Source organism: Schistocerca serialis, chromosome 2, assembly GCF_023864345.2.
Source record: "Schistocerca serialis cubense isolate TAMUIC-IGC-003099 chromosome 2, iqSchSeri2.2, whole genome shotgun sequence".
NCBI classification, from domain to species: Eukaryota; Metazoa; Arthropoda; class Insecta; order Orthoptera; family Acrididae; genus Schistocerca; species Schistocerca serialis.
In genome coordinates, this window is record NC_064639.1 from 502,291,502 (window position 1) to 502,433,517 (window position 142,016).

The following is a 142,016-nucleotide window of genomic DNA, read 5'->3' on the forward strand; positions in this document are numbered from 1 at the left end:
AGTCTCATGTACCTAAGAGTGAAAAGCGAGCAATTTGATGGCCGCTGCGTAACCTACAGTCCTTTCTACGGTAACGGGTATCACGCTTCACCGTTGCAAAATTAGCTGATGGTGTACACGTGTGCGAACCGCACCTCTTACGCTGCATTCATCTACTGTTGCAGTGAGCTTCAGCATTGCCAGTGATGACGTTGCAGGCGGTGCGCTTGTATACAGGGTGGTGATATCGTTAGAAATTTGTTTCAGAAGAGGCCTCCAGATGATCAGTGCCTGGTGCAACGACGCAAGTATCGGCAGTGTACTGTGGACATAACTGAATGTGAGGTAATATACGTAAATAGACGAAAATGTTGCTACGATTCGACTACGCGATCGGAGACCAGTGACTGGAATGGGTCGTACGTAGCCTCCAGGTATTTTAACAATATCTGTCCGAAGCGACGTAAGATGGTACAACCACATACGATACGAGGGCGTGCTGAAAAATAATGCCTCCGAATATTTTATGTGAAAACTTGTAAAGCTTTTAAAATAAAACAATCGTATTTACATTTTATATCTTTACTCGTCATACACTATTCGTTTAGAAGTATCCGGACACCTGGCTGAAAATGACTTAAAAGTACGTGGCGCCCTAAATCGGTAATGCTGGAATTCAGTATGGTGTTGGCCCACCCTTTGCCTTGATGACAGCTTCCACTCTCGCAGGCATACGTTCAATTAGGTGCTGGAAGGTTTCTTGGCGAATGGCAGCCTGTCACATCTGATAAACTCTGCTGACCCAGAATATTGAGACCACTGCCTGCTGCGACATTGTATGCCGCGTGGTGGCGTTCCAGAAACGTGACGCGGTTGGGAAAGCATACAGGGTGAAGATTAATAATACCGGCAAACTGCAGGGACGGATTCCTGACTATAAATAAGGAGAAATGGTCCCGTGCACATGTGTCCGCAAATGCATCATTGCCACGGTAGATGGCGCTGACGAATGGCCGTTCCTCAGACCACGTGCGTGTGTTCCTTGTGTGTTGCTGACTGTGTGATTGGCGCAGCTTACTGTAAGCACCAGAATGGTCCGGTATTCGTGACGGGAACAAAACGAGATGGTGTTTGTGTACAGCGAAGCAAGTAGAAACGATCGAAAGGTGGCACGCCTATACCAAAATAAAATACCCTCACAGACACCAACAACGTCACTCATAATTTCAAGCCCTTTTTGGGCGTTTGTGCCATTGTGGGCCCTTTCAGACATACCAACATGCGCGGAGGCAGCGGACCGTGCGGGCGCCATATTTGGTTCAGTTGGACCAGGGGACCTAGTCCATTGAGACACCGTCAGCTGGCACAGTGCGTTGTTGACAACTTGGGTCCATGGCTTCGTCGGATCTGCGCCACACTCGAATCCTACCGTTAACTTTTATCCACTGAAATCGGGATTCATCTGACCAAGCCACGGTCTTCTGGTCCAGGGTCCAACCGATATGGTCTCTAACCCACAGAGGCGTTGCAGGCGATGTCGAGCTATTAGCAAAGGCATTCGCGTCAGTCGTCTGCTGCCATAGCCCGTTAACGCTAGATTTCGACGCACTGTCCTAATGGATACGTCCCACATTGATTTCTGCAGTTATTTCACGCAGTGTTGCTTGTCTATTAGCACTGACAACACTTAGCAAACGCTGCTGCTCTAGGTAAAGTGAAGACCTGGCCACTGCGTAGTCCTTGGTTAGAGGTAATGCCTGAAATCTGATATTCTCTTCACACTCTTGACACTGGATTTCGGAATATTTAATTCCGTAACGATTTCCGAAATGTCCCATGCGTCTAGCTCCAACTAGCATTCCGCAATCAGATGTGTTAATTCCCGTCGTGGGGCCATAATCACGTCGGGCCAAATACAGAATAACTTGCGGACCCCGTGAAGATACGGAATAAGGCCGTGAAAAATAAGACAGTTTATTCACAGTTACGCAGCGTGGTTTCTTATGAAATGGATATCTCTGGGACTTGCAAAGAACTACGATATAATGAAGTGACTTAACATTAACAAATATTATCGAATTATAGAGCTAATTTTAACTATAAAATAACGCAAAACGGTACTTTTAATAATTTATATGAGTATCACTCTTCAAAGGTGTAGAAGGAATTGTCCATTAAGACCTTTTTTTGATTCAGTCGTAAATTCCACCACGTTTCACGTAGTACGATATTTAGTAGTCTCTGGCAAGTTGTTGACTGTATGTTCAGTACTTAACCATCTATGGATTCCTTTATGTACTAATTTTATGCCTCTAGGTCTTCGTAGAGATTGTTTTTGGCCTTAGTATTATATTTATCCATATGCATTTTTTGAGGAAGGATAAAAATTGATAACGACGAAGGAAGTTAATGGGCACAAGTATTGTAAAGCAGATGTCAAAATAACAGAAGCATATAATTTCCAGAAGCAACAAATAATCTTTATATCCCAGAAAAAGGCAATGGTGCAAACAGGCATCGGATCTTGCGCTAGACGACTCTTCAGCCACGAAGATCCCCACAGGTTCTAAAGAAATATTTGTATTGAGGAAAAATCAACCACTCGAATATTCATAATTTTTATTTTTTTCTATTTCGTTTAGTTCTTTGTGATACCTTCATTGCCGATTGATCTATAGTATTTTATTTGTAGTCTTGGATATTACATAGATTACAAGTTACGATTTCATAATGCGTTGCCTTGAGTTTTAGAGCAACTTATCACTTGACATTTGAACCGGGACCCCCTCCGTGAATTATGTAACTAACTTTGTATTTATACCAAATGTTGTAAGCTTCTGTTAAGTCTAGAGGTGGGAACAGACCTTCAGTTGCTTAGTAACTTTGACAGAAATTGCGGATTAAGAACTGTGCATCTTCTCGCGCTCGGTTTTGAAATTTCGTAATTGTCGTCTGCTGTGGGTGTCGTCTTGGCAACACGGTCGCTCAGCAACATTGGTTACGGCGCGCGTCGTTAGTCAGTTGTTAATGCCCGCACGTGTTTGAGCTTAGTGCGCGAAAAGTTATTCGTCTTGATTCTGTGAGTTAAGTTTTGTCACCGAAATGGATGAAGGGTACAAGGAAAACAGCGAGTTCTGCAACTATCGGTCTCCGCTGTCTACTCGGTATGCCTCGAAAGAAATGCAGTATAACTTCAGTGACATGAAGAAATTTTCTACCTGGAGGAAACTGTGGATATACCTCGCCAAGGCGGAGAAGGTATGTGACACGGCATTTGTTATATTCACTGTGAGTTCTTATAGTTCAGCACTGCCCGACATTGGATATGCACCGGTAATTTTAGGTTAGGTGTTACCGATGTGAATAATGGATTTTGGGCAATGCGTGTGAGTAGGATAAGCGTTTCTTTCTGAGAACTTTACATTAATATGTATCTCTGCAAGGCTCAGATACAGGGAGTATTTACTAGTAGGTCACTGCTATTGGTACATGTCATAATTCTAGTGTTTCGCTTTGCGCCATCATTTGTCATGTATTTATTTTTGAAACTGAAAAACACTGGTATCATAAAATTTGTGTTGTTGTTTCTCACTGTTACTCGCTAGTTGCAACATGATATCAGTCTGTCAAGAACAAGGAATAAGTTGCGGAAATGATTCATTTTATTTTAAACGTTTGAAGCAGTAGGGAGTCAGTGTTATAAGGATTATTTTGTACACAGACACACACACATTTATATACAGCTTCACTCACTTCCCTTCTTCATTTGCAAGGTATATTTTACCAGCCTGCTGCACATTTGTATTCATAGAAGCAATGAGAGAGAAAAGTAGCGGCACAATGTAAATACACATAATGTACCGTATATTCATTTGCCTATGTATATTCTGTGATACAAAAATATATTGTTTGGAAGGAATGTTTTCCACTCTATAAATTTGCTTCTTGTAAATGTAGAGAACGATAACTTAAGTACATGCGCTTTCTTATTAAGTATAGTTTTCTTTCACATATATGAAGAGTCAGTATAGGACCTATTTAGTTCTCTCAATCTCTCTCCACAGGAATGCTCTGGGGCCAAGTATATAATGCACCTGATACCTCCTTCCTGTAATTTCTCTAACTTCAGTGAGTTTAGAGGGCCTGTATATCCCATTATTATTTATTTGCATTTTATTGATCTCCTTTCTTCAGTTTTGTGGAAGGTACAATTTGATATAGGGCTGTGATCTACGTTCCATAGTATATGTGGCGGAAGATACATGCTGTAGCTAATGTGATTGTTTTTCAGCTTTTGTATTGGTTACTGTTGTTAGTATAGGTCTTTGTGTATCTGGACATCTCTAATTTTGACCACTTGCTTATTGTGCACAGTGTAATTTAATGAAGTAAAGTGTTTCTTTGCACACATTCAAATATGAGTTCCTTGAGTTTGGAGAGTACGAAGCTCTATGCAATGCATATGATCTTTCTTGTACTTTAAAGCTAAGTGATTTCTTCTGGATTTCTGTGACACCCCTGCATTGACTTGCAGAACAAGGTGGCACTGTCGTTAAGCCACTGTACTTGAATTTGGGAGGAATAAGTTTTTAGTTTTCATTTGGCCATCATGGGTTAGATTTTCTGTGGATTCCTTAAATCAGTTAAGGTGACTACTTGTACTGGTGTATGGAAAGGACTTTGAAAAAACTCTTCCCCGTCTTTACCCTATCCAGTCTTGTGGCCTTGAAGAAAAATGTACGGAGTTCTTTTATTTGAAAAATATGTAGTCCATTGCATACCTTATTATTTGCATCTTCTTCCAACCATACTTGTTGTGGAATTATATGGTCTGTTAATGGAAATGCATTGTTTTGTTGTCCCTCACAAGTGTCTAGTTACAAGAGTACCACTAATTTTCTGGCACTTGTCACATTGTTTAATTATGTCTGAGTGGCACTAAGATGCAGTATGGAATGGGATGACCACATGTATTCAGTTGCAAGGAAAGTAAATGCAAGCATTAATTAAACTGCATTAATACAGTTTGTCAGCAATGGATGCAATATACACATGTGACAAATTCTACAGCATTTGTTTGCCATTTGAAGACCTGATCTAGTAGGCATGTCACTAGACATCAAATAAATTCAAACACATCCTTCTAAGCTTTAGTTGGTTGGTTTAGGCCCTCCAAAAGAGTATTGAAAGTACTCAGCAAACATAAATGAGAATCTTCAGCATAAAGAATAAATAAACATATTGTCATGAAAATTTAGAGAACTAGGATTCAAGGAATACTGTACGACAGTTGTACTGCATCTATCATCCATCTTATTTACATGTCATGAGAGTAAGTTAAGAGATATATGGATGCATACCAAGAAATGTAAACAGCAAAGTTCCCCCTCCCTTCATAAATGAATGAAATTTGGCAGATGATTGCCAGTATTGATACGAAGTACCCTACGGTAAATAGCTTTGAACAGTTTTGCTTACTGACAAAGCAGTGTAATGTGCTTGGAAGCTCAGTTGCTACGTATTCCTAAATTTTAATTACATTGGACTCCATATAATCATGTTGTGGTTACCAATCGTTGAATACAAACAGTGGAGGAGAGGATCAGTTGCAAAATCTGTAATTTTATTACAGCAGATCTAGATTTCAACTATTAGGCCTACTTACTCATCTTCAGTGCATATAGCAGGTGATGTTAGTCCAAAGTGTTACATTGTAAACAATATTGTTTATGTTTACTACTTGATAGTTAGGACTAATGTCACCTGTTGTTATATGCACTGAAGGTGACTATGTAATAGCTGAAATCCAGATCTGCTATAATAAAACAATGGATTTCACGATTAATTGCTGTCCTTTTCTCCACTGTCTATTCCTAAATTTGGCTGTATTCATTCTGTGTATTCTGTAGATCTTACCAGAAGTAGAATGTTCAGGTACTTGAAATAAGTCATGTTGTGCACTAGCAATGGATAGAAGCTTTATGAGGTTTGATTCCAATGAGAAGCAGGTTTGTCCAGTGACTGTACTTGACTTTATTTCAAGTAGTAATGTTGCTGCTTGAACTAGTAGGAACTGTTCGAAACTAATTGTCAACACTGTGCTTTCAGAATATTGAGATTCAAACTGCACAAGAAGTTGTTGTTTCCCCAGCTGTATTGAATAGTTGCTGGTTATTTCCTAGAGCTAACCAGAATTTACAAGACTGCATTGAAATTTATCAAGGGACAACATTTATCTAGATAACGTAAGAATAATGGCCTACTTACAGAGTAGGTAACATGTATCACGACTCCTTGACTGTAGATAACCAGGTAATTTCCAGGAATGCCTGATTAGGTGTGTTTTTAATTTTATTTTGAATTTATATGGCCGGTTACAGATTGTTCCTAGTAGGATTCCTTCTGACATTTAGATTGCTATCACCTCAGATGGTGTTTGAGAAGTCCTGCATCATACCATAATCCACATTTCGTATTAAGTTACATTTATCATCATATCTAGTTGAGTGATGGTCAGCAACTTGAAATGCAAAGAAAAAAATTGTTTAATTTATAATTAATCCTTCATTGGGCTTCAAAATTTATTTATTATTTAGTTCATAGGCACTCTGATGAAATTCGAGTGTATGATAGGACTGTCCCTGTGTACATATAGTGAAATGTTGGTGTTGAAGATTAATGAAAGGGAGAAAACTTTGGTCAACTTATTATAGGTGACGCTCTAACATATCAGCTTGACCTTTTATGTCACTCATCTTCACTCTGTATTGAAGTATCATCAGTTAAATTGCACCCTCTTACAAGTTTTTGAGATGTTATCCCCATAAATTTCAATTTCCAATTTTCTGTTTTCTGCCATCAGGAAAATGTATGCACACAGAAGTTGGCTTCTCTCTGCAAAATTTTCTTTACTGCTAGGTCTGTTGCCCAGACACTTTTGTTCGCCCAAAATTAACTCATTACTTACTGTATTTTTATTGCTGCCCATGTACAATTACAGGTGATGTAACAGAAAGTGTTTACTTTTGTAGAGAGTTCACTATTGTTACAAAATTTCTGTAACTGTCCAAGACTGAGGAATTCGTAAATTCGACAGAGTTCAGAGCCTCTAGAAACAACCAGGAGATGGTGGCACTAATAGCATTAAAACATTATTAAAACAGAAGTTGACAAACAAGTGGGATCTCCATAAGAATAGGATGTTTTTGTTGGGGATGTTCTTATTATTGAAACATATGAATGTGTTAAAAACTTGAAAATACCTGACTACAGTGTGAGAGTATGAATTTCATGGGGGCATAAATGTCTTTAGGGAGCACACAACATACAGAAACTGACAACCAATCCTGCCCTTTTCCAACTTAACAAAGACCTCAAGATACACCGCAGGCACAAGTACAGACACCCATGACATCCACTAGATCTATGTAGGTTCAGTACAGAACATGATCAAAGCTATTGCTACTCAGTGGGTTGTAATCTCCACTAGACAGTGTATGTGTTTAGCAAAAACATGAGCCAAATGACCACCCACAAGAAGTAAACTGCACCCACAAGAAGTAAATGGCATAGTTTTAACAAAATATGCAAATGACATCCACAGCTGAAATGTACAAATAAAAATATTGGTGACGCCATTTATGTAGTATTGTACACTTCAAAGAATATACCAGTGGCTTGCATTGTTCAGGAGACTTTATATGTGTTGCAAGAACTATTAATGTGCCTTCAACTTTGAGATACGTCCTCCATTCTTTTCAATCACATACTATGCTCAGCGTTCTTACATACCTACTGAACCAAGTCTTCATATTACACAGGGGAAGAATGGGATTCAAATTCCTGTCCAGCCATCCAGGTTAAGGTCTCCCTAGATTATTTCAGGTGAATGCTACAATTGTTTCTTTAATTGTTCTATAGCTAAATCCTCATTGCATTCTTCTCCAATAGTCCTGCTGTTTATGAGATGTAAAAAGTTTCCTTCTTTCATATTACAGAGTTCTACTTACTGTTAGTACTATCTGATGCACTGTATATTAGACACAGAAGAACGTGAAATATAATTATTTTCTTCTGGAAGGTTCTGTGAAGTTCTGTGTCTTCCTGCAAACTTCATAAGCTGCGACTTTTTTTTCATTATTATTATTATTAGAGTGAACTTTAATTCAGGTGTAATGGGCACTGTTAGCAAACAGTGCAACAACCCCAAAATAATGGTTTTTAAAAAGTACTTGTGGTGCATGTAACAATACCAAATAATCAATGACATCGTATTTAAATTATCAGTTTGTTGTTCATGAATTCTCCCTACCTAGTAGCATCATTTCAATACCAGATTATTGTTTAGCTTCTATTTCAGTTGACCTGTAATGTTGTCTTTAATCCGTTGTAGCTTTTCATTCCTGTGAATTGGGGAGGCTGGGCATATATGGTAATTCTAATCAATGAACCAATAGCATAAAATTATCATTATTCATTGTAGGTTCCAGCTTTTTAAATAATTAACAGAATGATTCCTAAGGAACTGATGTACAAAAGTTTCTACGGACTTGTTTCTGAACTGTTGGTATATGTTAAACGTTACTAGCTCTTCCTCATAAAATTGCCATACCTTATTATCATTTAGAATAAATGTGGTATGCACATTTTCTTGTGTCCAAGTCACTGGCACTAAATGTAACACCTACAAGCAGAACTGATGAGAGTTGACATTGATGGACAAATTACAAAACCCCGAGGGAAACGGTGTGTCACTGTTCTTTATTGTCAACTATAATTTGCTGCATTGGAGAAGATAATAACTCTCCACTTTTTGTTACATAAACATGCAGTAACCCACTGTAAATGTGCTGCCCCTAATGCCATACTTACCAAGTTTTTTAATGACAAGGTGTAGTTTACGAAGTTGAAGACTCTGGGGTGTCACAGGATATTCCTACCATTTTATTATTCTTGTCTAATCAGCTGCTAGTCTTCTCAACAAAGTTATGTATACACATATAGCATATTCTTCTTCTTGGAAACCAAACTGGTTGTTCACAATAAACTCCTGTTTTACAATAACATTTTGTATCTGGATAGCAGCGACTTTCTTACATATTTTTAACAAGGTAGAAAGATAAATATAGGCTGTTAATTACCTGTATCTTTTTTTGACCCTTTGTTGAAGAATGATACTATTTCTGCTGTTTTAGTCTCTCTCTCTCTCTCTCTCTCTCTCTCTCTCTCTCTCTCTCTCTCTCTCCCTCTCCCTCTCCCCCCCCCCCCCCCTCTCCCTCTCCCTTTCATAATTCAAACCTGGATTGTTTTATGTAACGTTGCATGCTACATAATATTTTTCATCACCAATTGTGTCTTTCACTTTGTTCGTTCGCGTCTTGGTTGTTTTTATTTCTGCTGTCCCTTGGTATCGTTGGTTTTGATTTGCTTGATCTTAAGTTAGCTACGTGAGTGGTACAGTATCTAGATTCTGCTTCTTATTAGTTATTAGTTTTCCATGGTTCTGCCAGAAGAAACAATAACATTGGCAAAGTTCGGTATTTTGATAGACTACATACATTCTTTTGTACTTCTTTCTTACTTTAATCAGGACCTTAGTGAATGAAATCGAGATGTAGGAACATCTGCTTACTTTTTAGAAGCCAATATAAACACACCCCCGGGGCTCACCACTGTTTGTTGAGTTCATATTTGGCTACCACAAGGCTCCAGCCATTGCAGCATCTTTTCCCTTATGTGTGCCTGTCTATTCTCGTGCTATTCCTTTTCCCCTCCATTGTGGAACATTTCTGGGATAGTTTTGGGAATGTGTCCTTAATTTTCTGTAGCCTGACATCAGAATGTGTCTTAATTTTCAGTAGGCTGACATCAGAACAATCAATCCACTGCTTTTTCTTCTTTTCTTCGTTCTCTATCTCCTATTCTTCCTCCACTGCAGCATTTGAGGTCCCTCTTTGTTCCTTCTTTGTCCCTGTGCACTCCTTTAGGCTGGCCCACATGTTTGAGGCATAAAAGGTTACTGGGTAATGCGTAGTTTCCAGCTCTTGGCTGACAAGTGGGGTTCTCACGTATTCCCTGGTACAGGCCAGGCCCTGGGAGGGGTGATAGCCTGAGCTGTTACCTTCCCAAATTGTCAATTGGTCCCTCTGTCAGGAGTTTGGACGGAGTGATGAAAGGTGTGAACAGTCAACTAAGGTGGGTGATGAACCGACCTCTGAGGGGGTGCCCCCAGTTGCAAGGAGCACGCTATAGGAGATGCTGCCAATCATGGGGGATTTTCTCACCATGAGCCAATCACCACCTACTCAGTCTACATCTGCTAATTGCAAGCAGAACAAGGCTAAAGACTCCAAGACTCTTCCAACTGCATCTCGATTCCTCATGGTATCATGTACTGAAGGAGGTCAGTCTTTTGCTATGTTTAATCCATTTATTATTCAGAAAGGTCTTGATGCAATTGCTGGCCCTGTGAAATCCTGCTCTTGTTTATGCAATGGCACTTTGCTTTTGGACACTATTGTGATTCTCAGGTGCAACAATTGCTTGCAACTTCACTCCTCCACAGCTATCTTGTTAATGTCAAGGCACATCAAATGCTGAATTCTTCGCATGGTGTTATTTACACTAGGCTGTTCAGTGGTCTGACAGAGGGAGAAATCCAAACTTGCCTCTCTGATCAGGGCGGTACTGCAGTCCGCATCAGGTGACGAAAAAGATTGATGCATTCTTCGTGCTTATGCGCACTCTTTTTCTCACTTTCGATAAAGTAGTGCTTCCATCAAAGATCAGAGCCATCTATGAAGTCACCATGGTCAAACCGTACATTCTAAATGAAATGTGCTGCTACCTATGTCGACGTTACAGCCACTCTCGAAACCCAGCCGAATGGATTACTTGTGGTAGGGATGCTCATGAGGGCGATTGCTCACCTCCTCCCGTCCATTGTATCAATTGGAATGTGACCATGCAGCCTCATCCTGAGAATGTCCCATGTATCTTGATGAGCGGGCCATCCAGGAGATCTGGGGAAAGGAAAATGTGCCTTATCCTGTCGCACACAAGTTGTTCGCTAGTTGAAAGCCCTCCGTTTCGCCATCTGGCGCTTACAGTACCGTTCTCACTATACCTCACTCTATTGACACGGTCACACAGACTTGTGACCTCGAATTCAGCAGTACGGTTGTAAAATCGCCCAGTTTCATGGTAGCTTCCCTGCCTCCTCCTCCTCCTCCAGCTGTGCAACAAGTCACCAAATTCTCAACTCCATCAGGGAAGTCACCTGCTATACAACCAGCAGGTAAGAAAGGACAGAACAAATGCTACCGCGAAGACTTTTTATGTCCTTCCAGCCGGCTAAAACCTGCATCTTCATTTGCCGACTGTAAAGGCACAAAAAAATCCAAACAAAGGCAAACGGTTTTCTCCTTTGCCAGCTCTCAGATCCTCTTCCACAGTCTTGCCTTGTAATACCCTCACTTGGCCGACCCCCGTTTCGCCAATGCGCACCACCAACCATTTCTCTGGAATCCGCTGGCTGAACCAGTCATAATGCCAACACCTCCATAGAGCACTAACCTCCAGCCTCTGCTCCCTGTAGCAGTGAGTGATTGAATGGTGGCACTCGGCAGCTACCCAGTTGACAGCCCTTCATTTTTTCTCTCCTTCCTTTCCCCAACACGACTCTCCTGTAATGGAATGTTCGCAGCATTAGATCTAACAAGGAGAAATTAAGGCTGCTCTTGGAATCACAGTATCCACTTGTTTTCTGCTGCCAGGAAACAAAACTGCGTACATTTCTTTGTGGTCCACTTTGACCTTCCCTCGAAGACGGCATTCCATTCATCAGGGAGTCATGTTGCTCATCCAGGATGACATTCATAGTGAAACCATCTCACTGAACACACGACTGCAAGCTGTTGCAGTTCATGTTTGCCCTCCTCACTTCACCTTTTCTCTTTGTACAGTCTATATCCCTCCATTTCTTGGTGTCACCAGAGTGGGCTTCCTCCAGCTTATTGGGCAACTCCCTCACCCCTTTTTGCTGCTTGGTGATGTTAATGCGTGCCATACCCTTTGGGTCTCCTCGCAAAACTGGCTGACAGATGCCCTCTTGACTAACGTGTTCAATCAACTCAACCTCATCTGCCTTAACACTGGAGCACCCACATTCTTCTCAGAGTCCATGCACCCATATGAACCTCTCATTCTGCACTGCCCAGCTTGTCTGTCATCTTGATTGGTCCGTTCTCTCTGTCACGTATTCGAGTGACCATTTCCCACGTGCTATCCATTTGCTGACTCCAGCCATACCAATGTGCAAATCAAATTGGTAGCTTTCAAAAGTTGACTGGAGGCTTTACTACTCCCTTGTGACCTTTGATGAACAGCATTTCCCCAGTTGTGCTGATCAGGTAGAATACCTTAGAAACATTAACCTCACCCCCACAGAATGTTCCATTCCTTGCACTTCATCTTTACCGCGCAGTGTCCCAGTCCCTTGGTGGACTGAGGCATACTGCAACGCAGTTGCTATGCAGAGACATGCTCTCCATATTTTTCATCATCCTACGATGGAGAACTGCGTATATTATAAACAGTTGTGTGCACAGTATCGTTGCATTCTTCTGTATAGCAGAAAAGCTAACTGGATTTAGTTACTTTTAACAGTTCCAAGCCCTCTCTGTCGTGTAGGCCAACCTCTGACAACTCCATGTGACCAAGGTTCATTCCCCAATTTCCGGCCATAGCAGATGATGTCATTGTGAACCTCATTGTCATCTCCAACACCTTGGGCCACTATTTTGCAGAGATTTTAAGTTCCACCCACTATCACCATGCCTTCGTCCATCGGAAATGAATGGAGGAGGCTTGGGTGATACCCTTCTCCTCTCAGAATAGTGAATGCTACAGTGCTTCCTTTGCTAAGTGGCAGCTGTGTCATGCTCTCACTTTATCCTGATCTTCTGCCCCAGAGCTGGACGATGTTCATTCAGATGTTGCAGCATCTTTCTTTTGCGAGCAAGCAGTTTCTCCTTCATATGTACAATCACATCTGGGCAGATGGCACATTTCTCAGATGCTGGCGTGAAGCCATTGCCACACCTGTAGCAAAGCCCAGTAAGGAAAAACACCTTCTTTCTAGTAACCGCCCCATCTCTCTCACCAACTGCATTTACAAGGTGATGGAATGTATGACTTGTGCCTGGCTGGTATGATGGCTCGAGTCTCACAATTTACTAACCACTACACAATGTGGATTTCAGGCGCACTGCTCTGCAGTTGACCATCTCGTCACATTGTCAACCCCAGTCATTAAGTTTAAAATACCAGACTGTGACAGTGTTTTTTGATCTGGATAAAGCCTGCGACACCTGCTGGAGAACTAGTATCCTCTGTGCTCTTTACACGTGGGGCCTCAAAGGCTGTCTTCCCCATTTTCTTCAGGAATCTTTAAAAGACAGAATTTTCAAGGTATGTCTGGGCTCTGCCTTGTCAGACACCCTTATCCAGGAAAACAGGGTGCCTCATGACTCCATCCTGAGTGTCGTCCTCTTTGTTATTGCCATTAACCTTGTTATGACCTGTCTCCCCCTGGGCATCTCCGGCCCCCTTTTCATTGTTGATTTTGTGATCTATTATAGTTCTCCACTGACTTTTCTCCTTGATGCATCTTCAGCAATGTCTCCACTGTCTTTACTCGTGAAGCATTGACAATGGCTTTTGTTTTTCCACTGACAAAACCGTTTGTATGAATTTCTGCCGGAGCAATGGGTTTCTTCCACTATCTTTATATCTTGGACCTGTTGCTCTCCTGTTCACTGAAACTACAAAATTCCTGGGGCTCATGCTTGATAGGAAACTTTCTTGGTCCTCCCACGTCTTACCTGGCCTCCCGCTGTACCCAGTCCATCAGTGTCCTACGTGTCCTCAGTGGTACTTCTAGGGCAGTGGATAGGACCACCCTCTTCCATTTCTACAGATCCCTTGTCCATTTGAAACTAGACTGAGTGTTTTGTTTATGCATCTGCATGTCTGTCCATCTTATGCCATCTAAATACAGTCCACCATCGTGGCATCTGTTTGGTCACTTGCGCCTTTTACACTAGCCCAGTTGAGAGTCTGTATGCAGAAGCTGCTGAACCACTGCTGTCATACTGACATGATGTTCAGGTATGCATGCCGTTTGTCTACCATGCCCAGCCACCCATCCTATGCCTCCCCCTTCAATGTCTCCTGTGACCTCCAGTATAGGGCACGTCCCTCTTCTCTGTTACCTCCTGTAGCTCACTTTTGGCTATTGCTCCAGCAACTTACTTCACGCTACCTGCCACTTTCCCGATGGGAGTGAACCCTTTACCACCTTTGCTTCGAGCGGTGGCCCGTGTTCACTGTGGACTCATTCGCTTCCTAAGGACGCTACTTCAGATTCTATCTATCAGTGTAAGTTTCTTGACCTTAGCGTGAAACTTAGCAATAGTACCTTACTGTACACTGATGGCTCTTGAACTGACCATAGTGTTGGGTTTGCCTTCGTCATTGGCACTGACCATTTTGGTATCGGCTTCCGGAACACTGCTCAGTATTTACAGCAGGGCTCTGCACCCTGTATCAGGCAATACAGTACATCGGCAATACAGGCTTTTCAATTGTGTCATCTGCTCAGGTTCTCTTGGTGCCCTTCAGAGCCTCTGTGTGTTGTACACAGTCCATCCCTTAGTACAATGGGTCCAAGAAAGCTTCCACATGTTCACTCATGAGGGAGCCACTGTGATGTTTATGTGGGTCCTTGGTCACATCTGTCTGATGGAAAACGAGGCTGCTGCCAGGGCTGCAGTCCTCCTACCTCGGCGTGCTAGTTCTTCCATTCCTTCCAATGATTTCCGAGTTGCCATCTGTCAGCAGATAGTGTCACTTCGGCATCATTTTAACTAGGTTGCATATTGGGCACTATCTTTTTAACCCATTTTATAGTCATTTGCATTCTCCTGTATGTTTGCAATGTTTGTTTAGTGTCAGTAGTAGCATAACCTATTAGAAATGAAGATAGGCAGAATTGAGATTTTTAGTTACTATATATATACATTTTATATTTATTGAACTTTATTTGTAGATTGAAGAAATACTGTCACTAGTGAACAAACTATTTTTCTTAACTGGACAAGCAGGGAAATAGATCTGTTAGGAGTCAATCTATCATGACGCTTGGAAACCACTCTAATATTCAGTACCTTGCACCACAAATCACAGTAAGAGATGTCTTCCGTGTGAAGCATAGGAGAACTTCAGGGAAATTCATTATTCTGTCATTCAACAACTGATTATTAAGCACAGTTCATTAACAATTTGAACATCAAGAAATAATGTGACCTTTCTCAGTGAGTATTCCTTAACCACACTGCGCACAGAAGTTTCATTCTGGGTCATTGTTAGTATTCATATGTTGTATACTTTCTTTGGGGCCATCATGAACTGTTCGTCTTAACGCTAAGAAGGTGAGTGTAGTTTACGTATGTCACGTGCATCATGTTCACATTGTAAACCTGAGACATTTCCACAATGTAGAAAACACACGGGGAGAGGCCTCAGTGACCGTATAGACCAGTCCCTTAAAAATGAAGCATACTTAATTGCTTAATAAGAGGTTATAATCACATATTAATACAGAGGACTAGATTACAAATCCAGTGGTGCTAATCTCAGGCCAGTTGCGTAATTAATCAACAAGTTGGAAAACCTAATTAGCACATTTGTATTACCAGTTTTCCTTAGTGTTTTTGACCTACTGATGTGTTGCCTAAGTACGGGATCATCAGATGATAGCGACAGATTAAGTTTATCAGCTAATCAAGATTATCAGCTGGTAGTAAATTTAAGAAAACCACAAAATGGTGTAAGTCAGCAAAAGACAGGACTGTTACACTACAATACTGGCCCCAGACATGGCAATGTGGAAAGAGACTTTTTTCTCACAGAAGTGCTCTTCTGTTGCCATCACATGGTGACCAATCTAATTGCCAGTGTGTGTTTCATCCTCGCCCCCTCCCCTCCCCCTCCCCCTCAAAAAGAGCCGCAGTAGGAACCAATGCTGCACCACCCCTCCGCTAAGGTTGGCAACAGAAACTACTATTCCTCAGACTAGGGACTCTGTTGTGTTTTCTTGGAGGCCAAAAATCCACAGGGTGATGCTCCCCAGCTCCCATTTGATTGCAGATCTCGTACGGTGCTCGTTCGTGTGCAGATTCACAGAGGTATTGCTGAATAGATGGTGTGGAAGTTACTGTCATCTTACTTAACATGATTTGGTTCCTATTAGTTTAGAACCAGTCGTGTCTCAAGTCTCGCCAATAGCATTTCTGTCAAGCTGCGTGAGTACACACTTACCTAGTTTGTCCAGAATAATTTTGTGAGAGCACAGCATGCATCGCGAGCTGCCTGCTCAATGTACTTACTGATGCTGATTGGCTAAGAATTGTTGCGCTTTATGCCCTTTGGGTTTGCATCTCATATTCCTCACACCAAGCATGGACTCACTTGTGTGTTACTTCTGATAGTTCGTCACATCTACCTACATGAGGCTCTATATGTACTAGACTACTAATTATTTCGTGTTCAGTTGTTTTTTTTATGATAGTTGTATTTCTTAACAGACTGTCTTGCCAATGAGTAGTGCGCCCCTGCCCTCGCCCTGCCATACTCACTGCATTCATTTACTGCCTGTCTGTAGCCTCCGCCTTTCTCTTAATTATTCCTCCCCCGTGGTCAAGGGACAGACGGTTTGCAAACAAGACTTACTTTAACTGTTACTTAGGAAGCAGTAGTGGACTGGACAGTTCATTCGCTCATTAATCCATTTAAAAATAATTCAAGGTGACTAAGTCGTAGCCCAGGACCTAAATGACAGGTGATCAATCTCTGTGTGAAAGCAGCTCCACCTCCTGCAGTACCCTGCATGATATTGTATCATTTAAGGCTAAATATATTAAAAGTTGCAGGTTGCCTAAAAATTATTCTATGAGAGAATAGGAAATGTGTTAGAAAGAACAACCTATTTTTGGAATGTGTCGTAAATCCACATTAGTTACACAGACTAGGTCCTAATTCATCTTCGTCTTTGTGGTCCTTGGCACGAAATGTACATTGATGGCAGTAGAATCGTTGTGTGGTCAGCTTCAAATGCTGGTTCTCTGAGTTTTCTCCATAATTTTTTATGAAAAGAACATTGTCTTCTATCCAGGGATTCCCATTTGAGTTCACGTAGCATCTCCATAATATTGCTGCAACAAATCTCAGCACACCTCTGGGGATCCCAGACATTTGCGCAGTACTCAAAAATGGGTTACACAAATGTTCTGTATGCAGTCTGTTTTGAGCTACACTTTTCTAAAATTCTTTCAGAATACCAAAGACTACCATTTACCTTTCCTACTACTTGTCTTACCTGCTCATTCCACTTCATATTGCTTTGCAATGTTGCATCTAGATATTTCCTGAATGTGTCAAACAGCACACCACCAGTCTGTATTTAAATATTAGAGGGTTATTTCTTGTACTCATCTGCATTTACTTGCATTTCTACCTTTATAGCAAGTTGCCACTAATCACATCAAATAGAAATTCCGTATAACCATATTACGGAAAAGGATGTTTGCTACTCACCATATAGCGAAGATGCTGAGTCGCAGGTTGGCACAACAAAAGACTGTCAGAAAGTGAACTTCCAGCCAACAAGTGTGTGTGTGTGTGTGTGTGTGTGTGTGTGTGTGTGTGTGTGTGTGTGTGTGTTTTGTCTATTTTTGACAAAGCTCTTCTTGGCTGAAAGCTCATTTTCTGACAGTCTTTTTGTTAGGCCTGTCTGCGACTCAACATCTTCGCTGTATGGTGAGTAGCAACAATATTTTCATAATATTGTTGAACTCCGTCCTGGATTTTCCATTGCAGAAATTCTGTCAAAATAATTTTGTATCCTGCTACAGTCATGTAATGATGACACTTGAAGGACGAGTCTTAAGTAGCACTTTGTGGATGGGAATAAGTCGATTTAGTCCCTAATTTCTCAGCCCACTGCAAACTGTTTTTTTGTGTTGATTATAGCTTCTATAAAGAAATGATTAAAATTCTTCATGGGTGCATGATCTTTTCCACTTATGTGGTATTGAAATAAATTGCAGTTTAATTCAAGCTGCTTTGTTTCATTCTTATATCCATTGTAAACCATAACTAGAGCTGTGCTTGGTGTCTGTCTTCACTGATTGCACAAAATAAACTGAAATCAGATATCGTTCTGTAAGTGACCTGCACTTTTTTACCTGCTGATGATAATTTGTTGGTTAGCGTTAATACTGGAGCATTAGAAATTATTGTACCCTCTTTCTATCAGTCCGTCATCATAAGTTACATGCTAGTTTGCCACAAAGAACCAGTGGTAATAGTATGTAACAGTATTTTACACGCCAACGAAGTTCTGAAAGGTTCACACAGTTGTATTTAGAGATGAATGTCATTTATAGGCAAGATCAGATTGAATTGGATTCAGTTTTCATTGCACGGACCCAAAAAAAATTAGATGATTCTTGTGGATGTGGAACATTTTAGAAAGTATAATATACAAACATAAAATATATGAATATAATACTTACTAACCTGATTGTTTGTCAGGAGATTGTCGAAACAGGTGAATGCAATGCGGTAAACTGGAACTGCTAATGTTGACAGAATTAACATCCTGTCAGAATCAGACATTGTTATGCACTATCAATAAATTTACCATTAAAATATTCTAATCTTGACTTTTGTGACTAAGTGCTGTCAGATCTGAAATCTAACAGATATTTTTGCTTAAGCTGGCTTAACAGTCTCTGTTAAGATATTCATCTATGGAGTAGGAGTTGCCTGTCAAAAAGTCTTTCAAACTCTGTTTAAACTGTGCTTTATCTGAAACCAAGTTTTTGATGGTTGCTGGCAATTTATTGAAAATGTGTACCCCTCAATATTAGACCCCTTTTTGGATCAAGATAAATGATTTTAGGCCTGTATGTAGATTGTTCTTATTCCTAATACTGACACTGTGTATTGAGCTATTGGTTGGAAATAGAGATGTATTACTTGCAAAAAATTTCATTAAGGAATAAATATACTGAGAAGTAGTGGTTAGAATACAAAGTTCCTTGAACAGTTTTCTACATGATGTTCTCGAATTTACACCACAAATGATTCTTATCACATGCTTTTGCACCCTAAAAACTTTTTCTCGGTTTGATGAGTTGCCCCAGAATATAATCCCATATGGCATAATAGATGAATGTATGCAAAGTATGCAAGTTTTATTTATGTTTATATCTCCTACATCTGACATCATTCTCACGGCAAATACAGACGTGTTTAGGTGCTTAAGCAATTCTGTAGTATGCTCTTCCCAATTGAATATATTATCAGGTTGTATCCTAGAAATTTATCACTGTGGACCTCTTCGATCTGGGTGTCTTCATATGCTATACTCATGCTGGAAGAAAATCTCTTACAGGTTCTGAACTGCATATAGTGGTCTTCTCAAAGTTTAATGACAGTGAATTAGCTTTAAACCACTTATTAATGTCAGTGAAAATTTGATTAGCAGCTGTTTCTAAATCTGTGCTTGACTTGCTACTTATTGCAATGTTTGTATCATCTGCAAACAAAACAAACTTAGCATCTGGCAATGTAAAATGATAGGTCATTAATGTACACAAGAAAAAGCAGTGGACCCAAGATGGAACCTTGAGGAACACCACATGTCATTAATCCCCAGTCAGATGAAGACTGAATGCTTACTGCACAGGTATTTCGCAACAACTGATCAATAGTTTGATGCTATCTCTTTATCCCCCTTCTTGTAAAGAGGCTTAACTTCAGCATACTTTAGCCAGTCTGGAAATGTTCTGCTCATAAGAGACTGATTACACAAATAACTTACGATAGAGTTCAGCTCGCATGAGCACTCATTGATTAATTTCGTTGATATGTTATCATACCCACTGGAATACTTAGATTTTAAGGATTTTGTGATGGATGCTACTTCTTTGGGAGACGTGTCATTTCCATTTTACTGAGATTATTTATAAAGACTGGTCTCAGATACTCCATTGCACTGTTCATTGAACCTGATAATCCCAAGCCGTCAGTAACAGAAATGAAGTACTTGTTTAAGAGGTTCGAAACACTACATTTACTTGTTATTACCAAAGTCTCATTTATTTTTAGAGCTATGTGTTCCTCTTCCTTTTTGGCCCCACATGTCTCTGTTTTCACTATATCCCATACAGTTTTTATTTTGTTGCCTGATGTCATAATCTTTTTCTTATAACAAAGCTGATTCGTTTTATGGGTTATTGCTTCAATATTTTACTGTATTATTTGTAATCTGTTACAATTATAACATCAGAGCTGTTCCTAGATAGTAGACAATGTCTCCCTTTTGTCCCACATGATACCTTTATTTCTTGTGTAATCCACAGTTTATTTTTTGACTTGTGTGTGATTCTAGTTACCTATAGTGGAAAACAAATTTCAAAAGTGGAGGTGACTTTATTAATGAATGCTTTGTATTTTCCGTTTGAGACAGAAGTATTGTAAACATCTATCAAGTTCATGCCTTTAAGCAGTTTCCTGAATTTCTCAATTTTTGACTTATTTATTAACCTCCTGTACTCAGATTTAATAGATTTTTTTTTTTAAATCCTGACAAGTTTCAAAATTTAACACAAGATGCTGCTTTTCATGATCAGATAGCCCATTTACTAATGCTTTTGTGATGTGTCTTTTTTCCCTCGATTTGTGTGCAAAGATATTATCAGTACCAGTCTCGGAGCATTTACATATCCTAGTAGCAAAGTTCACAGTAGGAACTAAGTTGAATGGTAGTGTTACTGACTGCAATAACGGTTCACTGACAGAGCTTTTCAATAAATCCACTTTAAAATCACCAGCAACCCCTGTTTTCTTGTTTTTTACCACGAGATAGGACAGCAGAGCTTCCAGATTCTTTATGAAGAGGTTAAAATTTCCTGAAGGTGATCTGTGTATACCTACTATTGTAAAGGACTTCTTATGAAATACTACTTCTGTTGTACAAGCTTCCAAGTGCTGCCTTGAGCAAAATTTATTAATATCAACATTCTTCAAATCAAAACAGTTTCTGGTAAATATGACAGCATCTCCTTTCTCCACATTTTCTCTACAGAAATAAGAAGCTAACTTGAATCTTGTAACATTTAACATAAGTTTACCAGTGGTCTCATGATGTTCAGAGAGGCAGATTATATTAACTGGTTTGCTCAACTCAATTCTTCAACACAAATAAGCAACTCATCAAGCTTACCCCTAAGTTCTCAGAAATTCGGATGCGATAACGATAACTGATTTTGTGCACTGGTTGAATTACAACTGGATGAACCTAATTTTCCTGTCAATTTTTGAGTATCTCTATTTTCAATCAGAGGCCGTCTGCATGAATTGTGTGCATTAAAATTTGCTTTGTGGCTGCCTGTTTTATCAATGTGAATGTCATTTTCAGACTGTCTCTGAACATCTTTTGTTTCTGACCTCCCTACCTTAAAAAAACTGTTGATCTGTCACTTGCAACCACTGGTACTTTACCACTTGTGACAGTGTCCCCCGCCCCTTAAGTTATTTGCTATTAGCCCAGACAGTTTTCTCTTCACTTTCCTGTTGAGGTGAAGGCCATGCCTAGTATATTTCCACCTGCTGGTAGTCACCAGGAACCACACTGATATGAGACCCCATATATGATACAAGCAGCCATTACACCTCTAAATTAACTTTCCTAACAGAAGAGTTTAAATGAGGCCGTTCATGGTGCCTCAGAGCAGACACAAGCCCAACACCAGTATGTCTCATTGCTGAAGCTGTCTTTACCAGGTCACTTTCAATTGAATAATTAGGGTTCCTATCTATGCTGTTGCTTACCCCACCCACTATTACCATGGTGTCTTCTTTTTGTGAACCTACAATCTCTATCACGTGACCCAGACTTGCACTAGGTTTAAAAAAACTTGTGACCTGGTAACATGGCCCTAGTTCATCTTGTAATAGTTGGCTAACACCTCTATCATGTGAACTACCTAACAACAAAACTTTCTTCTTTTACAGCTTTTTCTGACTTCTTACTTTTCAAACACTTTTTGAAAGTTTGTTGTGTCCTGTCTACTCATACATCTATTTGTGGCTCGTCAGTTTCGAACTGTGACAACAGATCAAACCCTTTTTCCACATTCACAACCACACTGTCTGAGAAAGTCCTATTCCTACTTCTTCTATAACCTGTTGTCACTTCGCACCTCTCTTTTCCCCTCTCCCCCCTTAACTTTTCCAGATCTTCTTTCATTTTATCTAGTTCCGCCTGAAGGGCAACAATCTTCTCCTCCTGTTCCACTATCTTCCTATCTCTACAGCAAATCCTACACAACCAATGAGCCTTATTTATTTCCCCAATTCCCACGCCGCTACAGTCACCCACATGAAAGAAACTGCAACAATCCTCACACCACACCCCAGAACTAACAATCCTACGGCAAGTCATACACTTCTCACTCATGGCAAACAAATTTTAGCTCTAGTCTAAGTTAAATCAAGAATAACTTGGTACACTACTGAATTAATATATTAAATTTCTTAGAAAGTTTAGGCCTAAAGTTCGGATACTAATTCGAAACAAAAACTATATAACCTGTATTCTTTATGTGACGGAACAAAATGTAAACAAAGAACTGAGGCTACGTTATATTAACTTTCCACTTATTTCAGAACTTTTCACTTCGGCTACTTACTAGAGAATCAAATGGATAGCATATAAGAATACTTTAACAACACAAACTTTACTTTATTGAAATAATCACGTAACTTACAGTATATCACAGCATAAACAAATCCTGCATAAACAAATCGTAGTCCAAATTCGCACCTATGAAATGTTTTCTTTTTTCAGAAAATGTGCAAAAAAAATGTGAAACCTTGAATTGCTAGCTTACAATAGGTATTAATTTACTTAATTATGATGTAATATTATCTTAATGAGAGCTGTGAATGTGCATGACTCACCATATCTCATCTTCAGATCATTTCGTGTGCTTAACAGAGTAACTAGTCATAACGGAACTTTTAGTTTCACTGTTGTGACCAGTTTAGATAGAGGTGATAGCCTGTATAAACTAAAGTTGCCTACCATCGAGAACCTTACAACTTTTGTCACTGAATGTCAGCTACGCAACAGTGCATATAAATTAGAAGTAGTAGTCATTTTTCCACAAATATAGCTTACTAAGGAACTACTTGTATCACTAATAATACAAGCAGGTCTTTTGTAACCACAGTACTCAGAAAATCAAGAATTTTTTTTTTAAAGTACCTGAAAGTGCTGTGCTAGTCAGACTTCTAGTAACAAAACTCAGCTTATATCGTGCACTGCACACATTAAAAACAAAGTAGTTATATGCTTAGGAAATTGAGTGCAGGGGAACAGATGCGGGACTCCTGCATCATTACTTGTGGCAAGGTCATAGTGGAGTTGGTATCCATTGCCTTCCTCCTACCTGTTGCAGAGTGTCAAGTGTGTAAAAATATCACGTGGTGTTGGATTTTGTGTTGTTACGGGTGAAGAGAGGAGAGATGGTGAAACCTGGTGCGGCCTCACAGCCTACTGCTCTCAAATAGCACCAAGGGGCCATCTAGATTAATGTCCCCCTCTGATGGACGGGTTACTGTCAACAGTGGCACATCACCTTACTTCATGAGAGGCTGCAGAGGGGTTTGGAATTTAATCAGGGCATTGGCGTAATGTATTGGTAATCAGGAACTTCATGGCACAACCTCTCCTCCCTTTGCCAGGTACATACTGAGAGTGAAAATTTTCGACGACTAGGATTCAAACAAGCATACACCTATGTAAAGCGCTACTACAGAGATGTACGACAGAAACTTTGGTTGCAGAGGCAATTCTTTGCATATATATGTAATTATTAATAGTATAAAATTGAGATTATTGGAAGGAGTGATTGTCCAGATAAAGAGAAATTCAGAGGTGAGAACACTCTAAATTTTGTTGTTTGGAAATTAAACTGTCAGCAGAAGTGTGTACAGTTTTTGTGCGGGTTGTAGATATCACCAGGGATGGTAGCAATTCCAAGCAGCACTGATAAAAAAATGTAACTTCTTGATGTGTCATGTGAACAGTGGTCTCACCCTTTTCATTTAGTAGCTTCATAATCAGTCCTTCCTTTATTAATATGAGTGTCAGCAAACTTTCCACCAAAATTCTAATTTTTTGCAGCATTAATACATCAACTGCCTTGTTGGTTAGCTAACTGGTTACAAAATCTAGAAGGGAAGAATAGATGTAGCTCCTTCTTTAATTTGTTTTACAGAAAGTACATTCCTTGAGGGTTGTGTGAAGCCGTTGTGGGCATGCTGGCCATTACAGTAACGTGGTAACATTTTGTGAGGAGTATAAGGACAGAGCAAGATACTTTAAACAAGCAAGTGATTTGAACAAAATATACTGCAAGTTTATTTGCAGTGTTTGTCAGTCTGTGCTCCTAAGTGAAATGCTGCAACCAAACACCCAGAGGCAGTATCCATTTTGAGTGAATGATGGAAATTAGTGGTTGTTTAGTGAATACTGGGAGCAAGTCAAAGTTTCTAATGGCATTCACCTGCAACTACAAATTATTTACAACCATAAAGGCTTAGTGTGAAATGCAGTTACAACAAAAGTTGAAATACTAAAAGAGGCCAATTAAAGACAATTTATTCTTTGAACTAAGGGTTAATAGTTCTCTCTGCCCTTGTTAAACATCTAAGACTTGATACAATTAATGACAGTTAAGCCATTTACTGGCTGTGGAAAGCTACTTTAAAAAGGTAAAAGAGGAGCTTGCACTACCGTTGTCTTCAGTTTATCTGTTATAATAGTGAGGTTCCACAGAGTTATTTTTTGTGCTTTCAGTGTATGTCAGTGTTCCCATCAGTTTGGACTACCTGTTGTTGTGACCAGGAGAGAAGCTTGAATTGTTATAGCCTAGAATCATTTGCCCTGTCGACACTGGGAGACCAATAAAAACTAGTGACTTGTCTCATGATGGTGCAGAAAGTGTGTGTGTGTGTGTGTGTGTGTGTGTGTGTGTGTGTGTGTGTGTGTGTGTGTGTGTGTGTGTGCGCGCGCGTACTGGAAAGTCTCAAAATGGAATAATAACAATATGGAATGGACAGATTGCGACTCACTACATAGAGGAAGTGTTGAGTCCCAACAGGCGCAATGAAAAACAGTACCAGAATTATTTCAGTTTTCCTCTACAAAGAAAAACTGAAGAAAATTGCCCTTATTTAATCATCATACCAGTGCAGAGATGAGTGATATAAATATTATCGTCAGTGGCAGTGAGAAACAGCTGAATTACCTCCTCCATGCCAATCAGCATGGATTCTGAAAAGATTGATCATGTGAAACCTAACTTGCGCTTTCCTCCCTTGGCAGAGTGAAAGGCATGCAGTCAGGTAGAAGCAGTATTTTTCAGTTTCGTAAAAGCATCTGATTCAGTACACACCTATAATTATTATCAAAAGTATGATTGTATGGGATATCAAGTCAAATTTGTGACTGAATTGAGGAGTTCTTGGTAGAGAGTAGGTAGCAAGTTATCTTGGATGGAGAGTCATCAACAGATGTAGAGGTAAATTTGATTTGGGTGTACCCCAGGGTATTCGGTCCCTTGCTGTTAATGTTACATATTAATGACTTTGCAGACAATGTTAATGATCTGCAAAAATATTCAGTAGGTCTTGATCTGATTTCAAAGTGGTGCAAAATTGGTGACTTGCTGTAAATGCTCAGAAAAGTGAAATTGTGAACTTAACAAAACTAAAACATGTGGTATTCTATGACTATTATATCAGTGAGTTGCAGTTGGAATCGATTAGCTCATAAAAATTGTAACACTTTGTAGGGATATGAAATAGAATGATCACAGAGGCTCAGTTGTGGGTAAAACAGTTTGCAGGCTTTAACATGCTTCAATAATGGGGGAAGTTCAATCACTCTACAAAGGAAATTGCATGCAAATCACTCATGCAGCCCATCCTAGAATACTCGTAGTTCTCAACTGTGTAGGTCCTGTATGAGATAGCACTAACAGGAGTATTGAACATAAACGGAGAACAGTAGCACAAATGCTGACAGGTTTGTTTGACCCATGAGAGAATATCATAAAGATGATGAAAGAACTGAATTGGCACATGCCTGAAGATAGATGCAGACTATCCCATGAAAACTTACTTAGAAAGTTTCTAGAATTAATGTTAAGTGATTGCTCTAGGAATATACAACCACCTTCTACATATCTCTCACATAGGTACCAACGGCACTAGATTAGATAAGTTACAGCACACACAGAGGCATTTAAACAATCATTCTTCCTGCACTCCATATGTGAGTGGAACGGGGTAAAACCCTAGTAACTGTTACAGTGGGTCGTGCTATCTTCTGTGCATTTCACAGTGATTTGCAGAGTATAGACATGGATGTAGATGTCCTCCTTCAGAAGGAGACAGGAAACACACACACACACACACACACACACACACACACACACACACACACAATTTCCACTGTCTCAAGAAATACACACTCATGCACGTACACTGCCACTGTCTCCAGTTGCTAAGCCCAATTGCGACTGTGTTGAACATCAGCAGCAATGTAACTGTGTAGGAGTGGGTTAGAATGTGTGGGTTAGCAGAGTGGTGGTGGGGGTAAATGCCATTGCTGCATGTGGGAGTGTGCGGGTTCGTGGTGGGAACAGGGAAGAGCTACCGAGTGTAGCATCAGAAGGCTGACGTGTTGGCAGGATAGAAGGAGTGTGTGTGCTGGAGTGATGGCAGAAAAGGGGATAGGCAGATGGAGAACAGGGACTAGTGAAGGCTGAGGCCAGGGGGATTAGATGAATGAAGGATGTAATGTAGGTACAGTTCCCATATGCACAATTCAGAAAAGCTGGTTGATGGGAAGAATCCAGATCGTACATGCTGCGAAGCGGTCGTTAAAGTGAAACACATCATGTTGGGTGGAATGTTCAGGAACTCTCTTGACCGCAGTTTGGCAATGACAGTTCATGTGGACAGAAAGCTTGTTAGTTGTCACGCCCAAGCAGAATGCAACACAGTGGTTGCAGCTAAGTTTGCAGATCATAAGGTTGGCATGCCTTTGATGGAGTAGGAGATGCCTAGGACAAGACTTCAGTAGGTGGTAGTGGGAGGATGTATGAAACAGGTGTTGCATATGTGTATATGATGGGGGATACTAGCCATGAGGCAAGGGGTTGGGAGCAGGGATGGACTAGGGATGGACAATAATATAGCATAGGTTGGGTTGGCAGCCGAGTACTAGTGTGTGAGCGATGGAGAGGATAGTTCACGTTTCAAGGCAGGATGAGGTGGAGAATGTGATTCAGTTGCTTCAGTCCCAGATGGTATTGAGTCACAAGAGGAGTGTTCCTTTGTGGCTGGACTGTGGGTATATTGGGGATGGAAGTGGCTGGTGAGACATGGCATGGGAGATGTTTTTTTGGACAAATGGCAGGAGAACTTTGGTCTGTGAAGATCTCTGATAGATCCTTTGCATATTTGGAGAGGGACTGTTTGTCACTACAGATGTGATGACCATGAGTGACTGGGCTGTGTGGAAGGGACTTTTTTTGTGTGGAAGGGGGGGCTGCTGGGAAAGTGGAGGTATTGTTGGTGATCGGTAGGTTTGATACAGACAGAGATACTGATGTAGCCATCCTTGAGGCGGAAGACATCATCAAGGAAAGGTAGTTTGTTGGGCTGAGGTGGATGAGGCGAAGTGGTTGCGGGTGAAGGTGTTGATGATCTGGAGGAATGTGAATAGGGTGTACTCTCCCTCAGTCCACATCTTGAAGCTATCATCTGTGAATCTCAGCTAGGTAAGGGCTTAGGGATTATACATGGTTAGGAAGAATTCCTCTAGGTGGCCCATGAATACGTAGGCATAAGATGGTGCCCATTGATGTGCCACAGATTTATTTATAGGAGATGCCTTCAGAGGAGAAGTAATTATGGTATTCCACAGATCGCCCAACCTACATAATATCCTTGTCGGTCCCTACTCCACCCCAGCTTCCAACCCCTTGCTTCCTGTCACCTGTCCCTGCAATAGACCCATGTGCAAGGCCTGTCCTATACATCTTCCCACTACCACCTACTGCACTCCTCTCCCAGGTATCGCCTACTCCCTGTGAAGGCAGCCATGTGATCTACAAACTTAGTGGAACCACTGCCACATTCTATGTGAGCATGACACTTAACAAGCTGTCATCATGCATTAATGGCCATTGCCAAATAGTGGCCAAAAAACAGCTGTACTACCCAAATGCTGAGCATGCTGCCCAGTGTGATTTGCTAGACTTCAATGTCTACTTCGCAGCCTGTGCCATTTCAATTCTCCCCATCAATAGGTTTTTCTGAATTGCGTAGGTGGGAGCTCTCCTCTGTTCTCACAATCCCTCTGGCATCAACTTTCACTAGTCCCTTCAACTTTCACTAGTCCCTTCACTAGTCCCTCTCCTAGCTTCCATTCTAGCCCCGTACATGCCTTTTATTCTGCCAGTGTGCCTGTATAGCCCTTGCCAGCTTCCACTAGCATCTTTCCCTACCTGTACCTCACTGAATCCCACCCCACTATAACTCTTCCGTACACCCACTACCCACTCCAGCTGGGTTGCTGTCACTTCCGTTGCAGTCAGGCCTTAGTGCCCAGAGATGATGGCCTGCAACACAGCATCTCCTCAGTGGTAAGTAGCTATCCATCCTATATATATATATAGAGGGAAACATTCCACACAGGAAAAATATATTTAAAAACAAAGATGATGTGACTTACTATACGAAAGCGCTGGCAGGTCGATAGAAAAACACAAACAAACACATACATACACACAAAATTCTAGCTTGTGTCTGTGTATGTGCGGATGGATATGTGTGTGTGTGCGCGCGAGTGTATACCTGTCCTTTTTTCCCCCTAAGGTAAGTCCTTCCGCTCCCGGGATTGGAATGACTCCTTACCCTCTCCCTTAAAACCCACATCCTTTCGTCTTTCTCTCTCCTTCCCTCTTTCCTGACAAAGCAACCATTGGTTGTGAAAGCTAGAATTTTGTGTGTATTTATGTGTTTCTATCGACCTGCCAGCGCTTTACCAAATGAAAATGCTGGCAGGTCGACAGACACACAAACATACACACAAAATTCAAGCTTTCGCAACAAACTGTTGCCTCATCAGGAAAGAAGGAAGGAGAGGGAAAGACGAAAGGATGTGGGTTTTAAGGGAGAGGGTAAGGAGTCATTCCAATCCCAGGAGCGGAAAGACTTACCTTAGGGGGAAAAAAGGACAGGTATACACTCGCGCACACACACACACATATCCATCCGCACATACACAGACACAAGCTAGAATTTTGTGTCTATCGACCTGCCAGCGCTTTCGTTCGGTAAGTCACATCATCTTTGTTTTTAGATATATTTTTCCCACGTGGAATGTTTCCCTCTATTATATACATACAGGGCTATTACAAATGAGTGGAGCGATTTCATAAATTCACTGTAGCTCCATTCATTGACATATGGTCACGACACACTACAGATACGTAGAAAAACTCATATAAAGCTTTGTTTGGCTGAAGCCGCACTTCACGTTTCTGCCGCCAGAGCGCTCGAGAGCGCAGTGAGGCAAAATGGCGACAGGAGCCGAGAAAGTGTATGTCGTGCTTGGAATGCACTCACATCAGTCAGTCATAACAGTGCAACGACACTTCAGGACGAAGTTCAACAAAGATCCACCAACTGCTAACTTCATTCGGTGATGTTATGCGCAGTTTAAAGCTTCTGGATGCCTCTGTAAGGGGAAATCAGCGGGTCGGCCTGCAGTGAGCGAAGAAACGGTTGAATGCGTGCGGGCAAGTCTCACGTGTAGCCTGCGGAAGTCGACGAATAAAGCAAGCAGGGAGCTAAATGTACCACAGCCGACGATTTGGAAAATCTTATGGAAAAGGCTAAAGCAGAAGCCTTACCGTTTACAATTGCTACAAGCCCTGACACCCGACGACAAAGTCAAACGCTTTGAATTTTCAGTGCGGTTGCAACAGCTTGTGGAAGAGGATGCGTTCAGTGCGAAACTTGTTTTCAGTGATGAAGCAACATTTTTTCTTAATGGTGAAGTGAGCAGACACAATGTGCGAATCTGGGCGGTAGAGAATCCTCACGCATTCGTGCAGCAAATTCGCAATTCACCAAAAGTAAACGTGTTTTGTGCAATCTCATGGTTTCTTCTGCGAAAAAAACGTTACAGGACACGTGTATCTGGACATGCTGGAAAATTGGGTCATGTCACAACTGGAGACCGACAGCGCCGACTTCATCTTTCAACAGGATGGTGTTCCACCGCACTTCCATCATGATGTTCGGCATTTCTTAAACAGGAGATTGGAAAACCGATGGATCGGTCGTGGTGGAGATCATGATCAGCAATTCATGTCATGGCCTCCACGCTCTCCCGACTCAACCCCATGCGATTTCTTTCTGTGGGGTTATGTGAAAGATTCAGTGTTTAAATCTCCTCTACCAAGAAACGTGCCAGATCTGCGAGCTCGCGTCAACGATGCTTTCGAACTCATTGATGGGGACATGCTGTGCCGAGTGAGGGAGGAGCATGATTATTGGCTTGATGTCTGCCGAATCACTAAAGTGGCACATATCGAACATTTGTGAATGCCTAAAAAAACTTTTTGAGTTTTTGGATGTGTGTGCAAAGCATTGCGAAAATATCTCAAATAATAAAGTTATTGTAGAACTGTGAAATCGCTTCAATCATTTGTAATAACCCTATATAAGGGAAACATTCCACGTGGGAAAATATATCTAAAAACAAAGATGATGAGACTTACCAAACAAAAGCACTGGCAGGTCGATAGACACACAAACATACACACAAAATCCTAGCTTTCGCAACCAACGGTTACTTCGTCAGGAAAGAGGGAAGGAGAGGGAAAGACGAAAGGATGTGGGTTTTAAAGGAGAGGGTAAGGAGTCATTCAAATCCCGGGAGCGGAAAGACTTACTTTAGGGGGAAAAAAGGACGGATATACACTCGCGCGCGCACACACACACACACACACACACACACACACACACACACACACAAGCAGACATATTGCTGTGTCTGCCCGTGTCCGCACACGTGTGGACGGGGCAAGTCCCTCCGCTCCCGGGACCAGAACGACTCCCCACCGTCCCCCCCAAAACCCACATCCCCCCCCCTGGCCGAAGCAACCGTTGGCCTTGAAAGCTAGAATTCTGCCTGCCCGTGTGTCCATCGACGTGCCAGCACCTTCGCCCGGCAAGTCGCATCATCCCTGCTTTCAGATATATATATACCTGCCAGCACTATATATATATATATATATATATATATATATATATATGGCAGGTCGACAGACACACAAACAAACACAAACACACACACAAAATCCGAGCCCTCGCAACCCCTGGCCACCCCGCCAGGAAAGAGGGAAGGAGAGGGAAAGACGAAAGGGTGCGGGCTCCAAGGGAGAGGGCAAGGAGCCGCCCCAATCCCGGGAGCGGAAAGACCCACCCTAGGGGGAAAAAAGGACAGGTATACACCTGCGCGCACGCGCACACACACACACACACACACACACACACACACACACACACATCCATCCGCACATACACAGGCACAAGCAGACATTTGTAAAGGCAAAGAGTTTGGGCAGAGATGTCAGTCGAGGTGGAAGTAAAGAGGCAAAGATGTTGTTGAAAGACAGGTGAGGTATGAATGGCGGCAACTTGAAATTGCGGAGGTTGAGGCCTGGCGGATAACGAGAAGAGAGGATATACTGAAGGGCAAGTTGCCATCTCTGGAGTTCTGACAGGTTGGTGTTAGTGGGAAGTATCCAGATAACCCGGACGGTGTAACATTGTGCCAAGATGTGCTGGCCGTGCACCAAGGCATGTTTAGCCACAGGGTGATCCTCATTACCAACAAACACTGTCTGCCTGTGTCCATTCATGCGAATGGACAGTTTGTTGCTGGTCATTCCCACATAGAACGCTTCACAGTGTAGGCAGGTCAATTGGTAAATCACGTGGGTGCTTTCACACGTGGCTCTGCCTTTGATCGTGTACACCTTCCGGGTTACAGGACTGGAGTAGGTGGTGGTGGGAGGGTGCATGGGACAGGTTTTACACCGGGGGCGGTTACAAGGGTAGGAGCCAGAGGGTAGGGAAGGTGGTTTGGGGATTTCATAGGGATGAACTAAGAGATTACGAAGGTTAGGTGGACGGCGGAAAGACACTCTTGGTGGAGTGGGGAGGATTTCATGAAGGATGGATCTCATTTCAGGGGAGGATTTGAGGAAGTCGTATCCCTGCTGGAGAGCCACATTCAGAGTCTGATCCAGTCCCGGAAAGTACCCTGTCACAAGTGGGGCACTTTTGGGGTTCTTCTGTGGGAGGTTCTGGGTTTGAAGGAATGAGGAAGTGGCTCTGGTTATTTGCTTCTGTACCAGGTCGGGAGGATAATTGCAGGATGCGAAAGCTGTTTTCGGGTTGTTGGTGTAATGGTTCAGGGATTCCGGACTGGAGCAGATTCGTTTGCCACGAAGACCTAGGCTGTAGGGAAGGGACCGTTTGATGTGGAACCCTCATTCTTTCGTCTTTCCCTCTCCTTCCCTCTCTCCTGACGAAGCAGCCGTTGGTTGCGAAAGCTAGGATTTTGTGTGTATGTTTGTGTTTGTTTGTGTGTCTATCGACCTGCCAGCGCTTTTGTTTGGTAAGTCTCATCATATATATATATGATGAGTTCAGTGAAACTTAGATGTTGTGTTAAAGTTGAACCGTTACGGTTTATGGAATGTCATCAAGAATACTGCTTAGCATACCCAGCGCAGTTGTTTGATTAAAAGACATTTTCTATAATAAAAACTGCCACTGGGCTTGGGCTTTAGGGGTGTGTGTGTGTGTGTGTGTGTGTGTGTGTGTGTGTGTGTGTGTGTGTGTAATATGTAGATGAAATGGTTTCTTGTCGTTAATTGCTGGAGGTAAATGCTGGAATGGTTCCTTAAACAAGATCGTTGTTGATTTCATTCCTTCATCATTATAAAACTGAACATCTCAATCTCTAAATATTCTGTTGGAGTCTGTTGTTTTAAATAATAGAGAACTCGAAATGAACACAGTGTTCAAGATTAGCTTCGTCATACCATCAGGAAAAGTATTGACTGAGCTATGGAAGAACTGAGGTGGGGGCAATTGTGGAGTTATACCCATTAAAATTCTATGAGGTCGTGTATCATGGAGATAGTAAATTATGATATAATCTTCTAGTAAGTTAATAACATTGCTCTTTAGATGACAAATCTAAATACCCACAGAAACCAAGCATTGTATGTCAAACCTTTAGAAACGCACAAGCACTTGTTTGTTTTGTGTGTGTGTGTGTGTGTGTGTGTGTGTGTGTGTGTGTGAGAGAGAGAGAGAGAGAGAGAGAGAGAGAGAGAGAGAGAGAGAGAGATAGAATATTTCTTGCTCTCATGCATGTGCAGAATTCATTTGAGTTGAGGTTATTGTCCAACTTTGTCGAAACCTAATTCTCAAAATTTTGATAGGCAGATGTTCGTTCTGCACATTATTGGCCATACTATGTTCTCTTCAGGTTATGAAGTACTTTTTCTCATTACTTAAAAATAATAAATTCTTGAGTGTAAGTTCTGTAATATACTTGACAGTGCTTTAATCAAATTTTGTGAGTTGATCATTTGATGTCAAATCAATTTTAAATTTTTAACCTGCTGTTGCTACAAGGAAAATGAACATAAACTAGTCTAAGCGGAATGATTGACTTTACTGCCCTCTCTGACTTCTCTCTGAGTTAAACTAGTGGTAGCATTCGCTTAGTACTTGTTTTCTTGTTTCACTACATTTTTAGGAGTTCTTTGTGTTGTTGCTGTATACCAGTATTTTTGTCATTCATACACATTTATATGGCTACTCTGCAATTCACAATTAAGTGCCTATTGTCGTTATTTATTTGTTCATTTTCATTGGACCCTGCTATCATGAAACATGTTCAAAATGTGGGCTACTCCATGGTGACAATACTAGCTGGCTTAAACAGTTATGCAGAATGTTGAATGGTAGCTTTCTTACCATGTTTATTAATCCACATCAGTGATACTTAACAAATTAAATTACATTTTTTGGAATGGTAGTGTGTAAAAACTGAAGAAAAATGTCATCTCAGTTCCATTTTATTAATATTCACGTGTGTTTATTATATACTAAAATTGTATTTTTGCTATTGTCATGGCTAGTTTTATACTCGAAATACAGGTAAATCTCATTATGCATGGTAGTTATGTATGCAAAATTGTCGCACATACAAAATTTGCGTAAATTGTGATTTCTTTTATATGTAAAATATTTGCTTAGGTTCTCTGTTACTCAGGTATTAGTTTAAAATGGCCAAGTTTCTTACTTTTTTTACCAGACGTAATCATTATCAACGTATTTTAGTGGAAATTCTATACACTTATAATTTAACACTGAGAGACACAATAATGCACTAAAATCATTTTCCTCAAGTCTCTCTGTATCCTAAATAGCCTCAGGATAATCTACTTCAGAAGAATCTGATGATGCTATTGTCAGTTCAGTTTCCATGACAAATATCCTTACATGGAAATGCTTTGCAGCTGAAGTGTTCTCGCTAGGTACCTGTCATTTATTAAAAGTGCCCACTGCTCTGCAAAGGAATGTTTGTCAACAATTTTGAAAGATTTTTTATCACAGTAGGTCTTCGGATCTCTATTCATTTCATTAACAAAATAGTCGATGAAAATAGCAGAAGTCATCCAACCATTTTTTATCATATGCAGTGAACTCCCAGCCTGTTCTCATCACAAAGCTCTAATTCCCTAAGATCTTCAGAGTGATAGATGGTTTTAATTTGCAATCCCTGCAGCATTTACTCTGCAAAGAAGGGTGCATTATTCCTTGCCAGCCTTAAATCTTGATGCTGTTCCTTCTTCAACAAAAATGAGTGTGTGGCTAGGCATTCATTTCTAAAATAAGCCTGCTTCATCAAGATTTAAAACCTGCTTTGCAGTATAGCCTTTTTCTGCCACAGTTAATTTATACCTCTTTTGAAAATTCCTCTGCTCCAACTTCATTTACTGCAGCTGCCTCTCCTGTCGTTATAATGTTGTGAAAGCCAAAGCAGTTCTTGATGGGATCAAACCAACCTGACATTGCTGAGAAAGGTGTGGGATCATACTCTTCTTTTGTTTAATCTGCATACAAGATTTTGGCTTTAGCTTAAACAACAGATCCAGAGGGAGGCACAGGCTGTTGGTTGTGATATCCAGTCTGATGGCTTAGCATTTTCTCCATTCTTTCCATTGACTCTGAGCAAGGTTTTTTCAACCTAGTCACACTTTACTCAGTTGAATATTGATTCCTCATTGTCATGCCTAGTTCTCACAATAAGTCCCAAAGTACACTGAATGTCAACAATATGCCCATCTTTCTTACAATGATCCAGAACTTCTAACTTTGTTTCTAATGAATACTGTCTTGGTACATACTCCTTTCCCTCAACAATCACACATTTGTTCCTTGTACACAACATTTGAAATACAGACCCTCTCCAGTCCAAATTCACAGCTCTGCTGACCTGTACTGACGATTCATGTATCGACAACCACAACAGAAAATTTGTTGATGTAGTAATACATTACTGCTTCTGCTTACCCATTGACAGGTGCTAGCACTGGACAAATGTGGATAACAAATCTACATATAGTCACGTAGAGGAAGGTGTAAGTAGATGAATGGCAAACACTAACTTCGCTTAACAAAGGTTTATTCAGCACTTGTACATACAAGAGTGCGGAGCGAACTGCCTCTGGCCAGAACACATTCGATATATATATACAGCTACAGAACATTCAAGTACAATGCTTCTTGCCATTTGTGGATACTTCTAGAATGCAGTCAGACAGAATATAGAAATCAAAATTTTTCAGTTGAGGTGAGTTTTGAACTCACGACCCTCCATGCAGTGACTGCGCTACTCAGCTTTTTCTGCAACAATATAATGGGATCTACCTGTATGTCTTTTGTGCTGTATGTTTACCTAGAAACATTTTAACAGCATGCAACTATTGGAAACTCAGCTGGCTTCCATCCTGGTGTTGCTGAAGTGACGCAGCTGCAATTTCAGCCAACCATGATCGCTGCGAGGCCTGTACGGGGCCAAGGAACCAGTTTGTCAGCACATGCTTTGGAACCTTGGCATCACACTGGCAATGGTGGAAACAGTTCCTTCAGTTCAGACACATCGGATCACAATTCTTCTTCTTCTTTAGTGGCGTTTACACCCTTAACCAACATTCCCATGCCTTGTTTTGTTTTGATGCTTCCTCAGCAGTCACAGTAATACTTTGCATATCCATTCTGCATAAAGCATTGTAGGCCTATTGAAACAATGTTTCTCTGTCACTGCTATTCATTCTGTTTCTTCTATTACTAAATTTACCTCAGTTCAGCTGTCTAGTCAAATAACTATCGGCCCTGATTCTCATTCAGGTAGCTGTTTATGTGAACAGTCTTGTTTGCATGTTTCTTTTGTGTATTGTGTTCAATGAATGTCCATTTGTTCTGTGTGTGTACTGTAATTAGAAGGTAGTTGATTTTTGTTTTGTACTCTCTACGGAACTACAAATTGTACATGTACATGTTTTAATGTTTCGCTATGGAATCAATGAAGAATGTTACACAATAATTTTGTTGCAAAAATGTGACAAATGATTTCAAGAATTTGACTTTCTCATAATCTGATACGAATTCAAAAATTGTGAAAATATTGAGGTAAAACATTAATCAGAACTCTCAACATCATGAGTATAGTTTTTCACAGTATTTTTCTGCTGTGAAATTCTCTTCACATAGTCCGGATGATGAAAGAATGTGTGTGTTTGTAGGTAAAGTATGTGCAAATGGTTGTATGTACCTTTTGTCAGGTAGTAAAGCTCAGCAGTGTGTAATAGCACTGTATGCTTTTAATGAGATATATTTGATCTGCAAGAGATCATTACATTATTAGTATTTCAATATACATGTAACTGAAACTCTACAGGACATGGAAATCAAAATAGTTTCATTGATTGCAGTATTTTGTTCAGTAATCACAACTGCTTGAAGTGTTATGCATTTCCTTGTACTGAGATGCAAAGTAGTGCAATCTCTAACAACACAAATGTACAGTTTTATTAGTTTTCCTGTAGTTACTGGTACTTTGCAGGCATAAATGTGAGGCATTGTTTTATTCTCCATGACTTTGTTTGCTCTATAAATGTCAGTCAGTGGTGGAATCAATTAGTGTGCTCATGTAGAGGGTGATGACAGTCATGTGAGTTCGTCATTAGAAAATAATATTAACCTTGGAAAGTTTTAGCATTTTATTATCATTTGTTAATAGTTGGGTTTTTATTGTTGTGAGGCATGGACAATTAAAAATTAGTGCATCATAAAAATAAGAGAAGTCTTACATATTAACACTGAAGAAAATGGTTAAGCCTCTGTCAAACGTTCTGATCATCTTAATGACCTGATAATTGAATGATGATAAACAGCAGAAGACGGTAATAAATGAATGGTACTTGCTGAAAAAAATTGTGAGAAGTTTCTTGACTCTTCTTTTTATCATTTTAAAATCCATTATCACCACTCTTGTGCTGAAAATGATCACATAAGAAGATCCTGAACTTTAGTTTCCTGTTCATTAGAAACTAGTGAACTGAATTAATCATTGCATACACTATCATGCATTCCAGTAGTACCAGTTATTTCTTATACTAGGTATATATGTCCAATGACAGACAAAGAATTGTTGTGAAAGAATTGTTATTCAGTCACATTAATCTGTTTATACTTATATTCAGTAAGATTTAATTTGTAGTTTAAGAAATCCTGGTAATTTCTCTTTGATAGTAAATAATTTAGAGAAGTGCTTTAGCTCATATTTATTGTGCATGGTATCTTAAGTAACAACTTAAAAAAGGAAAGTAGTTATTTATGATTAAATATTTGTACTTTTGAGTAAAACGTATGTTTCTGGATTTTTATTTTTTTTTTTAATTTTTTTGTAGTGGGTTGTCTCCATTTTTTACACTTTTCAGAGTTGGTAAAGACATACATTTAGAGAGCTTATTCCACAATGCTTCTCTATGATAAACCCACTAAGAGTTTTCACACAATCATAAATCATTTTCCTTGTTAGGGAAGAATGAATTATCATGTTCTGAGGAATTGTAATGATCCCAGACAATTTTTGATTCCATACCATTGCTGTGAATTAAGATGGCTCTCATGCAGTGCAGAAAAGTGTTTATTTGTATTTTATTGCTATGTGAAATATAGAGCTCAGTGTTTGCAACTTATAGGGCTTCATTTTAACGGCATTATCATTCGTAACCAGCACAAAAAGTAAAAATATTTGATCCGAGTTTAAGTGTGGCAACTAAAAAGATTTAAAAAAATACGCTGTTCTTTTGATATTGTAGTCATTATTTGATTAAAACTTAACATGTTTTATATTTTATTCCTTTGTAGCATTCTAATCACTATTATCCTGAATAAAAGTTTCTTTAACATGTAATATCTGATGCTATAAATCTTCTTTTCTGAGACTTTAATAAAGAATGAAGATTGAACATGGTTATCAAAAAGTAATTGTTGTTGCTCATCAAGAATGTATATTCAGTCATTTTGGCTGTAGTGTGAGTTGGTGCATTTATCATCATCTTGTGTTATAATGACCGATGTAGATATACACATCGGTTCTCATGAAAAAAGTATTCCATTGAATAAAACTTGTCTTCATTCTATAATACAGTTTTGAAATAAAGAATTTTTGATTTATTATTTAAATGTGAACACAGTAGTGTGTGTCTCAACCACAAATGTTGTTAAGTGGAATGTATTTTTCATTGGAAAGAAAGATGAATTTATTCTGAATAAATCTGCATTGCCATATTTTTGTATTATTTTATTTTATTAAAAAACATTATAAGATGTGACCAGACAAGAATAAAATTGTTGAGATATCACAACTAAAAAAAGTTGTATGAAAATGATGAAATATTGTTTCACTGTCACATACACAATAATCAGTGTACATTTTTATGAAATAACTAGATTGTTAGTACTGCGGGTAAGGTGCAATGTCTTTATAGACAATAATAGCATCAGCAAGGAAAACAAAGGAGTTAATCACTGCAGTAGCACCACATGCCATTGTTACTTGCATGTGATCATCAACCCGATTTTCAGCTATCAGAATTCCACCAGATGCCCAGTTCAGGACCACTCCCACCAGAGAGAATGATATATCCTGCAACAAATTTCACTAGTTATGCGTATGCTATCATAATATAGTTGTGTCGCATTGTGCTATTCATGCTGTTCATCAAAAAATGAAATAATACATGTACATTCAATTACATTTTAATGAAGACGTAAACACGAGGAAGGAAATTGAGTATAATGACAAGTAGCCAACTCTGACTTTAACTAACGCGTACAAGAATGTGAAAAGCAGATTTTACAATGGACACCGATATTTTGTATCATGTGCAGTTACTATGTCACAAACACAGGCTACACAAAGGTTCTTTTAACAATTGAGATTTCTGTCACAAGTATTAAGTCATCATCAACATACTGATTTCCTTCTGTGATATGAGAACTGCAGCATGTTGCTTCCAGACATTCATGAATCTGTCAGTAAACTGGAATGCAACTCAAAGAACACAACATAGTAATATTGGTTTAAGGTCCTGTGAGCCTATACAGATCCATCACTTTGCAGGGTTGAGTGGAATACTCAGTCATTTGGGGTAAAGACAAGTTGTTTCTTTCTGTTTGAAAAACTGTTTGTTTGAATTTTGTGGGCCCAAATGCTGTCTAAAGTGATACTGTCGAGAACTAGCCTTTGGTTGATGTGTTATTAGGTGAAAGTGGATATATGTGGTTTCTTTAAAACCTGGATATGAGATACTGCTGTGCTCGAATGACTTTTTGTCATTGTTAAGCCCATTGTAAACAGTCTCATATACTATCTTGACACAGGAGGACCAAATTGTGTTCTTGTAGTGTGTCATGTTATGTAGCAGATGCACTTGACGAGAAGTATTATGGGCTTTATCAGTTCTGTACACCCTGTATGAGAATAAAATCTTCAGAAGTATACATGTGAGTGCTAAATATCACAGTCAAAATGGGAATGGTTCCAGCTCTTACTGCCAAGATTCCCTCATTACTTCTGTCCTAAGGCATCTCTTGGTTTACATTGACTATTAACACTGTTCTACAAAAAAAAAAACCTTTTTTTCTATTTCTGGTAAAAAATATTGTGATCCTTGTTGTATTTTGAGTGCTGAATTGAAAACTGTCTTTGGTTTTTTTCTGTCAGGGATAGTTTATGAGTGATCACAATCTTATTTCTCTTTTCAGTTTCTGATATAGTGCAGCAAACGTGAGGTGAAAGTCGACAAACACATGCACATCTTTATGATGTTATAAGTTCATCACATTAATGGAGGGTGGGATCTAACATATAACACAGTAACCTTTGTGTATACACTTTGAAGCATTTATTTGAGATGAGAAATTACAGAAAATTGACAAACAATGAGCCACTGCCTTGTAATGCACATCACTTTTTTCTCTTGTATTGTGAATCTTTCTTATCTCGAATGATATTCCAGCAATAATCTACTGACATAGAAGGTACCCACTTCCCTTCATAGCGCCTTTCTATGGTAGAAATGTCTTTATGGAATCTTTCCCCATGTTCATCCGATACATCACTACAACTCTCTGTGAAGTAGTCCAGATGAGAGTCCATCATATGAACCTTCAAAGACCTATTGCACCCCAAATCCTGATATGCTTTGATCATTTCCTTCACCATTGCTTTGTAGTTAGTAGCTCTTCTTCTTCCGAGGAAGTTTTCCGACACCATCTTGAAACAGTCCCATGCGGTTTTTTCTTTATCAGTTAAGCATGCTTCAAAATTTGCATCTTTCTGCAGCTCCCTGATTTGTGGGCCCACAAATACACCTTCCTTTATTTTTGCAGCTGAAAGACGGAGGAATTTGGCAGCTAGATATGCAAACCCACAGCCTGTTGGATCCAAGGCCTTCACGAATTGTTTCATCAGGCCAAGTTTGATGTGAAGCGGAGGAAGTAGTATATATTCAGAAGCTCCCAGACTTTCACGTTGTACATTCTTTTCGCCAACTTTCCATCTTCGCGTAGGCCATTTCTTTTTCACGTAGTGAGAATTTCGGTCTCGATTATCCCACTCGCAAAGAAAACAGGCATACTTTGTGTAGCTTTGTTGCATTCCCAGTACCATAGCAATTACCTTGAAATCTGCACATATTTTCCATTTGTGTTGATTGTATTATAATGAATGTAGCATCCTTTGTACGAATTCGTAATTCTCTTTTGTCAAACTAGCGTAAGCTACTGGAACAGAGGGTATTTTATTTCCGTTATGGAGCAAAACATCCTTCAGACTTGTTTTCGATGCATCTATGAAAAGTCTCCACTCCTGTGAAATATAAGTGAAGTTCAGCACTTTCATCAGGCCAGCAACGTCATTTCAAAATGTTAGTGCTTCGTCAGTTGAAAAATAAGAAATAAAGGCATGTTCTCTGTGCCTGAACACACTGATTTTAGTGCGTTGGTGCAGTAGAGTATACTCTTGTAATCTTGAACCAAGCAGCTGCGCCTTTTGTTTACTTAGTCCTAGATCACTAAATCATTTAAATCTGCCTGTGTTAACAAATGTGGCGATGACTCACTTGTGCAGTGATATAAAGAATCATCATCTGTGATTTCTTCAGTACTACTTATTTCACTGTCACTTGGAATTTGACCTCGAGCTCTTGAAGGTACTGGAAGGTTGTCGGAATGCTGCTCTGGCATTCTCACTGAAGGCAGATCTGGGCAAACAATGTGCCTCTTCGACTTTTTGTTTGTAAAACCCTGAATTTTTATTAGACAGAAATAACAATCAGTAACATGGTCCTTAGGCTCCCTTCACACCATGGGAACAGCAAACAACGCCACATTCTCTTTACCTTTCCATCACTGATTTAGTTTGCAGTAACATGTAGCACAACAGAAATGTGGTGCCCATTCTTTATCTTGGTCTCCTACCTGTACTCCAAAGTAATGTTTGCATGCTTTCTTTATGACTGAAGAAATTTTCTTCCTATTTCTGGCAAAAGTGAACTTCCCACAGATGTAGCAGAAGTTGTCCGGCTTATATTGACATCCACGATGACGTGGCATTTCTGCAAATTTAAAAATACTACTTTGGTAATACACCTGTATTAAATTAATAGTAGGGAACTGGAGGAATGCTAATGTGTAAAAACAAGCAGTCGTTTTACCTTCAGCACCAGGCTCAATCAGTTTACACACAGGAACTAAAAAATTCAACTGTGCTCGGAAATATGACAGACAGTTACTTGTCAGCCAAAACACCCACTCATTAAGACTGACAAATTGCGGCTAACACCACTGTTCTAAACTCGATGCACCTGCCCCTAGGAGGCATGAAGCTTTACTGCCGAGGCAGCGGCCGGCTGTTGCCGTTTGAGTTAATGAGATGTTTCAGGTGGTCTTAATGCCATAGGTGTGGCGGGGGATAACCTAATGATGTCTGATTCTTCCCACCTGCTGTTGCACAAGAAATTATCACGTTCTATCACTACTGGATGCGGCAACATACCCGTATTTCTCTATAACGTCTCTGTGTTTGCCATGAATTGTAAATATACATATATATACATATTACATAAAAAGTATCCCGGACAACGATAATTTGTTTACATATTTGAATTTCCCATGGTAAAATGGCCTAGAAGCACATACTTTAATATCAGAAATAGAACCCATGTCGAACAGTGTAATTTGTCCACTTAATGCGAGTCGGTTTATAATTTGTTTGGGTTTCCCTGACAAATAACTGGGAATCCAGAATCCTCATGGTTGTCTAATTATTTCATTTCTGCCATGTGCACTGCTACAGTGGCTAGTATATCTGTAGTAATATACACAATTTTTTTCACTAAGGCATAACAAAGAAAGGAATACTATCAGTTGAGAAATGAATTATTGCCTGTTATAAAAAGTTAAGAAAACATATGTCCCAAGGAAAAGGGGGTGGGTTGATTGTTTCCATTCTGCAGAGCCTTCAATGCAACAAACTATTGTGTTGGTAAAAAATTTGGTGGAGTGTAGAAGAGACAGTGCATATTAATTAGGAGATATGGCAACCAGTGAGTGAGACTTGCGTGATGGATACTGCTGCACAGTGTGCAGTCTTACTGCATGTGGTGACGTGACTGCTGCGGTATGGGGTGATACATCAGCAGGAGGATGAGTAGATGCACGCAATCTTTTAAAATTAATTGAATGTAAATTCAAGAAGTGGAGATGATTATAAATTTTGTTTGATATCGAGTACTTTAGTCCAGTCATTGATCTTTTGAGGATGGAAATGCAATGATAAATGCATGCTTAAACGTAAATGCAGAGGCTGCCGAGCCTGCAGGTGACATTGTTGTATTTGATCACAAACAACACTTGCAGTGGCCTGAAGATGTTGCAAGTGTCAGTTGTGGTCAGAAGGGTGTTCTCTGTGGCTGTGAGTGCATTATGTCAGAAGTAACTGAATTTTTTGTCAGGGATACCGAAACAAATTATAAACTGACTCATATTAAGTGGACAAATTATTAGTCAATGTGAACCAAGAGATGCCTTACTCACTGCTGGTCAAAAGTAATGAGGTAATCTTGGCAGTAAGAACAGGAACCATTCCCATTTTGACAGTGGTATTTAGCACTCATATGTATACATCTGAAGATTTTATTGTCATACAGGGTGTACAGAACTGATGAAGTCCATAATGTGGGCAAATTGTTGGTGCTCATATGGTAGGTATACACTGTTATGTGTGAAAGCACTGCAAAGATGTGTAAATGGGTAAGGTTTCAGATGGGTCAGTAGATACAGAAGGTTGAATTCTCAGTTCATCCTTGGATTTTTTTGGAGTTACTTATTATTTCTTTCATCTCTGTCATCAATTTGTTTAAGGGAAAAATGGCAGTTCGCAATGTGGTTTGAAGTTAATGTGAAACTGTTGGTCCTGCTTTAACTGACTAATACGCCCATTCGGAAGTCGATGCAAGACAAGGAAGGAAGGAAGATTTGGGTTTAATGTCATGTTGACAATGAGGTGATTCAGGGCACGCCACTTCCATCAGGGCCATTGCTAACAATTCACCATTGTGTTATACTTTATCCTCTTGTTGATGAGAATTTTAGTTATAAAATAGAAAATTTCTGCATCTGGCAATATAGGTGGAAAATTATTTTCTATTTTCCCCTTTTTGGTCAATTAATTTTGTCTGAAGTATTTCAAATGATCGAATTCCATCCATGATGTAAGATTCAGGAAGGTCTGTAAAGCACCCATCGACAATTGCTGTAACCACTTAATTGTGATTGAAACTTTTTCCTTGCACAAACTCCTTTACATGTGGGAGAATGTCACTGTGGTGGATGTTCCAGTAATTCACACATAAGATCCCATAGATTTCTTGTTGCATGCACCCAGACTTGCACAGTATAGTTTGTAGCTAGGCACAGTGGACTTTCAGTTTCATCCACAGTACCAAATCAGCACAAAATAATTTCATTGGATTCTTTGTAAAACAGTCCAAATTTTTGCTAGTAAATTTGTATTTTGATTTTCCTTTGGTACACCCTTAGTGAATGCAGCACCCGTATCAAGTGAAGCTTTTTTATAGTCAGTGGTGTGTTTCTTGTTATTCTGCTAAGCTGGTATTTCCATTTTGTGCACAATATGTGGAAGAACGTCCCAGTCATCTTATTCAGGTACTAAGAGTTTTTTTTATTATGTGTACTTCCTAATCATTATGTTGGGTGGCTATGGGAGGACCTTTACCTTTGATGAAGTCACTTTTGGTGTTATGTTACACGTGAGCTTGAGAGTGGGTATCGTGTTACAGCAGAGGTAGTTGGACATATGAGGTGACTCTTCTACCTTGACAGGTAAGCGCGCGCGCGCCCACACACACACACACACACACACACACACACACACACATACACACACACACCTCCAGTGCCCTTTGGTCCAGTAAGAAGGCTTAAAAAAAGGTGGGAAACTGTGATCAAATGGAATTGAGCTTCTTCCGTCTCCCCCTTTTATATTAAGAATCCATTTTTGTTTGGATCCTCCTCATTCAAGGACTATTCTGCATAGTAAAAGTATGAAACATTAGAAGAGGGATCAGCCAGAGCCAGTAGGCAGAATAAAAATAGGTGTCTTACATTTGAATGTGAGTAATTGACCTTCCAGTATTATTATTATTTATAATAATAAATTCGTTTATACTTACAGTTTGCTATTTTTTTTCAAGCAACCAATGTGCTTATGATAAATAGCAGAACTACTGGACGAGGGCACACATACTATTGTTTGTGCTGCTGCTGCTGCTGCTGCTGCAGCAGCAGCAGCAACAGCAGGAGGAGGAGGTTGCCAGCAAGCTTTCTGGTTTACTGAACCTGGTGTCATTCAACTATTTGGTGCTAGTTACATTAGAAGTCACTTCCGCAACTATCACAGCTCACTCAGCCACAGCTACTTAAAACGTGACAGTGAATGGATATAAGTATGTAAATTGGGGGCCTATTACTGGACTGTGACTTTGACGTATGGATACAAGTGAAAAAAACACTGGCACCCATATGTAAGAGGTGCGTACTATGAATTTGTTGAGTCTTTTCCCAGTAACAAAATAAGTATGGACCAAGCAGAGCAATGTATCAGTTCTTATATTGCCCACGTATTTAAATGTCAAAGTGGATGATGAGTTCAGAAACAGTACTGCATGCATGCGTTCACGCCTGTTGGACAGAATACAGTACAGGCAGAATTTAAGGCTTATAGAAGGCCGCTTTTTACAAAATACTGTGCTACCACTACACAATGAAATTTGTGACAGTGTATAGAAAGTAATGAAATAATTTCTTTTGCCTGAAAAGTTGTTACTTATCTCCCATGTCCAAGCCATATGGATAGGATGTGGGAGCTAAATAACAAGTTTCTGTAGGAAGTACATGTATTTTATTATATTATATATATACGAGGGCGGTTCAGAAAGTAACCTCCGATTGGTCACAGTGCGGGTTGTGAGGGGAGTAGCGACGCCATCTGTGCGTTCACGCACTCAACAGGTCAGTCGGCATCAAGCCGTGGTCGAGTGAACGTCGTACCTGCGCTAGTTTAGTTTTTGTGGCAGTTTGAAATGTGTGCTGCAATAGAAAACCCCGCCAAATGTGAAGTGCGTGCTGTCATAAGGTTTTTTACAGCCAAAGGATATTCTGCAGCAGCTATTCATCGTGAGCTTTGTGCTGTTTACGGACCAAGAGTTATGAGTGAAGGAGTTGTCCGTGAATGGGCACGTTTATTTAAAAGTGGACGAGAAAACGTTCATGATGAAGAGAGGAGTGGTAGACCATCATTGGTGACTGACGAACTCGTTCAGACAGTTGATGCAAAAGTTCGTGAAAATCGACGTTTCTCAATGCCGGAGTTGTCTACTGGTTTTCCACAGATTTCTAAGACTCTCTTGTACGAGATAGTGACAGCAAGATTGGGTTACCGTAAGTTCTGTGCACGATGGGTGCCCAAAATTCTTACCGACCACCACAAAACTCAAAGAATGGCCTCTGCATTAGACTTTCTGTCACGCTATGAGGACGAAGGAGAACCATTGTTAAACAGAATCGTGACCGGTGACGAAACCTGGATTAAGTACGTGAACCCTGAGACAAAAGAACAATCAAAGATGTGGGCACATTCAAATTCGCCTACCAAACCAAGAAAAGCCTCGCAAGATTTTTCTGCCAGAAAACTGATGGCAACGGTGTTTTGGGATGCCAAAGGGGTGTTGTTGGTTGAATTCATGGAACGTGGTACGACCATTAATCAAGACGTGTACTGTGAAACAATAAAAAAGTTACGATGGGCTATACAGAACAAACGCCGTGGTATGCTGACTTCCGGTATCGTTTTTTTGCACGATAACGCCCGTCCTCACTCTGCTCGCAGAACAACGGCCCTTCTTGAGTCCTTCAAGTGGGACGTTATCAACCATCCACCTTACAGCCCAGACCTGGCGCCAAGTGATTATCACCTCTTCATGCATTTGAAGAAATGGCTCGGGTCACAGCGGTTTGATGACGACGAAGAGCTCAAAGATGCGGTCACAGGCTGGCTCCAGGCACAAGCGGGTGATTTTTATGCAGAAGGAATTTCAAAGCTTGTGAAGAGATACGATAAGTGCCTCAATCGCTATGGAGACTATGTAGAAAAATAGTGCAAAGATGTAGTTGTAAGATGTATATATTAAAATATTTTTATTTAACTTGGTGTATTTTTTTAAATCAACCGGAGGTTACTTTCTGAACGGCCCTCGTACATTGTCACAAATTTCATGACTAAGTGGCGTGCGCGCACACACACACACACACACACACACACACACACACACACACACACACACACACAATGTCACATAACCAGATAAGTATGCTTGAATGCAAGTATTACATCATTTAATCATACCTTCACACCCAAGTCCAACCGCTACATGTGCAGCGATGTATGTCGTCTGATGACGTCACAGGTTCAACATTTGTCATCCCTTTTTGATATATTTCCAAGTATGCGACATCCTTGTGTCTTATATTAAATTTCTTATCTCGGTGTCGCTTTGGTAGTTTTTAAACATTAATAAGAAACAGCCATTATATATACAACTGGTACCACGAGTTAGCACCACCACTGCGCTCATGATCGTCAAAAGCCCATACTGGAGCACTGTTAGAGATAAAGCTGAGCATGCCCTGTTGCAAAATGCGTGCCTGATAAGCATCTGTCACGTATGCATAGCTTCGTAATGGCTGGACCATACATGGAGTACTGACTGGTGTGTGTATTAGTTTTATACGTTTCAACAATAGTGCTGCTTCAAATGAGGAAGACAACTATTTCCTCTCATCAAAAATCGACTAGATTTCCAGTCTAATGAACAGTGTTCAGCTTGAGATTGAGCTAATGTGTGAACAATCACTGGGAGGTATATCAAATTGTTCGGAACTTCAGCGAGTTTGCATCATGTCTCCAGGGTAGGGAAAAATCCGTAGATAGTTTATATTAATTGGTCATTGAAATATGAACTTGTTACAATATTACACTCGACATGGATCAGGCTGACATGTGAAATATCCACTGTTTGATCTGATTTGTAAATTTTCTCGATATTGTTAACCAAACTTGACTCCTCGAGAAACCCAGTATTGACCCTTCTGAGCATTCCTGGCTGAAGTCTATTGTCTGTGTTGTCGTTTTTGTCCCATTTTAAATGAATTAACATTTGTAAGTAAGTCAAACCTTTTTGTAGACACTAGTTGAATTCACCAAAGTATCGTGCAACATAATAGAACTGAACTTCCACAGTATCTGTAATGCAGATGGTGTGGCCTAACACTGAGAGTGTTCTTAAGGGGGTGGAGGTTTATTTTATTCCCCCTCTGTGCCTCCCCTACATACACACTCTCTCTCTGGTGACACATTCTCGGCTGTTACAGTGTTTAACTTCAGGGTTTCATAGCATTCCTTTATGCGAAGTTTGCATCCTGTAAGGTGTTCTTATGACATCTTCAAGTGAAGTTACAGTTGCATGTTCTGTCTATTCCGCACTGTTGTCAAAGTGCTGAGAGGTGCTAATGACCTAGCTGTATTGGGCCCTCAATACACTATTATTATCATCAAAGTGCTGAATCAGTTGTTCTTGGCTCCCCTCTCATACAGTCTGATGAAATGATCTCACAGCTTGTTCGTACTGTGCGCAATCCACATTCACACTCAGTTCAGACACTGTTGTGTAGCTGGCACATTGCCCCACTTCGCCATCTCCATTGAATTTAACAAAATGTTATTCCTTCTTGTACTTACTATTCTACTGTGTAACAGTATATTGGGTGATGCATATTTGGATACAGTCATTTTCTCAATCTTCAATGAGAATGATGACTAAAATTTATGTGTATTTGAGAAAACTGCTTAACCCAGTCACTCTAGATATCCTCGAATACATTATTATTAATCCACTGCAATACTATCGTTTGCAGGAAGTGGACAATTAACGAGTTACTGCTCATCACATTTTTGAGTGCCTGAAATCAAGAAATGTAGGCAAAGTGTTTCAGTCGTTTATAGGAAACTTGCAGCAAGAGGCAGTGGTTTGAATGCTATTGATTATTACCTAGAGAGCTTATTCGCATTCCTTCGCTGTGTATGATTTCAAATAAATTTAAACTGATGCCTCAACTGTTTAAAAAGGATATACTTTCCTTGAAGTATGAGCCGTGCTATAAATATGATGATGAGAATGCACACTGTCAGATTGGCGGGACTCCTGTTAAACTGTAATGTGTTGGTTGTAAAAAAGAACTGAATTATTGTTTTTCTTCTCATTAAAAATTATATCTAAAATGTATTCACAGTTGCAAACGCAGACAACCATCAGGTGTATAACGGAATGATTACAATAAAAATTTGTGCCAGACCGAGACTCAAACCTAGATTTCCCGCTTTATACGAGGTGTCTCCTTAATCATTTCGGCTATCCGTGCATGACCAACAGCCAGAGCCAAACTTATGTACGTTGTCATTCATGCTTCACAACCTGCACTCTATATTACATCATTACAATACTGGGGGGCCCCACATGTCTAAAACTCTTTTGTGGATACATGCGTGGCGAGCATTGGACTCCGAGCTCGTGCAGCTCTCTTTGTTTTCCGGGCTGCATACCTTCCCTTTCTACATCCCTCCCTGTCCCCCCCCCCTCCCCCCTCCCCCTGCCCATCTCCCTGCCCCTGCCCCTGTCCCTTCCCTTTCTCTGGGAGTATGATTTGTGCCTACATCCAGAGACGGACACTTGTGAATAAATGAAGAGGTTTCTCTTCTTTTATGTCTACCATGTAAAGTACCTATTCGTACTTTGTCCTTCTCTTTCCTTGATTATTCTCTTTACCTTCTTCTCCACTGCAGCATTTGAGAATTCTTCTCTTCTTTCCTTTTCTTTGTTACTCCCTTTTTCTTTCATTCCCCCCTGTGCATGTCTGAAGGCCGACCCACGCGTAGTTGGTGATGGGGTAATGCGTAATTCTCTGTCCCCAATAGACAAGTAGGACACATATATACCCTCTGGTAAAGGCTAGGCTCAGGGAGAGGTGATCACCTTCTGAAAATGCCGATTGGTCCCTCCGTCCGTTTCTTAGGAGGTGTGACCTGAGGTGTGGACAATCGCCCTCGGAGAGCGCCCCCACAAGGAAGGAGCGCACCATCGGAGATGCCGGTAATCATGGGGGATACTTTCGTGATGGTTTCTTCTACTTCAACAACTTCTGCACACAAGAGAAAGCAAGATGAATCTCCACCATAGAAAATTCTGCCATCGTCACCAAAGTTACTAGTTTTTCTTGGTCTGACGAAGGTCAAGACTTCTCAACAGTCAACCCTTTCATTATTCAGAAAAGTGTCGACACAATTGCAGGTCCTGTAAAGTCTTGTTCCTAGTTACGAAATGGCACCTTGTTGTTAGAAACAGATAGTGCCCTCCAGCCACAAAAATTGCTTCAAACTACATTACGCACCTTCCCTGTTCAGGTGGAAGTGCACCGTACTTAAAACTCCTCACGCGGTATGGTTTATACAAGATCACTCGATGGATTTCCAATGAGGACATTCAAAATTACCTGTCTGATCAGGGAGTAACGGCTGTACATCGAGTAATGAAAAGGTTTGAAAAGGAATTGGTACTGACTCGCACTCTCTTCTTGACATTTGACAGAATGCAACTTCCATCAAACATTAAAGCGGCATATGAGATCATTTCAGTTCGCCCTTACATCCCCAACCCAACGCGTTACTATCGGTGTCAGAGGTTTAATCGTACCAGCCAGTCGTGTTCCAATATGCCAAATGCGTTAACTGTGGCAGCGATGCCTATGAGGATGATGGTCCACCTCCATCCCCTCGTTGCATCAACTATAAGGGCAACCATGCTGCTTCCTCTAGCAGTTGACCAGTTTTTAAAGATGAAAAAATTATTCAGGAAATCCAAGTGAAAGAAAGGGTGTCTTCACCCGCTCACTTATCGGCTCCTGCTAAATCATGAACCCCAAAAATTGGACGCCCGGACTTCCATAGAAGAGCCTACTCGTGAAGATTGTTTATCTACGTAGACCTCACAACCATGAACTCCTCCTCCATCTCAACGTCCTGCTTCCAAGAAAGCTCATAAGGCAAAAAGTCCCTCTCCTTCTTTGCCATGGCGTGTTTCTTCTACACTGCCACCAAGTGGTAGCTGCCCTCAGCCGTCTTCCATGTCGCCAAGACACACTGCTGGCAGCCAATCAACCATCTGATCACTGGCGGCAGGAGCTGCCCCCAACCAACCTATGGATCCGGAGCTTCTGCCTCTGGCTGAATGCAGTTCCACGCCATCGTCCACTGGCTCTCGGCGCTTGCTGAGTTGACAGCAACCGTGGTGAGATTTTTCGTTTTTTCGTCCATCCTATGTCAATGATTCATTTGCGGAATTCGTTGGGATGAACTGTCAATCCTCTTACAATCCTACTCTCCGGTCATCTTCTGTCTTCAGGAAACAAAGCTAAGTTCCCAAAATCGCTTTGTTTTCCCTCATTTCCAATCAGTCTGGTTTGATCTTCCCACAGTTGCTGACATTCTGGCACATGGGGGACTTATGTTTGTTCTCCATGATACTATCCATTATCACACAGTCCTATTACACAGTTCCTTCTAAGTTGTCGCTGTACGTCTTTTCCTTCCTGGATTCAGCTTCTCTCTTTGTACCATACACATTCTATCGTCCACACCAATGACAAGAGCCAATCTTCTTCATCTCCTTGGTCAGCTCCCACCCCACTATTTGCTGGTTGGGGACTTCAACGCCCACCACCCGCTTTGGGGATCTCCGCGTCCTTGTCCAAGAGGCTCTCTATTGATTGACCTTTTCCACCAAGTGGATCTTGTTTGCGTCAACACTGGGGAACCTATATTTTTGTCTGCCTCCACATCAACGTACTCTCATTAGGATCTTTCGGTCGGTACTGTTCAGCTAGCTCAACGCTTTGAATGGTTCGCTCTTGCTGATACCCACTCGAGTGACACATTTTCCATGTGTCCTTTGATTACAGCCACAACTGCCATCTATGCGCCAAGATGCTGGAAGTTTTCCCAAGCCGATTGGACACTTTCCTCCTCTCTAGCAACATTTGATGCTCTTTAATTTCCTAGCATCAACAATTAGGTCACTCATGTTACGAAAGTTAGTCTTACAGCCTCGGAATGTTCAACACCACGTACCTCCCCTTTGCCCCGACGTTCCCCAGTTCCTTGGTGGAACGAGGTGTGCCGTGACGCAATACGCGAGTGGAGACGTACTCTTTGAATTTTCCGCCATCTTCCTACGTTGGCCAACTGTATCTGCTATAAGCAGTTATATGCATGATGCTGTTGCATAATATGCAATAGCAAGAAGGCAAGCTGGGATTTCTTTACCAGCTCCTTTAATTCCTTCAGTTCCTCATCAGTAATTGGGATTCAAATCCGACGGATACCCGACACGTCCAATTTTTCCCCGACCTCTGGGCTAACTGTCACGCAGGATACCTTAGTGGAGGCAGTAGCAATCTCTAACTCTCAGGGTCAACACTTTGCTAAGATTTCGAGCTCTTCTAATTACTCACCAGTCTTTCTCCTAAAGAAACAGTTTTGCGAAAGAGTGACCTCTTACCTTTTGCTCTCAAAATCGTGAGAGCTATGATGCCATTTTGTCTATGCGGGAACTCAGCCATGCACTCTCCTCCTATCTCTCTTCTGCTCTGGTACCGGATGGTATTCACGTCCAAATGTTGCTGCATCTATCACCTAGTCTGTGCTAACACCTTCGCCTTTATAATCGACTTTGAGTCGACAGTACTTTTTCCAGAAGATGGCGGGAAGCTATCGTCATTCCTGTTTCTAAACGTGGAAAGGACATACATCTCCCCACCAGCTATCGCTCAATCTCTCCCACGAGTAGCATTTGTAAGGCTTTGGAGCGTATGGTAAATTGCCATTTAGGCTGGTGGCTGGAGTCCCGAAACCTTTTAACAGCTGCCCAATACGGTTTCCGAAAGCATCGTTCCACAGTTGACCAGCTTGTTGCTCTCTCCACTTAATTCACGAACAATTTTCTCAAGAAATGCCAAACGATAACTTTATTTTTTGATCGGGAGATGGTATACGATACCTACTGGAGGACAGGCACCCTCCGCATACTGTTCTCTTGGGAATTTAGAGGTCGACTACCACTCTTCATCTGTGAATTTATGTCAGAGCGTACATTTAAGGTGGGGGTGAACACTACTCTATGCCATACTTTCTCCTAAGAAAACGGGGTGCCCCAGGACTCCGTGCTAGGTGTTGTACTGTTTGCCATCGCCATAAATCCAACTATGGATTGCCTACTTCCCGATGTCTCGAGCTCCCTCTTTGTCGATTATTTTGCAGTCTACTACAGCTCTCAACAGTCCAGCCTCCTTGAACGATGTCTTCAAGAGTGCCTCGGTCGCCTCCACTTATGGAGCATTGAAACCGGCTCCAGATTTTCTCCCAGTAAGACCATCCGTGTAAATTTTTGGCGTTGTATGGAATTTTATCTACCTTCCCTACATCTAGGGCCTGTTGACCTTCTGTTCGTGCACATTGCCAAATTCTTGGGACTTACGTTTGACAGAAAACTGTGCTGGTGTTCCCACGTTTCATATATTTATATATTTCAGCTAGCTGTCTTCGATCCCTCAACACCCTCCATGATCTGAGTGGTACCTCGTGAGGAGTGGACAGAAAGGTCCTCCTTCGCCTATACCGCGCCTTAGTGTGCTTGAAATTGGAATATGGAAGCACAGTTCACTCCTCTGCACGGCCGTCTATTCTTCGGTGTCTAGATTCTGTCCACCACCGTGGATTTCATTTAGCGTCTGGAGCTTTCTACACTAGCCCCATGGAGAGCCTTTACGCTGAGACTGCTGAACCTCTGCTGTCCAATTGGTGAGCTGTCCTTCCGAGTCGTTACACTATTCATCTGTTTACCACGCCTACTCATCTGACGCATGCTGTTTTTTTCAACGCGTCCGTGAAATGTATTTGCAGTTGCTGCTTTCAATTAAAATGTCCACCCCCTGTACCGGAATTACGTAATATGTATGTGTGCAGGTTGTGACGCACGAACAACAACATATGGAAGTTTAGATGTAGCCATAGGTCATGCACAGATAGCCAAAGGGGTTAAGCCAACTGTTCACATAAAGTGGGAAATCTGGGTTTGAGTCCCAAGCTGGCACAAATTTTCATTGTCATCATTCCAATACATTTCATGTATTTCATTACAGCTATAGTGCTGCAGTGCCTGCTCCTGTGGACATGCATGCATGTCAGAAGGAACATTGGTGAGTATTTCTTAACAACACAGGCCCTGTAGCATCATAAAAATTATTAACAAGCTCGCCATGTCTCTCTCTTATTTCGTGCAGTGGCTGCCTGAAAGAGGAAGCACTGTGTGTGTGTGTGTGTGTGTGTGTGTGTGTGTGTGTGCGCGCGTTCGCGTGCGTGTGGGTGTTCATTCTCCAGCCATTGTGAAGCTGTAGCTATGCGTGTATGGGTGGCTGCTTACGGACCCGCATGTCTCAACGACACATGCTCAGCCGTATCTGGATCACCGCTCCACTACAGGCTTTGACGATTATGAATGCAGCAATAGGGGCATGCTGACACATTGTACGCAGTTGTATAATTTTAATTATAGTTAGCTGGATTGAACACTGGAGCTAAATAATAAGTTTTCGTGCAAAATATACTGTTTCCTTACTTTCCAAGCACATTGTCGCATATTTCATTGTGTAGTGGTAGCACAGTATTTTGTAAAAAACAGCCTTCTATAAGCCTTAAATACTGCTTGTATTGCGTTCTGTCCAACAGGTGTGAACACACAACGCAGGGTACTGTTTGTGAACTCAGTCTCCACGTTGTTGACAGGTTGGACACCTAAAGATTTTTGTGTAGGGGCAACACAAGCAATGATATTTTACTCAAGTTGGTGTATATTTACACTGTTGTTGCGCAAATGTTCAACAAGTTCATAGTACTCTCCTTTTACATGGGTTCTAACAACACAGTCTGTCTGCGGCAATTGATAGTGCACAATACAGGTGTGTAACATTTCAGTATTTTACATATACGTTTGTGTCCCATGGTGAATAGGTCTAACATTGCCTCAACATACATAACTACTATAGACAACTTTTAACAAAATATTTGAACATCAATAGATGTATCGGATGGGTTATACTTGTTTGTAATCTTCCTCTCTTCTCCATAACCCTACAAAGATAATCCCACTCATACCATGAATATTGAAGTTGATCACCGACACAGTGTGCATTTTCCACTTGTATCCCCCACATCAAAGTCACACCCTGTAGTAGGCCTACATTTACATGTTTGTATCCGCTGCCTGTCACGTTATAAATGTTGGCGAGAAGCAGTACTCTTAAGGTCGGGACACACACGTCCGGGCCGTGTCAGGGCCGAGCGTCGGACGAGTGACGGCCGTGCTCCGGTCCGTTCCTGCATGGCCGGGGCACGTCCGTGTCTTTGTTGTTCCTTGTAGTGAGTCATCTGTGTTTCTGTTTGTGAAAGCTGTAAAACATGTTCACTAATTTTCGTGATGGTGAATTAGGACTTACAGCACTTGCTTTAGACGAAGAGGAAAAAGAACGAAGGCAAGCAAGAAGAAAATTATGGATCCACAGTGCCTGGGAAACAAGACCAGTATAGGGAGAGTTTCGAACATTATTTTCTCGTCTCATGGATGATGAGACCAAGTTTTATGAATATTTTAGGATGACGCAGTACACCTTATGTGAACTTTTAAAGAAACTAGAACCAAGACTGAGAAAATACACTTTCTGGAGAGTATCAGTTTCACCCAAAGAACGACTGGCTGTTTTTTAAGGTAGGTTAAAGAAAAGTACACAGAACACAATAAATATGAAGTTTTAAGGACAGCATTTTTATTTTATTACTTTAGTAATTGAAAGATAGGCCGGCCGGTGTGGCCGTGCGGTTATAGGCGCTTCAGTCTGAAACCTCGTGACCGCTACGGTCGCAGGTTCGAATCCTGCCTCGGGCAGGGGTGTGTGTGATGTCCTTAGGTTAGTTAGGTTTAAGTAGTTCTAAGTTCTAGGGGACTGATGAACACAGATGTTAAGTCCCATAGTGTTCAGAGCCATTTGAGCCAATTGAAAGATAAATACATAAGTTAGTAAATAATACAGTTAAATTTCTAGTACCCTAAGAAAAACAAATGAGGACTATCAGTGAATTAGTTTCTGAAGCTGAAGAGGATGCAGGGGAACTTGAAGAATGATCGCTTTGGTTATTTATATACGAATTGTGGGAATCCCTTTGCAGATTCAAAAGCTGCTGTGTAGGTTCTGTTGACTCGTTTTCCACAGGTGAAGGATATGGTGTTGAAACAGATTTTGCTGAGGAATTGGAGGATGATGGAGTGAATTGATGGACTGATACGTCATTCATGAGTTGCTTCTGTTCAAAGTCTTTTAGCTTGATGAAAACTCTATCTTTGTACTCGATATTCCTGTAGTTTTCACTTCCCTGATCGTAAAGAACAGGAAACTTATGAACTTCTTCTATTAGTCGTTCCACATCCATGTTTTGTACACAGAACAGTCTTGCGCAGTTGCACAGCTCACAAGACAATTCTACCGTCAGGCCTTGCCCGTCACGTGAAAAATTAAACACGGCGAATCCCGCCCGGCCCGTTGAAGTTCCCCGTGCACGGCCCGGTCAAATGGGGACCGCTACATTTGTTTTAATGTTGTATTTCGTTGTCCGGGTGACGGCCGATACTCGGAAGTGTCTCGGCCCTGACACGGCCCGGACGTGTGTGTCCCGACCTCTGTGAGCTGTTAGCTGCAGAGGTGACTTCTGCTGATGCGACTGTGGCACTGAATAGTTCAGCAACACCAGCTGTAATAAATCACAAAGCTCACCGTCGACCTTCTGCTGCTGCTGCTGCTGCTGCTGCTGACGCTGCTGCGGCAGTGCAGACAATAGTATGTGTGTGTCCTCGTCCAGCAGTTCTGTTGCTATCAATAAGGAGCGCATTTTGTTGCTGGGAAAAAATTGCAAATCGTAAGTATGAACGAATGCAATAATAATAATAATAGTAATATAATGATGATGATGATGAATGGTCAGTTACTCACAGTCAAATCAAGATCATCTCATATGCCCAGTTGCGTCAGCTGTATCAGGATATCTACTCTCAAAACCAGGAGTAACCTGACACCAGAAGTGACGTCATGAATGGTCGAGTTCATCTTTTTCCCACCGTGCATAACTCTCACTGACGTTTCTCTAGCCAGGCTGTACGTAGTTCATGAAAAATGTACCACTCGGTTATTTCTGTTACGCCAATGATGTCAGCTTTTTCCGTATGTCTGTAAGTGTGGGTTTCTCATCCAATAGCTCATGATGTATTCCATTGGCAGTGTTATCTGTGCTGTCAATTTTCGGAGGCTTCTCAAGTCCATTTCCTTCAAGAGTTCGAGGGCTTGGTTGAATGGAGCTATACATGCTGTTTCAACTGAAGGACCTAACTTGAAGGAAACCCTTATGAATGGTGGAAGGTATTTTGTTGGTAATAAACTATACAGAACGAAAGATTTGATGATGGTGTAGTACTGCAGTTTTTCCATGTGAACGAAACAAACAAATGGAAGTTCGATTCTGCTGAAGTGTGAGTGGCCCATTCTGGAAACCACTGGTATGCTGTGACTAAATGTAAGCTATCTGTCCATAGTCCTTATTTACGGGAGTACTAGTCCAGCAACATATGCAGGAGAACTTCCCTGAAGTTTGGAAAGTGACGTAGAGGGATTGGTAGAAAATCATTGCTGCAAAAGCGGAGCATGAGTTGTGCCTGGATACCTCAGGCGATAAGGGCATTACTTCTTAAACTCGAGGTTCCAGGTTAGAGTCTGGGTCCAGCACATAGTATTAATTTCCTTCTGGGAGAAAGATTGTGACAACATGGCTACTTTGAAAAGCCTCATGGAGGAAAACGTAACACACATCAAATGAACATTTGATTATGTTGCTGTGCAACATGTGCCAACATACTCTCTGAGTAATTTTGGCCCTGTTGTAAAATATCCCTTCCAGTTTAGTCAGGAAATACCAGCAGTGCATCAAATACTTACACATATTTTTGGCATTAATGCTCGCCGTACGACGCCAACGATGGAGACTGCACAGATGATGATGTAGCCACCGAACGTGGTGAAGAACAGAGCAGGTTCTGCCGGCTGCTGTGGCGACAGCACCATTCCCACAAAGCAGCCCAATGACAGCACCTGCGGCATTGCGAACCACACAACTAATGTGTTACAGACCCGTTACAAATCTCATTTTACTGAGTGTATTAACTACAAATATTAAGTGTAATAGGTACAAGGTTACATCTTCCTTCAGTAACTTTCGTAAATTGTGCGCAGCTGTTGTCATCTGTGCAAGGTAACGAGTCAATGTTAGAAGCACCTGTGAAAAGCTAATAATCAGTCGTACTAATGTTGTTGTTATTTATCTCCCGCAAGTGTCGATTCATTCGAATTGGAAAAAGTTACGTAAACAGGAACTGAATAATGTAAGCCACTTGTGTTATTTTTAGTGGCAACTTTCTCCAGTTCCACTTTCATGATAAGCACTTTGTGACTTACAGTACAAAGCACCTGAGGGGCTATGGTTCCATCTTAAATTGCTCCTAGGAATTTATGTTACTTACCACTTCTTTTACTCCTGGTGACGATTTGTTAAAGTAAAGAATTTCAAATTACAACATTGTTTGGGGTTCACATTGACATGGAACACTCACCCCTTACTCTGAACAACTGACAGGGTAAGTCAATTCAGACGGAGGAAGTGAAGAGCATACCACCTCCAGTGGGACCATTCATACCAAAGTACTGTGGTGTTCAGATCAACCTATAGGTTGAGGTCTGAGGACAGCTTTAGTTTGGAACGAAGCAACCATTGTGTTATTGGAGCTGACGTATATGATCGTAGTTACGGTAACACACAGAACCAGTTAATGATACTTGCCACACACTGTTATTCTAATCATCGGATGGTTCGATGTCAACTATGTGAGCCGGCCGGAGTGGCCGTGCGGTTCTAGGCGCTACAGTCTGCAATCGGGCGACCGCTACGGTCGCAGGTTCGAATACTGCCTCAGGCAGTCCTTAGGTTAGTTAGGTTAAATTAGTTCTAAGTTCTAGGCGACTGATGACCTCGGAAGTTAAGTCGCATAGTACTAAGAGCCATTTGAACCAACCAACTATGTGAAGTAGCTACTCAGATGTTGTAATAAATCTATGTCTCTTCCCCCCCCCCCCCCCCACTCAAGTGTATACAACGGGGTACATGGTACTGGACAAAGTGTGTTCGCAAAATTGAAAGGAGCCCCAAGGAAGCATAATAGGGCCGCCAATGTTGTTACACACTAACAGAAAGAAATGTGATACCAAAGAGGACTTGTGCAACATAAACAAAAGTTGATAGGCATGTTTCTTCATCTGAAAGATGATGTCTATTCTAATTTCGCGCCAGTCGCGTAAGAGTGGCGCTAGTAGCGCCAACATGATGATGCAAATCAGGTTTGCTTTAAATACATGCTGTAAAAGTTGTGAGTGTTAGTTACCTATGAGATCAGACGTGGTGAATTGATGTTCGTCAAGAATGCCTTTAAGGTGACAAAGATGCTATTAGCTTGTCACTGAGTTTCAAGGGCTACTAGAAGCTGAATGTTCCTTCTGTGATATTGCAGAACGGCTTGGCAGGAATGTAGCCACTGTACATGATTACTGGCAGCGGTGGTCACGAGAATGTACAGTTGCAAGAAGACTGGGCTCTGGTTGGCCACGTGGCACTAGTGAGAGGGAAAATCATAGTTTTTCGCATGTGGCATGTGGCTGTGGCACATAGTACTGCATCTGCAGCAGCAATCTGAGCAGCAGTTGGCACCACAGTGACACAACAAACTGTTACAAAGGGCTTACTTCAAGGACAGCTCTGAGCCAGACGTCCTGTAACATGCATTCCACTGGCGCCAAACCACCACCATCTGCGACTTCAGTGGTGTCAAGTGAGAGCTCATTGTAGGACATGGTGGGGGTCTGTTGTGTTTTCTGATTATGAAAGCCGGCCCTGCCTCGGTGCCAGTAATGGGTGTGAGTTGGTTAGGAGGGCAGTTCAGGGCCTGCAACCTACCTGTCTGCATGCTAGACACAGTTGACCTACACCTGGTGTTACGGTCTAGGGTGCAATTTCTTATGACAGCAGGAGCACTTCCGTGGCCATTCCACATATGCTGACTGAAAACTTGTATGTCAGTCTGGTGATTTGGCCTGGTGTGCTGCCATTCATGAACAGCATTCCAGGGGTGTTTTACAACAGGATAAAACTTGCCCACATACCGCTTTTGTAACCCAATATGCTCTACAGGTTCCCAATATGTTGCCTTGGCCTGTTCGATCAGGACATCATCGGAAGACGATTGCTGCATTATCCACAACCAGCATTAACTGTCATATATTGACCAACCAAGTGCAACAGGCTTGGAACTCAATCCCACAAACTGACGCCCTGCACCTGTATGACACAATGCATGCACTTTTGCATGCTTGCTTTCAACATTTTCGTCGTTATACCAGTTATTAATGTTTCAGCATTTCACATTTGCATTGGCTTATCTTGCGCTTAAGTTAACATGTCATCTTGCGATGTTAATCACTTAAATATGTTACCTAGACAAATGTATTCCCATTGCTTGTAAAATGACATATGATATTGCTTCCAAATGAAGTGGTCTTCCACGCAAATACCGCAACATTGAATATAGACCCTGATAGCGGGGTGTGTATTAACAGCCTGAAAGTGCAAGTGCATGTTGTCAGTGGTGTAAGTTCGTAATAAAATCATTATTCTCACCAAATTCAGAAAGTGATTCAGCTAAGGAACACGGTATGAAGCCGATACTTCCAACTCCCTCATGCCACTGCTAGATATTTCCACACTAACAAACAGTATTTGTAACACATTCTATCTTGATACTATGTATTCAATGTAACAGAGGTTAAGCGATATATCCATGGGGCTAGAGGTGCGGTAGGAGAATTGATTGACTACATACAGTAGATGGTATGCTATGTAAGGAATCATTTAAAAAATGCAATGCTAGATTAAAGTCATAAGAAATGTACAAAATCCTATGACGAATACATTGGCTTTCTAGAGCTACAGTGTTACGCTTTTTGGTATAAATTCTAACCACACTCTTACCTTGGATCCTATAGAGATGTGTTTTAATGATTACAGCCACTGGTGAATCATGTTTCTGGCACTCTCACGTCTCATAACGAGTCACCATAATCAAACCTGTGTGCTGAGAACACTGTACAGCAAAACTCCAATGTGGTTTTAGACAGTCCCTCTGCATCATGTAACTGTTCCTCAGTCATGCCTCACCCTTCTTGCAGCTTTGTCTGTGTGATTGCTCCAGTTTAATTCGGAAATGAGCCACTATATCTACCACCCTCCACATCCAATGGAAAAACAGGACAAGCTGACTTAATGCAACAGGGACATCTTTTGACCTCTCTGTGGAAATGGGAACATGTTGTTTTAGCTCTGTCAACCAATTTCAATATATAGGGCCAGTGGTAAACAGAGCTTTCTACTGCAATACTACAGTTGAATTCTTTTATCTTGGCGGCTCGCGCATGCCCGCCCAGACGCTGGAGATTGCTGCGTTGCCAGTTGCACACGACGCACGCGCCAATAGAAGCAGCGCCATAGTATAGCATAGTTCGCAAGCTTACGTGTAGGGGGGAGCGCGCAGTTCATGAAGTAAAGCCACCACGGCCGCTTTAACCCTTTCGTTGCTACAAAGACGTGCTCCCTGCATTCCGCGCTGTGGGCGATTTTGTCACTGCACTGCTCGCCTGTGCAGACACACGGTGTTCCGACTGCTTTGACACTCTTTATCATTCGATTCCACAAAAACTATTTGGCTCAAAAATTAGATTTTTACCTATCTTCTTGACTGATACCTTCCCCCCATAAATGACTTAATTTTGTTTCGATGTTCAACGCAGTTATTATGCAGCATTAAATATAGTAAACCTTTGCACGAAATTTTGAAGAGTTTGCAGAGGTAAAAGTCCATAGAGTATACTTTCCGTATGGTCGATTTTAGTTGCCACAATGTTGAGAATGAAATGTGGACAAGATACTTATATATTTCATTTAAGTACCACATAAGTGTTGTATGTAATATTGAGAAATATTCCACCTTTCGCGACTGTAACAAAAGTTTTACTTACACTGGGCACGTTTGGCTTTATTTTAAAGCACTTCAATCAATCAAAAGGAAGTAGACAAAATACATTAAACAAAACTGTGGACTTACAAAAACATTAGGACTTGAATATATCGTCTGTCAGTGAAGTGCTCAGAGCTATGTCAAATATAATTTTGTGTGTGGCACACACAAACAGCATTTATTTGCTAAAACACTGATGAGCCAACACAAACGTTGAATATTGTGCTACCGCAGCACAAAACTACGAAACGTGACTTGGCAATGGAGGACACAAAATACAGTCCTCTTATGATGCTTCAAAAGAGAGAAACGCGTCTGGTCTAAATAAGTCGCTTATTACATTTGCAGAAGAGGGATATATTTCAATACCATTGGTAAAACTGCGACTGTGGAACAAAAACAAGAAATAGAACATGAATACCATTGTGTATGTGCCATGCCTTTCACCGATGGAAGTGCTTTAAAATAAAGCCAAACGCGCCGTGTGTATATAAAACTTTTATTACAGTCGCGAAAGACGGAATATTTCTCAATATTACATACGACACCTATGTGGTACTTAAATTAAATGAGATATTGTTATACAGTAAATATTATATGAAATTTAGGTATCTTCTCCACATTTCATTCTCAACATTGTGGCAACTAAAATCGACCATACGGAAATTATACGCTATGGACTTTTACCTCTGCAAACTCTTCAAAATTTCGTGCAATGGTTTACTACATTTAATGCTGCACATCAAAACAAAATTAAGTCATTTATTGGGGGGAAGGTATCAGGCAAGAAGAAGTGTAAAAATCAAATTTTTTGGCCAAATAGTTTTTGTGAAATCGAATGATAAGTGTGTCAAAGCAGTGGGAACACCATGTGTCTGCACAGGCGAGAAGTGCAGTGATGACAAAATCGCGCACAGCGCGGAATGCGGGGAGCACGTGTCTGCAGCAGCGAAAAAGTTAATGAAGAGGCAAAGCACTAGAAATTTCATTCAAACGAATAAAATTCGTGAAGTAAGGCACTCCAATATTGTTTTTAAATAAAGAAAATATTAAGCACCGCACAAGGTTTGAACACATAACCTTTCACTTGGCAGCCCAACACCTTAACCGTTCCGCTACCTCAACTCGTCGAACAATTTAACTCCATAAGGACTGTAACACCTCACGCAACTACTTATAAACATTGTTGGTGTGATTATGAATTACTCACGCTTCGTCGAAGTACAATAGGAAATAAACAATTACCGCTGTTCTTTATTGCGAAAAAGCAGTTCGTGACATTGAAACAAACACCTTTCCTTGCTATCGCCTGAATTAGGAGTCTTATTGCTTGTTTGGTTTAATTAATTAATAGAATATGAAGCAATTGGTATAAAGAATGCTTTTTCCAAACTTTCTGTAAAAGAAAGTCTGCTATCAAGACATTGCTTTTGTTCTATTACTTTATTTATGACTGAACGTTTGTAAAACTGAAGACACTCGTCCCTGCTCTGCACTGCTGTCGGGATCTGGCAACCTCGTTCTCTGTTCATTGGCTGACTGTGTTTTGTGACGTCAGATGCGCAGAACGAACCTAAACTCGACCGCCAAGATATATGACGCGCACTTTAGGTATTACAAAACACAGTATGAGCAGCTATTCTGCTGTTTAATGGAAAAATTAGCAAGGCTTCACATCATACGGGAACTGGAAGGAGGAAGAGGATTTTGCTACTGCATTGTGGTGCATTTCCAAACTACATACAGGTACAGTTTATAAATAAATAGTATATCCTTTGCTGCGTAACTGACATTGATTTGAATTTCGTCATGAAATCCTTCCTCTCCAGCATAGACTGAGTCCTTTTCCTACGAGTTTCCAGATGGGGAATGGGAGAGGGGTCTGTGGCATTTCCCAGAGGGGGTGGAGTTTAATTAATTAGATACCAAAAGTGTGCTTGTATTGGCGAGAGAGTTGCCCAGCAGGGTGGAGAAGGGTGAGGTGGGTTTCTCAGAAGGACAGATTATCCCTAGGGAATCATAAATCAATTAATAGAACAGTAGGTTAAAGGGGGTCATAAATCAATCAAGTTTGCCCCTGAATGTATGCAAGCGACACTAACAAAATGTGCTGACACCTTTGTTGCCCTACTACTTACATGACTTTTGTTCTAAAAGTAATTACAATAAATCATTCCAAGAATGATGTTTTTTATAAATATCCGATATGTGTGAATGACGTCTTGTGAGAGGCCTGTATCAAACACTACCGAAAATCTATAGTAGTTGCTGCTGACCTCGCTATTGTGCGTGACGTCCGTGGCTTACGATAAATACAGGCCTAAGTGCACGCTGTGTGACGTCAGCAATGGAGCGTTCGTGGGCAACGATTAATACTTATCAAAGCCCTTTGGTTAAATCTTTGACAGTGTAGTAGGGAAGCTTTTAGCCAGGATCTTTGATAAAAGCGAAAGCCAGGACCTAACCCAATTTGCCGTCGTACACATGTAACTTTGCTTCCTTTAGTTCATTTAAGCTATAAAATGATGAAGTATATTTGGTGCATGGCTACCACCACGGTGATCATTGGAAAGTATGGAGAATACGAAATTCGTCATAACACAAAGCACACTAACTACAGAAACCATAATAAGCGGTTGGAATAGCTGGTGGCTACACTGTGGATGATCAGCTTACATTAAGAAAAAAGAAAGAAACAATGTGGAAGGAGATGGAGTGTTTTCAGAACGTACATAAGTTAAATAAATGTTTTTATTTGTACTCTAAATAATCTATCGTAATCTTAATAAATTCCTCTTTAGCTGATTTACATATTTATTCACATGTTTCTGGAATAATACGTAAAATGGTAACTGTGGGATTCGACTGCTACAAGCATATTGCAAACAGGAATATCTTTCACATGTTGCTAGCAGTCTTAACCTAACCGTTAAACCATCTGTAACAGAAATAACATTCATGATCTAAATAATGAAATACAGCACCAGACGTACTTTTTCACAATGCTTTGCGACAATTTATTCTCATGATCTCAAGTACAAGTACTGACATACGTATTGTTTTTGATGTTTCGGAAAATCAGACAAAGTAAATCTTTCCGACTGCAGTAAACCATAAAAAGGCAACTGCAGGGCAAGAGAGGCAAAACAACACACAATAAAACACCTCCTAAAATATCATATAAAATACCCACGTAAATATATCCTCTCTATAATGAAAATAAATTCTCGAAACGAGTTCATTGAGCATGAAAAAAGACCTTACTAGTGCAGTGTTTTATTATTTAAATCGTGAATATCAGTTGCAGGCTTTCGAAAAACATCGATTACGATTAACTGAAAGTAAGAAATGGCATGTCGGGAATGATTACCATGTATGCGGATATGAGGGGCCACTTTCGTGAGGGCAAACTGAAATGTCTCTTCGCCCATAATAACTAAATTTAATTGTTTATGCCCTCGCACTGTAGTCACAAAGCAAATTCTGGTGAACACTTCGAGCTTCTCTTCTCGCTATCCACGGTTTCACCCGCAATCATTTCCATCCCTCTTCGTTTTCAAGCAATACTGTCGCTACCAATATATGCTATTGTATAGGCGATTAATTGTTGGGTGTCCATTCCCAAAGAATTAGTCTAAATATTTTATGATCGTGTAATAACTCCATTGAAGTAGTCTGGTCGAAGAGGTTTGACGAAAGCTTTGAGAAAGATCATTATTAAAGGTCGTTTACAGTGTAATACGGGCCTCAGGCTTCGTACGTTGGTCGACAGTAACACAAAATTGCTGACGCCAAACTGGTGTGTGCTTAGGCCTGTACCTTAGAGCTCAGTGACGTCAAATTGACTTCGTACCCGGTGGCAAGGGGCACCCCCCCCCCCCCCCCCCCCCACCTCCACTGCTCACAGAGAAAGAAAAAAATATAGTGTAGTGAGGTGATTTTCTTTCAAGAAAACGATATAAAAGCCGGTATTAGGATGGTTATTAACGGGATCGGACCTGGAACTTTATCAAGGCTTCATGCAAGTCGCCGTTCGTCTTCCAAAATATTAAAAATACTCTGTAGCCTTATGTCTAGTTTCCTCCCTCCCCTTCCCTTCCCCTTCCTCTCCCCTCCCCTCCCCACCCCTCCCCTCCTTTCCAAACTTACATATGGGTGCCGATGTTTGTACATATTCTGAATTTTTAAACCCTTCAGTTGTATAGACTCAAAGGTCGCGATGTAACAAATTAAACAATAACAGTAGAGAGAAAACCTATTTTACTTCTAATTTGAACGTTAAACCTTGTCGAATGTATCGAAAAATTATCACTAAATCGAGCGTTAGCGTTTAAATATTAAAGTATTACATCCTCCTGGGTTGTATTGACTCGAAGACAACAGCAGGGTCAAATGATAATGCTAGGAATGGACTAGAACCAACTAAGAATCTATCCCGTAGTGACCGCGAAGACAGATTAATTACAGCGCGCAGTCGTTCTTTACACGCTCATCTATGAACTTACACCTACCCTTGATGAATTTCCTTTGGCGATAAGTAAACCAAAACTTTTTTTTTGGCGGCTCTGCATCCAAGTTAATTCATTAATTTACGAAACACGAACAACACCCCTACTTATAAAACCATGTCACAGAGTAGAGCTTTCTAAACTCAGCTGAAATTCGTGCACCAAAATTTAGTATGCATGCACGAAGTCTAAAAGCTCATTAAACTGTAGAAAATACTGTATGTTAATGAAACAAAGCTGCGTCAACTCCTGTGGTTGGTTCTTCGGAAGAGGTTCTCCCTTTCCTTTAAAAAAATTAAAAAATACTTGTTTCCCATTCGCGCGGCGTGTTCACTGCTAAATGTATCACCTCTCATTCGATCCCGAGAAAAAGACTTGGCATGTAAAATTGATTTGTTTCGCGTCTTACAGTTTCATACCACAGTCTGATGATGAACTGTCCAGTTTTTCGTTGTGGGTCATAGTTACTGTGACACTTAATTTCCAAGTAATGTGTTTCACAAAATTTGAAAGGTTTGCTGTGAAAAATGTGTTCGCTGCCTCATTTACATTCGATTCATTTTTAGTTCACGTTGCTGTATACTGAATGTAGCTAACATGTAATTGTTTCTAAAGTTGGAAGGAAAACCAATCTCACTCAGTATGGAGAAAATAGAAGTTAAAATATTTTATGCGAGTGTTCCACGCACAAGTAGACTGCGGTTCACAAGGAGAGCGCGCTTACTCATCATCACCGATTTCGTTGGTGTTTGTGATGTATGCAGGGCTTGGCCAGAAATAAAAGGGACACAAGTGGGAACGGCAGGTGGCCAAGGGTTTAAAAGAAAATAGTGTTTTTGGCGCGGCTCGGGTGAGGGATGCCTGGTATAGTGGAAGGAGTGAGGAACGGTAAGCTGAGTGTTGAGGGTTAGAGTCCGTTTATTGAAACTATTGTACGTTTTCTATTCACAATTTTTACGTTACTTACACTTCAAAATAAACAGAAATAATGTTTAATATATTGTATTTATTAATACTTTCATAAAAAGCACGAAAAAGAAAGGCAAAAAAAGATTTGGATTACATATAATTTTCCAGGAAGCAATTTTAAGCTGGACACTAGAACTTCGTATATAAAATTGGAAGCTTTCGTTATTTTACAGTTGATGATTTACACTTGCTCGGGTCATACTCATTGTGAAAACAGTCGTGAACAGTTCGTGGAAGTAAACGCACGTTTCTCAAACTAGTGAGAGATCTATTGTAGTACGTATTACTGGAACAACATGATGAAAAAGAAGAAGAAGAAGAAGAAGACTGTACACCAACAATTAGATAATAAAGTAGCTGAACACATATTTAGAACAATGTTGGAGACAAAAATTTCCTTACGACAGTTATCAATCGTCATTTATTAAATGAATATGATTCATATTACGCAGTATGTTAGTGAATTTATGGGTCTATGTGTAATTCAAAACATTTGAAGGAGCCGTACTCAGCTTTGCTTAATTTATACTCTCTATTCTGTGTCCATGTAATCGAAAGTTTTTTTCACGCCCCTCTCTGCCATGTGACTAGCGGTAGTATCCCAATCTCATAAGCACAAAATTACATTTACATCAACACCAAGTCTGTACTGAACCGTAGATTCTTTAACTTCTCATAAACAAGTAGGCAAACAAAAGAAGAATGTAGCGAAGAATAGCACAGAACAGCGATATGGTGGAATTTATGTGGGGGCTGGATTAGGATGTTTGTTGCTCACCAGTTGGCAGGTCTTCAGGCCGAGTTTGATGTTGCGTGAGGCCAGCTCACGGCAGACGCTGGTGTGCTGCATCATGGTGTGCCAGACCAGACTGCGAGAGGCCCGGATACTGCCGTCGGCGGGCGGAAAGTGGCGGTTGGCCGATACCTAGAAGGGAAGTGAGCTCGCGCCCGATTTCTGGTTGCGTCCGCATTTAGAAGATCAACATACGGTGGGTTCTCCTTTATGAAAATGCGACGAAAATAATTTCTCTTTAGACACTAAACTATTAAAAATAACATGGAATTTTCCCAGTAAGATGGCGCTAGTATCGTAAGCTAAAGGCCGGATATTCAGTACTTACAGGAACTCCGTCCGAACAGTCCTTGGAAGGCCCAACGATACACGTCCGGCCGCCGTGTCATCCTCACCTCAGTAATCACTGGATGCGGATATGGAGGGGCAAGAGGTCAGCACACCGCTCTCCCGGCCGTATGTCAGTTTAAGAGACCGGAGCCACTACTTCTCAATCAAGCAGCTCCTCAGTTTGCCTCACAAGGGCTCAGGGCACCCCGCTTGCTAACAGGGCTTGGCACTAGCCCAGCTCAACAGTGCTTAACTTTAGTGATCTGACGGGAACCGGTGTTACCACTGCGGCGAGGCCGTTGGCCACACTTACAGGAGTGTACTTTTTAAAATCCATACAAAACGATTGTGGTCTTCATTTAATCGGTAAATTCGGTTTTGAATGTAATTATTTTTAATTTATAATCCTTGAAGATCTCATTTCAATCAAATTATTCACTTTATTATTTTGCACAAATTTAATCAAGTGAATTGTGTAAAAATGGGATTGCAGTAAGGTAGCGTGTATAGTTTCTAGTGATGCGAAAAGAATGTGCTTTAAATTTTTGCATGACAATAATCAAACAAGAAAATTAACATATCGATGTGGGACTAATGCAGGCCAAATATACAGTCTGTAAAACTTTTAGTGAGTCTGGCCGTTCTAGTTCCCTTCGGTAAATGTCTGAAGAATTCCATAGACTCCTGTCACTTCTCACTGTTGCCAGTCTTCATGTTATTGAATTATATATATATTCAAATTAATTTCTTATTAATAATTAGAAATAAGTACCACATGTAAAGTGGGCCTGTTGATAATGAGGTCCCACGAAACTTTGGTGTGGCATTTCCACCGCAGCAGATGATCGTCACGAAATACGTTGTGAGCCTCACCCATTACCCCACAGAAGTTTATGCACATCTCCTCTCCTCACATACCCCTCGGTGCAAGGCTTCCTAAAACTTTTACAGACTGTAAATGGAATGATTCGTCCGCTAAGTATAATCGATATGTCATGATATTCATATTATTAAAAATACCGTATTTATAATGACGCAAGTGAAGATTTCAAAAGAAAAATGAATAAAAAGAAGAAAAAGGCAAAATAAAATAAAAAATGACTTGGACAAGGATTCGAAATTAAATCCAAATTACACGGATAAAAATAAAGACGACAGAAATTTCGATTAAGATAACTAAAAATTTAAGCACGCAACTGGAACAGTACCCATAACCTGCAGTTTGCGATCCTAGAGCTTTCGTCAGATTTTATGTGTAGAATTTCAAGGTCGTGAATTTTGCCCCACACGCGTTACATGCGAGGTGACATAGCTACCTAACAAGAAATGGTGTTTGCGTGTGAATCGCGCAAGGCAATTATACTCCTATGCTGTCACGGACTGTCATGTAGATGATTCAATATACAGGGAGTTACAAAAAGGTACAGTCAAACTTTCAGGAAACATTCCTCACACATAAATAAAGAAAAGATTTTATGTGGTCATGTGTCCGGAAACGTTTAATTTCAATGTTAGAGCTCATTTTAGTTTCGTCAGTATGTACTGTACTTCCTCGATTCACCGCCAGTTGGCCCAATTGAAGGAAGGTAATGTTGACTTCGGTGCTTGTGTTGATATGCGACTTATTGCTCTACAGTACTAGCATCAAGCACATCAGTACGTAGCATGAACAGGTTAGTGTTCATCACGAACGTGATTTTGCAGTCAGTGCAATGTTTACAAATGCGGAGTTGGCAGATGCCCGTTTGATGTATGGATTAGCACGGGGCAATAGCCGTGGCGCGGTACGTTTGTGTCGAGACAGATTTCCAGAACGAAGGAGTTCCGACAGGAAGACGTTCGAAGCAATTGATCGGCGTCTTAGGGAGCACGGAACATTCCAGCCTATGACTCGCGACTGGGGAAGACCTAGAACGACGAGGACACCTGCAATGGACGAGGCAGTTCTTCGTGCAGTTGATTATAACCCTAATGTCAGAGTCAGAGAAGTTGCTGCTGTACAAGGTAACGTTGACCACGTCACTGTATGGAGAGTGCTACGGGAGAACCAGTTGTTTCTGTACCTTGTACAGCGTGTGTAGGCACTATCAGCAGCTGATTGGCCTCCACGGGTACACTTCTGCGAATGGTTCATCCAACAATGTGTCAATCCTCATTTCAGTGCAAATGTTCTCTTTACGGATGAGGCTTCATTCCAACGTGATAAAATTGTAAATTTTCACAATCAACATGTGTGGGCTGACGAGAATCCGCACGCAATTGTGCAATCACGTCATCAACACAGATTTTCTGTGAACGTTTGGGCAGGCATTGTTGGTGATGTCTTGATCGGGCCCCATGTTCTTCCACCTACGCTCAATGGAGCACGTTATCATGATTTCATACGGCATACTCTACCTGTGCTGCTAGAACATGTGCCTTTACAAGTACGACACAACATGTGGTTCATGCACGATGGAGCTCCTGCACATTTCAGTCGAAGTGTTCGTACGCTTCTCAACAACAGATTCGGTGACCGATGGATTGGTAGAGGCGGACCAATTCCATGGCCTCCACGCTCTCCTGACCTCAACCCTCTTGACTTTCATTTATGGGGGCATTTGAAAGCTCTTGTCTACGCAACCCCGGTACCAAATGTAGAGACTCTTCGTGCTCGTATTGTGGACGCTGTGATACAATACGCCATTCTCCAGAGCTGCATCAGCGCATCAGGGATTCCATGCGACGGAGGGTGGATGCATGTATCCTCGCTAACGGAGGACATTTTGAACATTTCCTGTAACAAAGTGTTTGAAGTCACGCTGGTACGTTCTGTTGCTGTGTGTTTCCATTCCATGATTAATGTGATTTGAAGAGAAGTAATAAAATGAGCTCTAAAATGGAAAGTAAGCGTTTCCGGACACATGTCCACATAACATATTTTCTTTCTTTGTGTGTGAGGAATGTTTCCTGAAAGTTTGGCCGTACCTTTTTGTAACACCCTGTATAATTTAGTACCTTAGGGAGTACAGCGAATAAGCTATGTGGATGTAAGGGAATGAATTAGGAGAAAATTTTCCCGCGTGTGTAGTTTTTTACCATATGCTGGCTAAACCCTAGCCAATAGCATCAAAATGTCGTCGTACTCAAATGTAGATCGCAAAATTATGGATATAAAACACCGCAGTAGCACATGTTCATCTCATACGGTTCACCCACAATCATAAGTTTATTATTCGCTGTGAACAGCGACTTAAAATGTAAACAGATGTTACCACGACGTTTCATGTACGGTACATGATTTTGAGTACTTGTCAACACAGAAATCGTTCTACTAGAACTTTCCAAAGAATGAGTTACTTTCATTTTCACACGCAAAAGAAGAAAAGCAAGAAACATAGTAATTTTTGAAAGGTTGCCTTTCCAATTTGTTGAAAAATTATCAGCACTTGGCCTCATAACATTAAGTGCTTGTTCTTCTGTGGAGAACTTTGTTGATTTTGTGTCTGTGACTGACTGATATCTGTTTTCCTTGCAAGCAAGTTGTTCAAAAAATTAATTTTCTGGTAGTTTCGCTGCAGTGCACTGTCGTTTCGGAATGAATGGACGCACATTTTCCATGCGCTGCTGTACCACAAAAAAATATTTTTCGCAAACAAGGGCTCACCAAGGTGAAAGGTTAAAGAATGTGAAACCTGGGATCCAACCTTACACCATTGCATCGGTGGTTTCGTAAAGTAGATTTCATTTATTTTCCGTTCCATGCAGATCGAGGTAGCCAACATGAGCAACAGGGCATAAGGACTGACACTATCGGTCTGGAAGTGCAGAGCGTAAAGCAAAAGGTGAAAAGGAATAGTGTTACATCAAGAACACGTAAGCTGTTTGAGTTTGAAAAGTTATGATTGATTTTCCTAAATCTAAAGAAACTGAAGCAGAAATACGGCAGTTGCACCTCATTATATGGATGATGGCAGTAGCCCAACTATAAAATATTTATATCGATTTGCTACTATTACCGATGCGAAGCCGTATTTTCTACAAGTGGTTCTGTAATCGAACGGCCAGCAAGTCCTCGCATTCGGCCGCATATCGTCTTCAAACCAAAGAGAAATTAGAAGCACGCAATCCCTCCCGCCCATGATACGTCTTCTTCAAACCAAAGAGAGGTGGAAAGTATTTTAGAAGTGTGTTCAATAAGTAATGCAACACATTGTTTTTCTCGGCCAATTTCGGTTGAAAAAAAAAGTAGAATTTGTTGTGGGACATCGTGAAATATTGCCGCTTCAGCCCCTATAGTTTTAGAAGTTGATAGGTGGCGGCGCTATACGCAGGCTTCAAAATGGCGTCTGTAACGGAGGTGCGTTCAAGGAGAAAGCTGTTATTGAGTTTCTTTCGGTGGAAACCCAAAACATCGCAGGTGTTCATAGGCGCTTGCACGATGTCTCCAGAGACATGGCCATGAACAAAAGCACTGTGAGTCGCTGGGTGAGGCGTCTATCATCATCGCAACGAGGTTGCGGAAACGTGTCCGATCTCCCTCGTGCCGGCCGGGCGCACACAGTTCTGACTCCTGCAATGTTGGGACGTGCGGACACTCTCATTCGAGATGATCGACAGATCACAAACAAACACCTCGCAGCACAACAAGATGCCTTTGTTGGTAGTACCGACGCATCCGTCCACCAGTTCGGGTACTCAAAGGTGTGTGGCCGCTGGATTCCTCGCCGTCTAACTAAAGACCGTAAGGAGCAACGAAGGAATCATCTGTGCGGAATTGCTCGCACGTCACGAGGCTGATTGTGACAATTTTTTGTAGAACATCGTCACAGGCAATGAAACATGTGTTCATCACTTCGAACTGGAAACAAGACGGCAATCCATGGAGTGGGGCCACAGCACCTGTCCTCCTAAGGAAAAGTTCAGAGCCGCACCCTCAGCCAGTAAAGTCACAGCGAAGCTATTCTGGGACTCTCGAGGGGTTATTCTGTTTGATGTCTTCCCTCATGGTGCGTCGATCATCTCCGAGATGTATTGTGCTACCCTCAGGAAATTTAAGAAACGACTTGAGTTTGTTCGCCGCCACAAAAATGCAAACGAACTTCTCTTTCTCCGTGACAAAGCAAGGCCTCACACAAGTCTGCGCACCCGAGAGGAGCTCACAAAACTTGGACTGTTCTTCCTCATCCATCCTGTAGCCCGGATCTCGTACCTTCTGTCTTCCATCGTTTCGGCCCAATGAAGGATGCACTCCGCGGGAAGCAGTACGTGGATGATGGGGATGTTATTTATGCAACAACGCGGGCATGCAGGCCCGCCCAATAAGAATTCAGGCTGTCGCTTTGAGCGGAGATTATGTTGAAAATTTGGGATTTGTAGTCAAAAGAGTGGGGAATAATATAGGGTATGGGGATCCTGAATAAAACCAACCTGCTTTCGGAAAAAAATGTGTTGATGTTATTATTTTACAAACCAAAAGCGAAATGGAAGCAAATTGTACCCCGACGGTGTTAATGAATGGCCGATCAACTTTCATCGAGATTATTGGATTGCAAATGGAAATAGTGAAGTGCAACGTATGAACAGCAATTCTTTGTCTACAAAGAAAATGCCGGCCGCTGTGCCCGAGCGGTTCTAGGCAGTTCAGTCTGGAACTGCGCGATCGCTACGGTCGCAGGTTCGAATCCTGCCTCGGGCTTGGATGTGTGAGATGTCCTTAGGTTGGTTAGGTTTAAGTGGTTCTATGTTCTAGGGGACTGATGACTTAAGATGTGAAGTCCCATAGTGCTCCGAGCCATTTGAACTGCCAAAGAAAATGTACGACAAAGGAAACAAATCACGATTCTGTCAAGTGTCAGTTTTCACATAGACATAATCTAATGAGTAAAACGTAAGAGATTGGTTGTGTTATACAGAATCTAAAGAGAAACTTTTCTATTTTATTTGCAGAGTTGCGTATTCAAACAGTTCGTCACGGTTTACAAAAGATGTATTAGATGACTGGAAGAAAGTGAATATTTTGTTGAGAGGTATAGGCGAACGATAATTTCGTAGTTAGTTCGCAAGAACTAGGATGCACTTACGTTTCTCGACGTGTGTGTGAAACTAAAACCGAACAAAAGTAACACACACAGAAATTACAGACATTAGTTGCGGGTGGCGATTCATTTAAATCAATGGAGGAAGTTGAACCTGGTCTCCTGCTTACCTTTTTGTGGACCTATCTTCTCATTCGGACAAGTTTAATCTCCAAAAATAAAAGAAACAAAATCAAATCAACCCCTACTTGGCACCGCCACTTTAACTCTGCCATAAAAAAAAAAGAAATGAACTAACCCTTTTCAGGCGTTGCCCTTAACTATTCCCTCACTTTTTTATTTTAATTTTTTAATTTTTTTTATATGATTACATTTAAGAAAGGTGTACAAATGATAATTCTAGCCGGCCGGTGTGGCCGAGCGGTTCTAGGCGCTACAGTCTGGAACCACGCGACCGCTACGGGCGCAGGTTCGAATCCTGCCTCGGGCATGGATGTGCGTGACGTCCTTAGGTTAGTTAGGTTTAAGTAGTTCTAAGTTCTAGGGGACTGATGACTTAAGATGTTAAGTCCCATAGTGCTCAGAGCCATTTGAACCATTTGAAGCTTACCTCCGCAACATGATGGGAACAAGCAAGTTCTGATTCGTCTACCTTTTGTCCAGCAGGAACAGTGAAAAATTATGTGATCCAAGGTCTGTTGTGTCACGATGTGTAATAAGCCTTGGATGATGAAGTTCTGCCTTTAACTTCAAAATAATTCGAGATGGATATGGGTGTTTTGGTCGGTATCTTGGCTGAAAAAAATCGGCCCACTCACGTATCATTCAGCCATCAACTTCAACAAAATTGAAATGAAATGAATGGGTTTCGCTCATGGATAGTTATGTCCATCTAGACCTTCAGAGCCTCAACTTTTGTTATACGTCTGAGAGGCCCATGTCTTTGTCACTTTTCAGGTATGAATGTGCTCTAACTGGGAATGTAATACCAATTTATTCAAAATCCTTTGAATGATGAATGAGATACTGAATAAAAATGAAAAGTGTGTAGATTTTGTTGTGAACCCCACATTTTTAGCCTCTAGATCCAGAATCGTTGTTGTGACATAATGATGCGGGGAAGAAACTACTTCATTTAAACCTTTCTTCCCAATTGTTTCAGGATAAACACGAAACACTGCATTACTGTCTGAGAGTCGATCTGTGTTAAATACATAGAGAGAAAGCTGGCTCTTATAATAGACAATATTAGCGGTGATGTTTGAGCATGAAAAATGGAAATCCACACTCGTCGATTCAGTGTTTTACACTGGAAGAATACATAAGCTTTCCGGCGGCGTAGTTCATAATACAGGGTGCCTATAAAGTAAAGTATCCATTTTCATTTTCCAGATGTGCTGCAACAAAATAAACATATTTAGAGAGAGTAGCTAATACTGTTCAACATGTCCACGTTTATTGGCAACACACTGTTCCCATCACCTTGTGGTTGCGTGGAACACGCGCTGTAATATTTGGGGGGTTGTTAGCAAGCATGCCTCTCGTATTCGCCGTTTCAGTTCATTCAGATGTGGCACCCTGGTAGCATAAACTCGGCTCTTGATGAAACACCACGCAAGAAAGTCGGGGGGAGTGAGGTCGGGGGAGCGAGCAGCCCACATGCGACCTGCAGCTCTTCCTATCCACCTGTTAGGAAAGGACTCGTTTAGGTAGTCCCGGACAATGTATGCATAGTGGGGTGGCGCCCCATCTCGTTGATACATAACAGTAGCAAGGATACCATCCTGTTGCAACTCTGGCTCCAAGAACAAGTGCAGCATGTCCAGGTAGGTTGCTACGGTAGTGCTTTTCAGCAAACGGCCCATAGATCCTATCTTTCATGAGACGAAGCCACACATTGACTCTGGGAGAGTCCTTTTGCCACTCAGTGCATTCATGGGGTTGCTCCTCTGCCCAGATCCGGCAATTGTGTTTGGTGACGACGCCGCAGACATGAAATGTCGCTGATCGTAACATGATTCATTAGGTCCTCCTCGGCTACAGCCTCCAACAGATCATGACAGATGGCTGCTTGTGCCGCATTATCTTCATCATCTAGCTGGTAAGCACCTGGGTATCACATGTCTTCTTTTTAAGGGTGTAGTGAAGCATTTTCCACACTGTGGATTTCGGCATGGATAGTTCAGGACCTAGCCGGCGGGTAGATGCCGTTGGACTTCTTTCCATAGCTTCCCTCACACGCTGCACAGATTGTGGGCTGACGGTTGTCGCCCAGCGCGTCTCTCATCAGCTACAGATACTGTACGCCGGAATTCGTTGACGAGCTTCGGAATGGCAAGTCCTGTAGGGGCATCCTTCCGATACTTTCTCCCAAACAGCCTCTGGACCTCAGCACAGGTTTCGCCACGTAAACGAAGTTCCAGAATTGTGATTCTTTCGACAATTGTTAGCATTGTGGTGTCTCTTCACAGTACCTGTAACAGATCTAATCCACACATACGTTTTCCGCAAAATGGATACTTACTTTATGGGCACCCTATATAATCTTCTCTCTCTCTCGGTATTACGATGATTATTCGGAAAGTACGAAGCGATCGGTCGCGCAATGGAAACCACAGTGAAAATCTGATTAAGTTCTGCACAGGTGTGTTGGACAGTGTCTCTAGTATGCCCGTCGATCGCGTTACGTCGTTCTTTTTAGTTATGAGTACACAGGGAGCACATAAAGATATCTAGAACAATATTGTCTCCGCCAAGTACGAGGGCCTGGTGAGAAATTTCGCCTGAAGCTACGCAGCCAACATTACATAACTGTCGTGCGTTTTCTTCTTGAAGACAATTCTGAGCCGCATTCTGCAGCGGTAATGAAGATGCTCCTGCTTCGTTTGCAATTGGAAATTTTTGATTACCCACAATACAGTTCCTAATTATCTCCCTCTGATTTTAATCTCTGCTCACATGAACCGCTGGATATGAAGACAACATTTTGGCACCGACAACGAGCTGTAGGCCAGCTTAGAGAATTGGCGGAAAGCACTGACGGCTGCCTTCTATAACGAGGGTATTGGACAGTTGGTACAACACTACGACAAACGTCTAAGTCGGAACGGCGACTACGGAAATAGGTGGCTGGAAGTTGTAGCTAACTGTTGCAAATAAAACAGTTTTGATTTTCACTGTGGTTTCCATTTCGCGACCAATCGTTCCTTACTTTCCGAATAGTACGTCAAATTTCTGTTTTCATCCGTTGCATGTGCGATGTGCCTCTAAAACTTTGAAATTTTCAGAAAACTAATAGGCAAATACTGCATGTATCACTTCGAGGGAAACCGAGCAAGATACTAATTTGTATTAATTATTTTACGACAGGTTTCATATGAAGCTGAATAGGTAGAATGTGTCTCTTGAAACATATTGAACATCATCTTTATGGTTAGTTCTTCAGTCAGATACTCTTTCTGTGTTTTATTTATGCTACATTGGCTGGAACTACCTTTAAATCACATTACGTGAATGAACATATTTTGCTCTGTTTCTACTGAAAGTTTATGAGCTTCGTTTCTGCGTTTCTCTCGTTAGTCACCTGGAGACAGGCTTTCATTTTATAAAGAATTCCAAATAGTTCCTTATCTTTTCTTTGAAATCCCATGCAGTGATATAAAGGCCTTTTGATAAACAGTCAATTCTGTTATAGTATTATCTCTCATTATTCTTACCTTGTATGGAAAAGTATAATCACTCAAAGCAGCTGCTGTCTCGTACTTTCGAGGCCTGACATGTGACAAATTTACTCATTCCAGTCCTTTATTAGACTGAAATTAGATTTTAGCTCAGTGTTTCATGCATGTGGCATTGTTCTTAGTTTTTTAGGTACTTCAGATTGTCTACCACAACTTTGATTTTCTTTTTCTAGACTTACCACTGCTGCTTGATTCTGGATATTCCATTTCTCAACCGCAGTTGGATGTCACATGAAATGCAATTCCACAATAACAAAGCAAAGAATCGAATCTCGAGTCTACTCTGAGTTAGCAGAAATAGCGAACTTCTACAATACAAGGAAACCAATAATGACATGACATTTAACAATATCAACAATAAAACTCTCGTAAAACCAGACCAAAAATCAATACAGCTCAGAAATCCACACCTGCAGGACTTCAGTGTTTCCTTTCGTGTTTAGGGTGGACTTGACCCGTATTCTCGGTGTACACCATGTTTTTATCTGAATGTAACTCTGATGATAAACCTTCAGCTAAGGAGACCCATCTGAATGATGAACTAAATAATGATGCCAATAAATCATTTTTGTCAAAATTGGCCTCAACCCCTTTTGTAGTCTTCAATTTTTCTCGAGCCGGACGGTTGAAGAGCAGTCGGAATCATTATTTAAATAAACCTGTTTATTATACTGTTCGCCCAACTTGGCGAAATTTACTTTCGTCGTGTGTCTATGTTTGAAAACGTGTTTGTTTGGAAACCGCACATTGAATCCTTTCTAGCAATCGCAACTGACAGAATCACTGGAGAACACAGTAATGTTAGAACACAGAATGCAAATCTACCAAGTCCTCTTCAGACGTAAACTTCGCTGCGGCTTCATGGGGATCAAGAAAACTCCTAGTTGCTTGCCTGTAAATCATGATAGTGTCTGCTATTATTGTAGTATGCTGTAAAATTCTTGCTTCCCACTGTTGAAGAGCAATCCGGGGATGGCGACTGCATATTTCAACACGATCGAGCACCTGTTCATAATGCACGGCCTGTGGCGGAGTGGTTACACGACAATAACATCCCTGTAATGGAGTGGTCTGCACAGACTCCTGACCTGAATCCTATAGAACACCTTTGGGATGTTTTGGAACGCCGACTTCTTGCCAGGCCTCACCGACCTACATCGATGCGTCCCCTCAGTGCAGCACTCGGTAAAGAATGGGCTGCCATTCCCCAAGAAACCTTCCAGCACCTGATTGGACGGATGCCTGCGAGAGTGGAAGCTGTAATCAAGGCTAAGGGGTAGGCCAACATCATACTGAATTCCAGCATTACCGATGGAGGGCGCCACGAACTTGTGTAAGTAATTTTCAGCCATGTGTACGGATACTTTTGATCACATAGTGTATGCTTCTAGGTCCTTATATTTGTCCTCTAGCTGTTCCAATTAAATTCAATATATCTTCTGTTACCCAAGAATTTCTACTAGTCCCCGTCTTTTTACCTACTTGATCCTCTGCTGCCTTCACTGTTTCGTCTCTCAAAACCATCCGTTCTTCGTGTACTGTATTCCGTTCCCCTTTTATTGCCAATCGTTTCTGCAGTTTTAATCTAGAGTTCATAACCAATAAATTGTGGTCAGATTCCACATCTCCCCATGGAAATCTCTTAAAATTTAAAACCTGGTTCCTAAATCTCTGTCTTACCATTATATAAACTATTTGAAACATTCCAATGTCTCCAGGCCTCTTTCACGTATACAACCTTCTTTCGTGATTCTTAAACAAAATGTTAGTTATGATTAAATTATGCTCTGTGCGAAATTTTACCAAGCGGCTTCCTTTTTCATTCCTTACCATCAGTCCATATTCACCTACTACTTTTCTTTCTCTTCCGCTTCCTACTATCGAATTCCAATCCCCCATGGCTATTGACACAATTACTAGCTACAATAATGCGTTCACTATGCTGTTCGGAGTAGCTTATTTGCGCTCCTCTCTTTTTATTCGTTACTAAACCTACTCCTGCATCACCCCTATTTGATTTTGTATTTATAATCCGGTATTCACCTGACCAGAAGTCCTGTTCCTCTTGCCTCCGAACTTCACTAGTTTCCACTATATCTAACTTTAACCTATCCATTTCCCTTATTAAATTTTCTAAGGGCTCTGACATTCCACGCTCCGATCTGTAGAATTCCAGTTTCATTTGTCCTGATAACGACGTCCTTCTGAGTAGTCCCCGCCCGGAGATCCGAATGGGGACCTATTTTACCTCCAGAATATTTTACCCAAGAGGACGCTATCATTTAACCATACAGTAATGGTGGACGCCCGCGGGAAAAATTACTGTTGTAGTTTCCCCTAACTTTCAGTCGTTCGCAGTACCAGCACAACAATACTGTTTTGGTTGATGTTACAAGGCGAATTTAATAAATCATCCGGACTGTAGCTCCTGCAACTAGAAAAAGGCTCCAGTCCCTCTTCAGGAACCACACGTTTGTCTTGTTCTCTCAACAGATACCCCTCCGTTGTGGTTACACCTACAGCTCTACACGGAGTGCCCTCACTAAATTCAGAGCAAAGTAACCTTAAGAAAGAATGAGGTACAACGAAAATCATTTCTATAAACCATGGGTACACAGCCAACAATATGTGATAAATCATATCCACAAATACACAGAAACAACAAAACAAGAATACAAATTGTAGCATAGGAAACGGGGAGAAAATATGTGACAGCATCCCATTTCTAGTTCGTATTTCATAAGAAAATTGGTAACTTGATTATAAAAATATCACAAGCTTATTGTCCACCAGTTACAGGATGCGATATAATGATTAATTTTATTAGTCCACTACATAAAATCAACCAAAAAATCAGCAACAGTGGCGTATATAAAACATTGTAATTACTAGTGTCATTCAATAATTAGAGATAAGTTGGTCTGGAGACAAAAGCGTTTACTTTTATAAAACAATACGTTTTCTACTTTTTAAAATAGTCCCCTTGAACATTTATGAACTTGTTGCAAAGGGCTACAAGCTTTTTTATTCCGGCTGCAAAGAACTCTTTATCGCAATGTCTGAACCAATTTCCCACTAATCACGTCCTCGTTGTCCCACGTAATGACTCTTTCAGTGCACTAAACAAATGGAAATCAGTAGGTGCTAAATCGGGACTTAAGGGGGATGAGGCAGTACTTCTCGGCCCATTTTGTCGATGGTTTCACGGGTTACTTGAGCAATATGAGGACGTTTGCTGTCTTGCTGGAGAATCACACTTCTCCTCTGAGATCCACGACATCTCTCTCTCTCTCATGGCTGGCTTTACCTTGTTTAAAAGCAAGTCCGAGTAGTATTGGTTGTTCATTGTACGCTGCTCTTCGAGATAATCACAAAAAAGTGGACCTTCAACATCCCAAAACACCGTTAATATGACTTTTCCTGCTGATTCTTGGATTTTGAATTTTTTCTTGACAGGTGAGTTGGTGTGCTTCCACTCCATGCTTTGTTTTTTTTATTCTGGGTCATAATAGTGAACCCAAGTTTCATCACAAGTTAAGATTTTGTTGAGGAAATGCTTACCTTCTCTTTCTTAACGTTCCTGTAGCTCTGTGCACATTCTCAACCTTGTTCCCTTGTGTAGCCGCGTCAATTCCTTTGGGACCCATCTTGCACATGTTTTGCGGTACTTCAACTTGTTACAGTTAATGTTATGAACTGTACCGGTACGAACTTGAACCTTACCAACTACCACTTCCACTCTTACATGGCTGTCGGCACGAATAATGTCATCTATTCCACTTTCAAGTGAGGTAGTTGAAACTGCAACTGGTCGGCCGGAACGGTGTTCGTCAATCAAATGGTTCAAATGGCTCTGAGCACTATGGGACTTAACATCTGTGGTCATCAGTCCCCTAGAACGTAGAACTACTTAAACCTAGCTAACCTAAGGACATCACACACATCCACGCCCGAGGCAGGATTTGAACCTGCGGCCGTAGCAGTCGCGCGGTTCCGGACTGAGCGCCGAGAACCGCTAGACCACCGCGGCCGGCGTTCGTCAATCACGGAGTGGCGACCATTTTTGAACCAATCTACCCACTTGTAAAAATTTGAACGATTCATAGAACCTTCATCCTAAACTTTAGACATTCTACAGTATATGTGCACTGGTTTCTCACCTTGAGCAAGTAAAAAACGAGTAACAGATCGTTGTTCAACTAATGTGCACGTTTCGAGTGGACTCGCCATCTTGAAATGTATTTTTAAGATAATAAACATAACAATGTTGATAGATCAGGTAATCAGGGCTCATCCCAGTGATGCGAAAGTAAGGCCGTAAAAGTACCAAACTTCCCCTATTAACAGTTTTTTTCCCCAGACCAGTGGCACTCGTAGCTCGTCTAGGGAGAAACATAAAAACCCGATGCCAACAGCGTACGACCTTCTTCAGCTTGAATGACTTCAAAACATCAGACATTGCACATCACTTGCTCGACAATGGTCAAATTAACTAAGTTTGTGACCGTAGACCAGTTTTTCTTTCATTTCTTCAGACTGACTCAATCATACCAAGTATGAGATTCTACTGACGAAGTATTTTCTGCTATCCTAGATTGAATGGAGTTTCTTTTTCGTAATAAATGACAGTAAGCGATCCTAACCACAATGAATGGATACGGTCAGTCCTTGATGAAGTAGCGATTGAATTGAACAGCAACAATTGCCGACATCTTTATGCCCACTATAAAAGCAACCATGAAACCGATTCAGAATTAGGAGACGGAGAGGAAAATGAAAATGAGGTGTGAACTGAAGAGGTTTTAGAGGCAACTAGATTAAAAGGCGAGAAAACAAAACGTTTGCTGTGTTAATTGTGGGACACCAATACCAAGTAACTGTGCGTAAAGTGTTTGTTGAGCGCTGTTTGTTGAACTCGTGTGATATGGTTTACTCCCTGGTTCAAGTACTGTTGTAGTCCATTAATAATTTCTGAATGTAAACAATTTTGTAATGGTGAAACACACCAATCCTTTGTACACTGTATTTTTCTTACTTCACAATATTTATTTAACAAGAAAATAATTACAATCATTATATTTTCACGTTGTAAACATGTTCACCTTAAAATATTCATAAGAGTCGGTTTTATTTCCATTCCCCTAATTCTGAAATGAATAACTGAGTGTTCAATTAACCCACGATATTAGCAGTGCTAGAAAAATTTCACCGTATTAGTTACGGGTTAAACAACATTGAATGTTCTCCCATTTCTGGTACGTTAGTAAGTTTCTTATCTAAGCCTCATTTTCTTTAGTTTTTTGTGATTCGCAATTTTCAGTGTTCAGCACCCAAACTTTTTGAACAGAAACGTGCATTTCTATGACCTCACCTCACCAGACCACGAGACGTGATGTAACACTCAAATTTCATCAGCTGATTGACTCACAGGGACCGAAATGCATTGTCCAACGTTCTTTTAAAGCACCAAAATTTGTGACAGGAGGGGTCGTTTTGATGCTCCTCACGTATTCGGTAAAACCATGTCCGCAGCTCTGATTTAAGAATAAAATTAGAGTACGTAGTAACTGTGCTGCTTCTGCATAGTTAATTTGCATAGTGTATGTTTCGGGTGTCTATAGGCAGGAATACCTTAACTCGCTGTCTGTCGCGCTGGTGTTCAAAACAGTCCGTCCACAGCGGGTCTGAAGCCTACGATGCGACGGCCCTCCTCACACAGTTGCCCTTTTCCTCCAGCAGTGCATTGTTTTGCTCCTGCTGGACTGAGTCTGCGGCGGCTTTTTCTTCCTCGCAGGTAGTCTCTTCCGGGGGCGGCTCCAGCATCCATTCCGGGATGGGGTGGTTGAGGAAGAAGACTGTCTGGTCGAAGAGGAAGATGAACGCTGCGATGAAGCCGAGGCCAGCTCGGTCGAGGTCGTGCTTGCACTCCACCACTTGCACCCAGCCGCTCACCGTGTACAGCACCATGCCCGTGCGCGTCCAAACCAGGTCCTGCGAGCGACACACACTATTAGCAGTCTACTACTCGTACACACACACACACACACACACACACACACACACACACACACACACACACACACACACTTTCTTGATTGACCTTCGGCTCTGCCGTCATTGTAAACTACTCGGAAAACATGTAGCGCTATCTGTATACCTGCGAACGCGGGTGAGGAGTTAGAAATGAAAAAAAAATATGCTTTATGAAATTGAAAAAGTAACTTAATTACCCGACGAAGCGAACTGAAGACCTGGCTGGGTGGTAGCACCGTCATGCCTGCGCCCGACAAACTGGAAGATGAGATAGCTGTGGCGCACATTCCCGTAGCACTGTCACAACGGGACCAAGTCTTCACGCGCCACTGAATGAAATGCCCATTTAGAACAACAACAAAAACAGGACGTACGATAGAGCTTGCCCATGACCGCTTACAGCGCTCAACCGGTATTTATGGGACCATTGCTTTTCACAATATATGTGAATGACCTAGTAGATAGTGTCGGAAGTTCCATGCAGCTTTTCGCGGATGATGCTGTAGTATACAGAGAAGTTGCAGCATTAGAAAATTGTTTCGAAATGCAGGAAGATCTGCAGCGGATAGGCACTTGGTGCAGGGAGTGGCAGCTGACCCTTGACATAGACAAATGTAATGTGTTGCGAATACACAGAAAGAAGGATCCTTTATTGTATGATTGTATGATAGCGGAACAGACACTGGTAGCAGTTACTTCTGTAAAATATCTGGGAGTGTGCGTGCGGAACGATTTGAAGTGGAATGATCATATAAAATTTTGGTAAGGCGGGTGCCAGGTTGAGATTCATTGGGAGAGTCCTTAGAAAATGTAGTCCATCAACAAAGGAGGTGGCAAACAAAACACTCGTTTGACCTATACTTCAGTATTGCTCATCAGTGTGGGATCCGTATCAGGTCGGATGACGGAGGAGATAGAGAAGATCCAAAGAAGAGCGGCGCATTTCGTCACAGGGTTATTTGGTAAGCGTGATAGCGTTACGGAGATGCTTAGCAAACTCAAGTGGCAGACTCTGCAAGAGAGGCGCTCTGCATCGCGGTGTAACTTGCTCGCCAGGTTTCTAGAGGGTGCGTTTCTGGATGAGGTATCGAATATATTGCTTCCCCCTACTTACACCTCCCGAGGATATCACTAATGTAAAATTAGAGAGATTCGAGCGCGCACAGAGGCTTTCCGGCAGTCGTTCTTCCCGCGAACCATACGCGACTGGAACAGGAAAGGGAGGTAATGACAGTGGCACGTAAAGTGCCCTCCGCCACACACCGTTGGGTGGCTTGCGGAGTATAAATGTAGATGTAGATGTTTGCGTAAAACTGACTTTCTTCTGATGTAACTGCTTTCCTCAGCTGTGTCTCGTGATTCATAGTCTGCTGGTGCAGTCGCGGACAACAATGTCGATTCTCTGTGCGAATCGATGCCAACTGCTTTTATAATTCGGGCCATCTATAAATGATTCAGTCGTTTTCAGAGATCTTTATTTCTCGAGGCATTATATCTACAAATATGACTGCTGCATGATATAACTGCAAACAAAGCCAGTTTGCGTTTTGCAGTCTGCAGTTGTTCAAGGAGTGCCCCTCGTTGTGTAGAAGCTGTCTTCTCATTAGTCATCGCAGCAACGTTGATGCGGTCTCCCAGCTGTTCCAGTATTCTTGGCAGTGGGGGTACATAAAAACGGTCCTTAATGTATCCCCAGTGGAGAAAGTCACAAATTGGAACGGAAAAAACTGACCGATTAAAACCGATACCGGTATTTTCGTTCTCAATAACTGGTATTGTTTGCTCTCGGTTTTTAACATGAGTGTTTTTATTTTTATTAATAACCGGGTAAAAAAACCGAAATAGCGTTTAGTCATAGCCAATAGTGCTAAAAATTTTGTAAACCTTTAAAAAAACGAGTAATTTTTGTTCTTAAAATTTCCATTGTTTTGTAACTTTGCGTTATTAATGAAAGTGACTGAAGCGATCAGTGCTGTTTTAATAAAAATGTCGACAGAAACGAGCAAAGAAACATAGTGCATAAGAATTGGTACAGCATTGCTGATATAGTAATGTACCTACTGTCGTGTGGTGTGTCATGAGACGGCACGTGTGCGAGACTTGCCCCATCTGGCCTATAATACAGCGTTATTCTAAATAATGGACCCATTTTCAAAAATTCGTATGTATTCAAGTACAAGCTTTATAGCAATGAAAAGAGGAAGTTTCAAAGTTTTTGGCGGGTGGGCGGTGATGGTTTCTGAAAACCTTTAAAAAAACAGGCCTGCAGAGTTCACGCGGCAATAGGGCCGTCATTCCGTATCACTGTGGGTTGAGTGAGAGAGATGGCGATTGTGGAGCACAAGGTTCTCTGCGTTATTGAGTTCGCGAAAAGTGAGTAGCAAATTGCAGTGCAGCGAGCATTTCGTACCAAATTCGGTATTCAACCACGAACTCGCAAAAGCATTAGCAGTTGGTTTAAGCAATTTAAACAGGCTGGGAATGCGTGCAAAGGAAGCAGCACAGGCCAAACGCGTGTGTCAGAGAATGACGTCCGACGGATTCAAATTGATATCACACATTATGAAAAGAACTTTGAAACTTCCTCTTTTCATTGGTATAAAGTTTGTTCATTTTGGATTTGTACGTGAATAAAGACGAACTGGGTAACAGAGGAGATACTGAATTTAATTAATGAAAGGAGAAAATACAAAAATGCAGTAAGTGAAGCAGGCAAAAAGGAATACAAACGTCTCAAAAATGAGATCGACAGGAAGTGCAAAATGGCTAAGCAGGTATGGCTAGAGGACAAATGTAAGGATGTAGAGGCTTATCTCACGAGGGGTAAGATAGATACTGCCTACAGGAAAATTAAAGAGACCTTTGGAGAAAAGAGAACCACTTGTATGAGTATCAAGAGCTCAGATGGAAACCCAGTTCTAAGCAAAGAAGGGAAAGCAGAAAGGTGGAAGGAGTATATAGAGGTTCTATACAGGGGCCATGTTCTTGAGGACAATATTATGGAAATGGAAGAGGATGTAGATGAAGATGAAATGGGAGATACGATACTGCGTGAAGAGTTTGACAGAGCACTGAAAGACCTGAGTCGAAACAAGGTCTCGGGAGTAGACAACATTCCATTAGAACTACTGACGGCCTTGGGAGAGCCAGTCCTGACAAAACTGTACCATCTGGTGAGCAAGATGTACGAGACAGGCGAAATTCCCTCAGACTTCAAGAAAATATAATATTTCAAATCCCAAAGAAAGCAGGTGTTGACAGATGCGAAAATCACCGAACTATCAGTTTAATGAGTCACAGCTGCAAAATACTAACGCGAATTCTTTACAGACGAATGGAAAAACTGGTAGAAGCCGACCTCGGGGAAGATCAGTTTGGATTCCGTAGAAATGTTGGAACACGTGAGGCAATACTGACCCTACGACTTATCTTAGAAGCTAGATTAAGGAAAGGCAAACCTACGTTTCTAGCATTTGTAGACTTAGAGAAAGCTTTCGACAATGTTGATTGGAATACTCTCTTTCAAATTCTGAAGATGGCAGGGGTAAAATACAGGGAGCGAAAGGCTATTTACAATTTGTTCAGAAACCAGATGGCAGTTATTAGAGTCGAGGGGTATGAAAGGGAAGCAGTGGTTGGGAAGGGAGTGAGACAGGGTTGTAGCCTCTCCCCGAGGGTGTTCAATCTGTATATTGAGCAAGCAGTAAAGGAAACGAAAGAAAAATTCGGAGTAGGTATTAAAATCCTTGGAGAAGAAATAAAGACTTTCAGGTTCGTCGATGACATTGTAATTCTGTCAGAGACAGCAAAGGACTTGGAAGAGCAGTTGAACGGAATGGACAGTGTCTTGAAAGGAGGGTATAAGATGAACATCAACAAAAGCAAAACGAGGATAATGGAATGTAGTCGAATTAAGTCGGGTGATGCTGAGGGAATTAGATTTGGAAATGAGACACTTAAAGTAGTAAAGGAGTTTTGCCATTTGGGGAGCAAAATAACTGATGATGGTCGAAGTAGAGAGGATATAAAATGTAGACTGGTAATGGCAAGGAAAGCGTTTCTGAAGAAGAAAAATTCGTTAACATCGAGTATTGATTTAAGTGTCAGGAAGTCATTTCTGAAAGTATTTGTATGGAGTGTAGCCATGTATGGAAGTGAAACATGGACGATAAATAGTTCAGAGAAGAAGAGAATTTCTATTCTCTTCTTCTCCGAACTATTTACAGAAGAATGCTGAAGATTAGATGGGTAGGTCACATAACTAATGAGGAGGTATTGAATAGAATTGGGGAGAAGAGGAGTTTGTGGCACAACTTGACTAGAGGAAGGGATCGGTTGGTAGGTCATGTTCTGAGGCATCAAGGGATCACCAATTTAGTACTGGATGGCAGCGTGGAGGGTAAAAATCGTAGAGGGAGACCGAGAGACGAATACACTAAGCAGATTCAGAAGGATGTAGGCTGCAGTAGGTACTGGGAGATGAAGAAGCTTGCACAGGATAGAGTAGCATGGAGAGCTGCATCAAACCAGTCTCAGGACTGAAGACCACAACAACAACAAAGACAAAGTTTTGAAAACGGGTCCATCATTTAGAATAATCCTGTATATGATGGTTTCACGCTCTCGTCGTTGGACATTAGTTGATTACAGAATGACGCCACCCGTAGTAAATTTGCGACATAATTTAAAACTTAAGACATAATTCATAATTGGCAATATAGTACAAAGAAGCTTATCTGCTGCCTGTGTCTACACAATATGCCTTCATCTGCTTGTCGCCTGGAAAATGGACAAATAAACACGAAAAAACAGGGTTCTTCAACTTCAGATTTCACTTATTTGTAATGTGCAAACCGTGATATGATACAAGATTACAAAATGATTTTTAGCAGAGTTTCAAATAGTTAGGATAAATAGGAGAATACTGGTGATTTTTTGTAGTAGTCAACCATTTACAACTTTTCGAGAAAAGCAGCGAATGGTGGACGAACTTAGTTTTCTCTTATTTGCCCATTTTATTTAATGTTGTAATTCTATGTATTTTGAAACTGAGAAAGCCAAAATTATTCGATCTTTGTACGATTTCTAAGTTTATTGCAGCAAATAATAGTAATAAAAAACCAAAAATCAGTTATTTCTGAAACTGATTACCTTGGGCGGTTTTAACACACCGGTTAGACTGACGTGAAAAAAACCTAAATAACTGAAAAGCAGTTGGTTCAAATGGCTCTGAGCACTATGGGACTTAACATCTGAGGTCATCAGTCCCCTAGAACTTAGAACTACTTCAACCTAACTAACCTAAGAACATCACACACATCCATGCTCGAGGCAGGATTCGAACCTGCGAGCGTAGCGGTCGCGCGGTTCCGGACTGTAGCGCCTAGAACCGCTTTGCCACACCGGCCGGTGGAAAACCAGTTGTTTCAGTGAAAACCGCCATCCCTAGCCACAAAGCATTGGGTCAGGCGGAGTGGAGCCATTTCATCTTCACCACTATGCCCAATCCAGCGATGCGGAAGTTCGTCGGTTAGATAGCGACGAACATCGATGCTCCAATGAGGGGTTGCCCCCGCTTGTTTGAAGGTAAAATCCTCGGGATAAGCTATCGGTTGTGGAGACAACAGCAACTACAACATATCAAGGTAACAGATACCCTCCCAGTCTTCTCACAGAAGAAAAACCACCAATACAGCTTCTTCTTTGACGATGCACAGGGAACATTAACTTTCGACAAATCTCCGTTATCCGCCACAAATTCATGAGGATGTTCAGTGATCCACACTATCACATTGTACCGATTAACGTTTCCAGATAAATGAAAGGTTGCTTCGTCGCTTCTTAATGTAATACTGGTCGTGTTCGCCTTATGCTACCTATAATCAGCGCTACAATGACTGAGTATATTCGCCATACCTAAACTAACGTCAAAATCAACACTAAATGTTCTACGCGCACCTCGAAGCTCGCCCTAGACCTAGAGGGTAACTTACAGTTCACAAGACTTCGGGCACACGTGAAGTCATTTTGACGTCACGGTACGGAGATCGCAGTAACTGCTATCGACGTTCGTTAGTGTTCGATACTTGACGCTTAGGAGACACCATATTGGATTCCGAAATTGGTTTTCGTATCGTACCTTGCGCATCATGAAAATATGCCGTTTCAAGACAACGGGACGTTGGAGATTTATAAAAACACATCGTTTTTGGTGCGATTTGTTATAATTAAACGTCGCTTAATGACATATCGGCGGTTTTACATGAGATTAATTTACATCACATAAGTCGGCCTTTGAAAATACAGCGTGGTGTAGTGGTAATAAGCATGGAGTTATAAAGTAGCGAACTGACAGGTTCGCATCTTGCCATGGGTAAATATTAGTATTATTGTTATTGTCTTTGCGTTTCTAAAACGTAAAGCATCATGACGGCCAAGGCTTATCGTACACTGGTGGTAGACTACATACACTCCTTCATGACGATCAAGTTTCCGGACGGCAGAGGCATTTGTCAACAAGTTGATATGTCATGTCGCAAGGCCAGGAGTATGATGGGGGGATCTGCACCGTATAGAACATATCTGGAATGTGATCGAACGTGGCGTCACACCTCATCGCCCCTCGTCCCCAAATTTACGGGAATTAGGTGACTTGTGTGTGCAGATGTGGTGCCTGCACCCTCCAGTGATTTACCAAGGTCTCATTGCTTCCGTGCCACGATTTGTCGCCGTGTTATCCGTCCCAAAGGTGGCCCTACCGGCTATTAGGTAGCTGGTCACAATGTTCTGGCTGATCAGTGTACGTACGTTCTGTGAATTTCGACGTTACTTACAAATGATTACTATTGTCAATAATTTATAAATTAAGCATGAAATTGCAATTATGAATGAATATTCAAAAGACGTTGATCATTTGGTAAAAAAAAAAAACTACCACACATAATAAAAAGCATACCAAAATTTTTGAAAGTTAACTTCAGTCATCTATAAGCACGAGTATGAAGGAAAAGTTACGAGCTAGTTCTTTCAGGAAACTTCTTTTCCAAAAAAGGAAGGTCTTCAATTACAGCACATATTTTATCACCAGTATTACGTTTTTCGTCATTTTATTACAACAAATTTTACGATACCGACGCGTTTTCGTCTGGTCGAATTGAAGCAGCCCAACCTTTCAAATTAAAGACCAACACCTGAAACTAGGTTTCAGACTTACGTTGTTCAGACACCTTAATGAACACTGTTCAAAGTAAACATTATTACTGCCTGGCTTCAGATTATTGTTTGTCAGTAAATCAGCAAAGTGTCCCACTTTTGGGGGTGATGAAGGGGTGTTTGGAAAAATAGTTAGTTCAGTTTTTTCAGCAAGTATCGGACTTAGTTCTTGCAGACACTTTAATCCCTTCCTTATCTGCTGCCAGTCCATATGACTGCAAAACTTTAAACATTTATAAACAACGTAACTTCGAAATTAACGGACCCTGCAGTAAAGAAAAAGCATAACCGCCGGTTCTCTGTATTTGAGGTGAATGTTGTTGTTTCGAAAGTCATGTTCGCCTCACGTTTTGTGAACGAACGATCACGAAAGTCGATAGATAGCTCTTTTTCGTCTTCAATACAGCGCGTGACGTCAAAATGACGTCAACGTTTGCACGAAGTCTTGCGAACTATAGATCACCACACGCTAATGTCAGTCACGGCGGAAAGACGGCATTGGCTGGAGCGTCACGGGGTACACTGCTCCTTCCAACTGCCACTACGCACGTTCTTACGACTCGTACATGGGGGAGTGTCAGATACAAATAATGTAAAATAGTGTTCACTTTTAGAAAAGAAATATGTCATACACAACTGTGACACGAAAATGATGAGCACTATCCACATTCTGGACGATTACAGCACGTGCATACTTTTCAGTTTTTTGGGAGATAAAGAGCAACATTTTCTAGTTTCCAGCGTATTTCTACCCGATACTGTTTATTCCTCTTTTTTTTAAATCATGAATCTTCCTGATTGATGATTCATTTTCTGGGGAATATGAGTATTATGTAATCTCCTCTCTATCTCATCACTAACTAGTTGTTTCGCAAGCTTTTTCGTTAACTGTGGCCTCGCTAATTGAGATTTTTCAGGTGCAGCCTGGGAAGAATAAATGTATTATGCTTTTTTATTCCAGTCTCTGACCACAAATGAATTCTTTAGACGATGACCGGTTTCAGTCTGTAATGACCATCTTCAGATCTTTTTTACACCATGTCCTAAAGTGATACGGCCATAATGGCATCGTCAAAACATATAAATATAATCAGCATAGCATCGTCACATAGATTTAAAATATGGTGTAGAATAGGCTACATCGTCCACATAGTGATTATTGCCAACCAGCTACTCAATTGTCCATTATGGCCGTATCACTTTAGGACATGGTGTAAAAAAGATTTGAAGATGGTCATTACAGACTGAAACCGGTCATCGTCTAAAGAATTCATTTGTGGTCAGAGACTGGAATAATAAAGCATTTTACAGTATTGGATCACTGTTTGTACACGCGATTATGTCGCAGTTGGTGAATAAATGTATTGACTGCACTGATGTCCAGAATGCGAAATATGATGCCATGGGCCAGCTTCTTGTCCTACGACTAGTACTGTAATCACACATTCTTCACCGATAAAGTCAACTCCAGATTTTGTACTGTTGTAGAAACTAACAATTTCTGGAGTTTTAACTTCTTTATCTTGACCTTGAGAAGCATGTATAGATGGCATAAGTTGTACAGCTCAGCCCCTCTTTTGTACATCTGATAGCAGTGCTATATCCTTTCAGGAACCGTAAATGCAACTTACTTCTCTATTCTGGAGGGATAAAAATTATGATGGTATTTCCCGGTGACTCTTTTTTAGTGAGTCTTTTTAGTGACTCTTTTTTACCGACCCAATGTATGTCAGTTTCCTTTGCTTCAGGGGTGATCACCAGTTCAACAGATGACAACGAATTATCAGCCGTGATATTCCTATTTCAGCCATGAATTGGAGGAGACAACCTCAATAATGCTTGAATTGGTTTCTGTAGCTTCCTTTTCTGTTCTGAGAGTGTTATACCATCATAATCCCTTCCACTATATATGTATCTATTTCAAAATAATTATTTTTGGCATCGGTTAAAACCGTAACTTTTAGTTCAAATTTGTGTGGCTTATTACGATGGGTGTTCAATAAGTAACGCAACACATTTTTTATTTGTTGACCGGTATCGGCTGAAAAACGGAGGAATTTGTTGTGGGACGTCATGGAATATTCCCGCTTCAGCCTCCATAGCTTCACGAAGTTCCAGTTGCTGGCGGCGCTATAAGTAGCCGGCGTTCCCCAAGGAAGTGTTACAGGCCCTCTATTGTTCCTGATCTATATTAACGACATAGGAGACAAAATCAGTAGCCGTCTTAGAGTTTTTGCAGATGAGGCTGTCATTTACCGTCTTGTAGAGTCATCAGATGACGAAACTGAATAGCAAAATGATTTAGATAAGATTTGTGTGTGGTGCGAAAGTGGTAATTGACTACAAATAAAGAAAAGTGCGAAGTTATTCACATGAGTGCTAAAACAAATCAGCTAAATTTCGATTAAGCGATAAGTCACACAAATAAGAAGGCTTTAAATTCAACTAAATACTTAGGGATTACAATTACAAATACCCTAAATTGGAACGATCACGTAGATAATGTTGTGGGTAGAGCCAACCAGAGCCTGTGATTCATTGGCAGAACACTTAAAAGGTGCAACAGGTCTACTAAAGAGACTGCTTACACCACGCTTGTCCGCGCTATTCTGGAGTATTGCTGCGTGGTGTGGGATCCACATCAGGTGGGACTGACGGATGACATCGAAAAAGTACAAAGAAGGGCCGCTCGTTTTGTATTATCGCGAAATAGGGGAGATAGTGTCACAGACATGATACGTTAATTGGAGTGGCAATCATTAAAACAAAGGCGTTTTTCGTTGCGACGCGATCTTCTCATGACATTTCAGTCATCAGTTTTCTCCTCCGATTGCGAAAACATTTTGTTGGCACCTACCTACATAGGGAGAAATGATCATCACGATAAATTAAGATAAATCATGGCTCGCACGGAAAAATTTAAATGCTGGTTTTTCCCGCGTGCCGTTCGAGACTGGAACGGTGGAGCGACAGCTTGAAGGTGGTTCATTGAACCCTCTGCCAGGCACTTTATTGTGAATAGCAGTCACGTAGATGCAGATGTGTAGAGTAGCCGTCAAAATGGCGTCTGTAACGGAGTTGCGTTCCGAGCAGACAGCTGTCATTGAGTTTCCTTTCGCGGAAAACCAGAGCATTGCATTCATAGGCGCTTGCAGAATGTAGACGTAGACCTGGCAGTAAACAAAAGCACTGTAACTCGTTGGGTGAGGCGTCTGTCATCATCGCATCGAGGTCGCGCAAACCTGTCCGATCTCCCGCGTGTCGGCCGGCCACACACTGCTGTGACTCCTGCTAGGATGGAACGTGCGGACACTCTCATTCGCGATGTTCGACGGATCACAAACACTTCGCTGCTCAATTGGACGTCTCTGCTGGTAGTGTTGACACTCTCGTCCACCAGTTGGGGTACTGAGAAGTGTGTGTCTGCTGGGTTCGTCGTCACCTAACAGAAGACCATGCAAAGGGTAACGAAGGATCATCTGTGTGGAATTGGTTGCGCGTTACGAGGCTGGTTCTTTTTGTCAAACATCCTCACAGGCCATGAAACACGGGTTCATCAGTTCGAACCGGAAACAAAATGGCAATCCATGGAGCGACGCCATACCAGCTCTCCTCCTAAGAAGGTCAAAGCCACACTCTCAGCCGGTAAAGTAATGGTGATGGTCCTCTGGGACTCTGAAGGAGTTGTTCTGTCTCACGTCTTCCTCATGATGCAACGATCAACTCTGAAGTGTATTGTGCTACCCTCAAGAAATTGAAGAAACGACCTCAGCAAGTTTGCCACCACAAAAATGCAAACGAAATTCTCGATGACAGCACAAGGCCTCACACAAGTCTGCGCACCCGAGAGGAGCTCACAAAACATCGTTGGCCTGTTCTTCCTCATAGCCCAGATCTGTGTGGCCCAATGAAGGGTCCGCTCAGCGGGAAGCTGTACGTGGATGGCGGGGAGTTTATTGACGCAGCAAAGCGTTGGCCCCGTCGTCGACCAGAGCAGGCATACAGGCCCTTCGAATACCGTGGCTGAGACCGTCGATTTGAAACGAGATTATGTTGAAAAATACGGCTTTTCTAGCCAAAATAGTCGGTATTAATAAGGTGTATTGGAATCCTGAATAAAACTAACCTGCTTTCACAAAAACATGTTTTAGTACTTACCGAACCCCCGTCGCAATGTTAAATGTACACCTTCCATTAAAACCTACAAACATCGCATTTACCACAATCCAAGAACCAATACTGTAGGCTGACTAGCAGTTAGGCACAAATTTGTTGGATATTCTGGTATTGGTGCTGTAGGATCATCTTTATTTCTTTTCATCTCATGTATTTGCATCATCAAATCTCATTGCAAATAACCGTCTGATATTTTCCAGGTTTGGAGGAAAAACTTCAATATAAAACAATAAGCCAAGAAAAACGGACACTTTCTTCGCATTCCCGGGCCTATCCCCGATTCATGTATTCCACAGCAGACTCCAAACTGTCTAGAAAAGTAAACAGGACCAAGCTTTCTTTTCAGTCGTCGGTGGCTTCCTAAATTGTTGTGTAAGTCCACTTAATTGCACCACTGTATTGTTGCGTTCTAGAACGAAACCTAACAAACGGATGTGTGGACTATTAGAAACCATTTTTTCCATACCGGAAACCTCTCATATTTTCACCTGATTCTTCTTCTGAACTACCACTTTCCTGATCTGTTTTGCTTAGAATCGTTTTTGCATCACTAAGATAACACTTTCATCATCATTTGATCTCTCAGTTTTTCAAACGATAGCTTTAAAACTCTTGAAAGTCTGTATCATTTGGACGAATTTTCTTTCTAGTTGGCCCAGGCAGAGAATTCATCGTACACCGGCATTGAAAGATAAATGTTAACAATAAGACTAGAAGCTTAAAAAACGTTTTGTTGTGTTTAAATAATTAAACGCATTTTCCAAGTACATGAATTAATGCACAAGGCTTACAATTTTTTTCTCACGCAGTCACAGTCGTGATGTCAAATAGACTACGCAATCATCACTAAATTCAGCAACAAGTACCTCACCAAGAAACAAGTGTTAGTAAGTCCCATAGTGCTCAGAGCCATTTCTCTCTCTCTCTCTCTCTCTCTCTCTCTCTCTCGTTGCTATTGTCAATAATTTATAAATTAAGCTTGAAATACGCAAATATGAATGAATATTCGAAAGACGTTGATCATCTGGTAAAAAAAACTACCACACATAATAAAAAGCATAGCAAAATTTTTGAAAGTTAACTTAACCTCAACAACAGTGTGAAATAGCTGAGCATCTATCAGTGTGGTGTCAATTTGACTCCCGTCCGTAGTGAAGGGTTAATTCCATCGCTTCCAAAGATGCTACTCTTAGTCTCGTCACTTCAAATGACTAGCCCAGTCTTGCGTCCACTCCCTGTGTGCTACAGCCCACTGTGTACGTTTCTTGCTCCGCATTTTGTTCACATAAGGGTTCTCTGCCCGGTTACGCATTGGACACTGCCGGTTCAGCCATCGCCATCTGCTGACGGCTGCGCCGGCGCCGTTCTGCCCATGTGGGCAATTGCTGACGGTCCGCCACATTTTAACGTCCTGTCCGGATTTTAACACACTGCGTCTTGATCTTGGCCTGCCATGTACTCTAGATGCCATTTTAGCGGATGACCCACGAGCAGCTGCTCGCGTTCTTCGTTTTATCAATTTGACAAACCTCTCTAAGGACATTTGATTATGCTGTTTTTTTAATCCTATGCCTGTCAGTCTGTCTTTTATCGTGTTTTCCCTTTTAGTTGTTGTTTTAAACTTGTGCCTCGCGGTGCATTCTTAACGTAGTCTGGGCGCTAATGACCATTGAAGTTGTGCGCCCTAAAACCACAAAAAAAAAAAAAAGGGTTCTCTCTTGGAGTCATGGCTCGCAAAACACTTTCACAAAGTTCTTGTCTGGCCATTCGGTGAGAAACTTCAAATGCAGAAATTTCCAAGATGACATTTACATACGCCGACATTCTTGCAGAGGAAGACGGGAGATTCTGTGAGAGTCTTGATCAGTCAGTATTTGTTTTCTGTCACTCCTTGGAGCAGTTGTGGTTGACCCAGTTTCTTCAGACCGCCTGCAGGCTGACTTTCCTAACACGCAAATCTGTAGCTTCTGCAGCCAACGTTCTTTGCTGTTTATGCGTAAATATAACCTCCTTCATGGAACTTTGTAACCGTAATCCTTTCACACGATGACCAACCAGAAACTTTCGGTACAGAAGACGTTGTTTTCAATACTGTCTTCCGGTACAATTCAGCTCACCTTAAGTAAGTCTCACTTCAACAACAGCAACTGTGTGTTGCTGACTACTGCAGTTACAACATTGATCGGAATGTTTTTTTCTCGCTGCTTAAAGCAGTAATCATAGTCTACGCATTTATTATTTGGTTTGTCGGAACAAACAAAAGAGAAACTGCACTATCTCGTAAAATATTGAACTTAACAGGTAAATCTATTTATTTGTAATAAAAATATAACAAAAAACGACAAACATTTAGTATACATATCGTAAATAAATTGATTTAGCATTAACACAACCTACTTACATCTCGTGATGTTACAAGAATGAACTTTTCAATAAAGGGTCTAGAATAAATCTCACAACTGTAGTTCAAATCTTTCCGCTGTGTGTATTCGCTGGTTCTTTTTACATCTTTCCTATACGTTCGTAACATGGATGTCGGTAATGAGAACAAACGATTGATACGAACAGGGAGGACTGTATATTGTAAATAATGTTTTGTTCTTTTTGTTTCATAACGTATGTTGTCCAATACTTACATATAAGGCTATTCGCAAATTACCATTAATTATACCTTACTAGTGACCTACTCTTTGTAACACACAACTTCAATCGATGTTCTATACTCATTTGTTTCTTGTCATGTTGCGGGGTTTTTATTGCCTGTCTGGAAAATGTTTTTTTCCCGTTATTCTCATGTTCTGTTAGTTCTACGGAATGTTATATAGTCGAGTGTAAGGACATCGAGTTGGATCGTCACAAAAGAAATAAATGAGAAAAGGGAAGATTATCATACGGATGTTAAAGCTATCGCGGTTGTCACAATGTGAGTTGGCACTTACGATGTCATTTGGCACAAATTCTAGGAAGAAAGCGCAGACGAGCCTGGCGGCCTGGATGATAGTGAAGCTGCCGTACGTGACGACCTCAGTGACGCCGAAGTACTGGTACTTGCGTTGGAAGCCCGCCTCCATGCAGAGCAGAACGATGCCGAAAACCTGGAACAGTCATTGGCCAGCAGCTGTCACTCTAGAAGGAGCTGCACATGTTCACAGGCTCTCTCTGGATCATGTCCGTGACATCATAAGTGTAAGGAGTTACAGGAACGTCGGTTTTCTCGATAAAAGAACGTCAGATTTACCTTCCAGACCCTCGATCAGCGATTTTTTTTTTTTTTTTTTTTTTTTTTTTTTTTTTTTTTTTTTTAAAAGATCTGTAATCTTCCTGTTCTGTGTCAGCGCTTGCGATCTAACTGCCATGCTATACATCATTATTTCCCCATTCTCAAAAGGTAATTTTCTGAAGAACTATATGGTTAGAGAATAAAAGAAGAGTGGATAACAGTACGAATTTAATTACAGTGGAATTGGTAGTAGCTGCGTTGCTTAAGAAAGAAACCACCTGCCTTTGACCAAACGCACAGAACATGCACTATCTGTAACCCCTCAATTCCGAATGTCGCGAATTCGCTTCATACCAATGCTGTGGTAATAAATGGAAGATTAACTGTTTTTGAGCGCCAGTGCCGGTAGATGCTCTCTCTACACGAAGCTGCCAACGCTTCTGACGTGTGCTGCATTCTCTTCAGTGTTTCGGGTACCTTTCAAACGCCACGACTTTTAATTTTTGTCTTTCATCTAGAAATTTATTTAGGTGTTAAGGGGCTAGCAGAATACGCACCAATCATGGCTGAAGCGTGGACTCTCTTCATAGCTGGGGCAAGGCTCCATCTCCAAATTGCGACTGTGGTGCAGCCATGCAAACAATTCGTCACATAGTTGTAGAAAATCACAATAAGGCCAATCGTGGTGCTTTCGATAATTTCCTGATGGAAACGAATGACGCAACTGATTATATTAAAAATTTATAGGTCTGTTTGTAAATTACATGTATTATTGGCTACGAAGTCTTTCGCGACGTATTTCTCGAGTAAAAATCTCTCGGTGTACATGCCGCGTCAATTCAGGGTAAAACTCCAAGCTTTCGACCACTACCTCCATTGTCGTCGTCAGGGCTAAAACTGACTGTCGTGAACTAGCGAGGTTCGCACTTTTATATGCAAAGGACGGCTTCTGATTGGCTGGAATACGTCATAGCAACAGCGATATGGCGCGTAGTGAAGTGGTGCCCTCTACTTCCATAGATGTAGTTACTACCCCGCGTTGCTTGCAGCGCCATCCCTTGAATCAGGAGGTAAAGTGCGAGAAGTTTTTCTCTGCGATTTTTCTTTATCCAGTGCACTCTTCCAAGTGCTGCTAAGTGCATAGCCGTTGTCTCTGTTAAAGTTATTATCGCTAAGTCTAATTTCGACTGCTTCCCGGATCACAGAATCCCAGTAATTCGATGCGTGGGCTATTACTCTGGTTTCTTCAAATAAAATCTTATGCTTGTTAAGCAGGCTATGTTCAGCCACCGCTGATTTTTCCAAATACCTGTATTTCAGGTGGCGTTGGTGCTCGATGCAGCGGTCGGCAACAGTTCTTACAGACTGGCCCACGTAATTCTTGCCGCATTCGCAAGGAATAGTATAAATTCCCGACACTCTTAAGCCGAGACTATCTTTGACTGGTCTCAACATTTCCTTAATTTTTCCTAGGTGGTCGGAAAACTGTTGACAAGGCGAACGCCACGGTAATCCTCAATGCTACAGATTACCACAAGAAACTTGGATTATTACTGGAGGACAGCACCTACCGGATTCTCAGACGGGATCCCACATCGGCGCTCAGCAGGAAGACAAGGGAGCTACTAAAAAACTCTGGCCTCTCCGACGAAATGGTGAAGAACTTACGGCCGAGAGCACCTAGGCCACCAAGACTGTACGGTTTGCCAAAGGTTCATAAGGAGAACGTCCCGTTGAGACCGATTGTTAGCGCTATTGGCTCTCCTGCGTACTAGCTTGCAAAGCACTTAACTAAATTGTTAGCCGGCCGAAGTGGCCGTGCGGTTAAAGGCGCTGCAGTCTGGAACCGCAAGACCGCTACGGTCGCAGGTTCGAATCCTGCCTCGGGCATGGATGTTTGTGGTGTCCTTAGGTTAGTTAGGTTTAACTAGTTCTAAGTTCTAGGCGACTAATGACCTCAGCAGGGAGTCCCATAGTGCTCAGAGCCATTTGAACCATTTTAACTAAATTGTTGGCGCCTATAGTTGGTCACTGCCCACATCATATTAAGAATTCAAAAATGTTTGTTGATATCGTAAAACAGATGAAGATAGGCCCAAGTGATATCACGGTCAGCCTCGACGTGGTTTCTCTGTTCACCAAAGTACCTGTGGATGACACATTACAGCTGTTGGCTGCTCATTTCTCCTCAGAAATTTTGAAGTTGTTCCGGCATACCTTGACGACCACTTACTTTTTATACAGTGGAAATTATTATGAAATGACGTATGGAACAGCCATGGGTTCGCCACTGTCACCAGCAATAGCGAATTTTTTCATGGAGGACTTTGAAGAACGAGCGCTGAGCAGTGCTCAACTCCGCCCATCATGCTTCTACAGATACGTCAACGATACTTTTTTAATCTGGCCACACGGCAGCGACACGCTGCAGCAGTTCGTCGAACATTTGAATGGTGTACATCCAAACATAAAATTTACATTGTAGGTAGAGAAAGAAGGGAAGTTACCGTTTTTAGATGTGTTGGTGGAGCGAAAGCCGGATGAACGACTGGGCCATTCTGTGTACAGGAAGCCAACCCATACAGACTTACATCTGCATAGCCATAGCTTCCATCATCCGTCTCAGAAGAGCGCTATGCTGAATACTTTAGTACACAGAGCCAGGACTATTTCCGACAAAGACCACCTCGGTCCCGAGATTAACCATTTGACGACTGTTTTCAAGAGGAATGGTTATTCTGCCGGTGAAATTAAATCAGTATTGTCCAAGAAAGTAAGACACGATGCCGGCCACATACAAGAAGAGGACCAACACATAGCGCGGCTTCCTTTTTGCGGTGCTACAACGAGCAAGATAGCCAGAGTCCTGAAGAGGCAAGGAATAAAACCAGTTTTCCGACCACCTAGGAAAATTAAGGAAATGTTGAGACCAGTCAAAGATAGTCTCGGCTTAAGAGTGCCGGGAATTTATACTATTCCTTGCGAATGCGGCAAGAATTATGTGGGCCAGTCTGTAAGAACTGTTGCTGCATCGAGCACCAACGCCACCTGAAATACAGGTATTTGGAAAAATCAGCGGTGGCTGAACATAGCCTGCTTAACAAGCATAAGATTTTATTTGAAGAAACCAGAGTAATAGCCCACGCATCGAATTACTGGGACTCTGTGATCCGGGAAGCAGTCGAAATTAGACTTAGCGATAATAACTTTAACAGAGACAACGGCTATGTACTTAGCAACACTTGGAAGAGTGCACTGGATAAAGAAAAATCGCAGAGAAAAAACTTCTCGCACTTTACCTCCTGATTCAAGGGATGGCGCTGCAAGCAACGCGGGGTAGTAACTACATCTATGGAAGTAGAGGGCACCGCTTCACTACGCGCCATATCGCTGTTGCTATGACGTATTCCAGCCAATCAGAAGCCGTCCTTTGCATATAAAAGTGGGAACCTCGCTAGTTCACGACAGTCAGTTTTAGCCCTGACGACGACCATGGAGGTAGTGGTCGAAAGCTTGGAGTTCTATCCTGAATTGACGCGGCATGTACACCGAGAGATTTTTACTCTACATGTATTATTGTTTGTATTATATTTAATATTCTACTTAAAAACCATACCATAAATAAATACAGTAGAATGGCACATCTACGACCCACTTCTCACTTTGACTTTTATCTCAAACGAGACAACGGAATACCGCCAAGGTATGGCTCAAAACAGAGACACCAGTCTTTGTTGACGGTACTGGATAGCTGGAACACAGCTAAAAGTTTCACAACAGACATGCTGATTATTATGTAAAGAAATCTGTAGATACACTACTGGCCATTAAAATTGCTACACCACGAAGACGGTGTTGCCTGGTGAAACGTTGTTGTGATGCCTCGTGTAAGGAGAAGAAATGCGTACCATCACGTTTCCGATTTTGATGAAGGTCGGCTTTTAGCCTACCGCGATTGCAGTTTATCGTATCGCGACATAGCTGCTCGCATTGGTCGAGACCCAATAACTGTTAGCAGAATATGGAATCGGTGGATTGAGGAGGGTAATACAGAAGCCGTGCTGGATCCCAACGGCCTCGTATCACTATCAGTCGAGATGACAAGCATCTTATCCGCATGGCTGTAACGGATCGTGCAGCCACGTCTCGATTCCTGAGTCAACAGACGGGGACGTTTACAAGACAACAACCATCTGCATGACAGTTGGACGACGTTTGCAGCAGCATGGACCATCAGCTCGGAGACCATGGCTGCGGTTACCCTTGAGCCGCATCACAGACAGGAGAGCCTGCGATGGTGTACTCAACGACGAACCTGGGTGCACGAATGGCAAAACGTCATTTTTCGGATTTATCCAGGTTCTGTTTACAGCATCATGATGGTCGCATTCGTGTTTGGCGATATCGCGGTGAACGCACACTGGAAGCGTGTATTTGTCATCGCCGTACTGGCGTATCACCCAGCGTGATGGTATGGGGTGCCATTGGTTACTCGTCTCGGTCACCTCTTGTTCGCATTGATGGCACTTTGAAAAGTGGTCGTTACATTTCAGATGTGTTACGACCCGTGGCTCTACCCTTCATTCGATCCCTGCGAAACCCTACATTTCAGCAGGATAATGCCCGACTACATGTTGCAGGTCGTGTACGGGCCTTTCTGGATACAGAAAATGTTCGACGGCTGCCCTGGCCAGCAGATTCTCCAGATGTCTCGCCAATTGAAAACGTCTGGCCAATGGTGGCCGAGCAACTGGCTCGTCACAGTACACCAGTCACTACTCTTGATGAACTGTGGTATCGTGTTGAACCTGCATGGGCAGCAGTACCTGTACACGCCATCCAAGCTCTGTTTGACTCAATGCCCAGACGTATCAAGGCCGTTATTACGGCCAGAGGTGGTTGCTCGGGGTACTGCTTTCTCAGGATCTATGCACCCAAATTGCGTCAAAATGTAATCACATGTCAGTTCTAGAATAATATATTTGTCCACTGAATACCCATTTATCATCTGCATTTCCTCTTGGTGTAGTAATTTTAATGGCCCCTAGTGTATATACAAACACGTTGCGAGCACAACCCAGAGAAACACTTGTATTTTTGATGCGGATTAACGGGGAATGGTTCTGCTTCAGTTACACCACACTGAAAAGCAATTCCGGTTATTTTAAATCATTTAGGTCATATTGTGCCTTAATATTACGATGTTTAATTATATATTCAATCAGACTGCAAATATTTTCGTTCCAGTTGTTTTATTTCCTGTTATGAACGCTTAGGATTCAGTAAATGTTGCAACTAGGAAAACTGTCAATCTTTGTGTAGCGTGATGAATTGGTTGAACTCGGGTTCGCTGAATATTTTGTTGATGATGCATTGCTGCGATTTAATCACTTTCTTCCATGCGTCAAGGACTTTTGGAATAAGTTTGATTGGCCCGCCAGACTACGTGAACGGAAAAGCTATGCCAGTGGGTAAATTTCTCTTAAGGGTTAAGGTAACAACTACCACTCGAACCATGCACGTCTATGCATGCCACGTACAGCTCTTCATGACAGTCGGTCGGGGTGGCCGCTACAGTCTGGAACCGCGCGATTGCTACGGTCGCAGGTTCGAATCCTGCCTCGGGCATGGATGTGTGTGATGTCCTTAGGTTAGTTAGATTTAAGTAGTTCTAAGTTCTAGGAGACTGATGACCTCTGAAGTTAAGTCCCATAGCGCTCAGAGCCATTTGAACCTTTTTTTGTGCATGCCCATATCCCACTGCTAATAACCGATTCGCAAAAGTTCATGTCTGGGCTCTGTACTGCAGTCGCTGAACCACCTACCATTGCTACCCTTACAATACGGGGGTCCTGCCGGGCGTATTTGTTGCATGAACGTCCAGAACCTCGTCTTCGGGTGTGAGAATATTCACGTGACCCCTGATATCAGCATCGTTGTACACCTAACGCAGCGCGTCCAACTTTTGCGGCAGTTCTCCGAAAGGGCCATTCCGCCACTCTGAAGGCCATGATTTGACCCCTTCCAAACTCGCTCATTCCGTTGTAGAAAGCACGAGTGCATCTCAGTGGCATGGTTACCTGCTTGTTTTACATAGTTTGCACCACACCGAGCCTTCTGGCTATGAGCATTCCCTGTTAAAGTGTAGACACAGATGGCGGTCTGGTAGCTGTGCTACTACGCTATCTGTTGGCAGACGATTTGAAACCATTTGATAATGGTACAACTGCTATCCCCTATGTGGCACACGCCGTCATCGGAACGAAATCATCGTCGTCTTTCGAGATTTACTAATTTTTTTTCGACAGTATATTTATTACTGTTTCCGAGGTGGCATCCTCATGGGTAAAATAGTGTTCCCGAGGTAACATAGTCGCCGATTCGGATCTCTGGGCAGAGACTAGTGAGGAGGATGTCATGATGAGGATGAACAAAACTGGCGTTTCACAGGTCGGAGCGTGGAACGTTATATACCTTAATCGGACAGACGGAGTAGAAAATTTAAAAAGAGAAATGGAAAGGTTGAAGTTGGATACTGTAGTAATTAGTTCGGCAACAGGAGGAACAGAACTGCTGGTCAGTTGAATACTGTATTATAAATACAAAATCAGACGCACCTTTAATAATCAATAAGAAAATAGGAATTCGGGTAAGCTGTTATGAACAGCGTAGTGAACGCAATATAGTAGCCAAAAATAGATACTAAGCCCACAACCGCTACAATAGTACAATTTTATATGCCAACTAACTCCGCAGATGAAGAAGAGATCGAGGAAATGTGCGATAAGATAACAGAAATTATTCGTATACTTAAGACAGACAAAAATTTAATTGTGATGGGGGACTGGAATTCGATGATAATGAAACGAAGAGAAGAAATAATACTAGATGAATATAGACTCGTAAAGGAATGGAAGAGGAACCGTCCTGGTAGAATTTTGCACAGAGCATAATTGAATAATCAGTAACTCTTGGTTTAAGGATCATGAAAGGCGGTTGTATACTTGAAAAAGACCTGGATACAGCGTGAAGTTCGAGATTGATTACATAATGATAAGACAGAGCTTTCAGAATCAGATTATAGTTCGTAAGACATATCCAGTGTCGGTTGTGGACTCTGATCACTATTTATTGGTTGTGAACTGTGGATTATAACTGACGAAATTGCAGAAAGCTAGGAAAGTTAGGATATGGGACCAGGATTAGTTGAAAGAACAGGAAATTAATGAGAGTTTCAGAGGAACCATTAGCAACTGATTAGGACGCGGGAAAGGAATATAACAGAAGACGAATGGGTAGGTTTAAGAGATGATATAGTGAAAGCAGCAGAGCATCAAATACGCAAAGAAATCCTTGGATAGTAGAAATAGAAGATATCGAATGTAATTAATAAAAGGAGAAAATATAAAAATGCAGTAAGTGAAGCAGGCGAAAGGGAATACGAACATCTAAAAAGTGAGATTGACGGAAGTGCAAAATGGCTAAACAGGAAGAGTAACAGGACAAATGTAAGGATTTGGAAGTATATATCACAAGGGGGAAGATAGATGTCGGCTACAGGGAAATTAAAGAGACCTTTGGAGAAAAGAGAGCCACATGTATGAATATCAAGAGCTCATCTGGAAAACCAGTTCTAAGCAAAGAAGGGAAAACAGGAAGGTGGAAGGAGTATGTTGAGCGTCTATACAACGGAAATGAATTTGAAGGCGGTGTAATAGAATGAGGAGAGCACGTCGATGAAGATGAGGTGGGAGATACGATACTCTGAGAAAGATTTGGCAGAGCACTGAAAGACCTAACTGGAAACAAGACATCTGGAGTAGACGACATTCCCTCAGAACTACTTATAGTCTTGGGACAGGGACAACCAGCCACGACAAAATTATTTCATCTGGTGTGCAGGATATATGAGCTAGGCGAAAAACCTTAGACTTCAAGAAGAATATAAAAATTACAATTTCAAAGAAAGCAAGTGCTGACAGGTGTAAATGTTACCGAATTATTGGTTTAATAAGTTATGGTTGCAAAGTAATAAAACTATTTTTTTTACAGAAGAGTGGAAATCAGGTAGACGCCAACCTCGAGGAAGTCAGTATTGATTTCGGAGAACTGTAGGAACACGTGAGGCAATACTGCCACTACGACTTACCTTCGAAGAAAGATTAAGGAAAGGAAAACCTACATTTATAGCATTTGTAGACTTACAGAAAGCTTTTGACAAAGTTGACTGGAATAAACTTTTTGAAATTCTGAGGGTACCAGGTGTAAAATACAGAGAGCGAGAGACTATGTGCAACTTGTATAGAAACTTGATGGCAGTGGTAAGAGTCAATGGGCATGAAAGGCAAGCAGTGGTTGAGAAGGGAGTGAGGCAGGGTTATAGCGTACCCCGATGTTATTCAATGAACACACTGAACAAGCAGGAAAGGAAACCAAAGAAAATTTGGTATGGGAGTTAAATCTAAGGGAGAAAAAATAAAAACTTTGAGGTTTGCCGATGACATTGTAATTCTGTCAGGGACAGCAAAGGACTTGGAAGACCAGTTGATTGGAATGGACAACGTCTTAAAAGGAAGATATTAGGTGAACACTAACAAAAGCAAAACAAAGATACTGGAATGAAGTCGAATTGAGTCACATGATACAGAGGGAATTAGATCAGGACACGAGACAAAGTAGTAGATCTGCTTTGCTGATTGGGTAGCCAAATAACTGATGACGGTCGAATTAGAGAGGATATAAAATGTAGAGAGGCAATGGCAAGAAAAGTATTTCTGAAGAAGAGAAATTTGTTAACATGGAATATAGACATAAGTGTTAAGAAGTCATTTCTGAAGGTATTTGTCTGGAGTGTAGCCATGTATGGAAACGAAACATGGGCGATAAACAGTTCAGACAAGAAGAGGAATAGAAGGTCTTGAAATGTGGTGCTAGAGAAGAATGCTCGAGATAGGATGGGTAGATTATGTAACTAATTAGGGGGTACTGAATAGAATCGGGAAGAAAAGAAATCTGTGGCACAACTTAACTAAAAGAAGCGATCGGTTGACGAAACACATTCTGAGACATCAAGGGATCACCAATTTAGTATTGGAGGGAAATGTGAAGGATAAAAATCGTAGAGGGAGACCAAGAGATGAATACAGTAAGCATATTCAGAAGAATGTAGGCTGCAGTAGTTATTCAGAGATGAAGAGGCTTGTACAGGATAAAGTAGCTTGGAGAGCTGCATCAAACCATTCCTCGGACTGAAAACTGCTGCATCTATACTCCACTGACTGCCTTTTTGTTTCTGATTCGAAATGGTGAAATCTATTTTCACGATAGGGCCAAGAAATGTATTTGCACTACGGTGATACTGTACCAATAATTGTAAACATTCAGCGATTCAATTTTTTTGCGGTCATTAATGAGAGCTCCAGAAATCTTAGTAGTACAGCTTTTTTTCAGCCCCAGCTGTTCAAGTATCTTGCACACGCTTCCTTCTGCGACACCTAGTTCAATTTTTTTCCATCTCACAGATTCCACCAAATGACATTGTGATCTTATTGACATTCCAGGCTTAAACTCTCAGCCTACTGCCAGGTGCCTGCTTTATTCTTAGCAGAGAATAAATATATTTATTTATTTATTTACACCTTAAGTTCCTTAGGACCAAATTGAGGAGCAAATCTTTAAGGTCATGGAGCATGTCAGTACATGATATTAAAACATAAAAGTAATAACAGAAATGTTTATGAACCCGAAAAAAGTCAGGCCATAAGATTAAGTACACGCAGTCAACAGTACAACAAGGATCAGCTTAATTTTTCAAAGAACTCCTCCACAGAATAGAAGGAGTGATCCATGAGGGAACTTTTCATTTTCGATTTGAAAGCGCATGGATAATGCTAAGATTTTTGAATTCTTGTGGTAACTTACTGAAAATGGATGCTGCAATATACTGCACACCTTTCTGCACAAGTGTTCAGGAATTCCGATCCAAATGCAGATTTGATTTCTGCCGATTATTAACTGAGTGAAAGCTGCTGATTCTTGGGAATAAACTAATATTGTTAACAAGAAATGACAGTAAGGAAAAAAATATATATATTTATAGGCCGTTGTTAAAATACCCAGACTCGTGAATAGGGATCGACATGAGATTCGTGAACTTACACCACTTATTGCCCGAACGGCCCGTTTCTGAGCCAAAAAGAGTTACCCCAAAATATAATACCACACGAAATAAGCGAATTAAAATAAGTAAAGTAGGCTAATTTTCGTGTCGAACGATCACTAACTTTAGATACCGTTCGAATCGTAAAAATGGTAGCATTAAATCTTTGATAAGATCCTGAACGTGGGCTTTCCACGACTGTTTACTATACTATTTGAACCCCTAGAAATTTGAACTGTTCAGTTTCACTAACCATATAATCATTCAGTGAAATTAAAACGTCAGGTTTTGTTGAATTGTGTATTAGAAACTGTAAAAACTGAGTCTTACTGTGGTTCAGCGTTAGTTTATTTTTTACAAGCCATGAACTTAGGTCATGAACTGCACTATTTGTGAACTGCACTATTTGAAACCGAGCCAATGTTGCACACAACATCCTTTACTACCAAGCTAGTGTCATCAGCAAACAGAAATATTTTAGAGTTACCCGTAATACTAGAGGACATGTTGTTGTTGTGGTCTTCAGTCCTGAGACTGGTTTGATGCAGCTCTCCATGCTACTCTATCCTGTGCAAGCTTCTTCATCTCCCAGTACCTACTGCAACCTACATCCTTCTGAATCTGCTTAGTGTATTCATCTCTTGGTTTCCCCCTATGATTTTTACCCTCCACGCTGCCCTCAAATACTAAATTGGTGATCCCTTGATGCCTCAGAACATGTCCTACCAACCGATCCCTTCTTCTGGTCAAGTTGTGCCACAAACTTCTCTTCTCCCCAATCCTATTCAATACTTCCTCATTAGTTATGTAATCTACCCATCTAATCTTCAGCATTCTTCTGTAGCACCACATTTCAAAAGCTTCTATTCTCTTCTTGTCCAAACTATTTACCGTCCATGTTTCACTTCCATACATGGCTACACTCCATACAAATACTTTCAGAAATGACTTCCTGACACTTAAATCTATACTCGATGTTAACAAATTTCTCTTCTTCAGAAACGCTTTCCTTGCCATTGCCAGTCTACATTTTATATCCTCTCTACTTCGTCCATCATCAGTTATTTTGCTCCCCAAAATAGACATATCATTTATATAAATGAGGAACGGGAGTGACCCCAATACTGATCCCTGGGGAGCCCACCCCCCTCCCCCCACTTGATCGTACCCCACTCAGACCCCACATCACAGCCACTCTCAACACTGTGAATAATAACCTTTTGTTGTCTGTTGCTAAAGTAAGAGGTGAACCAATTGTGAGCTACGCCCTGTATCCCGTAATGGTCCAACTACTGGAGCAATATTTTGGGATCAAAACAATCAAACGCCTCAGTTAAATAAAAAAAATATGCCTAGTGTTCGAAACCTTTTGTTTAACCTATCCAGCATCTCACAGAGAAAAGAGAATATAGCATTTTCAGTTGTTAAACGACTGCTAAAGCCGAACTGTTCATTTGATAGCAAATCGTGTGATATAAAATGATCAATTATCCTTACATACACAGCCTTTTCAATAACTTTAGCAAACACTGATGTCACAGAAATAGGTCTACATTATCCCTTTCTTCCTTTTTATAAAGCGGTTTTACTATTGAGTACTTTAATCGTTCAGGAAACTGACCATTCCTAAAGGAAAACTTAAAAATATGGCTAAATATAGGGCTGACAAGTGCAGCACAGTACTTTAATATTCTGCTAGGCAGTTCATCGTATCCATGAGAGTCCTAAGTCTGCAGTGATTTAATTATTGACTAAATTTCCCCCTTGTCTGTATCACAGAAGAATATTTCTGACATCAATCTCGGAAATGCATTTGCCAAGAGAGTTATGATTCCCTGTAGAAACTAAATTTTTATTTAATTCACCATCAATGCTCAGAAAATGATTGTTAAATACTGGAAATATATCTGATATATGAGTAACAGAAATATTTTTACTACGAACTGACTTTATATCGTCAATATTGTGGTGCTGAGCAGACACTTCCTTCACAACTGATCATATGGTTTTTTTTTTTTTTTTATCCTGTGAAGTAGCTATCCTATTTGTGTACCACATGCTCTTTACCTTCCTAATAACACTTTCAAGCACCTTACAGTACTGTTTGTAATGGGCTACTGCAGCTTGATTGTGACTACTTGTTACCTTTTGAAATAATTCCCATTTTGTCCTACAAGATATCCTTATCCCACTAGTCAGCCACCCGGGCTGCATTTTACTGCTAGTACCCCGTTCAGAACGTTCTAATGAAAAACAACTCTCAAAGAGCATGAGAAATGTGTTAAGGAAAGCATTATATTCGTCATCTATGTTATCGGCACTATAAACATTCTGTCACTCTTGTTTCTTGATGAGTTTTAAAAAACACTCTACTGCTGTTGGATTAACTTTCCTACATCGTTTGTAATTATATGTGACATTTGTTTGAGTACAGAAACCTTTTAGTGCATTATGGTCTGAAAGGCCATTCACCCTTGTACTAACAAAATGCCCATCTAGTAATGAAGAATGAATGAAAACATTTTGTATGGCTGTGCTACTGTTCCCCTACAACCTAGTTGGAGAAAACACAGTCAGCATCAGATCATATGAATTTAGATCTACCAACATCGTTTTTCTTGCACCAGCATACACAAAATTAATATTGAAGTCACCACATATAACTAATTTCTGGTACTTCCTACAAAATGTGAATCAAGAACCCTCTCCAGCTTGAGCAGAAATGCTCTGACGTCAGAGTTAGGGGACCTATAAAGAACAACAATTAGAAATTTAGTTTCACTAAATTCAACTGCCCCTGCACAACATTCAAAAATCTGTTCAGTGCAGTGCTGTGGTACGTCTATGGACTCAAATGGAATACTGTTCTTTATGAACATGGCCACTCCACCACCCCACAAGGCGGAACTCCTTGAAAAACAGCCAATTAATCGAACTGTAAAATTATTTATGTGGTGCTCCGATATACCAATAATTTCAGAGTCAACATCTACAAGCAATTTACTAACTTTATCTCTAACACCTCTTATACTTTGATGGAATATGCTAATTCCTTCTCTACTTGGAAACATGACGTCCTCTGAAGGTGAGCCCTTAGTGAGAGGGACTTCCTTCAAGCAGGTATACCTAACAACTGACTTCAATCTAAAAAAGGCGCAGCTGTAATACCAACTACTACAGGAATTTTTCCATGAGTGATCCCACCACCACCCACTACACTTGTCACCTATAAGTTTTGCCAGCCTCACCTTCCCATACCTACCGAGGTGCAGGCCATGCCTAATGAAACCCGATCGACTGATAGATTGAACTGGCACCACTGAAATGTGACCCCTGCCCTATGCCATCAGTGCCTTCTCCAGCCCCTTGTTAACGCGCCTAAGAGCCGCAATAAATGTGTGGCGAACCGAGTTTTGAACACAGTTTTCTGCCTTTCGACACGAATGATGGTGCTATGGAAACTTTTGATCTCTGTTCTAGTCTTGCAGTCCTCAAGAAACTTTGATTGTATATCTAGCTGAGCTAGCGCTATGAGGAGAAAGGAGATCATATGATCACCGTCCCTGAAGGACAAAAGTCTCGCTTGGACTCCTTATACGGCAAAAGTTTAATGTCAGAAAGCTTCATTACAGAAGACGATCCGCTGCAGAGTGGTGGTTTCTTTCCGGGCACAGTTGCTAGGCTGTGGCGGACGCGTCGTAATCTCTCTGTCCTTGTACTGCTTCCATGAAAAGGCGTAACAGGGTTTGTGGACTGATTTGAATATTTGTCTTGAGAACTGGAAGTAAACAGTTGTACTACGGCGTGTCGACACACTTAACGTTTCACAAATCAGTTTACTGACTGTTCTCGGGAACTGGTGTATTAAGTGGCTGGTCATAATTCTAGCATCGCTTCTTTGAAGAAGTCTACTTCTTCCTCGATTACGACTAGGCATTTATACACTCCATAAAAGTATTGTACGCAAGTACTATTAGATCTAACCTTTAGAGCAGTGGTTCCCTACCTATGTATGGTCACTCACTGAGGTGTAAAGTGAAATTTTCTGAGAGGTAAAATCAAAAGGATTGGACTGTGTGTCGCTGACAAAGCTAAGTTATGTTAAAAAGGTAATAATTATCATTTTTTCGTGTGACTGTAACAATGAGTGTAATTTTCCTGTAATTGCAGTAATTACAGACTTGTTTTTGTTTCAAATACAAGCATTAACGTATGGCACTACGTGGGTGGTGGAGGTTTCAGCTTGTGAAAGGAATGAATTATCATCATCTTCACACATCCACCCACTATGCAGACACTTTGCACTTTTTACAGTGCCTCTATGAAAGTAAAGGTCAGACACACGTCTAACGCATGTGCTTAAATATGTCATGAAAATGAATTTTCCGAGTTTGTAAGTAGTTCCTACAATGCTTCATTATTCACATCGCAACACATAAACATACTAATTGACAGCGCAGCACAACAGTAACTACGTAATGGCTACTAAACTGCTGTTATTATTATTATTATTATTATCAGTAGTGGTAGTGGTGGTGTAGCAGCAGTAATGCCCTGAAAAAAAAAAAAAACCATTGGCAGGCTGTCTTGCAATTTCTGCCAGTTCAGAAGTAAGGAGTCCAGCAGTCAAGTGATTTACAAACAGTTAAGTATAGTGCACACAACGTAACTTGTTAATTTTAAATGAGGAGTACAGTATGTGGACGAAGCAAGTGTCTCTAGGGAGAGGAATTTTGTGGAGGAAGCATGTTTTGCAACAAGTGTCTTCCCTAGTGTGGGTAGTCAGCTTTCATTTCTTAAAGGAGTTGTAGGTAGCACTCGCGATACGCTGAGAAATTAATCATCATTCTATAAAAAAGTTTGTTAGAAACAAGCAGTACCATATGTCTCACAGACTCATTAGTTCATGGTTTAACAAAACATCCACAGAAACAAAGTATCATTTATCTTTCGTTGTTTGAAAAATAAATATGTTTAAAGAAAGTTCTTTCTCATCTTAAAATTTACTTGAGGGTAATGTTGATATGGTGGGCGGATAGTGGTGGTGGGCGCCGAGGGGAGGGGAGTGGGGCGGGGCGAGAATAAGTGGGTGCTAGCTAATTACTGATCACACTCGGGGGATAATGGTTTCAGAAAGACTGGAAACCACTGCTTTAGGGCACGTAGTAGTTCCGCAGCCTAAAAACGAGTAAATTTGCTTGCGCCTTCTTTATCCACGTTGCAAGATTCGAGTAATATTGCGACAGAAGTGAAATGAACGGCCATCTTTAAATTATTGGGAAGAATTTTTCATGAATGTAGTAACAGTGCACTCGAAACTGAGGCAAAAATGTGAGCGCGCGTTGATAATAAATCACCTGGACACATGTCAAAAATTAGACATTCTCAGTCTTCTGTACAAACAGTAACGTATGTAAATTTGAAACACTGCCCTACGGGCAGACAGATGCTCAAATTTTAACAGCATTTAAACAGAAACATCTTCGGATCTATAAGAGACCGCGAAACTCGTGAGTAGGAAACAGGCACACTTTGAAAGAGATCGTACAGTACCGACACTGTGAATTAAATGAAAGTGAAAACTCAGCTGCCCAGGTCTCACAATGTGGATGCAAGAAGGCAAAATGTAAGAGAGTAGTCTGTGATAGCGTTAGACGAGAAATGCCGTGCATAACGTGAGTAGACAATTACACTGAAGAGATTGGACTGAGGAAAACTGAATGATAGTAGCGTCAACCGACCGACAGACGTAGAGGAGAAGTTCACAGCAAGCATATGTGTAGGCTGAAGCGACCAACGAAGGACGATGGCTTAAGTAGGATAAGCCACGAGAGGGTAGGTGAGAGGTGGTCTCAGTTGGCACGTACCAGCTCGATGGCGCAGAGCCCCAGCCTAAACTTGACGAGTTTCTTCATGGCGGCGCTGGCTGCTGCTACGTTACGATGGACACTGGCTGTAGGCGGCAAAGTTACTGTTACAGCAGTGCTACACTAGGATGTGTGCGGTCGCCAAACCGCCAGTAACATCCTACTTCCTTAACCTCTCGCAAATCGCCCACATCGCCACTGGCACTTCTCTGACGCTGTGGAACTCTGATAACAGATCAAAATACTTGCGCAATTGCATACGAGCGCGGTAATACCGTGTAGCAGCACCTGTGTCTCCATGTGACACTGATATTAAACTGTTGCGTCCAAACAGCAGCGTAGACCGTGTGTCGCATCTAGTGTCTTTATGCTTCCATCTCTGATGCCATGCATGTCCTTGCGTGGTGACCTTCTTCTTTGACTTCGTTTCATCATTTTTGCCTCTCTCATGTTGGAAAACTGGCTTCAATAACTTACCATGCTGTTTACTCCTTGCGGTGACACTTTTCAGTGTAGTATATTCTTTCTTCAGTCTTCTCAACACTCCCGTGTTAGTTACTGCCGTGTTCCCTCTGTCTTCAGCATTCCTTGCAGCTGCATCTTTAAAACCTATTATTTTTTTCTTTCTATAGTTCTTAACGCCCAATTTACTGAGCCGCAGGTGTCTACATTGCATGTGACTGCTGAGGTAATGCTGATATCCAGGGATATTCTCTTATATATTGTCATTGTTCGGTTCTTTACAATTGATTATCTCGTTCGGTTTATTTCTTTTTACCGTGTTGTAACACAGCCCGTAATGAAAGTATTGTGTGTAGGTGTGTGATCCTTGGTATACGCAAATCAACCTGCCATGGTCTGTAATTGCTGATTGCAGTTCTTGCCACTTGAAGGTACTGGATGGACATTAAGTTAAAATATTCCAGAAAGTTGATCAAACGAAGACCGGAAGTTCTTCGCCATAAGAAAGTTCAGTATGCTGCTGGCAGAACCAATCGTGTTCCGTGGGAAGTGAATAAATGCTCTGTAAAAAACTACTAATACGAGGGATGCCCAGAAAGTAATGCATCGCATTTTTTTTTCTCAGCGGAAAACAATGCTACGATTGCGAAACGTTACGTGTTTATTACTTGAAGTCTCCCGAGTGAGCGCTCCAAGTTTCCTTGACTTCCGACAGATAGCGTAGCTGCAGGACAATTTCAAAATGGCGTCTGTAAGTGATATAAGTTAAAAGCAACGTGCCGGCATTGAGTATCTCACTGCAGAGAAAGAAACTGTAGGGAATATTCACAGACACTTGTGCAAAGTTTACGGAACACCTGCTGTCGACGGAAGTACAGTTAGTCGCTGGGCACGGAGGCTCAGGTCATCAGAAGGCGTTTCGGCGGAGTTCCACGATTTGCAGTGGTCGGGGAGACCATCCATGGCTGTCACACCTGACATGTTGCAGAGAGCTGATATTGTCATTCGCGAGGACAGACGCATTTCGACTCGGCAGTTGGCGCTTTATCTGTCAATCAGCAAAGGAAGCGTGGATGCAATTACCCGCACACTTGGATATTCAAAAGTGTGTGCAAGATGAGTCCCGCGGTGTCTTATGGCGGATCGCACAGAAAAAACATTTGTCGCGATTTCGATGCAACGTTTTGAAGCTAAGGGGAAGGCCTTCTTGTCCCAGATTGTGGCAGTTGATGAAACCTGGCTGGGTCCACCATCTTGAAGCCGAAACAAGATGACAGTCGATGAAACGGCGCCATTCCCACTCCTCACAGAAGAAAAATTTTAAGCAACTGCTTCCGCCAGTAAGGTCATGACCATCGTGTCCTGGAACTGTGAAGTTGTGATCCTCATTGATGCGATGCCAAGAGGCGGTACCATTAATTCAGAAGCACATGTCAACACATTAACAAAACTCAAAATGCGCTTCCGGCGATTTCGGCGCCACAGCAACCCAGGTGAACACGATAACGCTCGGCTCCATACAAGTCTGAGGACTGCTGAACACACTGTTAACTCCATCCACCCTACAGCCCTTACCTAGCCCCCTCGGACTTCCACTTGTTCGACCCATTAAAGGATGCCACCCGTGGAAAACATTTTGAGGACGATGAAGAGGTGATTCACACAGTGAAGCACTGGCTCCGCCACCAGGACACGGATTTGCACCGACAGGGCATACACGCCCTTGTTTCGCGCTGGAGGAAGGCCATAGAATGGGATGGAGATTACGTGGAAAAATAGTGTGTGTAGATAAAACACCATTCTTTCGTGTGTGTATTTCTCATTATGTTCAATAAAGAGTGGAAAAAAATGCGTTGCGTTACTTCTGGGCAATCCTCGTAGTATGACGTTTTTTCTTTCGTCATTTTTACGATACTAATTATTTTTTAAAATTTTATTATGGTGTCTGTGTTATTAGTTATGATTGAAGAAGTGAAGTAAGCGCTGAATTAAACAAGATTTTGTCGTCTTCCAAAATTTTGCTAATTTTCAGAATAAACAAAGTGTTCCATCAAAGTACGAGGATTCTCAAAGTGTTCTGTCAGAGGAAAAGTTGTGATCTAGAGGGCACATTATTGTCCAGAACTGTCTTTGGCATGATGGCCGTAACTAAATGACGTCTTAGTAAGTTCAGCGTCGCCAATGCATGCCATGAAACAACCACTGCAGACGTGTATATAACCTCTACCGGAGTGATCGAGTGATGTGTCGCAATGAACTCGAATTTGGAGGATGGCGGTTCAAATTACAGTCTGGTCATCCAGATTGACTTTTTTCCTTGATTTCCCCTAAATGAGCCTACACAAATGCGGGGACGGTTCCTTTGAAAAGACACAGCCGGTTTCCTTCCCCGTTCTCCCATAATCGGAGCCTGAGCGCAGCCTCTAGTGACCTCTCTATTGTTGAGACATTAGACTCTAACCTTGTTTCCTTTCTTCCTACCACCGGAGTGCACACAGACTTGATCACAACAGGGGTCCTTGCATCTTAGTCGAATCTAAACATCAACAATTAACTGTGTCCTGATTTACTCGAAAAAGTCTGTGTTAAATTATAGTGTCACGTTATCAAAAGCATTGGTAGCATGTTTGGTTCATTTGGAAACAAGTGCTTAGCTTGCTTACCACTGCTTCAGTCCTTGTTGCCATGTGCTGCTTAGCTAGTTTCTACAGGAAGGGAGCAAGTAAGGGACAAGAGTAAGTGCTTCCGCACATCGGTTACTAGGGCGCATGTCTTATCTTTCCGCTGTGGACACCCATCTCATTTCTCTTGCCAGCGCAGACCATTGTAAACCTGGTTTTTCACGGATCTTCTTTCATCACCGTATTGGTAAGACTATGTCATTGTGCATCGACTGCTTCACTGGAAAAAATCGAGATTAAAAAGTAGAGGTGTGGCACCTTAGTCCACGCTGGAAATTTCCACTCATAAGGACATGGGCAAGTCATAGTAGAAACCATAAATTACACACAGAGCTTAGTAGAGAGTAACAGCAATAGACTTGGGTAATAATTAGATCAAAATGCCCAGCCTTTTCAGGTACTTTGAACTTCGTGGACATTAACCTGCAGTTACTTGTGTAATTTTGTTAACCGACGTTCATTTCCATCCTGAGATCGGTTGATTAAAATCGAAGAATTCTTGCACTGGGCGAGCAGTTTACTACCGGTGCGTTCCTGTGCTCCACTGGTCAATGTCCTGTACTAAGACCTATTCAAGATAAACGGGCCTGATGCAGAGAATTTGTGTACTTACCAAATATGTTCAGTTGGTGGTAGTGGTGGTGGCCTTCGGACTAGGGTTCATTTGAGTCCATATAAGTTCCTATTCGTTCCTTAAATTACTCAGAAAATTTTTGGAGATTATGGCGACTCCTTCCATCGCCTCCACCTGTAGCAGCAGGCTGGAAATCAGCCCCCAGCACCATCGCTGGTCACTTACGCCGGAGGGAGAGCTTAGTTATGCCTTCCAGATGCCACGCACGCCACACCGTCGCTTGGCCAGTCTCTTATTCCGCTCCGATGAGGTAACATGTCATGGCTGTGTTTTCGGCAGCTCGCCCACCCAACGCCTCGTGGCTCACTTAGTTGTCTGCCATACTTCGCTGGAGTGTGAGCGAACGGCAGAATCTTCGCCCCACTTTTAAGTATCAGTTTGCGTCACAGTTCGTTTAACAAGAGGAGTGCTACCGCTTTTTTTTCCGCACCGGTTCCCCTAGATGCTTCTAGTGACTAGGGGTGTACAAACCTGATGCCGAAAGCTTGTTTCTTTCTTCCGGTATCAGCACTTGGAATACGGCGTGCAGAGTGGTTTAAGTGTCGATAAGACAAATGATGATACAGCACTGTTCTTGCTGCAGGGACGTAGGGTCTGGAGGTATGTAGATTCTGAAGTGGGAGCCTGGTAGATGCACCAACATTCGAATCCAAACGTTCGGATATCGCCACTGCAACACATATTTCTGAGCTCGATATCTTCTTCTCCTTCTTTTCGTCATGGATTAGGGTTGGAGCCGTGTCTGTCTTCACAATTTATCTTTATTTCACTTTCTGGTCTTTCTACACTATCTGATCAAAAGTATTCGGACACATTTTAGCGGTCGTTTATGCGGGGTGTGTCCACCCTTCGCCTTTATGACGGCTTGAACTATGCTGGGGATGCTTCCACTGAGGTGTCTCAATGTCTGCGAAGCAGTGGCAGCCCATTCTTCCCAAAGAGCCGAAACCAGACATAATAGTGAAGTTGACTTTTAGCTCATCCCAGAGGTATTCTGTTGACTTATGGTTTGCGACTCTGGGTAGCCAAGTCGGTCCATTTCAGGAAAGTAATTGCCCACAAACCATTGCCTCGAAGATGCTACTTTATGACATTGTGCATTATGATGCTGATAGAAGCAGCCATGGTCATAGAACTATTCCTCTGCTGTTCGCAGCACTCAGTGTTGTAAAATATGTTCGTATCCTTCTGCATTTAGCGTTTCCGTAACCGCAATAACAGGGCCACCCGCTAACCACGAAAAACACACACCGTAACACAAGGACTTCAAAGACCAGCTGAATGGAATGGACACTGCCTTGAAAAGAGAATATAAGATGACCATCGACAAAAGCAAAACGAGGATAATGGAATGCAGTCGAATTAAATCAGGCGATGTTGAGGGAATTAGATTAGGAAATTAGACATTTAAAGTGGTTCAAATGGTTCTGAGCACTATGGGACTCAACTTCTGAGGTCATTAGTCCCCTAGAACTTAGAACTAGTTAAACCTAACTAACCTAAGGACATCACAAACATCCATGCCCGAGGCAGGATTCGAACCTGCGACCGTAGCGCATTTAAAGTGGTAGATGAGTTTTGCTATTTGTTCAAATGGTTCAAATGGCTCTGAGCACTATGGGACTCAACATCTATGGTAATCAGTCCCCTAGAACTTAGAACTACTTAAACCTAACTAACCTAAGGACATCACACAACACCCATGCTATTTGTGCAGCAGAGTAACTGATGATGGCTGACGTAGAGACGATATAAAATGTAGACTGGCAATGGCAAGAGAAGCATTACTGAAGAAGAGAAACTTGTTAACATAGAGTATAGATTTAAGTTTTTAAAAGTCTTTTCTGAAGGTATTTTTTATGGAGTGTAACCGTGTATCGAAGTGAAACATGGGCCATAAACAGCTTAGATAAGAAGAGAATAGAAGGTTTTGGAACGTGGTGCTATAGAAGAATGCTGAAGATTAGATGGCTAGATCACGTATAGGACACATCCTGAGACATCAACTGGTCACCAGTCTAGTGCCGAAGGGAAGCAGGGGAGATAAAAATCGTAGAGGGAGGCCAAGAGATAAATGCAGTAAGCAGATTCAAAAGGATGTAGACTGCAGTAGTTACTCGGAGATGAAGAAGCTTGCACAGGATAGAGTAGCTTGGAGTGCTGCATCAAACCGTTCTTCGGACTGAAGACCACAACAACAATCGTAACACAACCTTCTTCATACTTCGCTGTCGGCAGTACACATGGTGGCGGGTAACGTTCTTCAGGCATTTGCCAAACCCAAACTCTTCCTTTGGATTGCCAGAGGATATAGGATGGTTCGTCAATCCAAATGTCTTGTTTCCAGTCGTCCGCTGCCCAGCGCTCTTTACATCACCTCAAGCGTCGCTTATCATTGATGATATAAATGTTTGGCTTTTGAGCATCTCTTCGACCATTCTGTACCAATCTTTTTAACGCACTACGCAGTGTTATTTTGCTAGCTGGGCTGGTGATAGGACTTTGAAACTCGCAACTGATTTCTTCCGCTGATTTCACGCAATTTTTTACAACCAGCCTCCGCAATGTTTGACAGTCCCTGTCCGTCACTACAAGAGTTCTGCCTGTCTTGGTGTAGCTGAGGTCGTTCCTTCGCGTTTCCACTTCAGTGCCGCCTCACCAACAGCCGACTTGGACGGCTTCAGAAGGAATGAAATGTCCGTGATGGTGTTTTTACTTAGATGATATTTAAGAATTGGTCCACGTTCGAAGTTACTGAGCTCTCCTCACCGACCCATTCTGCTGTTACTGGTTCTCTACTGCCAACACAATACTCACCGCCTCCTTTTATTCTGACGCGTCCATCTCTTGTGACAACTAGTGGTCATATCCGCACTACATAGGGGTTTTGATCTGATAGTGTAGCTCTCTTCTTCCAATTGATTTACAATTTAACGTCACTTTCGGGAACCTTTTATGGGTCTACGTTCAGTTTTTTCCACTTTGAGTATTTGACGCACAGAAGCGTTTCTTATGTGATTTGCTTTAGAGAGACGTCTTTTTCTTCTCGAGAATTTCATTTCGGGGCTCTCTTTTATTTTTTATCTCTACGCAGGCTGCTATGCTAGATGGGAGAGCTGTAATTGCATGAATTCTATTATTGTGCCCTTCCTGATCATACAGTTTAACTTAACAATGGATATAAAAAGATAGTTACTCATATTTTTCCCAACTTTGCTACTTTCGAGTCATTATATTTTGTGAAGAAAGAAGCCTGGAGATACTGACAGGTTTCAGATAGATTATGTAATGGTAAGACAGAGATTTAGGAACCAGGTTTTAAATCGTAAGACATTTCCATGGGCTGATGTGGACTCTGACCACTATCTATTGTTTATGAACTGTCTATTGTTTATGAACTGTAGATTAAAACTGAAGAAACTGCAAAAAGGTGGGAATTTAAGGAGATGGGACCTGGATAAACTGACTAAACCAGAGGTTGTACAGAGTTTCAGGGAGAGCATAAGGGAACAATTGACAGGAAGAAGAACGGGTAGCTCTGAGGGATGTAGTACTGAAGGTAGCAGAGGATCAAGTAGGTAAAAATACGAGGGCTAGTAGAAATCCTTGGGTGACAGAAGAAATACTGAATTTAATTGATGAAAGGAGAAAATATAAAAATGCAGTAAATGACAGGCAAAAAGGAATACAAACGTCTCAAAAATGAGATCGACAGGAAGTGCAAAATGGCTAAGCAGGCATGCCTGGAGGACAAATGTAAGGATGTAGAGGCCTATCTCACTAGAGGTAAGATAGATACTGCCTACAGGAAAATTAAAGAGACCTTTGGAGATAAGAGAACCACTTGTATGAATATGAAGAGCTCAGATGGAAACCCAGTTGTAAGCAAAGAAGGGAAAGCAGAAAGGTGGAAGGAGTATATAGAGGGTCTATACAGGGGCGATGTACTTCAGGACATTATTATGGAAATGGAAGAGGATGTAGATGAAGATGAAATGGGAGATACGATACTACGTGAAGAGTTTGATAGAGCACTGAAAGACTTAAGTCAAAAAAGGCCCCGGGAGTAGACAACATTCCATTAGAACTACTGACAGCCTTGGGAGAGCCAATCCTGACAGAACTGTACCATCTGATGAGCAAAATGTATGAGACAGGCGAAATACCCTCAGACTTCAAGAAAAATATAATAATTCCAATCCCAAAGAAAGCAGGTGTTGACAGATGTGAAAATTACCGAACTATCACTTTAATAAGCCACGGCTGCAAAATACTAACACGAATTCTTTACACACGAATGAAAAAACTGGTAGAAGCCGACCTCGGGGAAGATCAGTTTGGATTCCGTAGAAATGTCGGAACAAGTGAGGCAATACTGTCCGTACGACGTACCTTCGAAGAAAGATTAAGGAAAGGCAAACCTATGTTTCTGGCATTTGTAGACTTAGAGAAAGCTTTTGACAATGTTGACTGGAATACTCTCTTTCAAACTCTAAAGATGGCAGGGGTAAAATACAGGGAGCGAAAGGCTATTTACAATTTGTACAGAAACCAGATGGCAGTTATAAGAGTCGAGGGACATGAAAGGGAAGCAGCGGTTGGGAAGGAAGTGAGACAGGGTTATAGCCTATCCCCGATGTCATTCAATCTGTATATTGAGCAAGCAGTAAAGGAAACAAAAGATAAATTCGGAGTAGGTATTACAATCCATGTATATTGAGCAAGCAGTAAAGGAAACAAAAGATAAATTCGGAGTCGGTATTACAATCCATGTAGAACAAATAAAAACTTTGAGGTTCGCCGATGACATTGTATTTCTGTCAGAGACAGGAAAGGACTTGGAAGAGCAGATGAAAGGAATGGATAGTGTCTTGAAAGGAGGATATAAGATGAACATCAACAAAAGCGGGCGATGCTGAGGGTATTAGATTAGGAAACGAGACGCTTAAAGTAGTAAAGTAGTTTTGCTATTTGGGGAGCAAAATAACTGATGATGGTCGAAGTAGAGAGGATATAAAATGTAGACTGGCAATGGCAAGGAAAGCGTTTCTCAAGAAGAAAAATTTGTTAACATCTAGTATAGATTTAAGTGTCAGCAAGTCGTTTCTGAAAGTATTTGTACGGATTGTAGCCATGTCTGGAAGTGAAAAATGGATGATAAATAGTTTGGACAAGAAGAGAATAGAAGCTTTCGAAATGTGGTGCTACAGAAGAATGCTGAAGATAAGGTGGGTAAATCACGTAACTAATGAGGAAGTACTGAATAGGATTGGGGAGAAGAGGAGTTTGTGGCACAACTTGACTAGAAGAGGGGATCGGTTGGTAGGACATGTTTTGAGGCATCAAGGGATCACAAATTCAGCATTGGAGGGCAGTGTGGAGGGTAAAAATCGTAGAAGGATGCCAACAGATGAATACACTAAGCAGATTCAGCAGGATGTAGGCTGCAGTAGGTACTGGGAGATGAAGAAGCTTGCACTGGATAGAGTAGCCTGGAGAGCTGCATCAAACCAGTCTCTGTACTGAAGACCACAACAACATCAACAACGACAATAACATATTTTTTGTTACCATGCTCGTCTTAGAAATGATCCCTACCGCAGACTAGAGTTATTCAAGACGATTTTAGTGCTTGCTGGATTCTTAACGCAGAAAGTTATCACTGTACTCTTTCTTTAGAAATCCAACAGCATAATTTTTGCATATGCATACAGGATTTGAGTGGTACATTGGTCATTGTAACTCACCTCCCGCGTCTTGGAGTACCAAGGCATCGTCAGGAATGAGTGAAATGTTTAACTCATTTCCTCCTGACAACCTGATACCATTGCATGCACGCTGCCTCCAGTTTTGATTAAGTCATCTGCCTAAATATGAAGATGTATAGGTGGTAATGGACACCGTAGCCGCCCGCCCTCATTTGTTAAAACTTTCTCAGTCTTAGTTTCTCCTGTGTTCATACTGATTTTTAAGTCTATGTCTAGACATAACTTGTTGCGGTACTAATTATGTACCATTACTGACCAAGACTAAACTTCTTTTAAAATTGTCAGAAGCTTTTACAAAGTCTGTAGAAGGTATATGTATTTGTCGGCTAAATTCTATTCTTTTCTTGCCGGCCGAAGTGGCCGCGCGGTTCTGGCACTGCAGTCTGGAACCGCGAGACCGCTACGGTCGCAGGTTCGAATCCTGCCTCGGGCATGGATGTGTGTGATGTCGTTAGGTTAGTTAGGTTTAACTAGTTCTAAGTTCTAGGGGACTAATGACCTCAGCAGTTGAGTCCCATAGTGCTCAGAGCCATTTGAACCTGTTCTTTTCTTCTGTACTTTTGAAAAATGAATTTGTTGTCACTGGTTGGTCTGCCGTTTCTAAATCATTTTGTTCTTAGAATAATAATTTCTGAAATAATTTTAAGTGTCATGTTCATAATTCTTAGATGCGATTTATATACTGAATTTAAGAGGCTTATATCTCGTCCGCAGCTCGTGATCGTGAGGTAGCGTTCTCGCTTCCCACGCGCGGGTTTCCGGGTTCGATTCCCGGCGGGGCCAGGGATTTTCTCTGCCTCGTGATGACTGGGTGTTGTGTGATGTCCTTAGGTTAGTTAGGTTTAAGTAGTTCTAAGTTCTAGGGGACTGATGACCATAGATGTTGAGTCCCATAGTGCTCAGAGCCATTTGAACCATTTGAGCTTATATCTCAGTGGTTTTCTGCATTGTTTGCGGTCTCCTATTCTGAAAAACCAGAAATTGCTTCAATTGTTTTCTAAAAATCTGATACTTTTGTTCTACTACCAATATTGGTTTACTATGTGCAGGAGTCTCTACTACAGTGTCATGCCCACGCAGGCCTATTTCGATAACCTGGCATTTATTAACTGCTGCTTTTATTCTTCGTGAAAACTGTCGGTATTATAAATGTACCTGCTCACAGTATGAACGCTATTTTACTCCTGTTTTTATGCAGCACTAATAGTTATAGATAAACGTGCTTATTTGTACTGATGGCGATTAAACTCCACAGTGCAATGAAGTGCCAAACTGTTAAACAGCATAAATAACTGTCCTGAAACTGTTACAAAATAATAATAATTCTTAGGACTGTCGCACATAACAAAGATTCTAAGAAAAGTACATATTACATACCCATTTCATCCACTTAAGCAAACCTATTTCAAGCAGACTCAATGCGTCTCTACATCGAAACCACTGATATTATTATTTTTAGAGCTGTCTTCTGTCATCTGGGCGCAGTTTGCACCAGAAAGTCTTATATTTAAGGAAGTTCCACTCGAGTTAACAAACTACTAGTCACAAACCCGGAATTGCAGGGGTACCCATTTTGCCAGTTTTCTGTTAGAAACGTACAGTTTCTGTACATTGAGCGCATCTGCTTCGCGTATCTACAATTCGACTTTGTAAAAGTCTGTGGCAACGCTTCTTCGTAGCTCTGTACACGGCTACTGTTTTCGCGCATGGCCGTTTGCGCTTGGCAGTTGAGACCTGTCAAAAGCGCTGCCTGGTGTCACGGATTTCCTTAAGTTGAATGGACTGTAGGAGTGTCGTAATAGTAAAGATTGTTTTAAAACTTCATACATGATGCGGAATTTTCTCACGTCTCTCGGTGTTAATGACGTCATATCTCATAAACTGTGTCATACTATGTTTGCTTAGGTACATTCAAGGGCATCTGTGGGTACTGCCTGCAAAATATCTTGCGAATAGAGTTAGTAGCAAAGAAGAAATAAGTTTAAACGCCATGCATGACACGGCAGTTTTTCACACATCTCAATGTTTATGACGTCATAACTCCTGATCTATGTGTGGTACCATGATACAATTTTGTAGGTGCATTTAGCGGTATACATGGATACTGCCTGCGAAATTCATGGCGAATACAGTTAGTAGCACAGAAATAATAAATTTTAAAGTCCATGCATGACGTGGCAGTTTTTTACGCATCCGATTGTTTATGACATAGTATCTCCTGAACTATAATAGGTGTTTCTTACTCCCACAGAGATTGTTGCCTGACAGTAAGGCTATGTGTACCAAGTTTAGTTGAAATCGGTCTGATAGTTTAGGAGAAGATGTGGAGGACACACACACACACACACACACACACACACACACACACACACACACACACATAATGGCTCAATTTGTGGAAATCATGAAAAAATCTTCTAATGGAAGATCGTGGTCACTTGAGGGACTTCGACGTCTCTTGAAACTAGATTTCCAGTACACACTTCATTAACCGATGTTGTGGAAAGCCGTACTGGTTCAAATGGCTCTGAGCACTATGCGACTTAACTTCTGAGGTCACCAGTCGTCTAGAACTTAGAACTAATTAAACCTAACTAACCTAAGGACATCACACACATCCATGCCCGAGGCAGGATTCGAACCTGCGACCGTGGCGGTCGCTCGGTTCCAGACTGTAGCGCCCAGAACCGCACGGCCACTCCGGCCGGCGAAAGCCGTACTGAAACAACTAGCTGTTAAATTTAAATCGTGGACGGCTTGTTTAATTGCTTCTGCGACTTGAGACAGAAGCTATTCCGCTCACCACTTGGCCCTGAATGTTCTTTGAAAGCCGAAAAGTAATACATTTATACCCACCCTACTGTCGATTAGAGCGTGTAGCAGTGTTCCTAACAGACATTTTTACGAACTTTGGAGGATGGCTCCTTGTGTTAGAAGATCAATTTTGCTTTGTGACATGATTAAAACATAGTAGTAATGAAGTCTAGTTACATCGCGTGTAACAGTTATATTCTCAAAGCATCTGCATAAGTTCTGAGTATTTGTCTGCACTACGAGGCAGGGAGTACCATATGTTTCCTCGACTGTGTGAACGGAACTCTCAAAATCGTAACTTATTCGCCTTAATATGACCTTGGTGACTGATTTGATCTGCATGCAGGCTCAAAGCTATCTCTGTTTTCCGGTATGACACAAGCACGTCTTCCTCCACTAGCTTCCGTTTTCCAGCAACATTTTCTTCAGTGGCCAACGAAGATAATCTTGAACGGTTACGTCCTTGAGCTGCTGCGAGCCCAGTGTACTTCGCTTCACGTTCTTCATAGGGTAAAGTGGTCTCCAAGCACTGGCGTCTTTTCTTGGATGCAGTTATCCATTTCCAGCGCTCGAGAAAAATTGTTGCACAAAATTACTGGAGATGCCTCTTTGCGAAATTTCTTTATGCTAACTGCGTAACACCGGCTGCAAAAATGGTACATCTACATCTATACTCCGCGAGCCACCTTACGGTGTGTGGCGGAGGGTACTTATTGTACCACTATCTGATACCCCCTTCCCTGTTCCATTCACGAATTGTGCGTGGGAAGAACGACTGCTTGTAAGTCTCCGTATTTGCTCTAATTTCTCGGATCTTTTCGTTGTGATCATTACGCGAGATATATGTGGGCGGTAGTAATATGTTGCCCATCTCTTCCCGGAATGTGCTCTCTCGTAATTTCGATAATAAACCTCTCCGTATTGCGTAACGCCTTTCTTGAAGTGTCCGCCACTGGAGCTTGTTCAGCATCTCCGTAACGCTCTCGCGCTGACTAAATGTCCCCATGACGAATCGCGCTGCTTTTCGCTGGATCATGTCTATCTCTTCTATTAATCCAACCTGGTAAGGGTCCCATACTGATGAGCAATACTCAAGAATCGGACGAACAAGCGTTTTGTAAGCTACTTCTTTCGTCGATGAGTTACATTTTCTTAGAATTCTTCCTATGAATCTCAACCTGGCGCCTGCTTTTCCCACTATTTGTTTTATGTGATCATTCCACTTCAGATCGCTCCGGATAGTAACTCCTAAGTATTTTACGGTCGTTACCGCTTCCAATGATTTACCACCTATGGCATAATCGTACTGGAATGGATTTCTGCCCCTATGTATGCGCATTATATTACATTTATCTACGTTTAGGGAAAGCTGCCAGCTGTCGCACCATGCATTAATCCTCTGCAGGTCCTCCTGGAGTACGTACGAGTCTTCTGATGTTGCTACTTTCTTGTAGACAACCGTGTCATCTGCAAATAGCCTCACGGAGCTACCGATGTTGTCAACTAAGTCATTTATGTATATTGTAAACAATAAAGGTCCTATCACGCTTCCCTGCGGTACTCCCGAAATTACCTCTACATCTGCAGATTTTGAACCGTTAAGAATGACATGTTGTGTTCTTTCTTCTAGGAAATCCTGAATCCAATCACAAACCTGGTCCGATATTCCGTAAGCTCGTATTTTTTTCACTAAACGTAAGTGCGGAACCGTATCAAATGCCTTCCTGAAGTCCAGGAATACGGCATCAATCTGCTCGCCAGTGTCTACGGCACTGTGAATTTCTTGGGCAAATAGGGCGAGCTGAGTTTCACATGATCTCTGTTTGCGGAATCCATGTTGGTTATGATGAAGGAGATTTGTATTATCTAAGAACGTCATAATACGAGAACACAAAACATGTTCCATTATTCTACAACAGATTGACGTAAGCGAAATAGGCCTATAATTATTCGCATCTGATTTATGACCCTTCTTGAAAATGGGAACGACCTGCGCTTTCTTCCAGTCGCTAGGTACTTTACGTTCTTCCAGCGATCTACGATAAATTGCTGATAGAAAGGGGGCAAGTTCTTTAGCGTAATCACTGTAGAATCTTAAGGGTATCTCGTCTGGTCCGGATGCTTTTCCGCTACTAAGTGATAGCAGTTGTTTTTCAATTCCGATATCGTTTATTTCAATATTTTCCATTTTGTCGTCCGTGCGACGGCTGAAGTCAGGGACCGTGTTACGATTTTCCGCAGTGAAACAGTTTCGGAACACTGAATTCAGTATTTCTGCCTTTCTTCGGTCGTCCTCTGTTTCGGTGCCATCGTGGTCAACAAGTGACTGAATAGGGGATTTAGATCCACTTACCGATTTTACATATGACCAAAACTTTTTAGGGTTCTTGTTTAGATTGTTTGCCAATGTTTTATGTTCGAATTCGTTGAATGCTTCTCTCATTGCTCTCTTTACGCTCTTTTTCGCTTCGTTCAGCTTTTCCTTATCAGCTATGATTCGACTACTCTTAAACCTATGATGAAGCTTTCTTTGTTTCCGTAGTACCTTTCGTACATGATTGTTATACCACGGTGGATCTTTCCCCTCGCTTTGGACCTTAGTCGGTACGAACTTATCTAAGGCGTACTGGACGATGTTTCTGAATTTTTTCCATTTTTGTTCCACACTGCAATTTCTGAACGTCTACACGTATACAGAAACGGATTGTCAGTTATTCATTGACACACTAAACAGTTTCGTATAAAACAAAATGTACGTCAAGAACTGATAGTGGGGGTTGAAAGAAAAATAATTACTAATCACAAAAGGTGGAAAAACATGTTCAAAACAAGGTTTCCGAGTTTGATGTGACATAAAAAAATGAAGAGACATAGGAAGGCCAAAAAGGAAATGAAAATCTTTTTTATGGTGAAGGAACAAACTCAAAGCCTAATCCCTGCAGAGTAGAAGAAAGAAATAAGTTGGTCATACTACACTCGTTAGCCATAAACACAGGAATTCCTGCTATATTTAGCCCTAAATGAGACAAATAAGAAATTCTCTCCCTCGGTGAATAGTCTATGAGTAATATTGGTTGGTTGTGGGGATTAAAGGGACCAGACTGCGACGGTCATCGGTCCCTAGTAATATTGGACTAACAGAAAATTGGAGCAGCACTCACAGCTACAAAAATATAAAAAGCTCGTCTCATTCGGCCCGAAAAAATCCGTATTGTTGATTATAGCGATGTTGCCCTGCATGGCATATTACTATCCTAGTAACATTTTTACTTCCGTTTTTACAGTTTTTAGTAGTTGGAATACAAACGTCTCAAAAATGATATTGACAGGAAGTGCAAAATGGCTAAGCAGGGATGGCTAGAGGACAAATGTAAGGATGTAGAGGCTTGTCTCACTAGGGGTAAGATAGATACTGCCTACAGGAAAATTAAAGAGACCTTTGGAGAGAAGAGAACCACTTGTATGAATATCAAGAGCTCAGATGGAAACCCAGTTCTAAGCAAAGAAGGGAAGGCAGAAAGGTGGAAGGAGTATATAGAGGGTTTATACAAGGGCGATGTACTTGAGGACAATATTATGGAAATGGAAGAGGATGTAGATGAAGACGAAATGGGAGATAAGATACTGCGTGAAGAGTTTGACAGAACACTGAAAGACCTGAGTCGAAAGAAGGCCCCGGGAGTAGACAACATTCCATTAGAACTACTGATGGCCTCGGGAGAGCCAGTCATGACAAAACTCTACCATCTGGTGAGCACTATGTATGAGACAGGCGAAATACCCTCAGACTTCAAGAAGAATATAATAATTCCAATCCCAAAGAAAGCAGGTGTTGACAGATGTGAAAATTACCGAACTATCAGTTTAATAAGTCACAGCTGCAAAATACTAACGCGAATTCTTTATAGACGAATGGAAAAACTGGTAGAAGCCGACCTCGGGGAAGATCAGTTTGGATTCCGTAGAAATGTTGGAACACGTGAGGCAATACTGACCTTACGACTTATCTTAGAAGAAAGATTAAGAAAAGGCAAACCTACGTTTATAGCATTTGTAGACTTAGAGAAAGCTTTTGACAATGTTAACTGGAATACTCTCTTTCAAATTCTGAAGGTGGCAGGGGTAAAATACAGGGAGCGAAAGGCTATTTACAATTTGTACAGAAACCAGATGGCAGTTATAAGAGTCGAGGGGCATGGAAGGGAAGCAGTGGTTGGGAAAGGAGTGAGACAGGGTTGTAGCCTTTCCCAGATGTTATTCAATCTGTATATTGAGCAAGCAGTTAAGGAAACAAAAGAAAAATTCGGAGTAGGTATTAAAATTCATGGAGAAGAAGTAAAAACTTTGAGGTTCGCCGATGACATTGTAATTGTTGTGACTTAGCAAGACAGCCAAGTCACAACGAGAGGAAGCCGAATGGCACGCGTTAAGCTCACGCAGATTGCCGTGAGGTCTGGAACAGTTAAAAGGAAATGAGAACTTAGAAAATGGACGCAGTTGCTGTAATACTTAACTTTAATCCACATTTGTAGAACATCGCTCTTGATGATACATGCTTCACAATATTAATTATCAATTGAATACGGCGTCTTGCTAGGTCGTAGCAAATGTAGCTGAAGGCTATGCTAACTATCGTCTCGGCAAATGAGAGCGTATTTGTCAGTGTGGCTTCGCTAGCAAAGTCTGCTGTACAACTGGGGGGAGTGCTAGTACGTCTCTCTAGACCTGCCGTGCGGTGGCGCTCGTTCTGCTATCACTGACAGTGGCGACACGCGGGGCCGGCGTATACTAATGGACCGCGGCCGATTTAAAGGTTACCACCTAGCAAGTGTGGTGTTTGGCGGTGACACCACAGTAATTCTGTCAGAGACAGCAAAGGACTTGGAAGAGCAGTTGAACGGAATGGACAGTGTCTTGAAAGGAGGGTATAAGATGAACATCAACAAAAGCAAAACGAGTATAATGGAATGTAGTCTAATTAAGTCGGGTGATGCTGAGGGAATTAGATTAGGAAATGAGACACTTAAAGTAGTAAAGGAGTTTTGCTATTTAGGGAGTAAAATAACCGATGATGGTCGAAGTAGAGAGGATATAAAATGTAGGCTGGCAATGGCAAGGAAAGCGTTTCTCAAGAAGAGAAATTTGTTAACATCGAGTATAGATTTAAGTGTCAGGAAGTCGTTTCTGAAAGTATTTGTATGGAGTGTAGCCATGTATGGAAGTGACATACAAGAAGAGAATAGAAGCTTTCGAAATGTGGTGCTACAGAAGAATGCTGAAGATAAGGTGGGTAGATCACGTAACTAATGAGGAGGTATTGAATAGGATTGGGGAGAAGAGAAGTTTGTGGCACAACTTGACTAGAAGAAGGGATCGGTTGGTAGGACATGTTTTGAGGCATCGATGGATCACAAATTTAGGATTGGAGGGCACCGTGGAGGGTAAAAATCGTAGAAGGAGACCAAGAGATGAATACACTAAGCAGATTCAGAAGGATGTAGGTTGCAGTAGGTACTGGGAGATGAAGAAGCTTGCACAGGATAGAGTAGCATGGAGAGCTGCATTATACCAGTCTCAGGACTGAAGACCACAACAACAACAACAACAGTAGTTGGCTGTTCGTAGGAATATCTACAGATACATATAATAAATAAAGATTATCAAATCACAAAATAAAACTGCAGATATGCCCATTTTAACAATAATCAGTGCAAACTATTTGCCAGTAAATAAATTATAAGGGTGTTGATTACAAACTGAGGTTTCATTCAAACAGTATACTCCAGTCACCGAAATGTCACAAAAATAACTTAGCATTCAGCTTGCCATTACTGTCGAAACTGAGCTACAAAAGCCAAATGTGATTGTTCTTAGAAAACAAACTAGATTCGGCGAAGAGGGGTACTAAGAACAACGTAGAATTAGATTTAAATGGGAGATGCTTTGTGTAGTCATTTGATCATGTAAAAATTGAATGTACCAAAAATACTATCAGGCGTAGATTTCTCCGAGTAACAGTGTGTCGCCGATTCCTCCGCTCTGGTGATAATTGCTTTTGTGTTATGGTGTATGGTGGGGGGTGGGCCTATATGAAATAATTGATGGAACACCGAATAGTGTTTAAAAACCATCCACTTTGAATGTTTATTTCTGAAAGCTTACATTGGCACCGCTGCACTATGTAGTGACGACGCCTAATTTGTCTACAATTAAAAATAATATTTAAAAAATCTAGGTTAGTCTATTTCAGCAGCACCACTTAATTCGATACCATAAAAAAACAAGGGCTTGTGTACTTGTTGGGATATACGTTGCTGGCTTCGCATTTTAGAATGCCATAAAACTTATCACGGTTAATTTAATGACATCAGCTGCCACCCCAAAACTCAGTAGCACGCGAGCTCGTTTCACTGTGTTTTACCAGACAGGTGACTTTGATTCAGTCTTGACAAAATGCGTGCGTCAAGTATCAGCGGCAGTAACTACACATACACACATCCTACAAGGCATAGAAACAGCGCGACATCCTTGTTCATTAGTTCAACAATTATAGATACAATGTCAGATTTCTCAGTCGTACGATGTTTTGTCATAAAATAATAATAATGTTTGAGAGTGGCTATTTGTGTTTCGTTGTGTAGACTTGTGGTGAACCTTTGCTACTAGTCCCACCAGATGGCAGCAGCAACCTTCTGTACCTCGCGTAATCTCCAACCGCGGCCAGCAGATGTCTCGTATTACGCTACGCTCACACCGATATTCTCGCATTAACACAGAGACCTCATACATTTTTTAAACACTTAACCTTTAGAAGAGAGTTAACACGCCATTCTGATCGACTTTTTGTGTGCTGTAAATGATTGCACAAAATAACCACTTAGACCCTACTATCAAAACCGTGACGCCACAACTTCACGCGTACCTCCGGAAGAGAAGTTGATGATCCATCAGCTTCTGTATATTTTTCCTTTTTCTCCGCTTGTGTTGATTTGATGTGGCGAACTTCAGTTTTTGTGGCTCGAGCGCGAGCGCCCACACACACACACACACACACACACACACACACACACACACACACACACACACACAACTTTTTGTAGCTTGACAAATCCTATGAACGTGTCTTCTCTTAAGTCTTCCTTGCATTATCAAGCTCAGTGTCAGAACTGCCCCTCTGATGGATGTAACTATGAAATGTTAACCCTACTGCGCGATGGCAGTCGCGCACGGCTGTTCTTGCTTGTTCTTGGGATTCATTGAATGATATTTTTCCAAAAGTTTGCTGGCATTTCTTCAGATGAATAGATTTTAAAAACCAACTTGAATAGTCGTTTGGTTGCCACGTCCCCCCATGATTTTACGAATTTCGAAGGAAAGTTATCTGTGCCTTCCGTCTTGTTGACCGCAATTCTTCTTTGCCTTGCTTAACTCCAATACTGGATCCCCTACGTCTTCCATATCGACTCCCATTTTTTCTTCTATGACTTTGTCAGACAGTTGGCCCTCCTCTTAGATGTCTTCAGTGTTCTCTTTCCACCTGTCCCCTCTCTTTTCAGCATATAACAGCGACATTCCTCTTGCACTCATAATATATGTATATGGGCATATACATATATTATGAGTGCAAGAGGAATGTCGCTGTTATATGCTGAAAAGAGAGGGGACAGGTGGAAAGAGAACACTGAAGACATCTAAGAGGAGGGCCAACTGTCTGACAAAGTCATAGAAGAAAAAATGGGAGTCGATATGGAAGACGTAGGGGATCCAGTATTGGAGTTAAGCAAGGCAAAGAAGAATTGCGGTCAACAAGGCGGAAGGCACAGATAACTTTCCTTCGAAATTCGTAAAATCATGGGGGGACGTGGCAACCAAACGACTATTCAAGTTGGTTTTTAAAATCTATTCATCTGAAGAAATGCCAGCAAACTTTTGGAAAAATATCATTCAATGAATCCCAAGAACAAGCAAGAACAGCCGTGCGCGACTGCCATCGCGCAGTAGGGTTAACATTTCATAGTTACATCCATCAGAGGGGCAGTTCTGACACTGAGCTTGATAATGCAAGGAAGACTTAAGAGAAGACACGTTCATAGGATTTGTCAAGCTACAAAAAGTTGTGTGTGTGTGTGTGTGTGTGTGTGTGTGTGTGTGTGTGTGTGTGTGTGGGCGCTCGCGCTCAAGCCACAACAATACATGTGTATATGTCCATATTCCACCCCCCCTCCCCATGAACCATGGACCTTGCCGTTGGTGGGGAGGCTTGCGTGCCTCAGCGATACAGATAGCCGTACCGTAGGTGTAACCACAACGGAGGGGTATCTGTTGAGAGGCCAGACAAACGTGTGGTTCCTGAAGAGGGGCAGCAGCCTCTTCAGTAGTTGCAAGGGCAACAGTCTGGATGATTGACTGATCTGGCCTTGTAACAATAACCAAAACGGCCTTGCTGTGCTGGTACTGCGAACGGCTGAAAGCAAGGGGAAACTACAGCCGTAATTTTTCCCGAGGGCATGCAGCTTTACTGTATGATTACATGATGATGGCGTCCTCTTGGGTAAAATATTCCGGAGGTAAAATAGTCCCCCATTCGGATCTCCGGGCGGGGACTACTCAAGAGGATGTCGTTATCAGGAGAAAGAAAACTGGCGTTCTACGGATCGGAGCGTGGAATGTCAGATCCCTTAATCGGGCAGGAGGTTAGAAAATTTAAGAAGGGAAATGGATAGGTTGAAGTTAGATATAGTGGGAATTAGTGAAGTTCGGTGGCAGGAGGAACAAGACTTCTGGTCAGGTGACTACAGGGTTATAAACACAAAATCAAATAGGGGTAATGCAGGAGTAGGTTTAATAATGAATAGGAAAATAGGAATGCGGGTAAGCTACTACAAACAGCATAGTGAACGCATTATTGTGGCCAAGATGGATACGAAGCCCACGCCTACTACAGTAGTACAAGTTTATATGCCAACTAGCTCTGCAGATGACGAAGAAATTGAAGAAATGTATGATGAAATAAAAGAAATTATTCAGATTGTGAAGGGAGACGAAAATTTAATAGTCATGGGTGACTGGAATTCGAGTGTAGGAAAAGGGAGAGAAGGAAACATAGTAGGTGAATATGGATTGGGGGACAGAAATGAAAGAGGAAGCCGCCTGGTCGAATTTTGCACAGAGCACAACATTATCATAACTAACACTTGGTTTAAGAATCATGAAAGAAGGTTGTATACATGGAAGAACCCTGGAGATACTAAGAGGTATCAGATAGATTATATAATGGTAAGACAGAGATTTAGGAACCAGGTTTTAAATTGTAAGACATTTCCAGGGGCAGATGTGGACTCTGACCACAATCTATTGGTTATGACCTGTAGATTAAAACTGAAGAAACTGCAAAAAGGTGGGAATTTAAGGAGATGGGATCTGGATAAACTAAAAGAACCAGAGGTTGTACAGAGATTCAGGGAGAGCATAAGGGATCAATTGACAGGAATGGGGGAAATAAATACAGTAGAAGAAGAATGGGTAGCTTTGAGGGATGAAGTAGTGAAGGCAGCAGAGGATCAAGTAGGTAAAAAGACGAGGGCTAGTAGAAATCCTTGGGTAACAGAAGAAATATTGAATTTAATTGATGAAAGGAGAAAATATAAAAATGCAGTAAGTGAAACAGGCAAAAAGAAATACAAACGTCTCAAAAATGAGATCGACAGGAAGTGCAAAATGGCTAAGCAGGGATGGCTAGAGGACAAATGTAAGGATGTAGAGGCCTATCTCACTAGGGGTAAGATAGATACCGCCTACAGGAAAATTAAAGAGACCTTTGGAGATAAGAGAACGACTGGTATGAATATCAAGAGCTCAGATGGAAACCCAGTTCTAAGCAAAGAAGGGAAAGCAGAAAGGTGGAAGGAGTATATAGAGGGTCTATACAAGGGCGATGTACTTGAGGACAATATTATGGAAATGGAAGAGGATGTAGATGAAGATGAAATGGGAGATATGATACTGCGTGAAGAATTTGACAGAGCACTGAAAGACCTGAGTCGAAAGAAGGCCCCCGGAGTAGACAATATTCCATTGGAACTACTGACGGCCGTGGGAGAGCCAGTCCTGACAAAACTCTACCATCTGGTGAGCAAGATGTATGAAACAGGCGAAATACCCTCAGACTTCAAGAAGAATATAATAATTCCAATCCCAAAGAAAGCAGGTGTTGACAGATGTGAAAATTACCGAACTATCAGCTTAATAAGTCACAGCTGCAAAATACTAACACGAATTCTTTACAGACGAATGGAAAAACTAGTAGAAGCCAACCTCGGGGAAGATCAGTTTGGATTCCGTAGAAACACTGGAACATGTGAGGCAATACTGACCTTACGACTTATCTTAGAAGAAAGATTAAGGAAAGGCAAACCTACGTTTCTAGCATTTGTAGACTTAGAGAAAGCTTTTGACAATGTTGACTGGAATACTCTCTTTCAAATTCTAAAGGTGGCAGGGATAAAATACAGGGAGCGAAAGGCTATTTACAATTTGTACAGAAACCAGATGGCAGTTATAAGAGTCGAGGGACATGAAAGGGAAGCAGTGGTTGGGAAGGGAGTAAGACAGGGTTGTAGCCTCTCCCCGATGTTGTTCAATCTGTATATTGAGCAAGCAGTAAAGGAAACAAAAGAAAAATTCGGAGTAGGTATTAAAATTCATGGAGAAGAAATAAAAACTTTGAGGTTCGCCGATGACATTCTGTCAGAGACAGCAAAGGACTTGGAAGAGCAGTTGAATGGAATGGACAGTGTCTTGAAAGGAGGATATAAGATGAACATCAACAAAAGCAAAACAAGGATAATGGAATGTAGTCTAATTAAGTGGGGTGATGCTGAGGGAATTAGATTAGGAAATGAGGCACTTAAAGTAGTAAAGGAGTTTTGCTATTTGGGGAGCAAAATAACTGATGATGGTCGAAGTAGAGAGGATATAAAATGTAGGCTGGCAATGGCAAGGAAAGCGTTTCTGAAGAAGAGAAATTTGTTAACATCCAGTATAGGTTTAAGTGTCAGGAAGTCATTTCTGAAAGTATTCGTATGGAGTGTAGCCATGTATGGAAGTGAAACATGGACGATAAATAGTTTGGACAAGAAGAGAATAGAAGCTTTCGAAATGTGGTGCTACAGAAGAATGCTGAAGATTAGATGGGTAGATCACATAACTAATGAGGAAGTATTGAATAGGATTGGGGAGAAGAGAAGTTTGTGGCACAACTTGACCAGAAGAAGGGACCGGTTGGTAGGACATGTTCTGAGGCATCAAGGGATCACCAATTTAGTATTGGAGGGCAGCGTGGAGGGTAAAAATCGTAGAGGGAGACCAAGAGATGAATACACTAAGCAGATTCAGAAGGATGTAGGTTGCAGTAGGTACTGGGAGATGAAAAAGCTTGCACAGGATAGAGTAGCATGGAGAGCTGCATCAAACCAGTCTCAGGACAATACCACAACACAACATGCCCATATGTCTTTATTAGGATATCAACTAACTTGCACGATTTTGCTAGAAACGTTAACAATTTCCTTTAGAGTTCGCATCCTGCCTTTATTTCTTGTCTAATGAAAATTGTTACTGGGTATTGACTCAAAACGTGGGCCACAATAACTAATTATAAATATACTCCTTTTTTATTTTACCAGTTAAGGGACTGCTGTTGTGTATGAAGTTCTGTGGTAATCTTTTCCTCGGCTTCATATAACCACAATACTTTTTCTGGCCTACGGGAATCTCCAGATTCTTATCGTTCTGCTAGAAGTCGCTTTTGTGTTTGTGTTATAGTTGTATGAATGTCTGCGGTGGTTCATACTGGTTGGCATATAATTTCTGTTGTCGTAGATCACTTTTTCTAAAGCTTCTTATTGAGGTGGCTGTGGGAGGTTATCCATCTCCATATGATGTCGATTCACATTTAGAATTTTACTAGAAGCTATACACACTTAATCTGTGCATAAATGCGCTTAATTGTGAGGTCGTCGATAGTAGTGTAAACACTTGCCAAAAGTCCTGGTCGCGTACGATGCTCACAATTCCGCTTTCGGAACAATAGAAATTAATATAGAGAGCGACAATCAAAACGTAGGTGAGATGTTCAGTTGTCAGCTACAAACCTGTGTCCTTAACTGTCTCCAATGGTACCACCACCTGAGGATAGATAGAATTAAGCGCATTTAATTTGTCTTGCAAATGCTGAAAATCGTACGACATTTCGCCTTCTGTCTGTTCAGTTTATTGTATACTGTAAAGCAAATTACCTGTTCATAAGCAGTGTCATAAAAGACTGCACTTTTTTGTTTTAGGTATGTGGTTCACGTCTGTTCACTTGTCCAGAATTGCAGCATATGCGTAAGTAGTTCACATTTTAGATTTTTCTTGTTGAAGATATTAAAAGAAATGTACTACTTCGTGTAATTGTCTCTCATACGATCTCAAGCAAAGTACAGAGTTGAACTTCTGTCGAGTTATGTTAAAATATCAAGAACGTAATGAGCAGCTGTTCAAACCATACCAGTGCTGAGTATATACTCCAAATTATCATAATTATCCTCATCATCAGTAGATAGAGTTAGTAATCGCGTCAGGCAGGGATATTATCTTGCCTTTGTCTTGGAATATGCACCAAGTGCTCATGATTGTTTGTGCGATAGACTGCCGTCTGTTACTGGGTCGTGTACTTTTTTCATATCCGTTCACGACCCTTGGAAATGGGACATTCATGTCTGTCGTAGTCAAGTTAGATTACAGCTCGTCTTGTTTGCAAATGTTCCCACTTTCAGCTTTTACACGTCATTTGGATTATTTACGTCTATGACTTTTTTTTTTTGCCGGACGGAGTGGCCGAGTTGTTCTAGGCGCTTCAGTCTGGAACGGCGCGACCGCTACGGTCGCAGGTTCGAATCCTGCCTCGGACATGGATGTGTGTGATGTCCTTAGGTTAGTTAGGTTTAAGTAGTTCTAAGTTCTAGGGGACTGATGACCTCAGATGTTAAGTCCCATAGTGCTCAGAGCAATTTTTTATCTATGACTTTTTATTACCTTAATTCGTTAGAAATTAGAGTTCATTCATTTACAGAAACAGATATGCCTGTAGAATGTTTCGCAAGGCCCTTGTGTTTCATAGAGAACGTTTGAAAGGCTAATTCATGAAGTTTCAGATACCGTCTCTAACTTACCCATGTCGCTGTGACAGAGCAGCAGCGTCAGTTGGGAAGAAAATAACTATTGCATGACATTTTCTGCGTTCGTGAATTTATTATAGCTGAGCTGAGGAGTCTGTGCGATTTGCGTTGCGTATTTATGTCGTTAACAAGTCACCAACAACAAAGTGTTGTAACATCTCTCTTCCAAACCAGGAAGATCCGCTTGTCGGAAAGGTAATTATTCGATCAATATTTCAATTGAGAGAGCAATTTTACGGGCGTTACTTGCAGTGAGAGCTACCGTAGCGAGCTTGCTGTTAGTTTTCGGGGCGTGTAGGGGATTTCCGTCGATCCCGGCGGTTGTATGATAATTGGAGGATTTCGATGAGCGGTGAAAACTGTGCTGAAATTTTGGGGGTTCATGGTCGTACTTTTATTGAGTGAGTTTCTTGAGTCACAGAAACTATTCTGATTACCAATTTGCAAAATAAGGCAAAGAGTATTTCTACCAGGTGGCAGCACCATGCGGAGAGTGGATTTTAACAGTAGATGAGCGAAATCACTGTGCAGCCACCGCTTTGATTAGATAACAGCTCGCAAGTGGTCAGCAGTTTTGAGAGTTATCCTGAA

At 41.5% G+C, this 142,016-nt stretch overlaps 2 protein-coding genes across 3 annotated transcripts; one reads left to right on the top strand and one right to left on the bottom strand.

Annotated features, from left to right (window-relative positions):
* The first annotated feature begins 2,597 nt into the window (after positions 1 to 2,597).
* On the top strand, positions 2,598 to 36,847 carry LOC126457455 (uncharacterized). The gene is made up of 2 exons (XM_050093745.1): positions 2,598 to 3,237; positions 36,266 to 36,847. Exons 1-2 carry the CDS (start codon positions 3,082 to 3,084, stop codon positions 36,548 to 36,550), a joined length of 441 nt encoding a protein of 146 aa, XP_049949702.1. The 5' UTR covers positions 2,598 to 3,081; the 3' UTR covers positions 36,551 to 36,847.
* A 2,298-nt stretch (positions 36,848 to 39,145) lies between these two features.
* Positions 39,146 to 115,988, bottom strand: LOC126457454 (uncharacterized). 2 transcript variants are annotated; one of them, XM_050093743.1, is made up of 4 exons: positions 115,847 to 115,988; positions 99,540 to 99,695; positions 58,645 to 58,797; positions 39,146 to 39,505 (listed from the first exon to the last, which is right to left on the bottom strand). In XM_050093743.1, the coding sequence occupies exons 1-4, from the start codon at positions 115,892 to 115,894 to the stop codon at positions 39,314 to 39,316; spliced, it is 549 nt and encodes a 182-aa protein (XP_049949700.1). In that variant the 5' UTR covers positions 115,895 to 115,988; the 3' UTR covers positions 39,146 to 39,313. The 2 variants fall into 2 exon arrangements, with proteins under 2 accessions (XP_049949700.1, XP_049949701.1); XM_050093744.1 differs by lacking the exons at positions 39,146 to 39,505; positions 58,645 to 58,797 and adding an exon at positions 84,225 to 85,170.
* Between the last annotated feature and the right edge of the window lie 26,028 nt (positions 115,989 to 142,016).

Coding starts and splice junctions, on each gene's coding strand:
- LOC126457454 (XM_050093743.1), bottom strand. CDS start 115,894: ATGAAGAAACTCGTCAAGTTTAGGCTGGGGCTCTGCGCCATCGAGCTG. Junction 99,696..115,846: donor GGCTCTGCGCCATCGAGCTG/GTACGTGCCAAC, acceptor TGACTGTTCCAG/GTTTTCGGCATCGTTCTGCT. Junction 39,506..58,644: donor CATTAATGCCAAAAATATGT/GTAAGTATTTGA, acceptor AATTTGTTGCAG/GATATATCATTCTCTCTGGT.
- LOC126457455 (XM_050093745.1), top strand. CDS start 3,082: ATGGATGAAGGGTACAAGGAAAACAGCGAGTTCTGCAACTATCGGTCT. Junction 3,238..36,265: donor ACCTCGCCAAGGCGGAGAAG/GTATGTGACACG, acceptor ACATTTTAACAG/CATGCAACTATTGGAAACTC.